This window comes from Elgaria multicarinata, chromosome 10 (assembly GCF_023053635.1).
Source record: "Elgaria multicarinata webbii isolate HBS135686 ecotype San Diego chromosome 10, rElgMul1.1.pri, whole genome shotgun sequence".
Taxonomy (NCBI): domain Eukaryota; kingdom Metazoa; phylum Chordata; class Lepidosauria; order Squamata; family Anguidae; genus Elgaria; species Elgaria multicarinata.
In genome coordinates, this window is record NC_086180.1 from 54,951,238 (window position 1) to 55,095,416 (window position 144,179).

Consider the following 144,179-nt stretch of genomic DNA (forward strand, 5'->3'; position numbering starts at 1 on the left):
TTTAGTCATGGGGATGGCTAAGGCTGAAATGATTCAAGCAGACAATATGCCGAATACCTAACATGTATATGTGGGACTGGGAGAAGTAGAAAATTGGCAGTGGGTGGTTAACATTTCTCTGCCCATTACTTTCCCTCTTGTACCCTCGGTGGCCTGGCCATCTCCCCCTCCAGCTGGGCTGGAAAGAACCCCAGGTGGTGGCATGGGGTGGGGAGAATGAGGTACATGAAGGAAGGAGTTAAGCACTCCTACCCACCACGTCAACATCCACAGTATTTATTTAACACAAGGAAGGAAATCCCATAATTCTGGACTAAGAGCAGGTGGAAATAACTTGCATCCCCTGCCCCAAAATCATAGTGTGGGAACTACCATCCCACACCAATTTCTACCTTGAGTATTCCTTTCCACAATCCTCTATGCAACTGAAAATGGTCCACAGAGCCCTTAAGGAGTGGTCCTTAATTTTTCAGAACAAATACATCCGGGCTACAAATACCTCAGGATAACAAGCCAGATGTCAAAAAACCCAGTCCACATGAAAAAGTCTTTCAAGTACATTCTTCAGCAGACTGTCTCCACTCTTGCCTGAGTATTTAGCAGCTGACTCCATTTGTGTGGTGGCAAATAATTTTCAGGTGAGCTTAATCATCTGAGCATTCCTGGAAGTTGCTTTGGGCCCTGGCCTACATTGATGATGCAAGGTCTTTCCCCACAAATAGTGGTTTTGCACTATTACAGTCGGCGTTCTCTTTATCCCTCCTGCTGCTATAGCTTTACTAAGCCTCAAAGGCCTTTTAAAAAAATGAAGAAAGCACCAAACTGGGTGCTCCAATTTGTCAAATCTACCTGGATACCTTCCTATCCCCAGGAAAGCCTATGCTCTAATGCAGTGTGATGCAAATGTCAGGTTAGATTAGCAGTTTAAAGAAGTGTCGTTAAAAACAAGCAGTGCTGGTAGACAATGTTAAACAAATATTCCACCACCAGCATGTCTATGGTGTGAGATTGATCAAGGCACTAGTCCTTTCAGACCTATTTCAAGTACCGGCAATCTTTTTCTTTTATTAATCCAAACAAACTTTATCAAGGACAACTTAATAACCAGTCTGGTGGAAGAAAGGAATGACAAGTTAATAGGCTTTCAACAAGGACGTGCACTGATGTCATTTGCGAAGGAATACTTTAAATGCCTGCAATATATTTTTTTAATTCTTTTTTTCATATGCCATGAGAAAATGTGAACAGTAATAATTACTTGCATACCATTTGAATGATGGTAGGTGTATTTGGCTTCTTATCTTTGTCATTATGCTTCAAGGAGTAAAATGTTGCAGAGTTTCTCAAAACAAATGAACAGTGTGAATTGTCCAGCGGACTCAAGCAGAAAATCACACCCAACATTATGGAAGAGATTCTTTTCACAACTTATGAATACCTTTTAAAGGTTGGTTTTCTAATCCATATGGACAGGGACTATAACTTTCCTTTGACACTTCAGAAGAAGATGTGATTCATGTCCAGTTTCTGGGGAAAAGCATGGCCTTTTAGAGGTGTTACTTTAAGATCTAACCTGTTAAATAGTTTTTTTTTCTTTTTTGCACAAGTGTGACTACTGCAGTCCTTCCATTCTCTTTTGTAAAGGGAGCATCCTGCTGACAAGAAGAGAGAGAAGCAACATTTCTGAGTAGACAGCAGCCTCACTGAATAGGGTGACCATATGGAAAAGAGGACAGGACTCCTCTATCTTTAACAGTGGTATAGAAAGAGGAATTTCAGGAGGTGTTGTTTGTATGCATGCAGCACCTGGTGAAATTCCCTCTTCATCACAACAGTTAAAGCTGCAGTAGCCCCACCCTCTTTTGTATCTGGTCACACCAGGCAGGGCTCCTGCAGCTTTAACTGTTGTGATGAAGAGGGAGTTTCACCAGGTGCTGCAGGCATACAAATGACACTTCCTGAAATTCCCCTTTCTATACCACTGCTAAAGATAGAGGAGCCCTGGCCTCCTTTTCAGATGGTCGCCCAAGCTTCATAGCAGAGGAAGAGATGCTTCCCAATGCAAATCCAATAGGTAGGAGATTTTAATGAAGAAACAACAGATTGTACAATGATATTAGAAGACCAAGATTGCCTATGGAATACAGCAACAACATTTGCTTGTAGTGTCCAGTCAAGTAGCACCTGTTGCTGAAGGTTTTGGCAGTCATATGGTGCTTCACCCAGTGGCTTCTCCCTTAGGACTGTGGGAAGTCCAGGGGGCATTTTCACTCCCAAAGCCCCCCCCTCCACCATGAGTCACACTTTCCCTGTGGGCAGCTAAAAAATAAATTTTAAATGGCAGACATAATGGCTAGGGAGTGCCCAAATATGACATTTTTGGTGCTCTGTCGCCACTATAGATGCCCTTTCTTTAAAAAAAATTCAGAGGGGAACAGGGACAGTGGGGGCTGCATGTAACACACAAGCCATGTTCCCAACCCCTGGTTTAGGGCCTTAAAGTTAAAACCAGGACCTTGAATGGTTGGCCACTGTATGAACAGAATGCTGGACTAGATGGACCCTTGGTCTGAACCAACATGGCTCTTCTTATGTCCTCAATCCATTGTGGAAAGAAACACAGCCAGTGCAGTATCTAAATCACAGGTGTAATGAGCTCCCTATGCCCAAGGCGAGTGGCAGCTGCCATGTAGTCACCTGAGTCCATCAGCAACTTCCCACCTACCCCCAGGTTCTCCACAGGTGCAGTGCCACTGTAGTCAATCAATGAGGTTAGCAAGGCATGGGTAATGGTAGCACAAAGCCCTGTCCTTCAAGAAGTAGCAGTTTGAGAATGCTATGAAAGACACAGCTGCTCATTGCTGCTGAATGGTTTCCAAGAGCAGGGTTGGGTTCAGAATTTCCATAGACTGTAAACTCTGTGTGTGTGTAAGAGAGAGCCAACCAAGGGAAGGTAAACATAGAGCAGATGGCTTGATTTGCCCCCTTTACTTGGTGGGACTTCATCACTTGCTGGTCACCTTTCTAACATTGTCCCTCTCTTGGATATCAGAAATAGTTGTGTGCTTCCACCAGTCAGCAAGCTTTTGCCTTAGTAGTTCAGCCATGCAACTGGCTGCAGTAGAAAACTTCAACTGTACTTGCAGCTCCGTCCCAACCATGCAAGCACATCACTCTGTAGCATGGCCACAAGGCTGAAGTCCTCTGCGTGTTTATCTGGACAAAAGTCCTGTTGAACATAATGTGACTTATTTCTGAGTAGATTGCAGAAGACTCCTCATTTTGAAAGGCAGAGTTAGTGGGTGTACATTTTTGAGACTACCGAATCACTTGATTCCTCCTCAGACAGACAGTATGGGCCTTGAAATAAGAGATTTTGGAACATTAAACAGCAGAAAGAGAGTAAAAAATAGGGTTTCTTTGGAGAGCCTAGGAGAAAAATAGAAAGAATACACCCAATGGGCTTCTTCATCCTTTGGATATGGTGGCAGAAAAGTAATAAGATGTGGCTGGCATAGACATTGCCCAACGTTTTCCAAAAGTGGTTGCTTGAGAGTGGAGCAAGATGGCATCAATTTAAAGCAGCCTTTCTAGGAAATATGTGCACACATTCAGCATCAACCTGGAAGTGCTTCCTCCTGCTCTGGAAGGCTGCTGAAGCCAATCAGCTTGGAGCAGGGCCAGCCCTACCATTAGACAGAGTGGGTGGATGCCTCAGGCAGCAGATGTTGGGGAGCAGGAAGCAGTGCTGAAGTGCTGGAGGACAAAGCCATGTATGTGTCATGATTCCAAGCCCTCCCTCTGCAATGCGAGAAAATAAAGAGGTCTGCCAAGTAATCCACAAAACTTTATTCAGCAAATGAACATCTCTTCACACTTGAAGGGAGTGTAAACACTAGGAGCTTTCCTCTAAGCTAAAACTTGGCTGGTTAAACTTGGCAGTTGTTCTTTCAACACAAGGACAGGTTTTCCCTCAGCCACATTTGATTCAGGGAGAATTCGTCTGAAGGAGTCTTTGGCGAGAATCTAGCCAATCTGATCGCTTCTCCACTGCTTTCAGCCCCACCTGCTTGACCCTGCGGTGGACTCTGGGATTGGTCCCTTCCCCCTCTGAGGAAAACTGAGTTCCCACGGACTCTGAGTTGTTAGCACTCACTCTGATAAAGTCCAGTGAAGATTCATCCGTGGCTCATGAAGAGCCTAGGAGAATCTCCTCCTCTTCCTGCGTTGGCTGGTAAATTTCTAGTAGGCATGTGCTCCGCTCCGATTAGAAGCGCAGAAGCAGGAGCGAATTGGCCTGCTCCGCCTCGCCCAGAGGCGGAGTAGAAGCAGACCGCGGACCCCTAGAAGCAAGGCGAAGAGAAGCGACCATTTTCGGAGCGCTCCGGTTTCCGCGTTCCGCTTCTATTGCCATCTTGAAACATTTCGCCCATAGGATTGCATTGCGGAAAAGAATCACAGATAACTGTGTTGTTTTTGAAGCTATCTTTCTAAAAATTCTTGTGCTTGGAGAGTCGTGGGTGGGGGTCATTTTGAGACTACTCTCACCTCTCTGCGTGGTGCGGGTCGCGCACTAGAATTTTTAAAAAAACCGGCGGGAAAAATACCTTTTCCGAAGGGCTGAGGGGCAGAGTCAACTCCCGGTCATGATCACATGATCGCAAAGTTGGAGGAGGGGATAGGCAAAACGGGTAACTTGGGATTCTGGGAACTTCTCTTTCTTAGTCTGAACGGACTTTTCCCAGTGTTTTTTAAAACAGTAGCCCCACCAAATGCACAAACACAACCTGTGAAATCATATACTAAGCCAATAATAAGAGATAGAAACACAGCACTGCTACCCACCATAACTTTGGGGAACAACTGAAAAGATGTGGTGCAAGGGGATGAGCTCCCCTAGGGCATCCCATGTGGACGTGCCCTCACTCTCTCCTGTACTTGGAAGGGCATCAGAGCCTTCCAAAGAGAGTAACCCGGTGGAGCAATGCCTATCATGAGTTGAAGTGAGCGGTCTACTTCTCTTAGTGGTGGAGCGATGCCTATCATGAGTTGAAGTGACAGTTCCACTTTTCTTTTGTGGTGAAGCAATGGCTTTCATGAGTTGAACTGACAGCCTTGCTTCTTAAAAGACTGGTTGACCACCAGTCAAATTGGCAGCTGCTGCTTCCCCCTCCGCTGGGCACGTCCCCCTATTGCTGGTAAAAGACAGATATAGCCTTTTTTAAAAAGTTCTTCTTGTTGTTTATTCAGCAACACTGCTGCTTTTAATTCCACCCCTCCTTTCTTTCTTTATTTATTTATTCCATTTTATATGCATTACTGGCTTATCCTTGGCTCACTTCCTTATGCCCCCAGAAATGTCTGCTGCCTGCCTGCCTGCCTTCCCTCTCTCCTCCCCTGCCCGCCTTGCAGGGATGTTGTGTGTGTCTGGCTTTGACTCAGGGGAGAAGTCCTTCCTGCGCTCACTTGGAGTTTTGGAAGTTCCAAATCCATTTTTCAAGTGTGGAAGAAGATTCATATAGGTTGATCTCTACTCCCCAATTCATGGCATGTTGGGATTTCCTTTGAAATGGCCCCATTGAGATGTCTGCAGGTTTAAGCCCCGCCAAAAATCAGGGGATGATGGGACTGCCTTGAGTCTGGGCATGCATCTGTATCCCTGGATAAGCTATCATGGTGGTGAGTTTGAGGTTTTACTTTCTAACGTGCAAATTGACGGAGCTATGGAAAGGGGTGTGAATGGGGTGTTGGATTTTCATAAATTCCCCCAAAATCAGGGGATGATGGGACTGCCTTGAGTCTGGGCGTGCATGTGTATCCCTGGATAAGCTGTCATGGTGGCGAGTTTGAGGTTTCTAACTTTCACAGAAAAAAAGTTGTTTACTTTTTTAGCATAATGCAAACCTATGGGGGGGGGGGGGAACGGAGCTCCGATCCGGATCCGGAGCTCCGAGCGGAGCGGAGCAGACATGGGCGGAGCGGGGACGGAGCGAAGCGGGCTGATCCAAAAATCATGGATCTGGAAGTGAAGCGGAGCACACCCCTAATTTCTAGACCTGTTTCTTCTGGTTCAGAATTTGATTCCGACTGATAGCCTGAAACTCCTTCCTCCACACTAGGGAGAACAGGCCTGATCCTGACAGCTTGCCACATTATTATTATTATTATTATTATTATTATTATTATTATTATTATTATTATTTATATAGCACCATCGATGTACATGTTGCTGTACAGAGTAAAACAGTAAATAGCAAGACTCTGCCGCATAGGCTTACAATCTAATAAAATCATAGTAAAACAATAAGGAGGGGAAGAGAATGCAAACAGGCACAGGGTAGGGTAAGCAGGCACAGGGTAGGGTAAAACTAACAGTATATGGTCTGTCCTGCATTCCTGAAGCTAGCACATTGCCCTGGAGTGGGGTATAGTGGAGGACAGTGTTAAGGGGGACACTTATGCATTGTCCAAAAAGAGGAAATGCATCACCATCAAAAAAGTGGACAAACATTTGCATAAAAATTGCATATGCTGATCTAGATGTATAAATGCAAATGTAAAAATAATTGTGATAATTTCAATAGAAATGCAGTTCCATAGAGGGGGAGGCTATGACCAGATAATCTGTGTACCCACCTGTTCACTCCCCTGTCTAGGTGCTAAGTGTTGCTGGGCAACTTGCTGCTCTCCTGGCTTTTGATGGGTCTTGACCTTTAAACCACACTTGGACTGGACAGTCCTTCAAATATAGGATGGTCCTTTGGCAGCCCTTCAATCAGACAACTGTCCTCTGCAAAAGAAGGTACATGGGCATGCTGGCATTGAGGTGAAATGTAGCTTCCTCTGCTTTTGTATGTGGAATTGAGAGGGAAGAGGGCACCATCTTGCCCATTGCCTCAGGCAGCAAAATGTCTTAGGTCAGGGTGGGGCTCAAGGGATGTCTGTTTTAGAGGTCATCTCAATTGTGTCTCCAGATCAAGGCTGAATGCGGACCTTGATTCCACTACATAGCTGCTCTGTGAAGTTTTTACCTACCTCAGACTTTTACTCCAGAACTTCATAATTCGAGCCCAGAGAGTAATATCAAGCATACTGTAAATGCTTCCATTTCAGTATCTCCATTTTTAAAAAAAGATGGCCCCATTATAAAGGCCTGCCCTAAGTGGTTTGAGCTTCAATTTATAATTTCCCTTAGTGTCCTTTGGAATAGTGGAGTGACAGCACATCCCCATTCATCTTCATTCTATCTACTGGGAAATATGAAGGTTGCCTGTAAAGCCATTTTCCTATTTAACTCAATAACCACTTAAGAGGTTTTGGCCACCTTCTCTCAGCAGACTCACAAATCTTGCATCCAACAGTGTGCTATGAACCGGTATATTAAGGGCACCATTACAAATAGCAGTGTAGCATTACTGCAGCTCAGTTATGTGTTACTTTCGCCCATTTCTTAAAAACATAGCTACGAGGGTGGCTATTTTAAAATCTCTTTATATATCTAAAGCAGTTTTAGCCCCTTTCTTCAGCCAATTGGGATCTCAGAATATATTACATAAGATTAATAAAACAGGACAGTCCCTGCCTCTGAAATTAGAATATAATAATAACAACAACAACAACAACAACAACAACAACAACAACAACAACAACTGTGCAGCACAAAAGGAAAAAGGGATGAGGAGGTAAACACAGGAAAACTCAGGCAGCACACAACAGAGCTCCTTGGAGATTGGTTGGGGTTAAAATGCAATAAACAAACATTTTCCTGCTAGGAGATTGGTTGGGGGAAGAGATGAAGATGGTCAGTGTCCACACATCTCTTGAGAATTTCTAGTGTAGACTGGGGCTGTATGGAAATGACAAGGGCAATTTCTTGAAATCCGCCATGGAATCATGTGTTTTGTTTTGGCTATGTTTCAGATTGGAGGTGAAATTGTAGAGTGGCAATGTGTCCTCTTTTACAGAGGACTGTCTTCTAGTTTGAAGGTGTTCTCTTTTTGAAGAGCTTCCTAGTCTAAGTCCAATATAAAGATAAAGAACTGGACCTTCAAATGGCCCAACAATCTGGACAGCAGTTTGAGCAAGACATACAAATCACCTGTTTGTGTATTTCAATGTGCATTCATATGTTTTAATTAACAGATGCAAATTGTATGCTGTCAGTGTCCTCTCTTGCCCTCTTTTTTGTTGATGCATTTCCTCTTTTTTGGCCCTTCATAAGTGGCTACCTTATTCTGGTGGGGTGGGAAGAGACTTGAAGTGGCTGCCATGTTGTTTGAGGTGCTTTTTAAATTTTGTGAAATTTATAAGAGTTGGTGCTCACTGGGGTGGGTGTCATCATTTCACTGGACAGTAGCTGAATATCTACAGGGGAAAAACACATTTATAGAGTGAGTGGATCATTCTTTCAGTTACTCAACAGGGGCAGCACAGTTAAGTAACCCTCCAAAGAAAGGGCAGCGATTAAAGCAAGGTGTTTTTTAAAATAATAATAATAATAATTATAGCATTGCGGTGTGCTATTTATGCAACCCTAATTTTTAAAGTCTTAATTATTAGGAAAAACTTTCTCCTCTTTTTCCTCCTCCTCCTCCTCCTCTTCCTTCTTCCCATAGCTGAAATGAAACATGGGCTTTGATTGGAGAAGAACTTCAGGGCCCAGAGATGGTATCAGGGGTCAGCATGGTTGGTCAGCTCCCAAGGACCCAGGAGCTCAGAAGGACCGACCCCTAACGTTCAAGACCCATGCTGATGTATTTCCTTGGCAGGTGGTGGTGCTTTGCTGTTGCCATGCTGGCCGCCCATCCACCACATTATATTACTCAGAATACAATGAAGGACCCAACTTTGACACCAGATCAGGCATTGCATTTTGGCCAATATAACATGTCAGACAGTAGCTATGGGTTGGAATTTGAAAGTACCACTGCCACCCTCACCCAGGAAAACACACCTGGTTCATCGGGGGGGGGGGGTTGATGATGTGACAAGTTTGATGGTGGGGGAGAATTTTTTCTCCCCCACCATCAAACCAGCAGTTGTGGGGCAGATGTCTTGTAGCAGATGGTGGATGGGCTGGGGTGGATGGTGGGTGAGCTGGGGGCAGATGTTTGCAAAGGAGGCCAGAGGGTCTAGATGTTTGGCAGGGGAGGAGCCCATTAGCAGTACCATGCAAAACCAAGGGCCCGCTGAAGTCTGGCTTGGCCTATGCCAGGGCCCCACTCAGCAGAATGAGCAAAAGACCTCCCCTAGTGCAGTAGGGCTGGCTAATTAAATTTTTGAAGTAAGTGAAATAATTAGGAGCATTCAAGGATTTGGTTTATTCGACATTTTTAAGTGAACCAATCTGATTTGCACTTCCTCAACTAATATACATAGCAGAATACAGCTATTTTCTGGTTTCTGCATTTTTCCAGCTTTTGTGATACTGTTCTCAGCTCAAAACATGTGCCAAAATGTCTATAACATGCATACTTTAGGCTATCACACATACAAAAATTAGTATTTAGGGCAAAATGCATACAAAGATGTGCATTTTGTGAAAACTGCAATAAAAATAAAGCTAGGTTTTGTGCATTTTGTGGTGTGGATGGGTGGGTAGGTGGCACATTGATGGAATGGACTTATGAAAGAACACAAACAAAACTGGTATGGGCTGTAAATAGACTGATACTTCCATCCCTAGAAGTACTACACATTACCATCTAAAGAGGGGGTCCCCTGTAAGACCATTAGATACATTAAATCTAACGTTACCTAGCTGTACCACTGCTTACCAGGAGCCCTGTCAGATGTCCTAAGCCATGGACAGGCAGAAAGTAGAGCACCAGATTTTTGGACTTCAATTCCCAACATTCCTGACCATTTGCTGTGTTAACAGGGGCTTCTGGGAATTGAAGTCCAAAACATCTTCTGTCCACCCCTGTCATAAGCTCTGCATCCTGAAATCTTTCAAAACACAGAGCCTACAGTGTGGTCTTTGTGAATAACAATTATTTTCTTAGGAACATAAATGGACAAACGTACTGCTGTGTTTCCTTTCCCCCAACATGTTAACTTGAAAAGAATGTGACTGGCATTACAAAAGACTTTGTCTTATCAGTTTCTTCAAAGGGGGCGGGGGAGTACCCTGTGTCATAAATAAATAACATAAGAAGACTGGCCATCTAGGTGTTATTTCATTTCTCACACAATGACCAATCCATTGCACAACAAGACACCAGGGTAAAAAGAAAGCATTATAAGAGCTTTATAAAGTGTGGTGTTTAACTGCACTCCACATTGCTGTCTGGAACAGCACAGTCTTATCGGATTCCTTTGTTAAAAGGGCATATTACTAATAGCTCGATTTAAACTCCCAGGCTTTTAAAAAAGGCCTTGCATTTAGAAAATGTTATCTATGTTTGTATAAATGTATGGAAAATGCTACCCTAGGTTCAAATGAGTCTGACCAAATTGGCCATATACCGAAGGGGCTTGCACCTGTGACATCTTTCTTTGTCAAAGGTAGAATTTCAAAGACAGGTAAAGTGAGGGAGAAAGGGCGGAGTCATACTTTACTACAGCGATTGATTGATTGCATTTATATCCTGCCTTTCTTTCTCCAAGGAACCCAAGGTGGCAAAGAAGTGCTATGCTGGATCAGACCAAGGGTCCATCTAGTCCAGCACTCTGTTCCCACAGTGGCCAACCAGCTGTCGACCCAGGACCAACAAGCAGGACACGATGCAAAAGAAACTGGTGTATATAGGCTTACTGTCTCTGATACTTCAGGTAGCACATAGCTATCAGGACTAGTAGCCATTAATAGCCTTCTCCAGGAATTTATCCAACCCCCTTTTTAAGCCATCCAAATCGGTTGCCATCACCACATCTTGTGGTAGTGAATTCCATAGTTTAACTATGCACTGTGTGAAGAAGTACATTGTCTCCCTCCTCTCTATTTTATCCTCACAAGAACAGCCCTGTGAGGAATTATTATTTATTTATATTTATTTATTTATTTATTTATTTATTGACCTTATATACCACTCCCATAGCCAGGGCTCTCTGGGCGGTTTACAGAAATCCTAAAATTAAGATTAAAATGAGTATGCAAAATTTTAAATCCTAAAACACGGAACATACACACATAAAGCATTAAAAAACCATTAAAAAACTAAACATGTGGGTGATTAAGATGTGCCACCATATGCCTGGGCAAAGAGGAAAGTCTTAACCTGGCGCCGGAAAGATAGCGTTGGCGCCAGGCGAGCCTCATCAGGGAGATCATTCCATAGTCTGGGGGCCACCACCGAAAAGGCCCTGTCCCTCGTTGCCACACTCTGAGCCTCTCTCAGAGTAGGCACCCGGAGGAGGACCTTATATGTTGAACGTAGTGACCGGGTATATTCACGTTGGGAGAGGTGTTCCGTCAGGTATTGTGATCCCAAGCCGTGTAAGTCTTTATAGGTCAAAATCAGCACATTGAATTGGGCTCGGAAATATACAGGTAGCCAGTGCAAGCGGACCAGAGCAGGTGTTATATGGTCGAACCTTCTGGTTCCCGAAATCAATCTGTCCGCTGCATTTTGCACGAGCTGCAGCTTCTGAACCGTCTTCAAAGGCAGCCTTACGTAGAGTGCATTGCAGTAATCTAACTTGGAGGTTACCAGAGCATGGACAACTGAAGCCAGGTTATCCCTGTCTAGATAGGGGCATAGCTGGGCCACCAACTGGAGTTTGTAGAAGGCACTCCATGCCACTGAGGTCACCTGAGCCTCAAGTGACAATGATGGATCTAAAAGAACCCCCAAGCTACCAACCTGCTCCTTCAGGGTGAGTGCAATCCCATCCAGAACTGGTAGAACACCGCCCCCATCCTGTCAGTGGAGTCACCTACTAACAGCATCTCAGTCTTGTCTGGATTGAACTTCAGTTTATTAGCTCTCATCCAGTCCATTGTCGCAGCCAATGGTAGGTTGGGCTGAGAATCTGTAACTGGCACAACAAGTCACCCACTCTTCCATGGCTGAGTGGGGACTAGAATCCAGATCTCCTAACCCCCAGTCCAAAACTTTAACTTATAATAGAAGTATCACATTAGGCCTGCCTTCCCTGGTTCCTGCTAGATGTTTTGGACCACAACTCCCAGTATTCCTGACCATTGGCTGTGGGTGCTAGGGCTGATGGGGGAAAGGTCCAGGTTGGAGAAGTCTGCACTAGACTTTCAGTCACGTGGAGAAGGGCCTACGGCTCAGTTTGCAGACTGAAATTTCCAGCTTTAGCCCCTAGCATATCTAGTTGGGGAGGGACTATAGCACAGCGGAGAAACATACATTTTACATGTAGAAGGCCCCATGTTCAGTTTCTGGCATCTCCATGTATGGCTGTTTGAAACCCTGGTGAAGATAAGGCTTGTCTTGTCTCAGTGTTCAGCAGTACTAGCAAAACCCATCTCCTGAAGAATAGCTCCACCTGTTTTACCTTCAATACACCATTTTGCTTTGCCTTGCAGCTCGAAAAGTCTGTATTAATGGTGTGTTGCACCATGGAGTTGTTTTTCTGAAGTGACTCACCAGCAAATTAAAGGAGCAATTTGTCGTACAGTGGTTTTAGACTATTTTAAGAGAATTTGTCTACTTCTCGTAATTAAATCCCCTTGTATTCATGCCCATCTCCTGTGAAGGGGAAAGGAAATGCTGAGAGGCCACACGGTAGGCAGCCACGGTGTCTGGATAAACAGATAGTTCATTCTCTGGGAAAGTATGTGTAAATGCCACAAGTAACTCTACTGCCCATTTTATATGGGCCTGTCCAGGTCCTTTCTCAGTGATAATCATGTCTTGCAATGCCTATTAGCAATAATAGCCCACAAGCAGGATATTGAGTACAAATTAATGGCCAGTGAAAATTAATGTCCCACAGTTTCTTCCAATTGGTCATTAATCCCTAGGCATTGCTCAATGTCTTGATTTTTATTGTTTATTTATTTTTAAGGATCTGTCATGGTGGTTAGACTTGTTTTCTTGCAATTGGACAGTGCTATCCAGTGGACACGACTGAGAGGAAAATAGAAAGCTGCACTTATTGGAACACAAGTTGAGCTTCATGTCAGCTCCAAATTGTCAGCTCCAGGGTGAGCTAATTATGTATATTAGCATTAACAAGGACAAGAGAGTGATTTGGTGGTAGATGAGTGGATAAGTCTTCTCCAGAATAGTCTACTCATTGTAATTGCAGGTCATCACTCTGAGCCGATATGATATGCTGGCTGGGAATGTTAGGGGTTGAAGCCCAACACATCTGCAGGGCACCAGATCTGAGAAAGTTGGGCTGGAGTGTTGGTTTGGGATATGGGAAAGTCAAGTTCAAATCCCTGCTTAGGTATGAAGCTTATTAAGTGTTTGGGGACAAGTCTCTACCTCTCAGCCAAACCAACATCATCAGGATATTCTGACTGGGGTGAGGTGGAGCATTACACCAAGTATGTTCTCCTTGGAGGAAGGCCAGAATACAAATTCAACAAATTCATCTAGGTTGCATCCCCATGGTATGGCTCCATGAGTCTGGCCACTCCTTGCAGAAAGTTCTCTGGCAGCGAAATGTTCAAAGAATTTTGAGAGAAACAGAAAATATTGATAGGACAAACAATATTTCTCAGAGCATGTATGTGGGTGCACATATCTATCCAAGCGAGCCATGGAACACATAAATGGAGATTTTAAAATCAAAGTGTGCTGTGTTTGTCAACTGCCTCTCACTGACCTTCTCTGCATGAGTGATTTATTGCAGACTCATGGTTGGTTACTCACAGAAGTCCTTTACATGACTTCGTCAACATCCAGGATGTCTCCCATGCCTTCTCACAGTAATCTCACTTTAAAAAAAAGATGAGAGATAATGCACTATTTAAATTTATCATGGGATATCCCCAATGTATAAATTTGGCATTGCGTTATAATACAACCACTAGATGGCACTGTTTCATTGAACTTTATTTAGCATTGCCCAGAGGGGACAATTTCAATTACAAATCACATGGTCACTGTTGATCATCATCTAAAAGAGCCCATAGTGAATGTGGAACGACTCAAGAGAAGAAGAAAAAAGCTTGGCAAGGATGCGGGTTTCCCCCCCTTTAATGTAGAAACACCCACTAGCAGTGGATGACATGTTTGGAGTGATGAAGAAATTGTTCATGCCATGGGAAAATGGGATATGACAAAGCATTACCGGGGTTGCTAAAGAATAAAGTGACATTTCCAGGCAAGTTTGGAAGTTCCTGCTCACTCATGAGTTCAATCTGAGGAATTCTGAGAAAAGCAAGGGAAAAACAAAAGCCCAGGTCGTTTGGAAGAAATTGGACATATTTCCATTCACCGAGGATCATTTTTGCACCTCATTTCAGACACAGTAGTAATTTATATAGGTGTGCTCCCATGTCAGTGATAGGTCTGCACAACTTGTGATCCACCAGACATAAAGTTGCCTCCCCTCCCACCCCCCAGCCATGTATTGTGACCCAGGCAGGCCTCCAAAGCAGGAAGGTCATTAGTTGGGCAGGCCTGTTGTAGGCTACACTGTGAAAGGACATGAATAAGGTTCTCCTCTTTTGGCTTTGAGGCAAATGGCAATCAGTGTTCACATGAGATGCTGACAGTGCCACTGAATGGCTTCCTTGCTCAGAGCTGTGTTGCTAGATTGCAACCAATGAAGGCGGTACGCTGACCTTCCTCACCCCACAAATGTTTCTTCAAACTGAAAGTTCTTTATTACATATATCATCTATATCCCACCTCCTTTCCTCCTGCAAGGAACCCAAGGTGGCTTCCACGATCCTCCTCCTCTTCATTTTATTCTCATGACGACCCTGTGAGGTAGGTTAGACTGAGAGTCAGTGACTGGCCTAATGTCACCCAGTGAGCTTCGTGGCTGAGTGGGGACTTGAGCCCAGATCTCCTGAATCCCAGTCCAACACTCTGGAGCATCCCCAGTTGTAAATGTTAACAAACCCGTTAGCTCTGCTGATTCCCCCCCAAATCAGCTTGTGCATTTGAATCTCTGTGTAAACCTCAATAACTGTGCCATTGACCTTTTCAACAGTGTCTGAGGGTGGATCTCTTTGGTGGAAATTGTATTCTTAGCCCCAGAGGCTCTATTTGCCAATGTCTAAAGATTCCTTCTGAGCGGGTGTGATGGTCTTGTTCGAACGTGTGTGAGTTCATACATGGCACGAACAAGAACCTATCATATAACATCCACTCCTGCCAAGTTAGAGGATCCATCAAAATGTGGAGGGAGCCCCATGAGCTTAGGGCAAACTTCTGCAGTGGAGGGCCAGCTCTGCTTGTGCAAAAACCTTGCACTCCTTAGAACCTTCACAAATCAGGATTCTAGATTATGCAGGGAGCCTAGGTGAGTAGAAATGCCTCCCACCTGTAGATAGAAACTTAAGAATGCCTTATACCGAGTCAGACCACTGGTCCATCTAAGCTCAGTATTGTCAACACTCACTGGCTCAGTTCAGACAACACAATAACCACTGGTGGTTTTAGTTGTCAACTGTGAGTTGAATGGTCAGTGGTTGGTAATTGTGTCATCTGTCAGGCAAAACCACCCCACAGTAGACTTTTTCATTAAAAAAAAAAACCACTGGAGAAACCCAACCAGCTGCACAGTTGATTAGTCACACAACCGATGGTTATTGTGTTGTCTGAACTGAGCCAGTGGCATTTTTTGACCCATTGAGTTGACTTTTTCACCTGGCTACAGAGTTCCCAGGCAAGAGTGGCCAAAAACAAGCTGGGTGCTCTGCTACAGCTGGCACAACTCACAGAGGCTGTTGGGATAGCACTGGGAGGAATGAGGAAGGGGCAGGGAGAGGGGTGGGAGCTGTGTCAGTCAAATGCCGGGTTGACTATTAGTCCACTCAATGCCTGCCTCAACAACACACAGTTGTGTAGGAACATGTTGCGTGGGGAGTACACCCAAAAAACCCAACTGTGAGTTGACTACTCCATCCACCATTGACTAATGTGTTGTCCAAACACAGCCACGGTCAGCAGCTCTCCAAGGTTTCAAGCTGGAGTTTTTCCAGCCCTACCTGGAGATGTCAAGACTCAAAGCTGGAACCTGCTGCATGCAAAGCAGGTGATCTACTACTGAGCGATGGCCCTTCCCACCTGCCCACCATGAACACATGGGGAGCCAGGAGCCACGGAGCAACAGGGGCAGGGCTTGTGGTGCAATCCAACAGCCCCTTTGTACTCAGATTGCCCCTTCATGTAAGTAATGCCTGCACAGGGCTAGGGCAAGGGGGAAAGACGCTGAACAAACCTCCACTTGGCCATTTTGGAGAAGAGCAGAAACAGGAATAACAAGACATTTGCATTTCCTCATCCCTTGCCTCCCGGTTCCCGGGGTTTTTAGTGAGTTATTGACCAGGTTGTAGATAACTTTATTTAAGTAATTAGCTGAATTTATCTCTTTCATAGTAATATTGTCAAGCATCTGTCTCAGACGTTTCTGGTTGATTATAACCTGCATTTGCACTGAGTAGTTATTCGCTCATAAACAAGACAGTGTGCATTATAAAAACACAACAGTGTAAGAAATTAAATTGATTCGTTACACAGTTGGCTTGTTTAAATGCCAGATGAGATTAGTGTTTGGCTGTGTGTGGAATGTGAACTATAATCATGATAAAAAGGGTAAGTGGATACATCTTATCTTAAAAATAGCCTGAACTTCCATTTTTTAAAATAAAATAAATTAAGTATAATTCCTAAACATTTTCCAGCCTTTTTTAAAACCATGTACTATCACAACTAAGAAATCATAGAACAGGAAAGAGAAAAATGTATTAGTTGCTTTTAAGGTGGAGCAATATTCCAGCCATAGCAACGTGTCATAAGGCAGAAACATAGCTCAACCCTGCAAAGATGATTGAGGCGCATCACATGGAGCACAATGTATTGAAGGTGCATACAATGTATTTGGCCATTTCTGGCAGGGCCAGCTCAAGTTGCCCTTAGTGAAAGTTAGGGTGGCCATATGGAAAGGAGGACAGGGCTCCTGTATTTGTACCAGTTGCATAGAAAAGGGAATTTCAACAGGTGTCATTTGTATATATGGGGAACCTGGTGAAATTCCCTCTTCATCACAACTGTTAAAGCTGCAGGAGCCCTGACCTCTTTTGTATCTGATCAAGAAGGCATGGCTCCTGCAGCTTTAATGGTCGTCCCTCCCTGCTCCCAGGATCCCCTGTGTGTCATGTGGATGCACAGGGATGACCCCTGGGATATTGCCCCGTCTAGCCATGCCCAAGGTGAAATCATTTCAGGGACAAGAGACCTGTGATGAAAAACTATGTCACCTGGAATACTTGTTTTAGCATTGCATAGTGGAGCAATAGGGTCACACTTCTCTTCCTTTCTGGTGCAGCAACATTCAACCAATGTTCCTCAAACCACCTACTCTTTCCATTTCTTGCCAGCTCCTGTGAAGTTTTAGTGAACTTTCCTCATATCCAGGGAAAGGGTTTGCAGGCCGATGAAAAAGAAACACTCCCAGGCTTGCGTAATAGTACATTTGTTACCTGCCAAGCTATGGTTCGTTGCATTCCCATTTGTGTTTTCACTTCCAGCGCTAGAAAAAAGCTGAAATTATTTCTTCAGAAAACAAATGAGGTACATAGAAACCTTTGTCAACAGACTGAAGCGAACTGTATTTATAAGGTAAACAGCCATAACATTTAATAGCTTTAATACTCCTTGCCAGTGTTCTACAGAATTTAGAGGTAGACGTCCTTCTTTCCCCAGTCCTGCCAATTCAGGATGTTCCTCATTTTCCAATTCAACGCCGGAGGCTCACAACTAAAAACAGAAAGCAACCCAAAGAAGCACTTGGCCACATCTTCCAGTGACAGGTTGATCTCCTTCATGCCACCTTTACGTCAATGAAGAATGAAGATCTGACTTCCTGTAACTGTGTTGAGAATTCAGGTATAGGAATTCACTGCTGAACAGCATGATAATAAAATTATGAGAGTAGCTGTGCTAGGTAGTGGATGATTAATGATCTACGTTACATACATGTTCTTTTTTGACTTTCCTTGTTACAACTTTCCTAAGAATCCTGGAAATTGAAATTTGATGAGGATGCTGAAAATTCTCAGTTATTAAAACTAGGGCTGTGCTCCACTCCGATTCAGATCGCGAATCTGGAGCGGCGCAACCTGATCCGCCTTCGCCAAATGTGGATCCGAATCGGGGGAGCTGCGGATTGAGGCGGAGCAGTTCGCCTCCATCCGGAGCTCCGAATGCAGGTAAGGGGGTGAGGGGGGCTCACCTGGGGCCATCACCGCTGCCACAGTCCGTGCAGTGACAGTGGTAGAGCCAGGTATGTCCCCCTCCTCCTCACCTGTCCGTCGTGGTCCGGTGCCTAGGCCTCAGTTGAAGCAGGCGACAGAGGCAGGTAAGTGGGGGGAGGGGTTAGGGTTCACCTGGCTTCACCGCCGCAGTCCGTGTGGTGATGGTGGTGGAGCCAGGTAAGGGGGCAGGGGGATGGGGGCTTATTTGGTCCCCATTTTGTCCCCCCTTCCCCACTTACCTCCTCCGCCGCCCACCGCAGAGGCAAGTAAGTAGGGAAGAAGGGGCAAAATCTTGATCCGCCCCTCCAGATCTCACGGAGTGGGAGAAGGTCAGATTGACCTGAAGCAGTTCGGGCCTGATCCAAAAGTTCTGGATCGGGCCACAAAGCGGTTCGGAGGGTCCGTGCACAGCCCTAATTAAAACCTACCCACCCTGCCATTCACCCACAAAATACTTTCTGGGTTTGCTGTGGTGAGGGAATTATTATTATATCAATAGGTCTGTACTATAGATCTGCTCTAAGAATTTAGGCTGGAAAGTCCCTGATTCAAATCTAACCCCAGAAATTTCTCTTAACTCTGCCTCCCCCCACCAATGCTGGTCCCAGGTTTTGGAATGACCTAGGGCAAGACACTCTCAATGGCCCCCTCCCTCAGCAAATATAGCTTCTTACAATCATTGTCACCAGCTGATATTGCTTCTCCTCTTTCTCATCATTCCAACACTGGCTTGCTTGATAGGCAGAGAGCAAATAGGAAGTGGTATCTGCTGCTGCTCCTTCTCACTGCCACCCTTGTCTGGGACAGAGTGAGAGGCAGGAGAACAAGCAGGTTGCAGTGGTGAAGAGGATGAACTCCAGGGGGCTCTGGTCAGTGGCCTCTGCTGTGATGTGGCTTTTTGGCATATATGCAATCATGCCGAACATTGATACCAGCCCTGCCCTGCCCTCACTGTCATGCCCGCTCTAGAGGAATACTCTTCAGACAGTGATCTGGAGCTCCTGAGCCAGGTGTCCTGGGGAACAAGATGCTTCAGGGGATTGGGGGTAACCAAGAAGGTCCTGAGCTCTCAGAAGGATTTCAGATCTCCTCCCTCAAAATGTGGAAAGCTCTGATTCTGAATCAGAAGAGGATGTTGAACCACCCCCACTAGGGGTGTGCACGGACCCCCCGCTCCGCTTCACTTGCAGATCCGCCATTTTCCGGATCGGGCCGCTCTGCCCCGCCCCCGCTCCGCCCACTTCCGCTCCGCTCCGCTCGGAGCTCCGGATCCGGAGCTCCGTTTCCCCCCCCCCCATAGGCTTGCATTGAAAGCTAAAAAATTATACAACTTTTTTTCTGTTCAAGTTAGAAACCTCATGTTTGGCACCATGACACCTCATGGGGATATACACATGCACGCCAAGTTTCAAAGCAATCCCATCATCCCCTGATTTTTGGCGAATTTTTGAAAATCGGGCACCCCACACACAACATCCCTGCGAGGTGGGCAGGGGAGGAGGGAGGGAAGGCAGGCAGGCATGCAGCTGGCATTTCTGGGGGCATAAGGAAGTGAGCCAAGGATAAGCCAGTAATGCATATAAAATGGAATAAATCAATCAATAAACAAAGGAGGGGTGGAATTAAAAGCAGCAGTGTTGCTCAATAGACAGCAAGAAGAATTTTTTTAAAAAGGCTATATCTGTCTTTTACCAGCAATAGGGGGACGTGCCCGGGGGAGGGGGAAGTAGCTGCCAGTTCAAGACAGCCACCAACAGCTCTGAGAAGAAGTAAAACGCTCACTTCAACTCATAACAGGCATTGCTCCACCACTGAAAAGTGAGCATTCACTTCAACTCATGATAGGCATTGCTCCACCGTTTTACTCTCTTTGGAAGGCTCTAATGGCCTTCCAGTGCAGGAGAGAGTGGGGGCACGTCCACGATGAGATGCCCTAGGGGAGCTCATCCCCTTGCACCACATCTATTCAGTTGTTCACCAAGGTTAGGGTGGGGAGCAGTGCTGTGTTTCTATCTCTTATTCTTGGCTTAGTATATGATTTCAGGTTGTGTTTGTGCATTTGGTGGGGCTACTGTGTTAAAAAACACGGGGAAAAGCCCGTTCAGATGAAGAAAGAGAAGTTTCCCAGAATCCCAAGTTACCTGTTTTGCCTATGCCCTCCTCCAACTTTGGGATCATCATGACCGGGAGCTGACTCTGCCCCTCAGCCCTTTGAAAAAGGTATTTTTCCCGCCGATTTTTTAAAAACTTCTAGCGCGCGACCCGTACGACGCAGAAAGTTGAGAGTAGTCTCAAAATGACCCCCATCTACGACTCTCTGTGCACAAGAATTTTCAGAACGATAGCTTAACCCCCCCCCCCAGTTATCCCCGATTCTTTCCCTCAATGCAATCCTATGGGCGAAAAGCCGAAAACGCCGTTTGAGCCGCACGGTTGACCCGATTTTCACAAAAATATAGCACGCGACCCAGACAACGCAGAGAGGTGAGAGTGGTCTCAAAATGACCCCCATCCACGACTCTCTGTGCACAAGAATTTTCAGAACGATAGCTTAAACCCCTCCCCAGTTATCCCCGATTCTTTCCCTCAATGCAATCCTATGGGCGAAAAGCCGAAAACGCCGTTTGAGCCGCGCGGTTGACCCAATTTTCAAAAAAATATAGCACGCGACCCAGACAACGCAGAGAGGTGAGAGTGGTCTCAAAATGACCCCCATCCACGACTCTCTGAGCACAAGAATTTCTAGAACGATAGCTTCAAAAACAACGTAGTTATGCGCGATTATTTGCCGCAATGCAATCCTATGGCGAAATGATGGCGACCGGAGCGCTCTGCCTGAACTAGGAGCTCCGAAAAATGGGCGCTTCTCTTCGCCTTGCTTCTAGGGGGTCCGCGGTCCGCTCCTACTCCGCCTCTGGGTAAGGCGGAGCAGGCCAATCCGCTGCTTCTACGCTCCTAATCGGAGCGGATCACACCCCTAACCCCCACACGATGACCTACTCCAAATTTCCCTTTGCCTGATAGCTAGGACAGATTTGGAATACAGCCATACTGGGACTTGTGATGGCACTTCTGTCATTCAGCTCACCTCGGGGGACCCCAGAGCAGAAAGCAGAAGGCTCCCAATTCAAATCCTTGATGATCCTGGCAAACCTTGCAGGACCACCCAACTCTGACGGTTATTGTGAGGACAAAATGAGCTACAGTTATCTGGAAAGTCACCTTGAACTGTATTGTTCTTAGAAGGAAAATCTTAACTGATGACCCTTGCCTTGATGTTTTAGTTAACTGTTGCTTTATTTGGCATCATGATTTGCACATCACCTCCACCATATTTGAGGACAGACCACTGACACCTAAAATGATCTACAATCTATGAATGAATGACATAATGACACACTCCATCCCAACACAAGGATGCAAGTCTCACATGTATGCATGCATGCATGCAAAAATCACCATATGGTTTAACAGAGCCCTGTTTCTTGCCTCCCACACCCTGGTGCCTGAAACAGGAGGGCACAAAGGCATTAGGGGAACAGGTGGTCTCTATGCACATTTCATATGTTCATATCAACATGCATGGAAAAGTGACTGGGATGGCAATTAACTTGAGCAAACTGTATGAGGGGATTAGACCCCTGGGTGAGAAAGGATCATTCCCTAAATAAACAAAGAAATAAGCTTAACAAAGAAACACAAGGAAATATTGGTAGTGATCTTTTTCCCAGCAGGAGTTCAGAAATTTGCATCATAGGATAGACTAAGAACATTTCCCCATAAGACACTAGGGCCGGATCTACACTACTGCTTTAAAGTGCTTTATAACAGTTATAAAGTGCTTTAAAAGCGCTATAAAACTGTTATAAAGCGCTTTAAAGCAGTAGTGTAGATCCGGCCTAAGAATGCCTTTTAATCATCTATGATATAGTCTAGATTAGGGGTAGGTAGGCAGCCTGATGCCCTCCATATGTTTTGGACTACAATTCCCATAAACCCAGCCAGCATGCCAATAATCAGGGATTCTGGGGGTTGTAATACAATACATCTGGAGACAACCAGGTCACCTAACCTTGATTTAGATTGTATCACAGTGAGATAGAAACAGAAACTTCACCTTTTTCTAATCTTGTTGGCTGCCATTATTTTTCCTATCTGCTGCTACTTAAATGTTTCTTTCCTTGTTTCTTTCCCCTGTATTAGTCATATGGCGAATCCCAACCACCCACTTAGCCATTTAGATTTGGCTAAGTGATGTCATCACCAACGGCAAACACATCCAGTTGAGAATGAGAATAATGGTTGCTTGATTTGTCATATGGGTGATCCCAGCCTCTGAGGGATTACTCTGAAGATGACATCACTACACTATATAGCCAATCACATTTGTCTGAATGATGACACCACTAAGGACAAACAGGGGGAAAATGGAAAAGAAGAGGGAGCAATAAATGAATAAGTGAACATTTTTGCACGCATTGCTTTAAAAAGCATTGACGTTCTTGGAAAACTGTGAGTTGTTTTTAAGTGCTAGCTGGCTAAGGGCCCAGTTAATCAGAAAGGCTATGCATTAAAATTGATCAACAGCCATTATTACAGACTCTAGAGACCTTTGTGGAAAAAATTGCAATAGTGTTGTGATTTTCAAAAATGTTTTTTTAATAAAATAAGCAAATTGAATACAATCCATCTCAAGCCTTCGTCTTAAATGAATCCACTGTATCTTAAGCATTATCCTTCTTCTCAAACCAATGCAAAATCATTGCTCTTGCAGTGCTGTATGAAACAGCTCATCCACATGTGGATGAGCTCATCCTCATCTTAATACTTCCTATTAAGATACTTGAGAATGTATTGTATTAAAACTGTTACTGAAGGCCTGCAACAGAAGCTTCTGCAATTTATTTCAGATCTCCTGTCCACCGCAAGTCCTGGCCAAGCTCACCTCTCCTCTCCAACCATTCACTCACTTACTTTCATTCATCTGGACCACTCCTTGTTCTATTCCTCCTTTCTTACCCCCTCACCTCGACCTCAGCTTCCTTGGGTCTGCTGTCTTCTACCTTGGTGCTCCCAATCCCTTCAAACCCTCCTTCTTTAGGCCCTTTTGCCTGCTTGTCTCCTCTCTTTCATCTGAGCAGCTAAAATGGCAGCCAGAAAATACCTGACTGCTCTGACATTAACCACCAGAGGCTTTGCCGCCCCAGCCTCTACCAATCACCTTCGCGCATTACAATATAAATTGCAAATCCAAATAAGTAAAGTGGTATCTTTTATTAGATCAGCTTCTGTTGGTTAAAGAATAGCAAAGACAATGAGTTCACAGAACTCTCCACCAGGCAGACAGGAAACCAGACAATTCTCTGCCTATACACAGGTAGAGATTTTTTTTGAACACCAATATTTTCCAGTCACTTCAGACAGATAGTGGCTTAGTCACAAAACACGAGCACATCAGACCATTTTGTACAAAACATTAAACCAAGAAGAAGTTAGAGAATGATTCCAGAAGTGAAGAGGAAAACTCTTTACCTGTGTGTTTTAATTGTTCTTTCCTGGCCACGTCTCTTACAGAGGTTTGCCAGATTCCCTCTAGCATATTATTTAAGGCATCCTGGGTGCACCTATGTTTCACCTGTGTTTGCATGGTAGCCATAAAATGTTAAGGGTAAACAGTTGGGGATCAATGAATCTGTCAATTTTGGTTTCCAATCTTAAGTTCAGTTCATGTCAAACTTTGAGACTTGTTTTGTAAATGTTTGCATGAAATCCATATGCAATTTTGTGCACATTTCTCCCAATACATACATTTTTGCCTAAAATGCACATGTTGTACAAGCATTTTTGTAATATAATGCAGTTTTAACATTCTTTTCAGTAATAATATATGCATTGTTGTACACATATCTTGACTGGAGAACTCCACTGTAAAAGAAAGAAGTGTGAATTTCGAAGGAACTGAGTTTTGGTTTGCATAGTGGTTCAAAAGTGACACATTAGGTAAATTCACATTACCATGCAAACTGAACAAATTTCTTCCCCCATCCCTAGGAAGCATCCATCCCAAAACACACAGTGGTCATTTGCCATTGAGCCATGGTTGCTCATAGCTCTCCGCATGTTCACTGTATGCTCCTGAATTGGTCTACCCTTTACACTTTACATGTTTTTATCAAACAAAATATCAGCATACTCAGGATACAACAAAGTGTGATGCCACAGTCACTTTTTTAATGTGAACTCACTGAACATGCTGAAGGCTGTTTGGTTTTTATCCACAGTTACCAGTGGGCCATTTTGAGTTTCATATTGAGGTACATCACAAATGATTACAACTGTCACATGGAGACCCCCGTGAAATGTGATTTGTGGACAGTTGCGGTGGAGAAAGCATGTCTACAAGTAACACATCTGGCATTCTGTCATCAGATCCAGTTCTAGTCAAGTTGATGGCAGGACAATTCAAGGCAGAGATGAAGTGAGGAAAGGAAAAATCCCAGAAGGCTCAAAAGGTACCAGTGGGACTGTGGCCAGAAGAAGGAATAGAGTTTCCAAGGTGAATGGATTAGTGAGCAAACCTCATCTGGAAGCCTTTATGGGATCAAGAAGCATCACCAGATTTGCTCTGACCCATGGTTGTTAAGAAGCAGCCTTGCTGGTCTGACTAATCTCTCAGCAGTTCCCTCCTTAGACAGAGCTGAATGGAGGTGAGCAGGGCAAACCCTGATCAACAACTGTGAAGCTCAGAGGACCTGAGTGCTAATAAGTCCTTCATGAGATTGTGTTGTATTCTCTAATAAGGGAACTGTTCTAAAAGAACAAAACATGAGTTTAAACCCCACTGAATTTGGTGGTTAGTCGTTGCTATGAAATGATTAGCTAACACGATTCCATAATGTGAGTAGCAAGCTACATATCTAAACCTTTATGAAAAGGGGTTTATTTTGATTTCTGTTTAAAAATTTCTAGCCCACATCTCAACTCAAACTGGGGCCCTTGATGTGACTTAAAGGAATCCAGATGCTGTAGCTTTCTGTATTCCAAGGCAGAATGTACTTTGAGAGAGTATCATGATACAATAAGAATATTTATATTGTGTGTCTGAAAATATTTGATGTTATCGGTTATCTGATGAACCTGTTTCTTTTTTTAAAAAAAAATGGATGGAAGGGAGAACAGCCCTTGCCTTTCACTTCTGCCTAACAGGCCTTTAAATATGCCAGATGCTTGGGAGGTATGGTTGTCCAGTAAATGAATTAAATAGTTACAGTGATATTTGAACTGGGCGAGTTTCTGTATCATATTTTGGCATCTTAACCACGATGCTACACTGGGCTTCATTCTGTGTAACGATAGTTGAACTCTACCTTAGTGTCTAGGAATCCTCGGGATATTCTATTAGTAAATTCCAACAAACTCCAGTATATGGGACACAGAACTCTTCATGCTAAATGGGATTTCATCATTCACCTGGTATATGTATACAGCACTCTGTCACCCACACTATAGTTAGTACTGTTATTATATTACCTAAGTGCCATATTTGCCACTCCTGCATGGCTCATTTCCAAGCCATGATTGGAATTGATGGAATCACTTGGGAGGGGCTAACAGTGGTTATTCACACTAGTGCTGTCTGATCCTCTGGGAAGGGCAATGCTAAAATGGGAAGTCTCCCATCTCATTTGAACTCAGCTCCAAATTCCCTGGTATGGCAGATAGCCTGCAGAATTGCTTGACCTGTCTTGATTAAACTAGTTTGGTTGCCCTTTGAAGAAGAGATGGGTCACAAAATATACTCAGCCTGTTCTAACAGCACCTTTGGAGGCACTGTTGCTGTGATCTGCTTTCTCTTTCCTCTCTGGTGTGAAGCAACTGAACAGAGGTGGTAACTACCATACCACTCAAAGTAGTCTTCCCTAATGTGATGTCCTCCACATGTTTGGAACTTACCTCCAATAAGCCACAGACAGAATGGCCATCATCTGTTTGCAGATGATGGGAGTTGTACTTCAAAACATCTAGAGGGTGCCATGACTTAAAGTAATACAGGAACCAGGCCTGAGGGATGCCCTGTTGGATTTTAATCTCTACTGGAGGTTACTGGGAAGAAGGGACAGTAGGGAACTATGCCATTCCGTTACCACAGGTGACGTTACACTAGTGGAAACTAGGTTCTGAACTATGTGCAATAGAAGTATCCCACTAAAGTTACATTTGCTCATTATGCTTATGCAACCCATTGTGCAGCCTGTTGCGCATAACTCCATAAATCCATTGTGTAATGTGTTGCGCAATTCATTGTGCGACTAGTTGAACAACCGCTTGTGCAAACATAACGGGCAACCACTTGTGCAACAAAAAGATTCAGTGGAGCTCCACTAGCTATTTGAATTTGCGGAATGTCACTGCTGAATACTGCCCAAAGATCTCCTCTAGGTTCTTCTGTTCTGATAGGAATGCCAAGAATTTCTCAAAGATGATGGCAGATAAATGACATTTTAAAAAAACAAACAAACAAACATTGTAAACACCTAACCGATGTGGCATATAGGACAGAAGGAGCTTAGAAATATCATCACTTTATGCAACATGATGGCTACATGCTGCTCTCATCTCTTTAATGTAGCACTAGGAAGGCAGACATGTTGCTCATGGGTGGACACATTTTCACATGAAACACTTTCATGCAAGGAACTAACAACTAAACAAACGTGAGAGGGTTAGTCTGGCTTTCCCCAAGCTGGTGACCTCCAGATGTATTTGATTGGATCTGCCATCACCCCCATCCAGCATAGCCAATGTCCATGTAGACCATTGTAGCCTAGCCCATCTGGGGGGCACCAAGAGATTGGGGATGCCCAGTAGAGGTTGGTGGCACCAATGTCAGTGGGGAGGTGAACACGCTCCAGGTTTCAGTCAGCACTCAAAAGGAGCTATCGAAGGGGAAGGCTGAACTCGTCAATTTGCAATTTCAATCAGGGCTTAACTACAAGTCATATGGGAGATCCATGAATGAATTTCCTTTCTTTCTTTTAAGCCTTAAAAACAGAATGAAGGGGGAAAATTTGGAGTAGGTCTTCATGTGGGGATTTAATCCTTTCCCCACCCCACACACATCATTTTCCAATTATAAATTTCACCATCACCCCTACAGCTGCCATTAATATTAAAAGAGGGGAAAGGACATGTACAATACAGATATTTCTTTTCTCTCTCTCTCTCTGGCTAATAACAATTTCCATCGCAGAAAGGGTGCTGGGTTTTACCCCCCCCCTCCTCTGATGCCAAACCCAAATCCCAGTCATGTCACGCATACCCCACATGGCTGCTTTTAAGGCTAAAATTAAAAAAAGGCATCAGGAAATCCAATCACAGATTTCCCCTGCTGACACATGTGCTGTTTGGTCTTCAGTGTCGCCTTTCAGCCCTGTCCAAAAATTGGTCAAGACAGAAGAACCGATTTAAGCTGATTTCATCCCATTAAGGTGCTTTATTTTTCAGTGGACTTAAATTGGCTTAAATCTAATTCATCTGTGATCCGATGCAGTTAAGTAAAGTAGTATCAGTTTCCAGGGTCTTAAGGCTTTGTCAGCTTTGGTGTAGAGCTGCCACAGAATTGAACTATTGTCTTTTTAAAAAAACAAATTATGAAGAAATTCCTGGTCTAGCCTTTAAGCCACTGATCTTTATTCAAATCAGTTCAAAAATGAAGGGGAATGTATAAATTCACCCTCTTTTAAATCTGAATTATTTTCAACCAGCTTTGTGAATGGTCAAGGTAGAAGTGTTTAAAAATAAATAAATCCAATTTTACTTTTGCATCTTCATAGGTCAAGTTAAAACCAAAAAGAAAGAAAAAAGTATGATGGGCTTTAGCCTTTTACTCTTATTTGTTTAAGAGTGTCAGTGATCCCTTTTCCGAGGCTGTCAAATAGCCAGTATTTATAGGTAAAGGTAACCAATCCAGTAAACGAGGTTGAACAGGGCAAAGGCTGTGGGGAAGAAGATCCGAGAGTAGGAGTCAATTTTGGCCACTCGGATGTGTATTCTTCCTTCCCTCCATGACCCCGTGCGGCAGTCATCGAAGCAACAAAAGAAGCTGGTGCAGTTTTTACCCTCAAGGCACTCGTATCCGTAACTGTTGTCGCGTTCTTGAAAGTGACGGATATTGTTCATTGGGATTAACGTTGATCCAGGGCCGGCAGGAAGTACAGGCCGATTCTAAAGAGAACGACAACTGGTTAAAGCTTTGCTTCCACGAACTAGCCAAAAGTGGAGTAGAAACAGGGAGATGGAAGAGTTTCAGCCTACACATGCATTAAATCGTGCGGTACGGTTTTTTCAATTTTTTCTTGATTATGCCATTCTGGCTTCAGGTGTATGATCTCATGTTTGAATAATCTCCTATATAAGAAGCCACAATGATAACCAAAAATTAGTATAGCAAGAAGAAAAGCTCTAGCTAGTTGTAATATCCTATTTTTTCTATACACAGTAGCCTACGTGAAATGGTTCAGCCCACGGAAACCTATGTCATGTGTTTCTGCTGAATATTTAGATCAGCTCTAATCAAAGCATAGGTTCCCACCCCCCTCATACTCACCACCTCATTGAATGTTACCCTCTTGTACCATTCATTGTGATTGATTTCTCTGTTCTTTTGTTTCCTTTATTATCCTTCCACCACAATTTTCTGACTTCCCCTCCCCGACATACACCACACACACACACACACACACACACACACACACACACACACACTTACTTTATTAGGGCTTTTTAAAAACTAGACCAACTTAAGGCTACTTCACACATGTACATCTAAAATATCTGAAATGTGTGCAACTAAAAGTGTAACATTTGAAATGGGTCAATATATAATTGCGAACAACATGACAAATGAACACCTTGATTTGCTGCCACATAAAGTCTGAAAGTCCCATAACTGCATCATTTCAGTATTCCTCATTCATCCTTCCAGCTGTCTATAACATTTTTAGATCAAATTAACAATACTGCCCTAATGTAGATTGTTTTTGTCAGCCTTGCCCTCCAGATGTTTTGGATTTCAACTTCCATCAGTCCCAGCCAACATGGCCAATGGGTAGGAATGCTGATAGATGTAGCTCAAAACATCTAGAGACCAGGTTGAGGAACGCTGCTTAATGTAATTGTCAGTGTTGTTATGGTCCATCAATTCAATTATTCAGTCTATACCGTGTGTCAAATCATTACGATCCCATAATAGTAATGCTATATTCCTTTTTCAAATTGAGCATTATCACACAGGGGGAAATTGTGTTTGTTTACAGTCACTTCTCCACCTGCGTGTTTGTCCCTCATTACTTCCTCTTTTGAAAGAGGAAGTAAACAACATGCAAGTGGGCCATTTTGATCCTGCAGCTTCTCCTGCACACAGCAGGAGATAGAGGCAATTTCTGTCTTTAAAAGTAAGTCACTGAGATGATTTTTTGTCGCGTAAAGAAGGCTAGAAGGGGTGGGAGACGCGTGGGAGGCAAACGACATCATGAGAGGGACCCACAAGAATTCGTGAGTGACTAGTAACAAGTGTGCAATGAAACACTTGTGTGATGGAGCTCATTTATACCTCATAGGATGCACAGTGACATTCATTGCAGTATTTTGGATAATGTGGAATAAAAAGCAGGAAATAACACTATGAAAGTGGTGGTGTGTACGGTATGTGTAATTTGCCCCAACAGTTATCAGTGCACTTTAATACTGATTTAAAGCAGTAGTATAGATCTAGCCCAAGAGAAGGCATTACACATGCCTGAAATATTTGTCTGTAACTGCATTTATCCTAGCGCAGCAGGGTGCAAACAAAGACGGAAGGTGTGAAAGGAGCAAGAATCTTGCTCACATGATATATTTCCAGTGACAACATCTTCTAAATAGCTCTGCTTAATTAATTACATCTTAATATACCTAGGGCACAAACCTTTGCATGTTTGCATGTTTAGACAGAAAAATGTCCTACAACTCCCAGCATTCCCCTTTGTGCTGTCTAAGAATGAATGTCTTCAAAGTCTGTTAATGCTCTAGAAATGGAAATGAAATGGAACAGTAGCCAGCAACCAATGGAGCTACTCAAAGTTTCAATAAAAGTTGCTGAAATTGTATGATTAATTTTTAAATAGGTATTTTTTGCACAAGCTGCTTTTTCAGCATTCTTGGTAACATTAGGATCTAATTGAGCCAATTACTGTTGGCAATGCTGTTAAAATGCAGTGCTTAAACACATTTTATAATACAGCAGGCAGATAATTTGCTCTTCTTGTGGAGATATAAACATAGGACACGTTTTTGACATATTGGTTGCTAAAAAATTATATCTTATCAGCAGGGGGGAATATCTAATTTCCTTAATTGAATAGTAAGCATTGTAGAAGAGATGTGGGATCAAAGATGAGTACAATTTCTATGATACCAGATGGACATATCTGTTAACTGTTTAACTGCTGGCAAAGGAGGAAGCAAACTCCTGTGCTCAGGAGAGGAGTAAATTGATTATGCTCAACGCGTTTCGGAAGGATTGCCTCCTTCTTCAGGAGCTGTTTTATGTCCTTTTTGAATTTCCTGGTCTGCAAGAGCAATAATATTTCCTTCTCTTTTGAGTGCTGTAAATGCTGGGTTTTTTAAAGCTTTTTTAACTGTAGCTGTTTAACTGTTTAAGTGTACCTGTTCAGTTTATAAATTTTAAAGTTTTTTTTAAAAAATAAACAGGTTTTAAATGAGATGACACAAAGCCATGAAGTTCATTAATGCAGCTTGATTTGTTGGTTAACACAGGTGCTAATGGTTAATCATTATTATGACATTTGTTTCTGGTCTACTCCTGACCGATTTTTGGCTCAGTTTATTTTATTTATTATTATTTTCTTACATTTCTATGCTATCTTTTTTCCTCTTGTAAGGAACTCGAGGGAGCTTACATGCTCCTCCTCCTCCTCTTCTCCATTTTACCCTTACAACAACCCTGTAAGGTACTGTAGTTTAGGCTGAGAATCAGTGACTGGCCCAAAGTCATCCAGGGAATTTCATGGCCAAGTGGAGTGCGGGTTCATACCCGGATCTCCTGAGCCCCAACTCAACACTCCAACCACTACACTACACTACACTGGCTTCCAACTGCCATTATTTACGAGGGACTGTCCCTTTTTCCTATCTCACGTGTATGTGTGTGTGTGTGTATGAATGAACAGGAGGAGGGCATAAAACCATCAGCTCAAAAGGTGGTTTTGTTTGCCACCATATGTAGGAGAAAGAGAGGGCATCCTCATGTGAACTGACAGCGTGCTCCAATACACTGACATCACAAAAGGGATCTAGGGGTGGGGAATGGTGAATCTGTCTATTTCAGTTTCTCCACTTCTCATTTTTCTGATTTTAAGTTCAGCTCATCCCAAACTCTGGGGCTTTATCAAAACTTTGTTCTTTTAAAAATCGTGCTCTTAATATGATGGTTTTATTCTTTTATTCTATTTGTTGTTCACCACTCTGAGATCATTGGATGGGGAGCAGTAAATAAATATTGTAAATAAAATAAAGAAACTCTGAGAATTTTTTTTAAAAGTTGGAATGAACATTCATATACATTTTTGTGGGCATTTTCCCCAATACATAATATTTACATAATTTTCCTTAATATATAATTTTTGCAAGCAATTTTGCTAGTATAATACATTTCTGAACATTATTTCCACTAATATACACATCTATGTGTGCACATTTTTCTACGATACACATTTTAATGCATTTTTGGATTGGAGAAATCCATTGCAAAATTCAGGGAAGTTCACATTTTGAAAGATAGCTGAATTTTGGTTTGTGTATTGGTTCAAAAGTGTGAAATTGGGTATGTTTGCACTAAAACGTGAGCCAAGCAATTTATCCCCCATCCCTATCTAGGGCTGCAGTCTCAGGCCTTAGCTAGACCTAAGGTTTATCCTGGGATTGTCCCGGGGTCATCCCTGTTCATGTAAATGATACACAGGGGATCACGGAAGCAGGCAGGGATGACCCTGGGATAAACCTTAGGTCTAGCTAAGGCCTCAGTTTCTGCAGGGAGCCATCAATGTTGGAAATAATGCACAAGTCTGGACGTGTGCACTTCTTCTTGTATAGGGAGTGCTCCTTGGATTTTGCTGCCTCGGGCAACAGTCTAGTCTGCCTATATAGTAGGATAACAAGTAAATGATGAAACAATGGATATTTGTTTTGGCAACAATGAAAAAAGATGTTTGTTTTTAACTCTAGGAGCAAAGTGCCAATTTGGGTAACTCAGCCTTTACTTTGATTTATTTCAGCATTATGGTTTGCTTTTATGTACAGAGAATTAAATATAGGAAATGCTTTCCATCCTATATTTTTAACTTAGCCATTCTTCCATCCGAGAAAGCTCTTTGCAGTGTTCATGATTACAGTTCAGTAAATCCTTATTCCAACTAGTATGCTCGGCAATTCTGCTTTTAAAAAAACCTCAACATCATAGAAACAAAAAGTAACTTCTTATTTATTTATAGGAGATGGCTAAATTTATATATTGCTTAATGATATGCTGCATATTAATATTTTAGTATGTTTGCCCTTTGGGGATTATTAAATGTTCATGTTGCCGTGCACTAGCCTCTTTTGAAGTTCAAAATCACTGAACAGAGAAAGTAATTGTTATTTATAGTGACTGAGACAGTGGCATTTTTTAAAAAATGAGCTCTTTCCAAACACAACAAAAATGACTATAGAACTTCACATTTCTCACAGCAGAGATCCTGTGAGAAATGAAACCTGTCTATAATAATTATTTTATTTCATGTGCCATTAGTAATAATATGAAAATGATGGCAAGGGTGGGCAAATTGTTGCCCTCCAGATATTTTAGAATATACTCCCATAAGCCCCAGCTAGTATGGCAAATGCCTGTGGATTATGGGAGTTGTAGTCCAAAACATCTTATGAACGTCATGTTGCATATGCATTTCATTACTCTATAGCTAAAACTACACAAAAGCAAAGGGAAGAACCCAGAGAGAAAAAGGGCAGATGAAAAATATCTTAAGGTACATTGATATCATCACTTTGGCTGCCAGTCCACATTTACAGACAATTTAGTACCACTGAAATCAATAGTAGAACTCTGCATAATCATGTCCAAGTATGACCCTGTTCAGACAACACACTAAACCACTATGGTTAAGCATTTTGTAAACCGCCCAGAGAGCTTTGGCTATGGGGTGGTATGTAAATGTAATAAATAAATAAAATAAAAAATAAACATTATGGCTTAGACTGTCATGTGAACCATGACTTAGCAGGCCATGTGAACCATTCCTAACCATGGTGGCTACATAACCATGGTTTAAACACACTCACTAACTATTTGCTGCAAAAGGGTTATCGACCTAACCATGGCTTAGCATGTTGTCTGAACAGGCCCTATTATGATACACTTTTAAAAAATAAATTTCTATCCCAATAAGCACAGTTGTCATAATTCCTGCAATGTGCACCGTTAAAATAAAGTGAAGTACAGAATTGTGTGCTATATACAAAACTTGGTTGGCCACTGTGTGAACAGAGTGCTGGACTAGATGGATCCTTGGTCAGACCCAGCATGGCTCTTCTTATGCTCATATTAATGAGACAAATACAACCATAATTTGTCACTGCATGCTTTGCAAGGAGCAGAAGAAATCATGCCAGACTTGCCTACTATAAACCGCTAAGCTACATTTTCAGACTGGCCAAACATGCCGGCTCTGTTCCCTTGCTCCTCTACCTCCTCTGGTTTCCATACATGCACACCCCGCCACACCTAGAGGGCTCTCCCTAGCCCCACCCAAATAGCATTTATATATAAAGTTGGCAACCCAATGTGAGCCACTATGTGATAGCTCACAAGAAAGAGCATCCAGATCTGGTCATAGCCTGATGGAACTTGTCCACTTGTACCACTGCAAGGACCAGCTTGACAACTCGCACCTCAGCAAACATCAGTACAGATGTGCTAGTACTATGTCCCTTCCTCACCATAGCTTTTCCAGGAATGGAAACAGGCAGACAGAGGTAGGAACAGCCTGGCAGCAGTATGCAATGGCTGCTAATCAACCTGGAGATGGACTCAGATGAGCACCATTGTTTCTCTGCCAAATTGCTGTAGTAGATGTTGTGGTATTTTTAAGTAGTCATAAACAGACAGAAAGATTTGCTGTAGCAGTCTCCTTATTACTAGATTTGGTACTAAGCAAATGCTGGTTATTTGGGGTCTGGGGGTTGCTGTAATTGGAAGTGCTTGAGCAGACGAAAATGTTTTTCTAACATAGGAAACAAAACATAAACCAAGTAGACTAGATGGTATCTGTCACTGCTATTGGGGCTAATGCTGAGATGTTTTAATTGCTTATTTCATGTATTATCTTACCCATCTTCAAAGAACTCTGGCTAAAACTGAAAAAAGGTAATTTTTGATTTGTAACAAAAAGAAGAAGAAAACCTCAACTAATCAGCAATAGCTTCAAAATGCATGGGAATCTTCTTAAAAGAGAACATCTAAAAAGAATCAAAAATTCAATACCACCTGAGATGAAAACCAGATTCAAAGGGCTTAAACAGTTTACCATGGGAATATCATCACCTGGCCGGGGTGGGTGGGTGGCGCATACCCATAGCATAGCCTCTCTAATGGGATGTGCTTGAGTACAACGCCCATCCCATTTGCCATACTGTATTGGGATGATGTGATTTGTAGTCCAACACACCTAAAAGGTGCCAGATTGTGGAAGGCTGCCTTAGTGCCAGGAATCATCCCCATTCCTTGCCTGGGTTTAGAGCCTGTGTATGGATTGACCCTTCCCTTGTAGTGATGGAGAAACACATGAGGATCTGAGTCATGGCTGTAGTAATTAGGTTTTGACTGTTCTGGAATGTCTTAGCGTGTATAGCTACAGATCGTTAGCTATATGATTTCTGAAGCATGTAACCGTTAAGGTTTTGCCACAGAAGTCTCACTGATTTGCGTGTCCCGAGTCAGTTTGCCAGAATGCGTGCTTGCCTGAGGGACCAGGAAACCTGACACTTAGGCCCTTTCTACACCTAAGGATTTTCCCAGGCAAATGGAGGGATCGTCCCTGCTTGCTCCCGGGATCCCGTTTAGGCCATTTCTACACCAGCCTTTTCCCCCGGGATCATCCCTGTGCATCCAAATGACACGCAGAGGATCCTGGGAGCAGGCAAGGATGATCCCTCCATTTCCCTGGGATAACCCTTAGGTTGCGAAAATGCCTTGGATGCACAGGGATGATCCCGGGATACAAGCATGGTGTAGACATGCCCTTAGAGAATAACCGAACCCCCTTTTCCCCACTCTCCCTATCCCACACATAGAGTATGGAAATGAAAGGACTTTCTCACCTTCCTTCCTGCCTCTGTGCTCGGTCAAGGAATGCAAACTCTAGCTATGATACCACCCAGTATTATATAGCCAATGGAGCTTCAAGCTTTAGGTGAAACTCAGTTTCAAGTTTATATATATGACACCATCAGGTAAGTTTTTCTAGAGGTCATATATGGAAAACCTAGACCACAGAACACTGTAGATTTCTAAGATGTCTCCTCTCCAACCTTGCTCCTGAAATGTTTCCTAAAACGTGTCCTCCTTAACAAATTTTAGGACCAGGATGATAAAACTTGCGAATCATCCAAACATTTACGCTTACCGATGACTTGTTTTTTGATTTCTCATCTTTCTCCTTGGCCCCTTTTTTGTTGCTGGTGAAGTAGTGCAAGGTGCCGTACTCCATCAAGGCGGCAAAGACAAAAATGAAGCACACAGAGACAAAGAGGTCCATTGCTGTTACATAGGAAACTTTGGGCAGAGACTTCCTCGCAATTGTACTCAGCGTCGTCATGGTCAGCACAGTGGTGATACCTGATCGGGAAAAAAGGGGGAAACAGTTTCAACCAAGAAACCGTGACACAATATTTTGGTATCAGATTCTGAAGATCACTGGAGGATGGGCCATTCCCAGATCTACAAGGGAAACAACTGTGAAGTAGCTGCTAATGACTATAGAAGTTTGGCTCTCTAAGGGCACAAAGTCATGGAAATGGGGATCTGATTGTGCTTTAATGATGCGTGTATAGTATTTTAATTGGATTACTTTTGCCAGTCACTTCAGGAGGCTGCTGGCTGAAAGCAGAAAGCAAATGAAAAGCAAAGTCATGGCAGGCATCATTTTATATGGAAAAAGTATTGTCAGAACCTAAATTAGTTTCAGTGTATTCCAAGGAACACTACATTTAGGTTTTAAAGTCACATATATCTCTTAGAACATTGTTGTCCCTTCCAGCCTGCTGACTGTTTTGTTTATTTATTTATTTTAAAAATGCTGCTGCATAGGTTTTGAATCATTGTTTGTATATATATTTTTGAGGGGTACTTTGTTTTAAATATTTTTTAAGAGGTGTTTTATGGTGTTCCCTCTGTATGTAGCTTAGTGCACCTTGTGGCTGAAAAGCACTATATAAATATGAATAAATAGAGACACTTATCCCAGCAAAGGGGTTAGCATATTTATTTTTAGAGGGGTATATTTCACCTTTATTGTACCACTCTGTCTGTCTTTGACAAGCAAGCAAAACAGCACAGAAGATCTATGGCCTTGTTCACATGATCTGTTATTCCGACAGAACAGCCCTTTTTACCCATTCCAATCATTGTTATGTCCAGTGGTTTAATCCAGAAGGTCAAAGAGAGCTCAAATGGGAGAAAAACAGTGTGTGGATTACTGAACTTGGTACATGAGTGTAGTTATCACTGAATGACCGAAAATATGCCTGGCTCAATATGTTCAATGTGGTTTCTGTTTAAAAGACCAGACCATGTGGTTGATCATCTATGTGGGAAGCCTTCTGAATGATGGTGGCTTTGAGCATGGTCCAGCTCATCTCAACCCTGTGGGTTGTGCTCCTATGATTTTGTCATGTGAAAAGCTATGGAGTGATTTGGGCCATTTCTACACCTGCCTTTTTTTACACATGCAAATGACACACAGGGGATCGTGGGAGCAGGCAGGGACGATCCGTCAATTTTCCTGGGATAATCCTTAGGTTTAGAAAGGGCCTGTGTCATTTTCAAACACCCATCATGGCCGGGCAGCATTCCACCATTAGGTAAAGTGAGGGAGCTGCCTCAAGTAGCTGATTTAGGGTGTCATGAAAGGGACACAAATGGCTAGTTATTTAATTTATGATTGTTGTATTTGGACTGCAAGGGAGGGGGAGAGGTGCTACGGGATATTCTGCCTCAGAGGCAAAATAACTTGACAAGCCTTGGGTACTATGCACCTTGCCTTAGGGGAGCGGGGCATAAGCACAGTGCTTAAGTGCTATATAAAGCAATGGCAGCAACTATTAAAAACTAAGACACGATTCAAACACAGGAACATACAAGTCAACGTGATTGGAAGATGTACCTAAAGATGTCCTTGCAGGCACGGCATCTTTATTAATCCAGAATGAGACCCAGGAAAGAACAACAGTCAGTATACAGGGAATGTATGTCTGAATTGTAAAATATCCCATACGTCTGCTGAGAACGAAGAAGATTGTCATGACAACATAATCTCCTGCAAGGAAAACACACACACATGCAGTCTATTATCTCATGCAACTGACCTTCGGTTCCACTTTTCTTGTTGCTTTCTTCCCAAAATAACCCCTTTCTGTGGTTGAAAGTCTGCTGCTGGGGAAGTATTCCCTGACTGAAATATCTGGCTGCTTTGTGGAGACTAGTGTCCAGTAATCATCTATTTCAAAACTGAATCTTTGAACAGGGGCAAGTTGAATAAGTACATAATGTTTGGTTGAATCCAGGTTAAAGTGCATGCGATCGGGCAGGTGGAAGGGGGTATCTCTGCCCCCTTCTCCCCATGGTGGCCCCTCCAACCTCCCCACAATGCTCCCCATATTTAATGGGGAAGGCTGTAGGGCACGGGAGGGAGGATTTCCCCAAACTGGGCAGAAACAGTCTCTGTGAAGGTGTTTCTGCCCAATTTGGGAGTATACCCTCTGTCCCATGCACCACAGCCTACACCATTTGACAGGATCCCCACCCCTCTGTGTGGAAAAGGGGGCACTGGAACAGGTCTCCTGGGGAGGAAGAGTTTGGGAAGTCTGGATTCAAACCTGGATTCAAACATATATGTTAAAACTAATTGCCTGAGGCCTTAGCTAGACCTAAGGATTATCCCAGGCAAATGGAGGGGTCATCCCTGCCTGCTCCCGGGATCCCCTGTGTGTCATTTGGATGCATAGGGATGATCCTGGGACGATCCCGGGATATAGGCCTGGTCTAGCCATGGCCTACGAAGATCCTGCATTCTGTGCTTTTATGCTAAGTGAGCCAAAATAAAAGTGGTCCCCCCAGGGAGGGGGATGGTAATTGTAATTATATTTTTTCTTACTGATACAGACAGAGGAGGGGTTCTGCTTATTGTTTTCTATATTTCCTGTTCTGAAACCTCAATGAAATAATCCGTTATAATGACAGAATTGCTAAATTCATTTGTAACAAATGAAGCAACTGTACTTGCATTTTCTTTGTATAATATCAAACGCACTAAAAATAGCAACAACAACAAAAACTCCACTGCATGAGCCCAGAAGTATCTGCAATCCAGTTTATATAGATACAGGGAAAGTTCAGTTGTTTCCTTACCAGACTGTGTATGAGAAATATCTGTCGTATTTCGTAAGCCTACAAATGCAAATTGATACAGTCTCCAGTATTTGGGATCTGCCACTTCAACAGAGGATTTCTTCCATTTGTATACAATTTCATTCCTTGGGTATCCATCTAGAAAATAGCAGCACAACATGTGTGCCAAAAATCAATTAGTTTGCCACAATAGAGATTTGAAGTAATCCTGATGCAGACTGATTTGCTGTGTCCTGTATATGTCTGCAGGGATTCTTTTAGGGAATTGTCTGACTCATTGCGGGGTAAAAGGTCTCGCTTGAAAGCAAAGTGGAGATGTAAATAAGGATGCTTCTCCGTGGTACTGCTAAGAGTCATGGCCCCTAATTATGAAGGTACTTCCTGTTGCAGTACATTTGATCAGGGCTATGTCTAGACCCTGATTCCACTCTTAGGCAGCGGTCTGGCTTTTTCCAAAACTTGAGTGGTGTTTCACTATTTTTGAGGGGAAGAATTTGCATTAATTTGCATTAGAGCTTAATGAACACTTGTGCAAATACTCTAATGTGCATTAGTTATGTAAATTAATGCTATTATGCATTAACTAGGGCACATTAGCACAATTAGAATGAAATTATATTTAAAACAACAACAACAACAACAACGATTCCATCAATGAGCAGGAGATGCCCAGTAGTCCACAGACAGACAAGGTTTTTTTTTTTTTTAAAAAAAAAAAGTCCATACATCCCTTGCCACACAGAGGAGGGCCAGGATCTCTTCTCAATCATCACAGAGTGCAGGAGATGGACTAATGGGCTCAAGTTACAGGAAGCCAGATTCTGGCTGGACATCAGGAAAAACATCCTGACTGTTAAAGCAGTAAAACAAAGAAACCAATATCCTAGGGAGGTTGTGGGCTCTCCCACCCTAGTGGCACTCAAGTTGGCCGATATGGCCAACTCTGGTGGCTCCACCCCCACCCCACCCCACATGTTGAGCAGAAGCTCAGAAGGTGGAGACCGAATCAGGATCCCCGCTCACACAGGATTCCTGGCCATGTGGGGGATCCTACATACATTCTGTTTTCTGAGCAGACGTGAGGAGCATAGAGATGGTGGGGATGGCAGCATTTGGGAGTAGGGCCAGCAGAGCAACCGCACTCCCCCTATCCAGGTGTTCATGGATTCATGGAGAGGAATTCTGAGCAGGGCTACAGCATTCAGTTGATTTTAGATCTTGTTGTTGTTGTTGTTACAACATTTCAATTCCCTTTGCCCAGACCACTTTTCTGCAGGGCCCAGTTCTTCCTTTGGATTATCACAGCCTTCTAGGCAGCACTTTACCCAATATAAATCTTGTTGATCCTGTAGTTCATGTGGACTAGGAGCAATTGGAATGAGGATCACACCCCCTTCCTCTTCCTTAATGTGTAATTTGTGATTTGGCAGATTCTCTGAAAAAGAATGAGAGAATATCTCCCATTCTCTTCCTTTATTGTTTCTCTGATTTGCTGTGCCCTGTGTTCCACCTCTCACGAATGTCATTTTAACTACAAGAATTTCTGAAATTGTTTCTAGATCTGGAGCATGGAAAGTTTACCCTTCCTTCCATTCACTTGTAACTCTCCCCTTCTCCTAAACTACTGCCAAACACTTACCAACAAAGCCATTTTGATGGGACTGTATGTGTGATTGCATTGAGATCCTTTCTGTGTGGTGTTTTATTAATGTGTATATGCGCTTCTGCATATTGATAAAACACTACAGAAAAATAATCTTAATGAAAACATATATACAATCTCATCAAGCTTGTGTTGTTGTTGCTGCTGCTGCTGCTGCAGTGTTTGGTCAATATGCACATGTGCATCAGTAAAACATGATATCAGAATAACTCTTTGGAAATCACAGATTCTGAAAACACTTTCAAGCTGAAGTAATGCAGTACTGAAGACGAAGCAATAAATAACCTTTTAAAGAGATACACAGTACTTATGTTTCATCCCCTATTAAGTTTAACATTTAGAAATAAATTGTTTAGATGTACTCAGTGATTTATTCTGCCCGTGACAGTGTTATGTCATTGCAAGCAAATTAATTTTATATGCTTATTACAGTTTATAACACTGGGCATAATTCTGAAAGCCACTGAAGCTAGAAATTCTTAGAGAAATGTAGGCTCAGTGGGAACAGTTCAAGGGATCAAGCAACAATCTATTAGCAATTATTATATTAATTTTGTCATATATGAATGGATCTCATGTCAATGCCAGGAACAGATAATTGTATGTAACAGCCTTTCCTAACCTTCTGCCTTTCAGATGTTTTGGATTTCAACTCTCATGAGCCCCAGCCAGAAAGGCTAATGGTAAGGAATCCTGGAATTTGTAGTACTAAACATCTGGAGGCACCAGGTTGGGAAAGGCTGTTCTAGGGTCCAGTGCAGCCTTCTGCAACTTGTTGCCATCCAGATGTGTCAGACCACAATTCCCATCATCTCCAGCCAGCATCTATTTCAGTATTACAGCATTGGCCACATTGCCTGAGGATGGTAGAAGTTGTAGTCTAAAACATCTGGAGGGCTCCAGATTGGGGAAGGCTGGTGTATAATTATTACTCATAGATTGGTAGGTGACATTTGTATCTCATCCTTCCTTGACAGAGCTCAAGTTGATCCACAAACCGTGTTAAGTCAGAATACTTAGATGTAAGCAAATTTCAGTGGAACGGTCAAGGAGGCATGTCAGAGATTGCAGGTTTATAAGACTAGACAAGATCTTATTAGTTCTGGATCATGCTGGGCTTGGAAGCTGCAGGGCACTACCTGGCCATCTGCAGTGGTGGCGCTGCAGAGACAGGTCTGCAGTTTCCCCAGTCTGCAGGCTGCCTGGGTGAAGTACTGGTTTCTACTACCTAGTTATGATTCACATCTATTTCCATGAAATTGGATCCAAATTAAGTCGTGCTTAGAGTAAACCTATTGAAATTAATTAGAAAGGTAAGTCATGGATAACTTAAATCCCACCGATTTCATTTTTGTTTTAATAAGAATTCACCAAAATTTGCAAAGTTCTCCATATTCAGGAGAAATAGGATTTAAGATTAAAAAATAATTTAAAAAATTGAATGTGGAAGAATAAAACTAATAGATATATCCATCCAAACCCAGGGCATTGAGTGCTTAGCTCCTAAAAGTCTGGGTTTGAATCCTGCTGTATTCAACCATGCTAGTACTTCATTAGGGTCACCACTGACTATCTTGGCTATCTTTAACAACCAGTGGTGTGGTGGTCAATTTCAAAGCGCAATGACAGTCCCCATAGTCATGTCCCCAAAGAGAGTCCAAAATTACAGGCAGCTGTGTCGCTCCATGTCAACAAACCTGTTCTTAGAAGATGCCATCCCTAGGAGCAGAAATCCTGTAAAGCTAATGGATAATTGCCCATTTGAGACCCTAACCTCGCCCTGAAATACTGTATGTCACAGGAAGGAACATTACATTGTTGCTGGTGAAATACCTCAGTTACATTGAGGAATTGTGTGTGTGTGGGCGGAGGCACATGATGTCAGCTAATAAAAAAGTGTCAGTGCAGCACTTTCAACAGCTTTATGGCAGGCAGGTACAAGATGCTCCCCTCCTATCGAACAGCTGTACCTATCGAATTTGGTCAGTGGAGATGGCTGAGAATTTTGTTTTGTTTTTGATAATTAACCCACATTTACAAATGTCTTCACTTATGGTTTTGTCAATATGAAAGTTAAACTGACAGATGTATCCCTTCCTATTGGAGATCCCGATTTCCATGAATCAGCATCCATTTTACTTATTGCTTATTCATCAAAAGCTCTCCCTGACAAACTTCTTTCACATTCATATTTCGGCAATACCTTTATTTGGACCAACCAAAATTCCACAAAAAATGTGCAAGTTTTCAGTTTCCACAGCACTCCTTAACGTGGCTTACAGCCCACGTGTGTAAAAAAACCTGGATCTGTATAGAAGTTTTTAATCCTTGAATACTGCAGTGCTAAGCAATGAGTTTTCCCCATTCATCAATTACTTCATCTAAATTGGAAAGAAGTGATATGAGATAACAAAGAGATCATGTCATTTCAAACTCAGGAGAACGCAACATGTAACCACTCTGTGGTCTGTTAATCAACAGCGTCTCAACTTCAAAATGAGAAAGATATGAAATATTTTACCACTTACAGCTTGAAAACTCCAGTGGACAGGAATGCTCATCCATAGGAAAGTTATGAAGCTGAAGATAACATTCGGCATTAATTGTCAACCTAATTGGAAGGAAGGGAAAGGTTGTTATGAATGAAACAATCAGACATTTTCATTAGGATAACATGGATGTTTCCCTTAAGTGGCAGACTTCCCAAAGGGTAGCAAAAACTGCTTTTGAAGCGCCCCCCTGTTCCCAAAGCAGTTTTCAATATGTTATGCAGAATGGCTACTTCACAGTGCTGTGCCTAATGACACAATGCATGGTTAATTTATGAAATTTCCTATTGTAGGGTTTACATAGGGTCCTAGACAAATCCACATAAGAGAATACGATTGGCTAGTAGTCATGATAGCTAAATGGAAGCTGCAGGTTCAGAGGCAGGCAATACGCCTCTTAAGGACCACTTGCTGGGGATAGCTAGTGCGTTCACTTATATTGCTGAAAGTGTGTGTGGGGGGTGTGTGGCAGGCAGATTGATAAACCTATTGGACAGGTCTGTCCTGGCACATTCCTTTGTTATGCATAGTACAGACAATATATTGCCATGGGAACTAAACAGCCAATTGCTCCTTGATACATCACTATTTAGGGAATGTAGAGAAAACCAATATGAGAAAGGGACAGATTTAAGGCACTCTACCCCGCTTTGATCCTGCTAAGATTGAGATAATTCAGGTCTGAAGAGGAACAAAAGGGGGGACATTTCATTGGTAGTAATACCAATATGTTGTTTTGATTATTATTATTATTATTATTATTATTATTATTATTATTATTATTATTATTATTTTGCCTCTGAGATGTCCTAGCAGATTGCTCTCCTGTTAAAGCTAGATCTGAACTGAAATTTCTCAGAAGATATTTTTCTGAGGATAATTTGGTGGTCAAAAACCTTTGCTTCCTTCTCTGCCATAAGGCCATTTGGGTATGAGGTCAAACACTTAGGTCATGTCTACACTATCCTGGGATCATCCCTGTGCATCGATATGCCACACAGGGGATCCCGGGAGCAGGCAGGGATGATCCCTCCGTTTTCCTGCGATAACCCTTAGGTGTGGAAAGGGCCTTAGTAAACCCTACAATTGCCAGTGAAAGCTATTCTTACTATATGAGGATCATTCTCTCTCTCTCTCTCTCTCTCTCTCACACACACACACACATGTTTCAGCAAAGAAATGGAAAGATCAGCCACAGAACTGAGTAGCAATTTTATTAACATTACTTCTGAGGCCCAAAGCTGTCTCAACTGATGAATGGAACCAATAAAAGCTTGGACGACTCTTTCTCCCCTCATCCATGCCCTTAGGGACAGCAGCAGTATCTCTAATCTCTGTTTTAAGCTATACAGCTGCTAATGATGGAGGCACATTTACAACTGGAGTTGTCTGAAATATGAACTTCCCTGGTTCATAAAAGTCCATCCCATTTTGAACTGGGCACAGAACCCTTTGTATTCGGTACTGGCTTGGAATGGGGATGCTGGCCATTTGGTCCCCACCACCACTGCCAAGCCACTAATCCTTGCTTTTGAGAACTGGGGAAACCGGCAGCTGGGAGGGCTCATTAGAGAGGCTGTGTCAAATTCAGGAGGCAGAGGGATGCTCTTGCTGGCTGGGGATGATGGGAATTGTAGTCAAAGGATGGAGAACGTTGATCTAGAGGGTTATAACTGGTTAATGCCAATTGAAATCAATGGGATTGAGGAGTCCAAGCGAGATGTTGTTTTTTTACCCCATCCTGTGGGGTGGGGTGGGGTAGTAAATCCCCCCTCCAAAATCACCATGGTTCAGATCCAAATCAGTCCCACAAGTCCTTACACTAAAGTAAGTAAGCCAATCACATATCAGTCTGCTATGCATGATTAGCAGAACATTTAGTTTGGCCCTGAAATACCAACCTAAGCATTTGATGCTACAAATCACGTCCCCAGATCCCTACATAATTTGCTTCCAGGCAAACAAGCCCAACATCAAGAGATAAAAGTCCCATTGTTTTCAGCTGGCTTCGAAACTCTAAATTGTGCCTATGCAGAACGTAGCATTTTGGGATGCAATGCAGGCAAACAGATTTTGCCATTCTGTCTGACTAAAATCTTATTCGTTAAATGGATTGCTTGGACTCTGTATGTTGGTTATTTGTACCCAACCATTCAGCAACTACCCTTATATCTTCCAAACATGTATTCTGCAGAGTTCACTCCTTCACTGATGAAATATTAAAATCAGAGTACATTTTTTTTTAAAGTTTGGCAGTGCTGAAAGAGCAACTGTCTGGCCTTAGGGGAGCAGAATAAGCAAACTAGCACCCCGACAACAAAGCAGCAGGTTGAAAATTGCCAGTTCTCCACTCTTCCGTTAGGCCTCCAGTGGAAAGAAAGGGAGGACACTAGAGACCATCGGGGAGCCAAATATCCCGAAGTGTTGTCAGATCCTGTTATTGCTACTTCAGTCACTATCATCTGAACATTGCTTTGCTTTTCAGAATGTTCTCACTTTGGGCAAATCCAGTCAAAAGTCTTTCCCCTATAAACAAATATCCAGTTGAGAACCACTGTATGCATGCTTAATTTAAAATAATCATAATGTGCCACCATGTATCCTGGCTTAATTAAACTGCATTAAACCCACATTATTTAATGGCAGAATGAGAGAATGGAAGCGGGTCCATCCAGCTGCAGCAGAGGGAGAGAAGAGAAGCAGGGCTATTCTATTGGCTCTGTTGAAAGACCGGCTGCATCTCTCATTTTAAGTAGCCATCGAACTACCTGAACTATTTCCATCCCAAGTGGTCATTATAAGCGCTATAACTTTAAGAACAGGTCCCTGAGTTTGCCTTTTTCCTTCTCCCCCACCATCATTTCTTCCCCTTTTGTATTGCATCTTTTGGAGTGTAAACTTCAGGGCATGAACTGTCCTCAGTATATTTGACCTGTACCCTGCTCTTGGGAGCCTTTTTGGATGAAGGGTGGGGTTAACGCAATTTAAAAAGCAAACAAGCAAACAAATATGAGCCTGTGTTATTTTGTACAGCAGTACCGCAGAGCCGTGGAATTCCCAATGCAACTTTCCCCTCATTCCTTTGTTTCTGGCGTTCAGTCAGCTGTTGTTTATGTAGTCCAAATGATGCCACCCGCACACAAGAGGGAGAGATCAGCAGGCTGGGAGATAACTCAAAGTTTGCAAAAGTACCAAAATATTTAGGGGGAAAGCCTAAGAACAGGGAACTCAGGACTGAGCAGATGTAGTGGTCACAGAATGCCGACTGACTGGGAATGGAGATGGAAAACTGTGAGGGAGGGGGAATGGCTGGAATCCTGAACAGCAGCATCTTACACCACAGGCCCCGCATGTGGTTCTTGTTCATTTTCTACAACGGTGTTTTACTTCTTGCTGCTAACCGCTCTCTTTTCCTCTCTCTCTCTCTCTCGGTTGCATCAGCCTTGCACTGAGATCTTTGGGGATGTGAAGGTAGCAACGAGAACAAAGAACTGTGCCGCTTTTTTCCTTGGAGATGCTCTTCAAAGCTCCGTTGTGCTTACAGATGAGAAGGAAGAGCGGCATGCGTATGCAAAAGAAAGGGGGAAACATTCCTACTCTGGTGGCTGTGCAATAAAGGGAGAGTGGGCTCATGGGCCTACCTGTGTGTGAGAGGACTGCCAGCCTGTGAGGACTTCCCAACTGTTCTTAGGAACAGTTCATTGGCCAATCTAATACTGAGAGTGTGAGACAGTGGATCGAGTGCTGGAACCAAGGAGGGCTAATGTTCACATCAGCCATAAAACTCATTGGGTGACCTCAAGATAGTTGCAGCACTAAAGCAGCACTACCTCACAAAGTTGTGAGGAGAAATGAGATAACCTCTGGGCACACCATGCTGAGCTTCCTGGACGAATAGAAACATAAGATAGAACCATCCACGTTAGTCCTCAGACACTGATAAAAGGTATTGTTTTGATTCATTTATAGTAACTACAGGGTGCTAAAAAGATTATATTTCTTCTCAGAAATAATAATAATAATAATAATAATAATAATAATAATAATAATAATGTTCTGAATAATTTGGGTGACAACAACAAAGAAGGAGGAGAGATCTTCTGAACTATACTAAAATTTCAAGGTGTCCAATGAGGGACTGGGAAAAATTCATTTCGTTCACTGTGAACCTACCTAATTTGCACATCCTGAACATGATCCAAAATATACTTATCATTCCATATTTGAACATCTTCAAATCTGGGGCTGCAGTACACCAATCAAAAAATGTGTACGAAAATGTATATATCAGGGGGAACACTGTGTACAAAAATTGCATTATATCAGGGGAAACTGCTTGCAAAAAAATACACATATTTGGTAAAAGTATGTACCTATTTGGCAAAACTAACAATGTATGTTAGGAGAAATGTGCAAAAAAAAAAAAATGTTTTCGTGTGGCCATTTAAAACAAACAAACACACAAACTGATGTGCAAACAAGATGATGAGGATGAGGATTTCTTACCCACCTCTCCCTTTGGATTGAGGTGGGAACAACATTAGTACAATAATCAACACATCTTTTAAATTCTTGATTTTACATTGATCTGGGTAGGCCTGCCGGAAAAGGCTAGTTTTCAAAGCTGTCTTAAAATCACAGAGAGAGTTAATTTTATGAATCTCCACCGGCAGGCCTTTCCACAATCTGGGAGCGACAGAAGAAAAGGTCCACTGGGTAACTGATGTCAGCCTAGTTTTGGCTGACTGAAGTAAGTTATCCCTAAAGGACCTGAGTGTGCAGGGCGGACTGTATGGGAGAAGGCGATCCTGCAGGTAACCTGGACCTAAACCATGTAGGGCTTTAAAGGTAATGACCAACACTTTGTAATTTGCCCAGAAATTAGTTGGTAGCCAGTGGAGTGATTTTAATGTTGGGGTAATATGCTCACCCATAGATGTACTGGTGACCAACCTGGCTGCCATATTTTGAACTAGTTGAAGTTTCCGAACTAGGTACAATGGTAGCTCTATGTACAGTGCATTGCAAAAGTCAAGCCTTGAGGTTACCAGCACATGCACTACTGTCTTTAGGTCTACCAACTCTAGAAAAGATTGCAGCTGGCACAACATCCAAAGCTCATAGTAAGCACCCTTGGCCATTGCATTTATCTGGGCTGTCATTTGGAGCAACGGCTCCAGGAGCACCCCCAAACTGCAAACACAGTCTTTCTGGGGAAGTGTAGCCCCATCCAGAACTGGTTGACACACCTCCAAACCTAGGTCAGAGCCCTTGACAGCAAGCACCTCTGTTTTGTCTGGATTCAGCTTCAGTTTGTTTTTCCACATCCAGCCCATTACTGCCTCTAAGCATTCATTCAGAGGAGACACATTATCCTTAGCTGATGCTGTTATTGAAGGCATAGAGAAATATATTTGGGTGTCATCAGCATACTGATAGCACCCCACCCCATACCTCAGGGTGATCTCTCCCAGTGGTTTCATGTAGATGTTAAACAGCACTGGGGATAGGATGGCACCTTGTGGTATGCCATACAACAGCTCCTTTTTTGAGGAGCAACTATCCCCAAGCATCACCATCTGAAATCTACTGAGTGGTAGGACTGGTACCACTGGAGCACAGTGCCCCCAATTCACAACCCCTCAGGCGTTCCAGAAGGATACCATGGTTGATGGTATCATAAGCCGCTGGAAGGTCCAAAAGCACCAGCAGGGACACCCTCCCCCTGTCAATACTCAGGCAGAGATCATCCACTAAGGCGACCGTAGCAGTCTCAACTCCATATCCTGCCCTAAAGTTGGTTTGAAATGGGTCTAGAAAATCTGTATCATCCAAAACTGCTTGGAGTTGGAAGGTAACTGCCCTTTCAATCACCTTGCCCAAAAATGGAAGATTTGATACCAGTCTGTAATTATTAAGGTCCAGGGGGTCCAGGGAGGTTTTTTTTAGAAGCGGTCGTACCACCACTTCTTTTAAAGATGGTGGAAAACTCCCCTCCCTGAGAGATGCATTAATAATATGTCGTAGTTGTAGTCTAACTGCATCTTCTCCCTGGGCGACCAGCCAAGAAGGACAGTAATTGAGAGGACAAGTTGTCTTCCTTATTCGTCCAAGCAGCTTGTCCACATCCTCAGTACTCACCAACTGAAACTGATCCAGTGTAATCCTACTCATGGAGTTGCTGGATACTTCATCTTCTGTTATAACGACGGCATCTAAATTGGCTCTTATCCAAGAGATTTTATCTGTGAAATGATCGTTAAATGCATCACAGCAAACTACCAAAAGCTCTAAAACTGGGTTCAGGGGAGAAGGTGCCTGAGTTAGACCACTCACCACCCTGAACAGTTCTGCTGGACACGAATTTGCTGACGCAATGCGTGCAGAGAAGAAAGCTTTCTTCGCTGCACATATTGCCACCCCATAGGAACGAAGATGTTCTCTGTGTCATGTCTTGTCGGATATAAGTCGAGTTTTCCGCCATCAGTGCTCCAGTCATTGACCTTCCCACTTCAACTCCCTGAGATATTCTGTGTACCAAATTGCCTGATTGGAAGTAGGTCGGCGAGGATGTTTGGGGGCAATCGTGTTGATAGCCCTAGTTAGGTCTTGATTCCATCTATTGACCACAGCTTCAAAAGGATCATCGACAATACCAGCCATAGCTCCCTCTAAGGCTTTCTGGAATCCAAGAGGATCCATCAGCCTTCAAGGGCGGACCATCTTAATAGGTCTGCCACCCCTGCAGGGGCGGATGGTAGCCATGATACTAACCCTGACCAGAAAATGGTCTGTCCATGACAATGCAGAGGTATTTATCACCTCCACCCACACACCTGTCTGTTCGGAACTGAAAACAGCATCAAGGGTGTGACCTGCTGAATGTGTGGGTCCAGAGACCAACAGATGGATGGAACAGATTTTGAACTGGAAAAATGAAAAACAGAGAGAAACTGAAACGGACAGGTTCATTCACCCCATGTCTAACCACTACAATTTTGGACATATATTTAAATTGTGGTATTAGATTTGACAATTAGGAAGGGAAAGGGGAGAATCAGAGTGCAATCCTCTGCTTATTTAGACAGAAAAAGTCCTTTAACTGGCTGGGGAATGTTGGGTGTTATAGGACTTTTTTTTTCTGTCTAAACACGTGCCCCTAGAGGAAATAATTTGGGCTATGAAAGGTGATATGAAGATGGGATACAATATCATCAGTGGCCTGGGAGGTGCCCAGAGTAAGGGCTGCAAAAGTTATTCAGAGCAAAACACTTGCTTGCTCTGCTGGTCACCCACATTTTGACACACATGTCAGCTAAGGTCCTGTGTGAAGCAGACTTAAGGGTCAAAACAGTTATTACTTTAAATCTGTGTCTAGCAGCTTTAGAGTAAGTACAGGAGGCCTGATTCCAATCAAGACACTAGCATGGGCAATACGGAGGCTTTTAAGTTCTGGATCAGCACCCCCATGCTTACTCTAGAGTAAAAATGAACAGAAGACATAGACACAGATTTAAACTAATGTGTGTCTTGGTTCAAGACTAAATTGTGATCATATGTATATAATTTGGGAGTACTTCTTATTGAACTCAGAGGAACTTACTTCTAAGTAAACATGTTCAGGGCTGGGCTATTAACTTCTGTGTGATGGATGCAGATAGCTATAGAAATGGCTTCTGCCTGAAGTTCTTTCAGTATTCTACTTAGGCGACTTTGCTCAGCAATGCTTAATTACTTAGGCAGTAATCCTATGCACACTTGTTTGAAGTAATGTCCCTTGAACGAAGTGGGGCTCACTTCTGAGTAAACATGCACAGGAACAGGCTGCAAATACTGTAACTTGAAATATGAACAGCTGAATGAGAACTTAACTGTTAATTAATGGGAAATAATAGTGAACGTAAAATAAATGTTTCCCCTTTTTCACGAACGCTTCTACCTTAGGGTATATAATACTCTTCCATCACTCCAAATGCGAAGCAAACGGTTTGGAGTAGTGATCCAATGGGCATCTGATTTCCTTGAGTTTCGGAAGAACGTGTCTGGAATCCAGATTTTTCCAACCATATTGCTATTCAACATAAGTACTTTCATAGTGCTATTAAATTTCAAGCGACTGTCATACCAAGTCTGGGCAAAAATTATATCTATGGTGTACTCCTAAAAAAGAGAGAGAGAAACAACAATTTCAGCATAAAATATCAAGGTGAACAGTATACAGAAAGCAACACTGAAATCCATGGCTAGGATCTGATCCTATGTTCTGAAACGTGCATCACCAAAGGCAGTAGTCATAACCAAAGAAATCTTAGATGGTACAATGACAAAAATTGCACTCCGTTGAGCTCTGTCAAGAGTGAAGACAAAGGGAATATGTACCTCAGTCATCAGGTGCCAAAGTTGTGCTTTAGGGCATTGGTCTTCACTGGTGGAGAATGAACTGACCTAAGATGGGTAGCACCATTGGTGCCATGGCCACCTTTATGAGAGAGAGAGAGAAAAAGAGACAGAGAAAGAGAGACAGAGATGGTAGACGAATGGAACATACACTCAAGAGAGTAGGGATGGGGAGAAATTCATTCAGATCACATTTTAAATTGAATCTACCTAATTTTGCACTTCTGAACCACTCTGCAAACTAAAACTCAGTTATTCTTCAAAATCCGCACTTCTCTGAATTTTGCAATAGAGTTCTCCAATCAGAGATGCATACAAAAATGTGTATATTATGGGAAATATTATGGGAAATAGCCTTCAGGAATGGGTGTATTAGGACAAAGTATATAAAATGCATGCATGCAGAAAAATGTGTGTAAAATGCTTACAAATGTTCATGCAACCCTTTTTTTCTTTTTAAAATTCAAAATCTGGGGTGAATTCAATTTAAGACTTGAGAAATTCTTCAAGTTCAGGACCAACCAAGCTTAAGACTGGAAAACTGAAACCAACAAATTTGGCCATTTTTATGAAAGAGGGGGAGAAGTGTAAGGAGGAAGGCGAAAGAGAGAGAACAGGACTTGTGAAGGTAAAATGTAATGTAAAACACAATCTAAAATGGCATTCAGATTATAGTTTGGTTCCAAAATGAGGGCAGGTTGAAAGGCATTTTGAGGGTCAGTGTTTTAACACTTCCAATCAGCACGGCTCATCTCAGACTGGTCTCTACCGGTCAGCAGGCAGAGGAGCAGGCAGAATGTAGTGGGGCAGGTGGCTGTAGCCAGTGGTGTGGACATAGGCATTGGTACGCAGTGCTGAAAGGACCAACAGCTCTAGCCACTAGGTATTCCCCCACACCAGTGCTGAGATGCAAAGCACTGGACGAGAGGGACACTGCATTTGGTGCATGGCTCAGAGGTATTTGGGGGTATTGACGATGACAGCGTACTTCAGCTATTGGGCAGCACAGAAATGCAATAAATAAATAAATAAATGGCAGTGGGTGCAGCAGCCTGGCCCAGCATTTCATTTCTTCACACTGGGCCCTAAATGAAAAAAGGGGTGTTCTTGGCATCAACTGGGGTGGATCCTCTGGGCCCCCAACATTTTCTGATTATGCAATGCCTGCTGTTTGTTGACTGAGTTGGGCTCATCAGTTGATTATTATCAGTTAGGAATCTATGAGAAATTTGTTTCAGTTGATCAGAATTCACACCTCCCAGAACCAAATGCAGAACCAAATGGAATCTGTGGTTCAGGTCCATATATCTATGAGTTTATGATGCAATTTGCTGAACAAAAACAGAGCAAAAAAGAAACACACTAAAAATGTGTACATTTGAAAAATCCCTATGGAAAAAAAAGTGTACTTTTGAAAAATGCTCACAAACATGCTTTAATTCTTGGACTAAAAATACTTGTTTAAAAAAATTGTCTAAAAATACACATTTGTGTGGAAAAAATTAGCTCGCAATCTGATATGTATTGGTGTCAGAATGAGGCAGAATTTGGTGAACCTCATCAAACTCAGGCTTTGCTGATTCGCACATCCCTAACTTAACAGATGATATCAAGTAGCCCAAAAGTTCTCCATATGTGACTACTGAGATTCATTAAAAGCAAATGGCTTTGTTTTCAATGGCTAACTTATCAATCTTGTTATATGATAATTGGACCTTTGTGGCCTACCTCCCATCACCTGGAAATGAAACACAAATGTAATTAGTCATTATAGCAAAGTCTTCCAGAAATGGGTTGTACATCTTCGAAAGTACAGATTCCTGGTTGATTGTGCCCATTTTTGTGCTGGATTCAATAATTAAATATTTAAAGGTGATAGAGATATATAAAACAGCTAGATACTAATCCCAGAAGATGCAAATGCTCATACTTTATGTGACAAGTAAGAATAAATAGAAGAAGTACAGGCCAGTACTAATAAGTTCGTGTACATGTTCTCCCCCAGACTACATAACCATTGGACTGTAGAAGTCTCCTTTTCTCCTCTCTTTTTGCCCACAATATTCTAAACACATGTTTCTTTCAGTTGTCTGGCTTTTGACCTCTCTCATGTCTATCTTGCATATCACAAGAGAAGTTTGCAGCACAAACATGTGCAAGTGTATTTAAAAGAAAGCCCCATTGACTTCATGTAACCAGGCCTAGGATTCCAGTTTTAGGGCCAAACGACTTGTTCACAAAAATAACTTACTGTATAAGGGGGCAGCAAAACTCACAAGTTTATCAGTTTATAGAAAAATCCTGTTACTTGTTAATTTTTGGCACAAAACTTTCCAAGATAATATCCAGCTTTATGTTTTCTTCTCATGTTATAAAATGTATGGTCTGTGATATATTTCAATTACCATTTAGGTTACGATCTCTGATATAAAAGTATTTCTATTTATTTCTGTTAAAAATATGTAATAACTGGTATGCATTACAAATACTCATTACATTATCCACTGCTTTTTTAAAAGCATGTTTAACCTGACTAATTTCATTTTATAGGAAAATCAACTGTGTGTGGCCCCAGAACCAGCACAATAATGCAATCTGGATCAAGCCTTGAGAGCAAAGGAGAAGCTGCCATTGAAGGCCTCTCACTGCCAAATCTGATCTTGTGAAATGCTGGATGTTTTTGGTGGTCTTTGCTCTGGCAGCACCTGAGGGAGCAAACCACAAATGGCTTCTCTGGAAAGATGGAGGCAACCTCTGAAGAACTGCCAGGTTTATTTATTTATTGCATTTTCATACCGCCCAACAGCCGAAGCTCCCTGGGCGGTTCACAAAAACTAAAACCATTCAAAGTATAAAACAAACAGTATAAAACATGATATAAAATGCACATTAAAACCTTTTTAAAAACATACCGTACAAATTAAAACATCTTTAAAACATCCTTAAAACATTCTAAAAACATTCTAAAATTTCACTGGATAGGCCTGCTGGAACAGATCAGTCTTTATTGCTTTTTTTAAATTCTAAAAGACTGTCAAGTTGACGAATCTCTTCCGGCAGGTGAGGAAGGGTGCAAACTTCTCCTTTTCCCTTCTAGAGTGGATCTGGGGTGGGCAGTCAAAACCTTATGCACAATTCCTTGGGATTAAATTCCAGTCATCTCAATAAGCTTCGCTTCTGAGTAAAGATGCATAGGATTGGCTGGAACCAAATCTCATGTCACTTTCACATGCCACTCCACTACTGGGTCCTTCGTCACAAGTAGATGTATGCACAGCTCATTATGAGGCTTCGCCACCGAAAGCACAATACAAGATAATCACAATAAATAAAATGTAACAAAAAGCTGCAGCGAATCACACATTCCTGATGCATTTGTTGCATTTAGTTTGCATTTTAGAGGTAAACTTGGTCTTCAAACATCTGCCTGGTCAACTGGCTCTTTCTGGGTGCTTTCCAGCCAGCTCCCCTCCCCCTCCCTTTGAGTCAGTGCATAATGGAAGCAACATAGATGCTCATTTCTCCTTGACACAGCTGTCACTTGCAAATCCTGTGTATGAGAAATACTATCATTGGGTTGATCCTGGTGATTTTGGAAGGGTGTTGGCTTCTTGTGAAGAAACCAGGACTGACAGATTTGAGTACACTTAAAATCTTATGTGTATATTTATTTATTTAAATTATTGCATTTATATCCAAGGAACCCAGGTCAGAGTACATAATCCTCCTCCTCTCCATTTTATCCTCACAACAACCTGTGAGGTGGGTTGGGCTGAGAGTCTGTGACTGGCCTAAAGTCACTCAGTGGGTTTCCATGCCTGAATGGGGACTAGAACCTGGATCTCCTGACTCCCAGTCTAACACTTTAGCCACTACGCCACACATAAAAATGGTGATGTGTGAAGGGGATCTTAGATGGGTGGTCTCAATGGGAAATGATGAGCTGTGTGCCACAAAGCTGTGATTTGCCTAATTAACTAAATACAGAGCGTCAAACTGGTTTCCACAATATGAGAAAACCGAGCCAAATAGCAGACAATAGGGAGCCCCTTAATCACTCACAGACATATAGCTATTTTCACATGAGCCCGCACACTCACACACATATATGAAATTCATATATTTATTTATAATTATATCCTGCCTTTTTTTCCTCCAAGGAACCCAAAGCGGCATATATAATCCTCCTCCTCTCCATTTTATCCTCTCAACAACCCTGTGAGGTAGTTTGGGCTGAGAGTCTGTAGCTATGTCTACACCAGCCATTTATTCAGGAATTATATCGAGGTAATCCCTACCGGGCCACATGATGCAGAGCTGATCCCACTGTGATCTCAGGTCAACCCCTCAGTTATTCAGGAATATCGCTGACTGGATTTGTAGCATTCCCCCCCCCCTCTCACTACGATCCCAAAGTCCACAGCTGGTGTGCCCCCCCCCCTTCCCAAAGCTATTGCTGTTCGGAGTCAGCTCCTGGCTGGGCTAACAGCCAACCTGCAGTCAGGGGTGAGTCCAGCAGTTTCAGTTGTGGGCGGGAGTGTGCGTCCGCCATTTTCAGCACAGTTTTTGATTGGTTATCAGCATGTTTTTTTTAAATCTGATGTGGATGGAATGAACTTAATACTGACAGGTTTGGCCATCCCTAATTGCAACTGACAGGGCACAGAATGCTTTGGCTTTGGCTCACATAGGATACTGCTGGCACTACATCATCACAGAGCTTCTATGTGTGCCATCCCAGCTATACATAATTATAGGCTTGGGAACTAATTCATTATACTTAAGAGAGAAACTGTAATAATTTCTCTTTTGATCTCTTATCTGAGCATTGTTTTAATCTAACATATAAGCTATAATGAGGCATCCAAACAACCCTCATTCTATTTATTGTATTTTTCTCCAAACAGTATTCAGATCCATTCCATTTAAAATATTGCATTCCTTTGCAGTGGGGGAAAATGTTCATTGGCCAAGGTGTCTCTCCCCACCACCACCCATTTTGTTTATCTCTTAAATCAGCCATTAAGCTTTACAAATTGGTCACTTCATCCAAGGGGGAAGGGAATGCAAAACAAAAAAAGCCCCTTTCTGCTGTTCTGTAATTGAGTTCCTATTAATTTTAATCTCATGACAAAGGCAATTTATTCATCCAAATAAATTACTGTGTCGCCCAGAATAAGTAAACATGATATCAGCTTATGATTACTCTGATAAATGCCATAACACTGTAATGCGATATAAACAGAAAGCAAACCAGTTTTATAGGGAAGTGATACAACGGGTGTAATTCAGTGTATGAGTGCAGCATCCATTGAGTGCAGCTCAACCAAGTGCTATTTTCCTGCCCCCTCCCCAGACTGCAGGTTTATTTCTGTGAAAGGTCTATGAGCACCTCCAATATCCCCATCCAGCTCTCCATGTTTCTGGACTATGCAAATCACATTAGACCACGGTTGGCCCTCCAGATGTTTTGGACTACAACTTCCATCAGTCCTAGCCAGTATAACCAATGGTGAGGGATGACCAGAGTTGTAGGGCAAAACATCTGGAGGGACACAAGTTGCCCCATATTGCTCTAGAAAGTGAGCAACTGAAAGAATGCAGGAAGGGAATATAAAGACGGGTACAAGGACTTTCGATGGTTCATTACTCTGCTTTCACATGTACATAAGCATGGAAAAATGGGGAGACAATTTCTGTGCTTGGGAGGACAATCCTGGGTAGCAGCAGCCATTCCCTTGGACAGAGGAAGAGGCAGGGGTAGAGGAGGCCATTTCCTCTCCTTTCCTGATGTCCATAGTTTGTGGAATATGTGTAAAGCAGGTGCTCACTGAGAGTAAGCATATCTGGCAACAAGCAGCTGCTAGTATCCACAAAGTGCTTTTTATATTGTATTTTGTATTTGGGTTTTTAGATTGGTTGTTTTATCATGTTCCTCATGGTTTTAATTTTTGTGAACCACCCAGAGAGCTTCGGCTATTCGGCGCTATAAAAATGTAATAAATAAATAAACGTTATAGCTGGCATCCAGCACAGCCTCTACAAGATCAGGAGCGTTTGGTGGCCCTAAAGGACTTGCAAGTGATTGTGGAAGGATTGCTGAAGCATAACAAGGGCTGTGGAGATGGTGCGTCAAGATTGCAAGAGCACTAGGTGGAGGGCTTAGACCATGACTGGGCAACTTGTGGCCATCCAGATGTTCTGGCCTACAACTCCTATCTGCTCTAGCCAACAGTGAGAGATCATGAGAGTTGTGGGCCAAAAACATGTGCAACACCACAAGTTGCCTATCCTTGGCCTAGATGGTGGTGCCCATTCGTAGCCTAGCGGTTTCATAAGCTGGGGAGGAGACACAGGTGCCTTTGAGATTTCCTGGAAAGGGAAGGGCTGCTGGATTGGGTGGCAGAGTTTAGTTCCTCCTCTCCCCAGCTTAATGTGCAGTGACTGATTTCCCCAATGGCATGTGCACTATTTCCTCCCAACTTTATGTGCCTTCTCCTGCAGCTATAGAAGTGTGTGCGTGTGTTTCCGTGGGCACAGACACAGATACATGTCGCTTCCTTCCCCTCCCCAAATTTGATTCCCAGGGTGCACTGCCTTTGCAAAGCTGCTTCCAGTTGATATCTGTCCTCTTCATCCATTTCCCCTGGAGTCCCCCCTCCGCTGTTGTCCCGAATCTTCCACAGCAACATTGGAGAGAGAAGTTTAACATGGGGATATTTGGGTTAGTGACCCCTGTGCAGATTTGAGCCATAGATGCCAGTATCGCTTAGCGTGGAGCACTGAAGGAGGACAAAAGCAACATGAGGAAGTGATACCTTGTGGCTGTAATATGCTCAATTTTGTGCAAATTGCAGGTGCAATTTGTGCAAATTAAGGAGGGAACCCCAAAATCCATGAGCTGACCCTGAGTTGATGCAGACTGAGTCTGGCCAGTTCACGGGTAAGTGAGCCAGTCCATGGGGCTGAGTTGCTGAAAGCTCGGCAAATTTCACCTCCCACCACACAGACAGATTCTTCTGACATTCCTACCAATAATTCAGAATGATTTTATGCTTTTAGGTTAAAATTAAGGTTAATTCTAGAAAGAGATATCTAATTGTAGGAAGTGATAGGTAAACGAGATCTACAAGTACCTCATGTTGTGAGTATCATGTGTAGGCCTCATTAGACACAAATTACAATGACCTTCAATTGTACCGCAATCACCTACAGAATAAGGATGCTGCACTTTCCTGTCAATTTGTTAACAGAGTTCACACAAATCTCAGTTCTGCAAGGTTCTCCTTTTTTAGAGGATAAGAACAAGAGGATAAGAGGATAAATCTGGAGTCTTGCGGGTAATATGGGGATAGGGATAAAAGATGGGACAGATAAAGAGACTGACAGAATTCCAAAGTTGTCAACTCCAGTCTCACCCCGATTTATTTGCCAAGAGATGTATACATGATCACTCTTCTATTGAGGCAATTATAAGGCCTGTACCTTTGGAATAATTATGCATTATCCAACAGATCCTGTACATCATTTACAAAAAGAAGCCAGTGCAGGTAGAGGAAGGCTATAAGAAATATTCAAATAATTATGCCATAACAGGGAGGTATGTGTTTAACCTTTTGTTGTTTATTCGTTCAGTCGTTTCCGACTCTTCGTGACTTCATGGACCAGCCCACGCCAGAGCTTTCTGTCGGCTGTTGCCACCCCCAGCTTCCCCAAGGTCAAGTCTGTCACCTCCAGAATATCATCCATCCATCTTGCCCTTGGTCGGCCCCTCTTCCTTTTGCCTTCCACTTTCCCTAGCATCAGCCTCTTCTCCAGGGTATCCTGTCTTCTCATTATGTGGCCAAAGTACTTCAGTTTAACCTAGCTAGGTTATAATTTAACTGCACCTGTTACTGGCCCTCTGTTACCCTGTGTACGTAGAATGTCTTTGAAAAACAGAAGGTTTTGGTGGGACACGCCATGGTATCCTTCACCTAGTAACTATTCATTTTACTTTTGCTACATTATAAAGGTGTTGGCTGGCTGCAGGTCAGTGCAGTGACTCACCCATTCATGACAAGCTAAAATGGTTGGGAAGCTTGTAACCCACTGTTTGTTCTCTAATGAATGTCTTTCTTCCAGTATTCAAATTACTGAATCTGCTTTGGCCTTTTAGCTGGCTGAGATGATTGGTGTGGTTGGGGGGAGGGGGGTGGATCAGGTTGTACATTTTTTATTTCTCTAGAGACTGTGGTATGCTGTCAATACTGGTATGAAAGAGTTTTTGCCTTGGTTGGGCAGAGTCCCACTGCTATTTGTTACCACTGCCACATAGTGGTTGGTACTGGAAGAGGTCCTGATTCTTTTAAAGAGACAACACAGGAAAAAGTTAGAGAAATGAAGCATGCAGAAGTGTTGTGGTGGCTAACCCTGTCCTGTCAGGTCCTAGCTGCCAGAAGACTTGCTGTTTGAGTCTGCTTTCCAAGTAAGAAGTTTGGGAATAACCAATACAGAATGCACAGAAGCCCTATTCAGGCATTTTGTACGTGAATGGGGCAAACACACGATGAGAGGCAGTGCTTGAGCCCCATCCCTCTCTTTCTACTCATGGTGGGTGGCTATCTGAAGAAAGGTTCCTTTATCCATGGAAACTCTCCGTATGAGCCAGAACACTGGAAAATCAGCCTTCAGGCTTGCATTGAGAGCTCCCACAGGTAGAGGAGCCTCTCCTCTTCAGATAGCTACTCTCAATGAACTGAGGGCAACAAAAGTGATGAAGGAGATAGGCATCGTGTGTTTGCCTCTCCCTCTCATCGTGTGTTTGCCCAGTTTACATACAGAATGCCTGAATTGGTTAGAGTGAAACACTAATGTAAAGGGTAAGATCACAGAATTTCAGAGGTCATTTTCAGACAATACAGGCAAATGTCAACAACTTTTAAAAGTGTTAGGAGGCAGTGCTGTAGAATTTAATGTTACACATGTGTTCCCAGTCAATAGCCAATGGTCAAGGATAATGTTCATGCTGGCTGGGACTGATGTGGTTGGAGTCCAACAACATCTGGAGACCCAGCCCTGATGTAACAAGTGCGATAAGAAATACTGCTATTTTTCAACCAAGGGCAGGCCTAGAACTAATGGGTTTAAGTTAAGGAGGTATGATTTCAGTTGAACATAAGAAGAAACGTTTTGGTGTTAAGAGCAGTCTGACAATGGAAATAACTACCTGTTATTAATAGTGATAGTGATATTAGCCTATCACTAATAGTGATAGGCTCTCTATTACTGGAAGCCTTCAAGCCGAGACTGAATAGCCATCTGTTGAAAATGCTCTCTCTCTGAATTTCCTGTATCAAGCAGGAGGTTGGATGAGATAAGGGATAGGTTTCAAAATTCCAAACTGAATTTTGTTTCAGTTAATTTTTGATACGAATTTACCCAAATTAGGAAGTTGCTTCAGATTCATGAAGGAAAAAGTTGAGATTTTAAAAAACTGAATGTGAGAGAAAGTGACAGATTCGTCCATCCATAAAATAGGATTAGAATTAACTACTAATTAAATTGGTTTTGAAGCACACTAATAACTGTTGGGGCACATTACACATTCCATATACTGCTTTCATAGTGTTATTTACTGTCTTATTCCACATAATCCAAAATAACGCAACAAATATCATTGTGTGTCCTACAAGGTACAAATGTGCAAGAAGGTTATAGCATCACCATGATGGGAATGTAATGATTTGACACAAAGTGAAGATCTGGCCCTGATGGCCTACAAGGATCCCTTCAGCTCTATGATTCTCGGATTCATTTTTCTTCCCTCAAAAATGCTTTGGTTGTTTCACACAAGCAGGAGCCAACACATCTGCCTTGAATTTAACATTAGATGAAAATTGTTGGGAACACTATTCCCAGGTCTTAACAACTTTGCCCCCTTGCCTGGGTTCTTTCTTCACCAACATTTTCCTCTTCATCCTGAGAATGAGATGATCCAGAGAGTGCAGAATTCTGAATAATGGGGGGGGGGGGGAAGTGTGGTACAGAGAAGGAAATGAATATAAAATAAAAAATGCTTCGAGAGAGAAAGTATATTAAGTAGTGCTGAATGCAGAACAAATTCTGACCATGACTGACCTGAAAAATGGTGTAAAAGAATGTTTGCAAGGCAAATGAAAAACTACGGGGAATCCTGTTTTTGTTCTTTTGTTTTTTAAGCCAGTCACATGAACGGGCAAGCATCCAGAAATTAATCTCAAATTAAGTAGTATTTCAAGATCTTACAGTAATCTTTGAAGTAATGAATCTTTTAGCACTAGCTATTCCACTTACAGCTAAGTGTTATGCAAAGATATCAAAATATTTTACCAAACAAGACTCTTACCTGGAAATTATCATCTATTTTGAATGTTTTGAAAATGTAAGCTGTGAACTATGGTGTTTGGCATCAGTCCCTGAATGCTAACAATATCACTTTGGCTAATAATTATGCAGCCCAAAATATGAAAACAAACGCAATACTCACAGGAGTTTGTCACCTAAAGTAACAGGTGCAATGAGAAGAGGGAGATCCTGAACTTCATGACAGAATCAATCGTATTTGTTACAAGGTCACACAACCCTGCAATTTATTAGTTTAAATTTCCAAACCATCCTTCAACTTTCAATCTGAATGGTTTTTCCGAAGGCAGCTTACAACAAGCATAGCTTGTTGCTATTCTCTGTTCGAGGTCTTCGCTTAAAGGGGAGTTTAAATTAATGGTTATGGGTTTAGGATTGGTGTAAATGACCTTTGGGTCTAACCCAATGATTCCTGGATTTCTGCATTGAGCAGGGGTTTGGACTTGATGGTCTTTTAGGCCCCTTCCAACTCTACTATTCTATGACTCTGCTTGTAAAAGATCCAGGTTTTCTAGCCCTGTGATATGATTCCTGAGTGGTCACCATCTGCTTCCTTTATCAATAGGCCAGAAAGATGGGGAGAAATATTCTACTGGATTTCCCCTTTCCCTGCTCCCCTAAGAAAAGTGCTGAGTCTGTATGAGGAACAATGGAAGCCACGTGAGTGAATTACTGTTGGAAGAGACTCAGAGAATATCAGGCTGGACTTAGAGATAACTGAGCTTGGGAGTCTAGCAACGTCTTTAGGGAACAAGGGCCTACCTAGAAACCTAATGGACAACATTAATATTGAGATATTAATGGTGTGAATCTCCACTTATCTTCAACCTGTTTATTTGTGAATAAATAAAACATTACAAAATGCCATAAGTTTCCAATGACCTCATGAAAGGAAACCGAGCCCCCACCCCCCAGTAAACACTTGCACTCCTGAAGTTCTCACCACTTGAAGAATTGGTGTGTGAACTTGTACATTCAGAATGATCCATAGCTTCCTTCTCTTATAGCCATAGGGTTAATGGAAGCACATGATCAAGAGCCCTGAAAAGATATCCCAATGTATTCATCTAGACCCAATCCTCTGGGAAATCATTTTGTACATGTGAATCGAACAGCTGCACACAGAAGGCAATCGATAGTAGGGATAGTGAAATCAGGCTATATCCAGTCCACGTCACTTTTACGTGTGTTCACTCATATGTCCATTCTGCTTATGCATTTTTTAAAAATCTGCCCCCAAAATCACACTGAAATATGAATTGTATTCAGTATTTTTGACTGAATTTTCTCTCAAAATACACATTTTGATACGTTCTTTGAGCCAAGAACTACAGTGCAGCATTCAGAAAAGTACAAAATCTAATACAGAACTCCATTCCAATTGGCACATCAGTCCAGGAGGGGCAGATCAGTTTGCGTCAGAATCAGAGACCAAATTCCTCAAGCATCCCAAATTATCGTCACAGGAACCCCACTGTATCCTTTTTCCTGCCTCTCCACTAAAAAACACTTGGATTTCAGTGAACATGTCAAAACAAAATAGAGGGTGCTGTAGGAGTCAGATTATTTGAATGGGGAATCAAACCCTCATAATATTCCAACAGTAACAGGGACCTGCTGTCAGGGAAGTGTGCATAGGATTATAGTCCATCTAGTCCAGCACTCTGTTCACCCAGTGGCCAACCAGCTATCGACCAAGGACCCACAAACAGGACACAGTGCAACAGCACTGCCCTACCCATGTTCCCCAGCAACTGGTGTATATAGGTATGCACTGAGATGGGGGAAAAGTGTGTTGGGGGTATGTGTTCATGAGATAGAGAGATGAGGGGATGCTATCCCTTGCTATCCCTGCTAGCCCCAAACCCACCCACTGCCACCTTCAGCCACACCCACTACAGGCTCATGACGTATTGCTCAGTGCAGCATGCAGCCTTCGCGATCAAAAACACTGCACACCCTTGACCTACGAGGCCTGATCCAAAGATGATCTAGCCACTCCATGCTCAGGGAAATGATGAGGAAAGCTACCAGGAGGCCAGCAGACACATGTGGAAGCTAGGGGAGAAAGAGGCTGGAGGCAGGCTGTGGCAGGTGTGTGAGTGTGATACGGAAGTCTGTATGCTCTGCTTTTGCCATGGCCCCTTGTTCTTGGCAGGCTGGGGATCCTGACAAATTCTGACTGAGGCCATGCAGACCTCAACAGGAAAAAGGGTTCCGCACAGGAGCAGGCAGAAGGGAGTTTGGGGTCTACTAGTAGATCTTTGGCTGTTATCTTGCAGTAGATCGGCAAGGGTCTAGGACACACGCTTGTTTAAACAATAGCAACAACTAAAAGATTTATTGGCTTTTCCTAGGCTGGGAAAACATGAGTGGACTCCTTGTCTGAAGGAACGGTGAGCCCAGTTCTGGTACTGAAAGCAGATTCCTGGGCTGAACATGTCCTCAGAGGCATGTTCTTTAATTCTAAAGGTGTGTCCTTCCCCGTCCCTGTATTTTGCACTGGTTGGCAGGCCTTGGGGTTCTAGCAGTCTGCCCACCAGTGCTATATCAGAGTCATGTACTCCAAAGTGGCCCCTAGCAGCACCCTGCTCTAGAAGAAATTTCCAAAGATTTTTTAATGGCAACTCCACAGAACGCACATTGCAGTAAACCCGTCTAGATGTGACAAGGCACGAGAGACACTGGCCAGATCTGCTTCCCCAAGAAAGGGCATAGCTGGCACAGCAGCCAAAACTGGGCAGGAACACTCCAGGCCAAAGCCATTACCTTCCCATCCATGAGAAGGGTGGTTTCAGGAGCACTTCCAAGCTGCGAACCTGGTTTATCAATGAGAGTGCAGCCCCATCCAGAAAAGGTTTTATGGTGTCAGGTTTCAGCTTGTTCACCCATACCTAGTTCATTGATGACTTCAAGAGCCCCACTGCCTCAACTAGAACAATAGTGAGTGAGAGAAAGTTGATGACACTGATGACACTGTACTCCAAATCTCCAGACAAGCTCCCCAAGTAATTTCAGGAAGATGTTAAACAGCATTGGGGACCACAAGATGGAACCCCGAGGGACCCATAAACAATAGCTTTGGGGTTGAACAGTAATCCCCCAGCACCACTGGAATTTACCCTTAATGAGCCGAGCCCATTCTAGGCATTCACCAGGCGTTCTAGGATAGCATGCTCAATGGCATGGATAGCCACAGAGATCCAGCACAACCAACAGAAATGTGCTTCTCCAGAGATTCAGTGTGATGGACTGGGATTCAGGAGACCTGGGTGCTAGTTCCCATGTGGCCATAAAGATTATTGGGTGACTTTGGGTGTGCCACAGACTATCAGCCTACCTCACAGGGTTGTTTTGAGGATGAAAGGGAGAAGACGATCTTGTGCACCACCTTGAGCTCCATGGATGAAAGGCAGGATATAAATTTAATGAATAAATAAAATAGTTCCCAGTATAGGTCATCCACCAGGGCAACCAAGACTCGCGTTGGAGGTCAGATGCTACCTTACTAGAATTTTTGTTTAATGCAGTTTTCTACCTTGGGTATCTTAAATAGCCCAAAGTCTCAGTATTTTAAGACTATTTATTAACATTTAAAACTTGCTAGCATCATATTAAAGCTTAAGCCTCATTTAGTTTCCTTCTGCCAAGCAGTCTTTCCCAGATTGTAAGGATAAGAAATAAAAAGGACTCATTTGAATAAGGTTAATGTAGTTTTCTTTCGAATAATGGATGTCCCTTTTATGCCTCTAATTTAGTAAGATTTTCTTTGATAACGAAATACTTTCTCATGGAATACTTGATGTCTCAGCTATCTCATTCAAAGTAATAATCCCTTTTCAAAAGTGCAAGGTTGCCCTGTCTCTTGATACCACTCAAAGTGTGAGAGGCATTGGCAAGCTGTTACATAGCCACAAAAAAGTCTTACCTTGGAAGTTTATTATAATCATAACTTACCATATTAATTGGATCAACTGGGCCAATGCTGTTAACATAGACATCCGTTTCAATTACTGTCGTTTTCACTAAACAAAACAGGAACCATAATTACATGTGAAATTCAGTGCTTCCTATATCATTTAGCAATGTGGGTTTGTTTTGGGGAAACAGTTAGGGAATAATCCTATGCATGTTTAGCTAGGGGGGGGGGAAATCCTACCGCTCCCAGCATGTCCCAGTCAGACTTCAGAAAGCAACCATCAACCAAAGTAGATAATAATAGGCTAAATCAGGGGGGTTAAGCTTTTCAGGTCCGTGGGCACATTTGGCAACTTGAGATACTGTCCAACAAAACGGGATGAAAACATTGGCCTCAGTCACCTGCCATCTTCATTCCCTAAGAACGTCTTTGAGCCCCAAGCGTGACCCAGAGGCATTATAAGAAAAGAAGACAAGAGCAGTTCACTTTGTTTTGAAGCTGCCAGTAAGACATTTTGTTGTTGCTGTTGTTTTAAAAAAAGTAGGAGAGGTAGGGCACTTTTCTGGATGCCAAGAAAGACGTCCAAGGATGCACTGGTACCCACAGGTGCCATGTTGCCTATTCCTGGGCTAGATGAACCAATGGTCTGACGCAGTATAAAGCAGCTGCCTACGTACTTCCACATGGAATATGTGACATGCCAGTTCTAGGAACATGGAGAGGAGAAGGCAATTGAATGCCAGTATATAAGCATGGAAGGGTCTCCAATGACTATATGAAGTAGCCAGGGATGTTGAAGTGAAGTTGGCATAGCAGCCCCAATGAAGAGGACTAGCAGGGAGAGAGGGGGAAGGGAAGCAGAGACTCCCTACAATGTCCAAGTTTCCCTCCTGAATTCATACAGTTGCCCACTTTCTGCTTTGCACCCCTGGGAGGTGGTGGATCATCAAACATTTGTAATTTGGTAAGAAGAAATGCTCTGTTTGGATGGTGCGCCACATCTAAAATAAATACAGCTCCTGTATATAGTTCAGCTAAAACATTGTTTATTAACTTCAATTAATTTTTTTTAAAAAAAAAATGCTTAAGAGATGGGAAAGGATTTTTTTTTTAAAAAAAAAACACCTTTAGAATCTGAGAGATGTACGGGAAGCAGATGACAAGAATTCATGCTGTAAATTTTGATTAAAGCATCTAAGTAACAAATGAGAAGTGCCACTAATTATGCAGCATAACAATTAATGTATTGAAACACAAAACCAATGTTTTCCTCTCAATATAGTCTTAGCGAAGATCTGTTGGAAAATTCCATTAGCTTCTTCAACCCTTATAATCATATCCAGACCAAAGAACAAGTCAGATTTATTAATATCGCTTCAGCTAGAGTTTTGATCAATATACCACACTGGGCACAAAATCAATCATTTATATGAAAGAACAGTGGCTCAAAACTGAAATATTGTTTTGTTTGAAGTTAAGCCTGAAAAAAGCTCTGAAACATGTCTTCACATCTTTTACAAGCAGCCTCTCAAAAGGCTCTCAAATATGGGCCACCCCCATTTCCCTACCCCTTGAGGAATCATTCATTTATTTATAAATCCCACTCTCTGTTCAGAGGCACCCGGAAAAAATGTAGAAGCTTTTTAAATGAAATACTATACAATATAATACTATACAATTATATGATAGAGGCTAACAAAATGTAGTAAAACACAAGGAATAACAGTAGAAGTAAAACATTCCCAGATAATAACCTCAGCAGGTAATTATCAACAGGAATATCACTCAGACACTGGCGAAAGCTCTAAAACAACATAAATATGTGAACCACCCAGAGCTTTGGCTATGGGGTGGTATATTGTTTTTAGCTGTGTATATTTATTGTTTTATACCGTATACTTTTATACCGTATGAGATCTTAATGATATAGGGTGGGATACAAATGTTTTTTAAATAAATAAATATATAAATGCAATAATAATAATAATAATATTAATAATAATAAATAAGCAGGTGCATTTATTCGTTAACATTATTTTTATCCTGCCTTTCTCATCCGAGTAAATCCATAGCAGCTAACAATATCCAATACAAAAGAATGTAAAGAACATAAACATATGTTCCTCCTCCCATATGTACCTACCCGGACCTTAAGATCATCTACAGGGGCCCTTCTCCGTGAGCCCCTGCCAAAGGAAGTGAGGCAGGTGGCTACTAGGAGGAGGGCCTTCTCTGCTGTGGCACCCCGGTTGTGGAACGAGCTCCCCGGAGAGGTCTGCCTGGCGCCTACACTGTACTCCTTTTGTCGCCAGCTGAAGACCTTTTTATTCACTCAGTATTTTAACACTTAATTTTAACTTTAATTTAAATTTTACTGTTTTAACTCTGTATTTTAATCTTATATCAATTTTGCTGTGTGGTTTTATCCTGGTTGCGCTTTTTATACTGTATTTCGTAATTGTGTTTTTAACCTGTTGGGTGTTTTATTGTGGTTTTAATTTTTGTGAACCGCCCAGAGAGCTTCAGCTAGTGGGCGGTATAAAAATGTAATAAATAAATAAACAAACATATTAACAAGAAAACGTCTTGTGTGACAGCTTTTATTATGCCCTAAACCTTGCTGGACAAGAGCCCACTTCATCAGATGCAGTGGTGCCACAAGACTTTTTGTTGTTTCTGCTGCAACAGACTAACTCGGCTTCCCTGATGGAAATCCCTGGATCAATGTGGGGAACATGATTACCAGAGCCAGATCTACACCAAGCAGGATATAACACTTTGGAAACGGTTTAAAAACTGTAAGTGTAATGTGTCCTGGGCAAAACCATTATAAACTGTTATAAAGCAGTAGTGTAGATCCTGCCCAGGACAGCCAGGAACATATCTGTGCTGGAAGAATACATGCTACATTTACTTAGATACGCACAAATATGTATTAGGATAAGAATGGGAAGACAAAGTATTGCCAAATTATAGCCTCATTTGGAGTTCGCAGGGTTTTAAAATCTGACCCTGGCTGCCTTGACCAAAGTGAATGGTGAAGGTGGGTGCCGGACTGCATAAAATGGGGATCTGGATCATAACGATATGGATCATGCACAATTTTGGACAAGAAAAAAACATGTTTGATATCAGGGCTGGTGTCAAGGCTAGGCATGATTGGGCACCTGCCGAGGGCCCACAGCCCAGTAGGGACACTCTGAAAAGAGCCCCCTTGACTTGCTCCTCCTCCTCTTCACCAGTGCAACCTGCTTGTTCATTTGCCCCTTGCACTGCCAAGTGGGGGGTGAGGAGGAGCAGCAGATGCCCCTGCCTACCTGCTCACTTGATCTCTGTCTGACAGGTAAGCATGGGATAGCAATGAAGAGAAAGGAGGATGAGCAGCAATAGCAGCTGGTAACAATGACAGTAAGAAGCTGGGGGGTGGGGCATGGAGGGTGAGGGGGCCATGGACGATGTCTTTCCCAAGGGTCCTCAAAAACCTGGAGCTGGCACTGCTTGATATAACTGGTAGATAGCTTGGACATGACATATCAGCATCCAAGAACAGCACTGGTACTCTGCTAAAGCAGTTCTCAAATGTGAGGGCTCTATGTACCATGAGGCTTTCTTGATTCTATTTGTTCAGGGCCCAACCCAATCAAAGTTAAGCACTTTTCAGTCCCACTGATTTCAATGGGAGAGACTTAAATATAGGCCCCTGGGATCATTTGAACTGGACTTAACTTTGGCTAGATTGTGCCCTTACTTATTCACATATTTTTTATCTTGCCTTTCAGTCTCAAGGAGCCTCATGTCTTCCACAAAGCCTCTGTCTGAGACCATCTGCTTGAACAGATAGCTTTCTCCTTTGGAAGCAGCCTAAGTTCTTTCAAGTAATTCTATGAACACGTGGAGCAGGGTGGGATGGGGCATTAGCTCACACATAGCTAATCTCTCCATGTATTCATAATGAGGTCTGAAAAGAGCCCCATGCAGCTTTCCAGGGACTTGGGCAGCGGCATTTCACATCACCTGCAACTGAATCCTTTTAACTGGAAATGCCCGGGATTGAACCTTCCACCGGCAAAGCATGTGCTCTACTGATGAACTCTGGAACTTCTTGCAAAGCCCAGAGCATGGTCCTAACCTTTAAACTTTCGCTTTGTGTTTTCAGCGTTCCAGAATGGTGGGAGGGGAGGTTTGCTTTCGGAAAAGAGATGTGTTGGAAATCCTACCAATGAAGTGGTCACGTAGGCATTGCACAAAAACAGAGTGCAAATTTGCATAATATTTGCACATGCTAATTGATATCTGTAGATGCAAATTTATTTATTTATTTATTTCATTTTTATACCGCCCAATAGCCGAAGCTCTCTGGGCAGTTCACAAAAATTAAAACCACAATAAAACAACCAATGTAATAAATAAAAAAATAAAAAAATAAAAATGTAATAAAAATGTAATAAATAAATAAATAAAATGGGTCACATGGCCATCCTACCTGTGCCCTATGAAGAAGTATACATGGATGGGGATTGGCTGCAGTTGCTCGGTATGCTGTGTACAAAATTGGAGAGGATGGTGCTTAAAGTGGAAAGGAGTCGGGCTACAAAACCAAGATCAACAAGGACTTGCAAGTGATTGCCTCCCAACCACCAGTACACTTACGCTGCTGAAGGACAAATACAACACTGTTCCCACATAGAGATGATTTACGTTTAGAGCAAAATGTACTGTTTAATAATAGAATTTGCCCCTTAAGCATCTCAAATCACATTAACATCAAGAGTCGGGAACCAATAGAAAAATAAAACAAAGCCTGACAGTGAGGATGCCTGGTTTGTAGTCAGTAAAATTCATTTAAAGCCATGAGTGTCAAGAGGATGAAAAATATGTTGCCTGGTTGACAATGAAGTGTTGAAAACTATAGGAAACAGAAAGAGTCCAAGGCCTTCTTCACATACTGAACATAATGTTCTACCATAACGAAACCTCACCTGTCTTGATGACAAACTTTAACATTTGGCCATTCTGCCTATCATCTACCATTCACACATGCAGTAACTTTTGGATGCAGCAGTATAAGGTAGGGCTGTGCTCCGCTCCAATTTGGATCCCCAAATCGGGAGCAGAGTGACCCGATCCGCATCTGCTAAGGGCTGATCCGAAGGGGGTCGGGAGAACTGTGGATCGAGGCAAAGCGGATCGCTCCGCTGCAGATCGCTTTGCCTCGATCCGGAGCGCCAAACGCAGGTAAGTGGGGAGGAGAGGGGCTTACCTGGTGCCCCTGGCACTGCCAGTCTGTGCAGCAATGGCGGCAGAGCCAGGTAAGGGGGGAGGGGGGCTTGCCTGCCTCTGTTGTGATCTGGCGACGGCTTCAACTGAGACCTGGGCCTCAGTTGAAGCCACCGCCGGACTGTGATGGATGCAGGTAAGTGAGGGGGAGGGGGGCTTACCTGGCTCTGTCGCCACATGCCGCAGTCCATGTGGCGACAGAGCCGGGTAACGGGGCAGGGGGGAGGGGGGACTTACCTGCCTCTGTCGCGGTCCGGCAGCGGCTTCAACTGAGGCCCAGGCTTCAAAGGCCTGGGCCTCAGTTGAAGCCACCGCCAGACCATGGTGGACGCAGGTAAGTGGGGGGGAGGGAGCTTACCTGTTGCCGCTGGCGCTGCCACAGTCTGTGCAGCGATGGCGGCAGAGACAGGTAAGTTGGGAGGGGGGGTTACCTGCCTCTGTTGTGATCCAGCGGCGGCTTCAACTGAGGCCTGGGCATCAGTTGAAGCCGCCGCTGGACTGTGATGGATGCAGGTAAGTGAGGGGGAGGGGGGCTTACCTGGCTTTGCTGCCGCCACAGTCCAAATGGCGACAGAGCCAGGTAAGGGGGCAGGGGGGAGGAGGACTTACCTGCCTGCATCGTGGTCCGGCGGCGGCTTCAACTGAGGCCCAGCCTGGGCCTCAGTTGAAGCGGCTGCCAGACCACAATGGATGCAGGTAAGTGGGGGGGAGGGGGTTTACCTGGCTCCACCGCCTGCCACCTCGATCCATGCAGTGGCGGACGGCGGAGCCAGGTAAGGGGGGAGGGAGGCGTATTCGGCTCCCATTTTGTCCCCCCTTCCCCACTTACCTGCCTCCACCACCCACCGCAGAGGCAAGTTAGTGGGGAAGGGGGGCAAAATGGGGGGCAAATCTTGATCTGACCCTTTGGATATCGCTCTGGATCGGGTCGGATCGACCTGAAGCAGTTCGGGCCCGATCCGAAACTTTCAGATCAGGCCAAGAAGCGGTTCGGGAGGCTGGTGCACAGCTCTACTATAAGGTGTCAGTTGAATATTTGGGTGTGACAAACTATACAACATTCTGAATTTTCTTTAAGAGAGGGTGGTGTATCTTTTGCAAAAACGAGTGCTGGAGCTGGAGGCAAAACAGGCATTTACCAGGAAGATGTTGGACCACTAAGTAGGTAAGCTGTCTGAGAATAGCTTGAACTTTATTCATGCTACAAGCTTGAGAAGAAAAGGCAGGGTCAGAGACTTTGTATGAGTATATCAAACTGCATTGGCCCTTTGATATCACCTGATCCCTGCTGAACTGCTAGCTGTGGCTCTAGCTTTTGGCTTTCTGTATGGTGGTTCCAAAGCACAGCAGTTAACAAGCCAGGATCTCCATCACTGGCAAAAAGCTACGGTGGCAGAGAGAGTAAAAATCAAATGGCACATGATATTAAGTAATCTTTTTTTTTGTAAGTGTGCTAAATGCTGGCCACTTTCTTTTTTATGAAATAGCAGCAATGCAATTTCCCAATCAGATCAGGACAGTAGTGTAAGTCATGGTTTTTCTTTGAAATGACATCTTACTTATGAGAACAAAAGCACAGATTCTTGTCAGACAATTGGGATACTAAATTGGGATATGGAGGAAAGCATATAGACATACATAGGGACAAACTGGGCTCCAGGTTTTGGGGGCCCCTGAACAAATGAGCTGACCCTGGTGGCCTCTGTCTCTGTCCTTTAGTAGTGGGCAGGCAGGTTGCCTGCCTGCTTGCCCACAGTGATGCCACTACGTGGACCTATGGCCTTGCACAACGTGCTTGTGATCATTATCACTGTTGTGTTGAATACACTGGTGCTGCTTAGAATTCTAGGTTTGGGGGAAAACGGCACCAAATGAGTTTTTCTCTTTATTTAGGTGAGTGTGGGACATTTCTGCAAAATATTTTTAAATTAATTTTTCAGCCCCAAGAATTTTTGTAAATATCTTATTCATCAATCATCATCATCATCATCTTTATCTTTGCTGGTCTTTCACAGTTGCACAAGTGTGTATTAACAGCTGTCAAATACATATGACCTTGCCTTGTCAATACCCTTGCATGTTTCATCGGTCAAAGGGAAGGAAGTGTAGTATGAAACACACAAGGAAATTCACAAAGACGAGACTGCATAAAGGCTAATTCGTCAGCCGTTGACAGTGACAGGTCGGGAAAAATGGACAAGATCGCCCACTTAGCAAGATGATCTCCAGGGCTTTAAGTGTTAAACAGATACTTGTAAGTGCCCTGCTTCCATTCCACACTTCCCAAGTCTCCAGCAAGTCCTTTAAAGAGAAATCTAGTCCTTCTGCTTGCTTTTCGCAGCTCCCATTCATAGTAACCACGGCAATAATTGCTCCAAATGGGAGCCGTTGTCACTGTCAAGGGAGGCTTGAGAAGCTTGGGTGGGCAAGATTGGGAAGAGCAGCAAGGGGTTTTGCCACTCTTGCTGAGCAGCTCTGTACCTGATCACTGCAACCCATGATGGGTTGACTCTGCCAGGTTCAGATGACAAGCCAATCCCTCACAGGTAAAACAATTCCTACAGTAAGCCATGGGTTGTCAGGGTGTCTTGTTGCTCCAAAACAAGCCGCACTGCAGGAAGCAGTCAAGGTTTAGATGACACAACAACCCACAGTAGCTTGCTTCACATGACAACCCACCATGGATTGTTGAGTCATGCGAACCCAGTCAGCATGTCTCTGAATACCTGTTGCTGGATAATAACAGTGGAAGAGGGTGATTGCATCTTTGGAGGCTTACCCTAGGTAACTGTGTCCACTGTAGGAATCAGGAAGCTGTACTAGCTTAAGTTCTTATCATTGTTTCTACCACAAGGAAGATAGGATAGAAATGTGGCTACTTTCAAGAAACTGATTAGAGAATTACCTTCCTTCTCTTAACTTATGAAAGAGGGATTTCCAGCACTAAATATTCATGTGATTAGCTTATTATTATTATTAATAATAATAATAATCTAATCACATCATTAAAGAATTAAACAAAACTTTAAGCAATGCTTTATAGTACACCCTTTTGCTACCTCCGCACATGCTGCTAATAATAATAAGGGCTAATTCTTTGTGTCTTATAGGGTTCATTACACCTTCACAAATATATAAAGGTGCTAATAAAAGGTTTGGTACAATTGTGATTTGGTCATTTTTCATCTCAACAGCGGGTAGAGCAAAATCAGGAATAAAATAAGTAACCAAGAACCAATTTCTCAGCTTCAACTATTCTCAAGAACACCGCAGGAAAAGTGAAATGTACATATTAAGGTGCAATCCTATGCAAAGAAATGTTTGCATGGATCCTACACATGTTTAGACAGAAAAGAAATCTGCAAATTTCTAGTATAACTTGCTTAAGGGATGCTGGGAGTTGTAGGACTTTTTCCTATCTAAATATGAATAGAAATGTGCCCATAGAGTAGTATATTAATGTTCATCTTTTCACACACTACATTAAAGAGGAACTCTTTTTGGGGTGACAAATAGCTCAGAATTAGAAACCAAATGTGAGACACTAGCAAGATAACATGAAAACACCAACAGCTGTTTCCAGAACCTCAAAATATTGGCCCTGCACATTTCCATAGTGTCCAAAAAACAATGGCTGTAATCTCTGTTTATCTGTATTCTATTCAGTGAGGTATCAGAGCCACTTACCTCCAATATCTGGCCGAAGTTTATTGTCATAGCCTTGGAGTAAGGAGTTCAGTATATGAGTAACATCTCCTTCGTGAATCTTTGGGGCAAGGACCCACGTTTTGTTCACTGTTAGGTCTTCATCATCCTCATCATCTGCTTTATCAGTGCTAATGGCAGTTGAATAATATGTTGGAGAGGAAAAACATAATGAAACTAAACAGTGTGTAGAAATGAAATATAACTATCTGCACTGCACAAAATGAAAATGCAAAGGCATGGTAATACCAGCAGTAAGGATTGCAGATGAAGTTAAAAACTGACTTCAAAAACATATCTAACTGCTCATTTCTAGGGCAGCAATCGTAACAACTATAAGAAGCATTTTACTACTCTAATGTTGCAGTCAAAGACACTCCAGTTAACTCCTAGTTTAGTAAAAAAAAAAATAGATTAAGGGTTATTGTTTATAGTGCAGTGGCACAAGTATATAGTGATAATACCTAGGATGTGCTCATTAGTGGAGTATAAGTTTCTTTTGTAGATTTTTTTTCACTTTCAGGGAAATTTGCACAAATTTAACATACTGTTTAGAAAACTTTCAGGGAGATTTATGCAAATTCACTAAAGTGCAGTAGTTACTGTGAATAAGTGCAGTAGTTACTGCAAATTTGTGCATATCTCCTTGAAAGTTTAAAAAAATGAATTTGTGCATATCTCTCTGAAGATGGGGGAAGGTTTTGCTGTCTAGGAGACAACAAAATGGAAGAGTAAATTGACAGACGTCATTTCAAGAAATAATAGAGAGGGGATTTCATTATTCTGGGCTACTGTACTAACAACCATAATACTGAAGGATGTAAATAGCAGGCAGGCAAATCTGTGCACCAAGAAATAATATTTTTATATATGGGTTCACATGTTACAAGAAGCCACTCTGTAAACAAGCCATCCTGAACAACCCAAAAACAAGCCATGGCTTGTCAGGGTGGCTTGTGCACTCTGATTAGCTAACTATGCTGAGCCCATCATGCTGGGTTCAGACGTCACAACAAGCCATCCTGAAACAAACAAGGGTGACAACCCACCATAGATTGTCATGTTAAGTGAATCAGGTTAGTGGAGAGAAGAAGTGAGTTCCTTTATTATAGGAGAATACATGGGAGGCAGAGGGATAATAGATTGTTTACTCATTGGCAGTGCAGTCCTATACATGCCCACTCAAAAGTAAGTTCCATTGCATTTGATGGAACTTACTTCCAGGCCAATGTACATAGGACTGCAGATTTAAAATAAATAAATAGGTTGACGGGGGGAGGTTTGTTTAATTTACTACATTTATAATTCATGTTCCTGCCAATGCCCTCCAGGTAGATTCCAACTGAGAATATATAATCTAACAGATGTAATATCAAAAGAAAAGGGGAGGGAAGAAAAAGGAAAAACAAATACACGCCAATACCAATTCTTATACAGTTATATGCTTACTCTTTATACAGTAATATTCTCTACATTTTTATACTCCCTCAAAGCATAGAAGGGTAAATTATGCCATCCATCCTAGAAAATGATGGCATATGGCACCTCATAGACAATTAATTTTTAATATATTTTTATATATATTTATTTCTGGGCAAATACAATAGTACGGCACCCTGAAACTACACAATTATGGTAAAACAACACACTATGCTTTCCCCTAAGATCATATTAAACAATATAAGTGAAGAGAAAGTATTACAATTAGCTTTTGGAGAAGTTTGTGGTCAACGCTGGCATGGAAATGGGAAGCCGGCATTGTTCTGGTCAGGAAACCTAGACATGCTTACTCAACAGTAAGAACCATGGAGCTGAATGGGACTGAGTCCCGGGTATGGATGGTGGCAGCCTCAGTCGCCTTCTCTGCGGGGTGTTCAGGTGCCCTCTCTCTTTCCCCCTTCATAGTTGAGTGGAGAACCACCCCACCCTTCTCTTTCGTCAGCGATATTGCCCTTCGACATACACACCCCAAACAAAAAATGGGATGGTCCGATATAGTGTACAGCAATACATGGGATGGAGGAGCAGCTTTATTGCACATGGAGGGGAAACCTGGACTTTCCCTGCTTCAAAATAAGATGGAAAAGGGTGGGGAGGACAGGGAGAACATCGAATGACTACCATGCTGCAAAAACACATACCAGGCATGGCAAGAATGTGATGTATCACTGGTGTGATGGAGCTTTATATAAAGCTTTCAGCTGTTAAGATATTCCAGGTTTTCCTATACCATGCCAGCAGGAGAGGAAGCATAACAGTCTGATCACAGAATGAAATCCTACAACTTATTTCACCAATTACTTTCCTTTGGCCACATTTTTTTTAAAAAATGCACTCTATTCCCTCCCCCTTCTATTTTACAGCTGCAGCATTCAAAGCTCTTTGCTCAAATTTCTCCAGGACATTTGACTGTGGCCTAATCTACACCAAGCAGGATATTGCACTATGAAAGCGGTACATGGTATGTGTCAATGGGCCCAAACACTTGTCAGTGCACCAATACTGCTATTAAGCAGTAATGTTGCTCCTGCCTTTATATATTACTTTCATACCGCTTTCATAGTGCAATATCCTGCTTGGTGTAGATTAGGCCTACATTAGCAGGATAATCTCACATTCTTCCCTCAGAGATCCAAATCACCACCTGAATGACTCTCCAGTCGGCCAGGGTCAATCGGCTATCAAGCCAGAGCCTTCCCATATGGAAACATGCCGCCATACCAACTGTAGGTTTAAAGCCACCTACTTTTCACTGCCAAGAAAGCCTATTATGACAAAGAGTGATGCAGTTAGTTCTATAGATCCAAGGGGGCTGTCAACTGGCTTTTCTTAAACAACAGCCCTCCTTTTCCAAAGAGTGTCACGTTCCCTTTGGAGGACTCCTCTTCAAAAGATCGCCTGGAGGCAGTGGAGGCTAATGGCTGCAATTTCAGTGGAGCTGAATGGTTTCAGCACCCTGGATTGCTCCTTTAAAGTTCTGGCTGGTTCTGATTGAAACCCAGAATGGATCCACAGTCTCAACAAAATTAGAGCCACCAGCCTCCACTGCCTGGAAACCCCCACCACCAGCCGCCAAGCATCACAGAAAAGCTACTTGTGTCAAGGGAATCCTGGGCCCTCTGTGCAGACAGCCATCAACCCTAACTGTCATGATGTAGTTCGATACCTCGCAGACTCAGAGGCAGATGCTAAGTGGTCACCTGGCTCCAGGGAGCGTGGGTGTCAAAAAGTCAAAGCTCAGCAAAAGGCCAAATGCAGAAGGATGCCTTGTGGATAAGGATGGGCAAATGAGCAATTCTCACACTCATGGAGGCTCACTCCCAACCCCCAACCCCGCCCCGCCCCCCACCCCCACCACAATGTTTGCTGGAGGAGGTTAGAACAGGAAAAGTGTCATTTCGAACAGGAAGGAAATACACTCCTCCAAGCATGTACCCCAATGAGTGCTTTCCCTCATTCGTTAAAGCAGGAAAATGCATTCTTTTTTGAAAAATGCACCATGTAAATCACACATTTTGCAAACACAATCTCATGCTTGAGAATGTACAAGATTTTTCTGAAAATTGTGGTTGCGTTTGCACTCGTGTTCAGAGTTGTGAGCAGAGTGTTTCTGTCAATTTTTCAAATGTGAATGAAGTTCTCGTACATTCTTACTCATGAGTAAAGCTATGCTCAGGAGTAGACCCTTCATCAGTTGGCACTAATGGCCTGCAGCTAGCTATGCTCTGGCCTGGTCAGAGCTCTGAAGGCTCAGGCATAAAAGCCGTCCATTCATGGCTTGTCTGAGAACCAGCTCCCTGCTTTGTATTTTCCTCTGGATCACCTGTGTTTGATTTTGAAAGTGACCTTACATTTGGAACTGGCCCTGCCTGGATCCATGGAGCCTGTCCCAGTACCACTAGAAGCAAATAGCAAACTGCTTTTGAAACTGATGAGATTTTTCAAAAGAAGCTTGTGACATGCTACGCAGGATCTACTGTTCAAAGAAAACAAACCTAAATCCCACTTGGCATGGGTGTGCTTAAAAGGTCACTCTTTTAATGTCACGTTATTTTCTTCAAAAATGAAATGGCTAGCTAGTAAATTATTTTTCACAAATACATTACTGCTACACTGGATATAATTCCATTATTATCTGCCGCTCTTATCAAGACGGAAGAAAGGGTTGCTACAGAATACAAACAATTGCACGTCTTTTATTACTTATTCTTCAATTGGATAAGGTCTAAATTGCTGCTTTCCAAATATATGCAAGGGGGGAAATGGGTAAAGCTGGAATGGATCTGTGAATTCATTTGGCTGATCCCCTCAAAGGTCAAAGAACGCCTAGAAGTAATTTTCTCTCTATTTGAATCGAATGAGCGCAGACTTCACGCATCCCTCCAGCGCTAAAGTTTGCCACCTCCATTACTCATTTCCAACAAAATTTCAAGCAATTGTTGGAGGGTTCAAGTCAAAGTAAGTGCCCCAAAATGGAAGGCGGTAGTCATAGCAGGCATGAGCATATCTTGACAGACAGACAATGGAGATCATTAGTTAATGTGGACAACATGCTGAATGCATAGAAGTCCATTCTAAACTTATATTAAGCCAAGTTATTTCTGAGTAATTGGGGTGGGGAGCAAAGTTAAACATATGTTACTCTTCTTCTGAATCCTAACAGGGGGCTCTTCATCCCAAGTAATCAATGAGTACTTAGATCAGCTACCTCCAATATGGTGGCCTCCAGATCTTTTGGACTTCTACTCGCATCAGTCCCAGCAAGGAATCCTGGGAGTTGTTGCCCCAAAAGACCTAGAGGGCACCAGTTTCAGGAAGGCTGGTTAGATGCACCCATTAGTATGTTACATACATGGGCCAACCCATTCCAGTGGAGCAGCTCTGCATGCTCAAAAAAGTACTTGCATGGATTGGTTTCCAGCACTGAAATGAATGGCTGAGCCCAGTGGTGCAGCAAGGTAATTTTAGACTCTGGACATAATGGTCTTCTGGAGTCCCTCCCACTAGATGGCAATGAGCTTCACTTCAGCTGTGAATCACAGTACTGATCTTCTGTCTTCTCCAGTGGTGGGGACACCTGGCCTAAGAGCTGGATAAGGAACCCTGCTTAATTTCATCCTGACCCCAGGCATTTCCAGAGAACTTCTTCCCACCCAACATCCTGAGATGTGCCCACCTCCTGAGAAAGTCTGGCAAAGAGAAGAGCTGCTTGGGCACCACTCCAGGAAGGTACTCAGAACTGTTGTTGTTTTTATACTGTTTTTATGTTTTTTAAAAATTTTGTATACTTTTAATGTTTACTATTTTTAATTGTTGTAAACCGCCCAGAGAGCTTCAGCTGGGGGGCGGTATATAAATGTAATAAAATAAATAAATAAATAAATAAATAAATCTTCCAGCAGCAGCGGTACCCAATGCTTCCCACCCTAATGGTCTTTCCAGTAGCAGTTTCCAAGCCTCCCATGCCCACCTTTCCTGCTCCTGTAGAAATATTCCCTGCTTTCCTCTCCAGGGAAAATTATAAAATTGTTCCTGTTACTTAATGAAACCCACCCTAAGCATCCAGAGCTTCAGGAAATGAGATGGCATCCCCATGCCTTATCTTCCTAAGTATTACTTTAAAAAGAAGAAGGTATTTAAGAATATATAATACAGTTAATTATCTGGTTGATTCTGCCTTGCCTCGATTGATTTTTTCCTCCCTCCTCTGGGTCGATAATCTCTGACAGAAAAAAAAACCCCAATGCCTGCTTTATTTTATTTATTTATTTCATAAGGGCACAATCATATTCATTTCTGAACAGAAAAAAATTCCGACAACTCCTGGCATTCCCCAGCCAGCAGAGTTGTAGGATTTTTTACTGTCTAAAGGTGCATACGATTTGCCCTGTATGTATATATTACTTAATAAGTGGTGTACAATACAAAAACATGAATACAAACACAATTTGAATATGAATATAAACACACTCACTAACCATTTACTGCAAAAGGGTTAGCGTCCTAACCATGGCTTAGCATGTTGTCTGGAAAGACCTCTGTGTTGTTCATGGTTAACAAACCATGGTTTGTTCACATAGCTGGGTCTGCACATCATGACAACCCAGAATTCAACAACCTATAGTATGAGTTAGCATAATGTGTACACACAGACACTGGGAATTACATAAGGAGGGGAACAGAAATACTCTAAAATTCATGCTACATTTTGCATTAATTTAATCTCCAGTGTGTTTACTCCTGACATTTAATGCAAATTCTATTTAAAATTATAACAATATCTTCCCTCAATCTATTCTTTTCTTCTCACCCTCCCCTGCACCCTGCCACCACCAGCATCTCTTCATTTTCCCCTTCCTATTTCCTATTATAATACTGCCCATTGCTTCACATCCCACTCTGTAAATGAGCAAAAGAAAGGGGGAGAGCTGGAAGAAACTGCAAGAGGGTGCAAATACCATTTTACACTGTACCCAACAGTATTAAAGTCATGCGAACAATAAAGATGTTTTAAAAGTTTCTAAATAGATAGATAAGGAGATGTATTCATTATCTTTCCTATGAGTTGTTGGCAACCAGTGGTGCCATCGGGGCAGGACTTGGAGGCAGAAGTCCGGGCCCTCGCTCAGCAGAATGAGCAAGTGGGCCCCCCAAACAAACTAGGGCTGGCTTACCACATTTTGAAGTAAGTGAAGTAACACACATTACCATCTAAAGCCGGGGTAGACAACCCAGTGCCCTGTAGATATTTTGAATTACATCTCATATAAGTACCAGCCAGCATGGCCAATGGTCAGGGATCATGGGTGTTTGGAGTCCAAAACATCTGGAGGGTAAACAGGTTGCCTATAGAGAGAGGGAAAGATCTTTTTTGCCTAGAGTCTAAAGTGACCTAACTGCATCACTACTGGCAGCTCCCTTTTTGAAAGTGTGAAAACAAGTTTCACTCCTTCTAAATGAGGGGTGCTACATAGCACACAGTATCATTAGAGCACCAGATTGTGTCTCAAATTCAGAAGGCCTACATAATAAGGGAAAATAATACTAAATTACTTTACAGGGGTGTTTTTTTTTTGTTTTGTTTACATTACTGAAATAGTGTGTGTGTGATGCTCTGAATACTTAGAAAAATCTCTCTCTCTCTCTCTCTCTCTCTCACACACACACACCACAAAGGGAGAAGCAGTTCTAAATCCTGATCATATCCTTTACTCCACCGACTACAACAGCAGCAGCCCCAGCATTTAATATGATGGTGAGGAGGTGGAATAGAAAATTCTCCTTCTGCCCATAGCCTCTCCCATGGTGCTTTACTCGTCCCCTATAGCAGGGCCGGCTCAAATATATATTTTACTGCCTGTGGTGGAGCAGCCAATGGTGCCACCCCAACCTGCAAGTCAAGGTGCACAGTGCCAAGGGCTAGACAAGTTATTTCAGCATCTGAAGCAGAAAATTCCACAAACAACTCTCTCACCACCTGGCAGTAACAAAATGCAATTCTTGTTTTTAAGCGGTTTTAAATGTCTGAACGTTAGAGATTTTGTATTTTACTAGGAACCACCCAGAGAGTTTTGGCTATTGAGCATATAGACAAGCAATGAATAAATGGATGAATGATGATATATTCAATGACAATTTATTGCCTTTTCATGACACCAAACGTTTGCTGCCTGAGGTGGATGCCTCAGTCTACCTAACAGTAGAGCCAGTACTGCCTATAAAAATTAAAGACAAGCATTCACTTACACAAGACAAAGTAAAAAAAGAAGAAAAAGTATGCTTGGGGATGTGGCTAAAGCTGCTTTCTGTCCCAGTAAGCCCCCTGCCATTAAAATTCAGGCCTGCTCTTACCTCTAAGACCAGCTTGAGTACCATTTCCTGGAATAGAAAGGGTTGTAGCTCAGTAGTAAAGAGAAAGTCTCAGTTTCACTCCCCAATGTCTCCACATAGAGCTGGAGAAACCCCTACCTGAAAGCCTGGAGAGTCACTGCCAGTCATCACTAACAATACTGAGCTACATGGACCCATTATTATTATTATTATTTATTTATATAGCACCATCAATGTACATGGTGCTGTACAGAGTAAAACAGTAAATAGCAAGACCCTGCCGCATAGGCTTACAATCTAATAAAATCATAGTAAAACAATAAGGAGGGGAAGAGAATGCAAACAGGTACAGGGTAGGGTAAGCAGGCACAGGGTAGGGAAAAACTGTTCTGACTCAGTATAAGGCAGATTCCAATGTTCCTATGAATGCAGGGAAACGGCTGCTTATCATTGTCTTTATTAGATGCCGCTTGAAAAACACTTTGTAAAGGAATGAATAAAGGACAATTACTGCCTAGACAGTTCAACCACAGATGACTATGTAGACGTCGAGTCCAAAAAACTAGTCTGTGAAGTTGAAATGAGGCAAGAACTTGTGTGCCACTTCGAGAGAGAGAAAATAGGGCAACTCTAGGATGCAGGTTCGCCTGGGGGATTTTGAGCTTCCCACCCAGCTTTTGAGATTCCCTCTGCTGTTCACTTGAAAGAATGAGATAATGAGTATGATTGAATTAAGGACAAATGCATATTAGTAAATCTCTCATCACTACAGCAACAAACAGGCTTTCTGCCTTATTGGAAGTGGGGCTAATCCCCCAACTTATGATTTGAAAAACAAGAGCTTTGCTGCATGCTCTGCATACATCTGTCTCTCCAGAAAGCTTCACTAGAGGCTGGTTTGCACTTAACTTTTTAAGCAAGCACAGGTGATAAAAGCAAGCACAGGTGTTAGTAAGCACATAAACGATTTGGGTCCCAGACCCATAGGACACGAATCTGCATAAAATCGGCACTTACTTATTCATATCTCTTTGTGCAAATTTAGAAATAATTATTAGAATGTATTTAAGTTTCACAAGAGGCAAAGTCAGAAAATAAATTTCTCATCTAAACTATTTCAAATAATATAAAAAATGCAATTAATTTGCACTCTGGCCCAGATGATACCAAAGCAATGGAAAATGTTTTTTTCCGAAGCTTGATCTCCATGCAGTAGAAGATTCAGGGGAGCGTTTCAGCATGTGGGAAGACGGAGGTTGACCCTTCCCTCCCCAGATACAGCTCCCTTGAAAATTATCCCCAGCATGGCAAATGAGCTGAGAAAAACCATCCATTGGCACCGATGAACAGTCAGGGCTCTGTGGTATAAATCTGTAGGCCTGAGAATTAGATTTGGGACTGGGACCCCATAGCCCCAGGCCTAGAAACACCCAGGAAAGCAATTACCCTGTTTAAAATAGCAATAAAAGCAATGGGATTGTCTCGATTCAAGAGAGGTGGGACAACATCCTCTTAACTCACTTTACAACAGGAATTTACAAGTAAATGATTTCTATTTTCTCTAATAGAGGCAGGACACATTCAACCCACCTCTCTTTAACTCCACAGAAGTTCAGTTGGTCCTTCTGGACAATAGATATAAGTACCAGAGATAGTTAGGTTCTCCTAGAATAGTTCTCCTCCTCCACAGCTCTTTCCATTATCTTTCCTTCATTTTGTTAGAGGCATTTTCCTCTTTTTAAAATCTGCATTACAGTTGGTGTTCAGCCACAATGGAGTTTATGTAACCTTCATTCAGGTGTTCTTGAGGGTGTTTCTGGCTTTCCTCCATTCCAGCCTGGGAGGACAAGTTCACCAGCAGAACCACTCAGGAAGCCTGTCCTGCTACCTTGTTACATGGGAGGAACACTCCCAAAGGATGAGGAATGCCCCACACCTGTACCAGAAAATGCACATGCAGTACTACTGCTATGCCCCCTCCTCTTTACATGCTGAGTGTTAGAGCACATACTTTGCATTAGGGATATCACAGAATGTCATGTCTCTGCCTGGTACTTGCTGTCCCATCTTGTGGTCATCTGCAGTTGTGGCACTCCAGCACAGCAGGGGTAAGGGCTTCCTTCTGCAAGCCATCATCATACGGTATGATGGTGTCCACTGCCAGCACTCTGAGAATCCAGGCACCCTACACTCACCTGGAGAAACCATTTTATCACTTTTAGCCATTATGCCATTTAGCTCTTACACTAAACAGAAGCAAGCGTCACAAACACATCCACTTTCTCCTGCAGTTGGTAATATGTGAAGCAGAACCAGTGCCGGCACCAAGTTACTGGATGCCATTGGCCAAGACATCCTAAATGGGCCCCTCCCTCAAGGAGTCAACCTTCTCACCCACATTGTCACCTGCTGTTACTGCTCCTCATTCTCTTTGTTATCATTGCGACCACTTGCTTGCATGTCAAGCAGAGAGTCAGTAGTCAATGGCATCTCCTGCTCCTCCTCCTCCTCCTCGCCATCATCATTGTGTGGGCCAGAGACAGATGAACAAGGAGGCTGACTCAAGGTGAACAGGAGGAGCAACTCAGTGGGCCCTGCTCGAGTATGGGCCCTCAGCAGGTGCCCAACCATGTCTACCCTTGAAGCAAACACCCTGTTCACACAACCAACTGTATACAGTGACTGCATAGAGGGTAATGGAGGAGAGTCATATAAGACCTGCTCCCAGCCTCCACACATTTGTTGGCTCATCTGCACAGGGCCTACACACATAGAAGTTGTATGTGCATGGTCTTGCCTGTGTGACTGGGAAGCCTGCTGTTTCAGAACAACCAGGGGATGCATGGAGGGCAGGGTGGGCCCTGCCACCACAATCCCCTTCTCCCTGCCCCTCACGTCTTCACTGTGCTCAGTTGGTCACACGAACAGGACTTATATCCAATGGCAGCAAAAACCCCAGACCAATTATGCCCTTCATAAAATAGTATTTTACACTTTACTTCCCTTTCACTTGGTGTCTTATGTTACGTTAGCTAACTAAGGGGTTCTCAAATATGCTTCCTGCCCCCATCCTAGAATTCAAGACAAGCTAATCATTTGCATGTGTGTGTGTGTGTGCAGTGACAAATGAATAATTGATAACTGAAGTCAATGAAGCAAACTCTACTGAGTTAGGGGATGAATTAATATCAAAGTTTTACAGCCTAATCCGCATCTGCCTGGTATGCTAATAAGCCTTTCTGTGATGATATTATCCTCCAGGCACATTAGGAAACAACACAGCAGGGTCTTCAGTTCATGCTCAAATGCCATGCAATTGACTTAGGCACCCAAGCTAGAGTGTTCTGGGTTTTCTTTTGGGGTTGGGTGGGTTTAAAACTATTATCGACCAGACCAAGCAAGCAACTCAAGCAGTAGTAATCCCATTACTCAAATCTCGGTTTTCAATAACTCTGAATTATCTGAATTCATTGTGCGAGTCTCCATGTCTCTGTGAACAAATAATTAATCTCCTTATCCAAATATTTTGAATGCTGCCACAGGTATTTGAAGTAATCAAATCTTTAAAAATTAATGGCATAAAGTCAAGAGGTTCCCTATTGATAATTCGCCCCAGAAAATGAACAAGTACAGTGGTTTGGCCAGTATATTCACCAAATATCCATGTTGCCCTCTGCAATATCTTACTCATGGTTTTCTCTCAGATGACGCTGTCCACAAGACACTCATACTTAATGGTACTGTTGTAAATTAAGTTTAATAGCAAATGTTGGACTTTAAGTGGCTTTACCTCACAGCATGTTAGGACATTTATAAAGCATTTTTATCTTAAAAACACAAAGGGTTAGGGAAAAAAAATGTTCCTCATGCTTCTGAATTATACTTCAATACAGATTGGTACAGCATTGTCTGAGGTTGCAAGCAGGCATTACTGCAAACTCAACCCAAGGAAGACCCCCAAACAAACTAATAAAACCAATGGAAGTAGCTGCCCCTTGCTTTCTTTTCCTCTCTTCTTCATAATGCCTAGGACAGCCTTCCCCAACTTGGTGCTGCCCAGTTGTGCAGGACTACAACTCGCACAATACCCCAGATAATGGGAATTACATCCTAACACATCTGGAGGGCACCAGGTTGGGGAAGGCTAGTTTAGGAATTTGCAACACATGACAAGGTGTTTATCAGGCCATGAGTTTCCACACCTCTACCTGCTTTATTTATTTATTCATTCATTCATTCGGTTATGTATTTCACTGCATTTCTATACTGCCCAATAGCTGAAGCTCTCTGGGTGGTTCCCAAAAGTAAACCTACAAGTACATCATGAAATATAATATTGAAGCTTAAAACCACAATATAAAAGTACAACCAGGAAAAAAGTTTAAAATACAAGTTTAAAACAGCAAAACTAAAAGAATAGGATGATAAAATTGAAATTAAGAAGCTCTTCACCTGGCACTGAAAGGAGTACAAACTAAGTGCTAGGCGAACCGGTCTAGGGAGCTCATTCCATACATATCAGAAAAGGCCCTCCTCCTGGTAGCCACCCATCTCACTTCCTTTGGCAGGAGCTATGGGGAAAGATCCTTGAAGACAATCATAGGGTCTGGGCAGCTACATATGCAAGAAGACAATCCTTCAGATAACCTGGCCCCAAGCCATTGAAAGTTATTATCAGCACTTTGAATTGGGCCCGGACCTGGACTGGCAGCCAGTGGGAAAGGATTGGCATGGCGTAATGTGGTCTCGTTGGCCAGTCCCTGTTAAAAAATTTGCTTCCTGATTTTGGACCAGCTGAAGTTTCCAGACTGTTTTCAAAAGTAGTCCCACGCATTGCAGTAATCCAGACGATAGGTTACCAGAGCATGGATAACTGTAGCTAGGCTATCTCTGTCTGGATAACCACTTCATTGGTGGCTGCTTACAAGGGCAGGTGACTTCACACACAATGAAGCCATACCATGTTGAGTATCCGTAGACCAGCTTTCCGCAACCTGGTGCCCTCCAGATGTGTTAGACTACAACTTCCAGCATCCCCAGCTGTCCATGCCGGGACTTGTAGTCCATACATTTGGAGGGCACCAGGTTTGCTAAGGCTGTCTCAGACACTATGGAGGAGAAGGGAAAAACAAGACAAGGAGCTGCTGTAGCAGCCTTGTGTATTCTATAACATTTCAAGTCCTTTGATTAAAAAAATAAATAAAAAAAATCCCAGCAATAACTTGTACTTACATGTGAGATGGTAACTTTTATCAGGTTTGGGGTGGCAGAGGGGGCAGAGCTGGCCTAATTATGATTATGATTCAGAATTATGATTCTGAACTAATCTGAACCATGACTAATAAATCCCCAAGCGCAAACAGACTAATGACGAAATCAGTATTTTCACAAACAAGCAACAAGTTCATCTTTAGCATGAGTATCAGAAGTCTTTGTTATATTTTCATTATGAGAAAGACCGACCAACTGAGTTTTAAGCAATAATTAACACCTGTCAGATTATGCAATGGACGGCACAAAGCAGAGCAGTAAGGCTCTTCTGCTAGTATCCACAGCATATGTCAACTTCGCCATGAAACTTGGGCTACATGAACAGTGTAAATGTGAGTACCCAAATGAAGTTAATGACCATGAATGTTAAAGGGTTCAGCTAAATGTGACCTCCCGGTTTCAATAAACAAATTATATGAGGGAGATGACATTTTATTTTTACACAGCAGGAGCTGATGATGCACAGGACTCAGGGCAACAAGCTAATGTCCTTGTCTGATCAAACACTTAATTGAGCAGCAGCCTCTGTCATTTGAGACATGGAAAGAACTAGTGCAATTATTTATTGTTTACATGGCACTATGAACATGCCTTGCAAGCCTAACCTCAATCATCCTTGCAACAAGCCTATGAGGATCAACTGCACATTAGTTTATGTATATGGAAAGGAATATCCTGCCTGATATTCTAGGCGTCCAGCTGCAAGAATGAAATACAGCAATGAAAATAGTTTTAAGAAAGCCAGAAAATGTTACTGAGGAAATTACAGTTGAAATCTGAAAGCAAAATTTAACCAAAATGAAACCATGGGGCTGCTGGAGAAATGTCCTACTTCCCCATTTTCAGTGCCTACAGCTGCATATGTGGGAGAGGAGAGGACCCTCCCTAGTGATCTACAATCAAAGCACCAGACTGTGCATTGACTGAACCGCCAGAAAGAGCAAGGGCTGAATATGCACATGACCAGCCTTGTTCTTCCAAGAATCCAGCCCATTTCCTCAGACAGATCCAACTGAGATAGCCATAGAAAACCAGGGAAGACAAGGCAGTCTGCACATCCCTATCTGCAACTCACGAAAAGTATCAAAGCACATGAAGATGCTCGAGATGTTATCTGCTTCTCGCTCTCACTAGCACCGGATGCCTTTTTAAAAATCATGATGAAGAAATTCCCCAGAAAGTAGGCAAAATCAACAAGACATGGGGCTAGAGCTCCCACTGAATTTCCTCTGCAGTGAACCCACTCAGGATAAACAATCAATTTTAAGGGAAACAAAAATATTTTGATAAGGCTGGCGAAATTGCTTAGGCAATTAGGTGATGATCCCTTCCCACACTGAGCTTGAAAGAAAATGGCAGCCGCTTTGCCTTTTCTATGACTGATAGGAATCACCGGGGGGGGGGGGGGGAGAGAATGAAATTAAGATAATTTTATGTCCCAAGCATCCGTAAATTGGAGCTGAAATGTTGCTTTATTGACTAAGGCTTCAGAGAAAGGGATCCAGGCCACCCTGCATTCTTGTGGCGGTGGGAGGTCTCCCATACATAGGAAAGTGTGACCGCTCTCCCCAGCAAAGGCAAATCCCACCTCCACATTCCTGCTATCTCCAATGTGAGACTGGAGATAGCACAAGGGATGAGGGACAGTGGGAGCTGGGGACTTCCCATGCTAGAGAGAACAGTCATTCTTCCCTGTGTGGACAAGTCCTTATGCCCATGCCACCACACATTCCTATTGGTATCTCAACTTTAAGATCAGAGAGTGATGGAATGCTTTGTGTTCACCTCAGTAGGGTAGGGTGGATGCTTGGTGGCCCAGTAGACATAGGATAAAACCCTCTTGGGATGGACATTCTGCACCCTAGGCCTGTTACACTAGGCCAGTCAGCTGTGGGAACAAGTGAGCTGTTACTTTGGAGGGGTAGAGGGAAGAAACCAGGATTACGAGGAAGTGATGGTCAAAAATGTTGCTTAAAAGAAGGTAACATTGTCAGCATGGTGTAGACTAGAACCACAGAACCAGATCTTTGGAGCAATGTGGATGACAAGTGTGAAGTGGGTCATCAAGTGGACTAATGTACTCATAGTTAGTCCAATACATACAGATCCAATTCACATGTCACAACCACCCATGGCTTGTTATACTATAGATAGTTATGAATAAAGTGGGAGAGAGCTGTGTACTGGCTCCCTTCTGCCCACTCCTGCTAAGCTATTGTCTATGATGTCCAAATCCAGAACTGTGGGTTGTTGCGGGAGGAACAACTCATACTTATAACCCAAGAACCAGCCATGGGATACAAGTGTGGGTTGTTCCTTCCACAACAACCCACAATTTTGGGTTCAGACATCATGAGAAATAACCAAGGAATGCTCTATTTGACTTGGTGGGAGCAGGTGGACAAGAACCAGCATGCCTACTCACTCCCCTCATTCACAGTTACTCAGGGTTTGTTTACATCCTACATAGCCGTGACATGCAAACTCGGTGACAATGTTTCAATGATCCCTTTGTGAAAGCAGGAGTGGGAACTAGGTAAAGGGCCTTATAAAACCAAGCCAAAGATTCCATTCATTTTTTCACTAGGAAATTAATTATATCTGTTGCCCATTTTTTCCCTTTAGTTTTAACAGCTAGGCCATCAGACTTGTAGTAGTTTGATGGATACAGCAGGTGCCATGGAGATCAAGTCTCTTCTGAATCACTGCAGCTGTGAAGTACATCTCCAAATGACATTAAACATTTTCTTCTCCACATGATAAGCTCGGTATAATTAACTAAATTCCCAGCAAGCTCTTCACTTGAAAGAACGGTTCCTGTTTATAGTAAAATTCTTTCCAGCCTATCAGACATATTCACAGAATGCAAACTGTCTTATCAAAAGCAACTCTTCAAAATGCAAAACTTATTACAGAGGTGAGTTACCTCTGCTGAAAGAAAAGCAATAGATACATGCAGATGGTTGGCAGAGAATAAACTTGGAAGAGTTTTCCTTGAACAGACATAACAGCAAAGCAAAAAATTAGTTTAGACCAGAGTTGGAACATTTTATGAAGCATGGTCCCAGATAATAAGAGAAAGCGAGTTGATAATATTTCATTGGAACGGCTCCTGTTAAGTTTGGGGGTTGTAAACATTGAGTACACTCAAAGATAGAATGTGAAGGAAGCCAATTTCCAAAAACTAAATGTCCTTTTAGTCATTTTTATATAATAGTGTGCTGGAAGCAGAACTTTCTTTAGTAATTTTAAATATGTATGCTACACAGGGGCCAAGTTCACTAGATCTATCTATCTATCTATAAAAAAAAATCTATTTTGGATTCCCTCAAAATTCCTCCTCCTAAGAAGGCCCAAATTTGCTTTGAATTTTAGATGGAATTTCTGTGGCAGTACCAACAGTATATTGATCCAAGTGCAGAACACACAATGATTTTTGTGCAGGTGCTAGGCTTCTTACCCTATCCCCACTACCACCACCACCGCAGCTCTTCATGGTGAAATGGAGATTACTGTAAAATGGCCTCTAGTTTGGGAGACTTTTTGCACAATGAGGAGACATACAGAGCTCAGCATGTGATTCAGTAGGTGGAGCAATTACTCCAAATCTCTAATCATTCCATGGTAATCAGAAATATGCATTTTAATTCCCAGCATATCTCTACACTACCGATTGGAATGGTTTAAACAGCTAGTCCTCTCTCCAGGTAACTATATTTCTCTGAAGATCGCTAGAGATCTCTTGGACAATGATTCATGCTGAGAACCAAGCTAGATAATCAGTTGGATCATAATGTAGCTTTGCTAGGCTGGACTTTCTAGACTGCTAACAGGGAGAAAAGGTCACACAGGTTTGAACGCTCTCCCATTAAATACAAAACAAAACTCCGTGCACATAGTCACCAGTGTGTTGTGAAAATGAATTCTGTCCTATTATCAGAATGACCAGGATTCTGTACGTACAAATTCCATATGAATGTGTGTTACTGTATTTTATAATTTTTAATAGGAAGGACAAAACAAAAATAGAGAAAGTGCCATTAAGGCCATCCAGTTACTTGGAAGTAAACCCATTGGGACTTAATTCAAGTAAACATGCATAGGATTGTACAGGCAACTCTGGCTCAAAACCATGATTTCCACTATCTGTACTTATTAATTACAGGGAATTTATACAACACCCAGGATGGAAATGAACCATTTTTGTCTACTTTCAACTGCTCTTTTATTTCCTAGGTGTGGCAGTGTCCAGAGGTATAACAATGTTGATATTTTAATTTTGTCAGTTTTGACATCACACCAAAGCATGTTTGGAATGATGCACAAAATATGGCTGGTAAAGAAGGGGTGTGCACGGCCCCACAGATCCTCTTCGCGCTCCGCCCAGCCTCGATCCGCTTAGGGGCTGCTCGGAGCTCTGCAGTGGCGGGGAGTGGCACCAGGTAAGGCCCCCTCCCTCCTCCCCCTTACCTGTGTCCATCCCAGCCCATCCCAGCTTCACTAGAGCCCGCGGCTCAACCAGGAACTGTAGGCCCCGATTGCGGCCTACACTTCCTGGTTGAGCCGCGGGCTCTAGTGAAGGTGGCGACAGGCCACGACAGACGCAGGTAAGACCCCCCTCCCCCTTACCTGGCTCTGCTGCCGTCGCCTCACGGGCGGCGGCGGCAGGGCCAGGTAAACCTCCCCTCCCTCCTGTCCCTTACCTGCGTCCATCCGCGGACCCGCGGCTGCTTCAACTGAGCCTGAGGACTCAACCAGGAAGACTATTATTATTATTATTTATTTATATAGCACCATCAATGTACATGGTGCTATACAGAGTAAAATAGTAAATAGCAAGACCCTGCCGCATAGGCTTACATTCTAATAAAATCATAATAAAACAATAAGGAGGGGAAGAGAATGCAAACAGGCACAAGGTAGGGTAGGCCGCAGTTGCGGCCTAGTCGTCCTGTTTGAGTCCTCGGGCTCAGTTGAAGCAGCCACGGGACCGCGGACAGATACAGATAAGACCCCCCTCCCCCTTACCTGGCTCTGCCGTCGCCGCAAGGGCAGCAGCGACAGCAGCAGTGCCAAGTAAACCCCCTTACCTTTTTTGCAGCGCTCCGGATTGAGGCAAAGGATCCGCCTTCACCTCAATCTGCTCCTCAACACCCCGCAGCTCCCCCGATCCTCTTTGCCTCCGCCTTAAGCGAAGGCGAAGCCCCCCGATTCGCTCCTGCTTCTCCGGTCCGAGGAGAAGCGGAGCACATCCCTATTGCAAAGCCACTTCAAACCATGGTTTCTGATTCTGGCTTGCTAGATGATTGCAAAGCATAGTTTACTAATTCATATATCACACTAAACCATAGCTAGTCATGATATCTGAACTGAGCCTCTGAGGTGACAAACAACTGAAACATTTAATTTGTTTCTACATATAAGCAAAACTGCTGGTTTCTAGATTAATATTTTTTTTCAGTATACTATTTCAGAATGGTAGAGAGATACTTGGTTATAAATAACAGACAGCTTTACTAGATGACTTTGGAAATCACTGTATTACTGTTAAGTATATATATAAAACCTAATGTATATTTAATATGTAACCAATAAAAGTGTATGTTGTATTACATAATTCAATATATTAACTAACAGCATATTATCCATCAGGGCTTAAGTCCCATCCTTTTTAATGGTAACACAAGGTCCCATAAAAGCTCCCATCCTTTTAATGGTGACAAAAAATAGGCTCTGGTAAAAACTATGTACAATATCAGGTGATTACAATTTCTGTGTACCAAGGACAAGCAAGTCCTAGGCTGCAAACTGAGATTACAACTCTCAAATGCAAGCGCAAGATGCATTTCTGCCTCTAGGGGGGCACTGCCATTGAAGCAGAGACTGAAACATATAGTGACAGCTACACCACAGAAAATGAGTCTGATTAAATTTCATGCACATTTATAGAATCTTGGTCCCCCTTTTTTCTCATTTCTATTTATGGGAATGGGTGCTTTATGTCTGCTTGACACTGGAGAACTAGCAGAGACATAAATAATTTTCTTTGTTACTAATGTTGATGGTTTCTTGTTTGTTTGTTTTTTATTGTTTGTTTGCCTGCTCCTCATAAACTGGCAAAACCAAAGAGGTTCCTTACAGTTCAGGAGCTTGTAGCAACAATTGTTACAAAAAAATAAAAAAATAAAAAAAGGAAATTCAATTTGAAATAGTTGTTTGAATACACTGTACTTTTAATATACCAAATGTGATAATTTTATTCCAAACCAACTTATAAGAATTATTCTTTATGTTCCTAAAGTAACAAAGTGACTTTTAATCTGTAAAAAATGCTAATATTGCATTCCCCCTCCCATATTGGTGCACTTGGTTTTTTTCTGTGCTGTGTTGTGGAGTGCTCCAATGGCCACACCCCAATGGCAGCCAATCTTGTGGTGGTGACTGTGGCATTTTGTGAAAATCCCAAATGTGCCCAATTCCAAATTGCCTACCCCAAATGAATGTTAGTAAGGCAAACTTGCTAGAATTATTGAAAATCTTTGCTTCCCTTCAGACTGGTCAGACCACCTGGGGGGGGAAAAAAAACCTTCAACATTTCTCCCACAGTCAACTTAGGTGGGTAGGGTGAGAATGCACTTGGGAAAATTGCTAGTGATGCTGAACATCTTTTTACTTGCCTGAAAGACGTGTAGATTATAGGGCTGTGCACCACCACTCCAAACCGCTTCCAGACCTGAGCTGGACCTTCCCGATCGGGCTCGAACTGGTTCGGGTCGCTCCTGAACCGGATTCGGAGCAAGATCCGGAGGGCCGGTTCGAGATTCAGACCCCATTTTGCCACCCCTTCCCCACTTACTCGCCTCCGTGGCGGTTGGCGGAGGCAGGTAAGTGGGGAAGGGGGGAGAAAATGGGGGCTGAATATGTCCCCTCCCCTCTTACCTGGCTTCTCCGTCTGCTGCCAAACGAACCGCAGCTGCGGCGGAGCCAGGTAAGCCCTCCTCCCCCCTTACCTGGCTCCGCCATCGCTGCATGGACAACAGCGGTGGTGCCAAGTAAGCCCCCTCCCTCCCACTTACCTGCATCCGTCACGGTCCGGGAGGTGGCTTCAACTGAGGCCCAGGCCTCAAGCCGGAATCAGGCCGTGGCGTGTTTCCACCTTGAGGCCTGGGCCTCAGTTAAAGCCACCACACAGACCGCGATGGATGCAGGTAAGCCCCCCTCCCCCCTTACCTGGCTCCACCGCCGTCGCCACACAGACCGTGGCGGCAGAGCCAGGTAAGCTCCCCTCCCCTCACTTACCTGAGTCCATCACGGTCCGGGTGGCAGTTTCATCGCGGTCCAGGTGGCAGACACAGGTAAGCCCCCCTCCCCCTTACCTGGCTTGCCCCCCACCCGCTTATCTGGCTCTGCCACCGTCACCGCACGGACTGTGGCATCGGTGCCACGTAAGCCCCTCCCTCTCACTTACCTGGCTCTGTCGGGGTCCGGGTGGTGGCTTCAACTGAGGCCCAGGCCTCGGCCTGCTTCCACATTGAGGCCTGGGCCTCAGTTGAAGCTGCCGCCTGGACCACGATGGAGCCAGGTAAGGCCCCCTCCCCCTTACCTGGATCTGTGGCCGCACAGACCACAGCAGTGGCAGATGGGGAGCCAGGTAAGCTCCCCTCCCCCACTTTCCTGGGTCCGGAGCTTCGAATCAGTCTGAATTGCTTTGGACCATTCCAATCTGCTCCGAATTGATCCACACCTCCCCTGATCCGCTCTGGAACTGGATCGGCCTGCTCCGCTTCAGATTCGGGAATCCAAAATGGAGCAGAGCACACCCCTAGTAGAGAAACCTCCAAAAGGCACCTCAAATTAGCAGAAACTCTAGTTACTATGCTCCAAATGTCTCAATGAGTCTAGAGTGCGACTAATTTAAGTCTGGATCCCACCCAAAGTAAATAAATCGGATTTTAGCATCCACTCCTAGCACCATTAGTCAATTTAAACTTTCCCAACAAAACAAAATGATCAAATACAGGCAATCACTCAGGAAAGTTTAAAATATCATTCAGTCCAAACAAAACAAAGAGCAGCCGCCCATCAATTCAGATCTTGCCTAGTTAATCAGACTGAACAAAGGCAAATGGATGTTTTCCATCTATAAAGCACTCCAAACAACAACATTTATATAGACCCAAACTGCAGATACAGAGAAGTGCTATTATAAACTCTGCAGTTGAAGAAGAAACCAATGAACAAAAATACAATGTTCTATCCTTCACCCTTGAACCACATTGCTATACTGTTAGCATTACTCTGGTACACCTGTACAATGCACAGCCCACAGCAAGCTTTTGAATACTGGAGCATGAAAACAGGTGGAGGCGTTGCCCCAGAAACAATCCAATCAGCTGCCTCACTCTGACTACCAATAGAAAAATAAAAAGGTTCATCAGCAAGAACAAGAAAAGCTCAACCTGAAAATGCCAGTAGGAGCAAAGGACAGTCTTGTTATTGAGAGGTAGATACTCCCCTGAAGACGAAGCAAACAATAACTCTTCCTTCTATTATTGGTCATCAAATAGTACTAGAACATTTGCAATTGTGGTTTATGGATAAGTGTGCATAGTATGTATGATAATGTGGCATACTATTTGTCAAATAGTGCACTACTACAATTTTGAATGATTTGTATTTTTCCACATTTGTTTTCTCACCACATGTTGCATCCAAAGCCCAGGCTTGCTGTGATTATCTCAAATCAAAAGAGTTGTTTAAAGGCAAGCATAACACATTACAATAAGCATGCTGAAGCCTATAGTAGATGGGCAGTGAATATAATATTCTTTAGCGTGGATGTGGATGCGTACATGGGAATGTGAGCAATTGCTCTCTCTGCCACTGTACATACGGTTACTAATTTTTTATTGTGCTTTTAACAAAACAAAATGAAATAAATCATGACAAAAAAAGAAAAACAACAATATAGCTACATGTATAGAAATAGCAATTTCCATTAAATACAAACTTCTAAAGAAGACAGATTATCCATAAACTTCAATGAAAGCAGACCAAATGTCCGTATGTATATCCATTCACAAGTGGCGCCTATATAGCACCTGTTCAAATGTTGATAGCATAGATAGGTCCTCCAGCCATTGCATTATTGGAGATGAGCATTTGTCCAATACTGTAATATTAGTCATTTGGCTTTCAAAAGGGTTCGGAAAATCCATTTGCACTGACCATACGTTAACTTCCAAGAAATAGCTCATTTCTGAGGACATGTACATCCTTAAATATTAATGAGAATTCCAACAGAAAGTTTATCTGTATTATGACCTCCTCCCAAAATGATACAACAATTGGATAGAGATGTAATATTTTCAGGACAAAGTGGATGTTTTCAGAAAAATTGAAAAAATGCAATTTTAGCATTTTTAAACAGAAAGTCACTTTAGGAACATAAAATGTAATTATGGCAGTGTATTCAAACAATTATTACAAATTGAATTTGCTTTTTTTAAAAAATTGCTTTTTTTGTAACAAATGGAGCTACAAGATCCTGAACTGCAAGGAACACTTGAACTGTAAGGAACCTCTTTGGTTTTGCCAGTTTATGAGGAACAGGCTGTAGAGTGAGGGACAAGGGAGGTAGAGTTGTTGAGTGACTGGTGGGTCAATCTTCGAATCCTAGGCATGTTTTCCTAGGGGCTCTACTCAGAGTGCTTTGGGGGAGGGAAAGAATGCGGCTGTAAGGTGGCCATTTTTCAAATGCCACCACACTTCACTATGAATAAGACTTATATTGGTTTACAAACATAATAACTTCCTAGAAACAGCACTTATCTTTCTGAAACTTTGCATGTTTTTTGCCTGGGGACACCTCTATGATGTATGCCAATTTTATACAAATTGACTAAAAACCATGGAAGTGAGAGAAGGAGAAGCAAATAATTTCCTCACCTCAACTCCCAATTTGGAGAACTCTCCTTTCACACAGACCACTGCACTTTTCGTTCTGAAACTTTTCAGATTCTTTATTAGGGGCATTTTCAGAACAATCGTCCAAAGAAACAAAGGTAGGGGTGTTCAAGCTTGCCAAGATTCTCCAAACATCCGTTCACTGCTTCTCTCTCTGCACTCAAGTTTGTGATTGCTGTCCATTTTGAGCAAATGAGGAAAATGCAGAAAATGAACAGCTAACAAAAATTAACGTTGCACTAACAATTCCCAAATTTGTGTGATTTCCAAAATTGCGCAAATATCCCCAATAGACTAAAGCAAGAGTGATTTAAAATGTGCACATTTTGATAAACTTGTGCATTTCTAAAGTGCATTTTCATAAAATCATAGAATAGTTTAGCTGGAAGGGGCCTATATGGCCATCGAGTCCACCCCCCTGCTCAATACAGGAATCCACCTTAAAGCTTACCTGACAGATGCCTTGAATGTGGGAGAGCCCACAACCTCCCTAGGTAATAGGTTCCATTGTCGTACAGTTCTAACAGTCAGGAAGTTTTATCTGACATTCAGCCAGAAACTGGCTTCCTGTAACTTGAGCCAATTATTCCATGTTCTGCACTCTGGGATGATTGAGAAGAGATCCTGGCCCTCCTCTGTATGACAACCTGTCAAGTATTTGAAGAGTGCTATCGTGTCTTACCTCAGTCTTCTCTTTTCAAGGCTAAACATGCCCAGTTCTTTCATTTTCTCCTCATAGTGCTTTGTTTCCAGACCCCTGATCATCCTCATTGCCCTCTTCTGAACCTGCTCCATCTTGGCTACATCCTTCTTGACGTATGGTGCCCAGAATTGGACACAATACTCAAGATGAGGCCTAACCTTTGCTGAATAGAGGGTGAACATGAAGACAAGTTCAGGAGTATGTGAACAACTTTAAAATCACTTCACTGGCTGCCAATTAGTTTCTGGGCGAAATATAAAGTGTTGGTTATTACCTTTAAAGCCCTACATGGTTTGGGTCCAGGTTACCTGTGGGATCACCTTCCCCTGTATAATCCACGCTGCACACTCAAGTCCTCTGGGAAGAATTTACTCCAGTCAGCCAAAACTAGGCTGAGAACTGTTACCCAGAGGACCTTTTCTTCTGCCACCCCCAGACTGTGGAATAGCCTGCTGGGAGAGATTCATCAACTTAGTAGTCTTGCCAAGTTTAAGAAAGCCATAAAGACTGATCTCTTCCGACAGGCCTACCCAGATGTTTTTTTAACATGTCCAATTGTTATTTTAATATTGTATCAGTTTTATGCATTTTATGGTGATTTTGTATTAATGTTCTTCCCCACCTCAATACAGAGGGAGAGGCGGGTAAGAAATAAATATTCTGTGTACCACTTGGTTTAGAAGATGAGGTAATAAATGATAGTGTGGGTCATGCTAAATGGAAGAGAAATTTCCAGTGAGAGTTGATGACTTGTTACAAAAATAATTGCTGTGAGACAACAGAATCTGAGAATACTGGTTCTCCAGGCTCTTGGTCATACTTATATGAAATATTTCTATTGGATAATAAACTACACACAATGTGAAAGTAACAGACACCAAGAGAATGTTTACACTTTGTCAGTTAAGATACATACTTTTGATTTTTGCTGATGATTCTACAAGAACATATCAAATGTAACAGGAATTAAACTGATTCAGCTCTTGCTTTCAATTAATTCCACTTATGCAGAGCAAACATGCCTCTGACAACCAAACAGCAGGATTTTGCCTGGATAACCAGCTTTGTTAGGTTAAGCTAAAGCAACACTGTCCATAGTTTTCAAGTATAAAAGAAAAACACAGCCATTGACTCAAGAGGCAGAGTGAAAGAGAAGTATGTGAGCAGCCAGCGAGAAATGGAAATAACCCCAGGAAGGAAAATCTTCATTAAGAAAAACGTAATGCAGGAAGTAATGTTAACACTTATGTAGGGACCAATGGTTGCAATATCTTATTGAATCCAGAATTCCTTTAGTGTTTTATGAGATCTACAGACCATATCATGCATGGAAGATACTTTTGTGTAGGAGATCATGTGAAACCTGTATCATCCCTAATGATAATCCCGTATTTCAGGTTTACATTCCATAAAAAATACATGCCATGCTTTCATACCACTTCTCATAGTTCTTCCCATTTAGGACAAAGGTGGGCAACTTGTGGCCCTTCAGATATTTTGGCCAACAACTCCAATCATCCTTCACCATTGCTGACTATGGCTGTTGGGATTTGTAGGCCAAAAGGTTGTCCACCCCCAGTTTAAGTGTTTAATATTTGAAATAACTGTTGGGGGATTGAAAAATTGCCAGTCATACATGGATGATGGTGCAAAAAGCTGGGAAATGTAACACCAATCTAGGACATACAGAGGTTTTGATTAAACACTTTAATGAACATTTTATCATTTATTTTCATTGCCACCTATCCCCTTCTTTCCTAAGACCTTCATTACCATAATTTCTTGTGTGCCTTCCAGTACAGCATTAGGTGATATGGCCAACATCTGCTGCTTCCTTTTCATGGAAGTCAGCTGTTCATGCAGCATAGTGACATGATTCCCAGAGTTGGGAGGGGGCCTTATTCATTTAAAGATCATGTGTGTGTGTATGTGTGTGTGGGAAACTGCTCACTATTTTTATTCAACAAGTCCATTACAGAAGCTAGGTGAGTGTTGGGGCAGAAAATTATGTCTCTACAACTCATTCAGGAAGAACCAAGGATGTGCCTGCTGGATACTTGAATGTACAGTCAGATTCTTTTCACAATATGGTGAAACTAAGATTCTTGGACTCTGTGGTTCTCTTTTTCTCAGGAGGTTGCTTGCATGGCCTTTTGGCCTAGATACATTCCAAACTGAACAAAAATGATTGAGAGAGGAATGATATATTTAAAAACACAACTAGTTGCCACTGGCTTATAGAAGAAGAAGAAAACTGGGCCAGGTTGCTAATATCTCCTTACTGGAGAAGGTACTTCAGAGAGTGGTTGCAACCCTACTCCAGCAACTCTTGGAGGAAACTGATTTTCTAGACTAATCTCAGTTTAGGTTCAGACTAGGTTTTAGTACAGAATCAGCCTCAAAGATGACCTTTATTGGCAGAGGGAGAGTGCAAGTTTTGATACTATTGACCATGGTATCATCTTGGACCATCTCTGGGAGTTGCGAATAGGAGGCACTGATTTTAGTCACCAGCCTATCAGAAGAAAGCTGGAGTCTTTTCTTCTGTCAACTGTGTGCTCCTCCTCTCTTTCCTTGCACCATTTGCCTATCGACACAATTAAAGGCAGATTGTACTGTAGGAAGCCTTATTTCTTCCTGTCGTTTGAAAAACAACCCAATATTAATAGTTTTGTTGATCTGTACACATTCTATAACACAGGAACGTTGACCTCTTCCAGGCCAAGGGCTTCATTCCATTTTGTAGAAGCTCTTGGGGACTGCATTCCAGTGGTGAGTGGGGCTGAAGGCCAAGCCAAAGAGAAAAGGAACAGGGCCAATAATACCAGCATGTTTTAGCTTAAAGCTCCTACTGCCGGAAACTAAGTTTCTTTCTCTATTTTAGAAAGGGGAATAACTGCACAAAAGCTGGAAACCATTCAACAATTAGTTGTCACTTGAAGGAGGGAAGGTGATGGGGAAGGGTGTATGGCCCTCTGGGGACTGGATTCCCCACCCCCACCCCAGGCCTGACTTTCTGTACCCCTGCTATATATAACACATAGCTTCCTGCATATAATTAAACTTTTTACATAGGGCAATGTAAAAAACTCTTCAGTATATGTCTTCTTATATATTTCCTTGAGTCTGGAACTGTTGAGAATTTCTTCTCCTTGAATCTTTTTTAGTTGAAGGTATCTGGTTGATTTCTTGATAATAAAAATACAAATGTATATCTATAGCTTGAGACCTAAACGGCTTGGGACCTCGATACTTGAGAGCGCCTCGCCCTATATATTCCTGCCTGAGACTTGAGATCTGTTGGAGGAGCCCTCCAACACGTCTCAGCAAAGTGAGACATACGCTATGATGATACACGGGAGGGGTTTTTCTGTGTCATGGCACCCAAGCTGTGGAATGTCCTCCCCTTGGAGGCCCAAGTGGTGCCGGCACTGTCTTTATTTCAGTTCCAAGTAAAGACATGGCTTTTTAACAAAGCCTTTGATGGCTAAATTCACCAAGCCTGCACATGTTTTTAATAGTTTTAATTGGTTTTACTGTTTTTAAATTCTGCACTGGTTTTAGCTTATTAATGGTCTGATCTGTTTTTAGCTGTGTTTATCTATTGTTTTATATTATTTGTATGATTTTATCTGTACACTGCCCTGAGATCCTCGTGATAGTGGGTGGAATACAAATATTTGAATGAATGAATGAATGAATAGCTTGGGGTGGGGGTGGATAGGGTTGATAAAGTAAAATCAAGGGGTGGAGAGACCTACTGTAAGATGTTAAGTTGGTGGGAAGAAGTTAAAAACCTGTGTCCCTATGTCCCCAAGAACTGCTGCCCAGTCATGAGAAGAGACATGCTGGATCAGACCCTCTTGTCCATGTTTCTGTTCACAGTGGGGCCAACCAGCTGCCCAGGTGAAACCCACAAGCAGGACATGCTCATGTTCATAGGTATACTGGAGGTAGCATATAGCCAACAGGACTAGTAGCCATAGATAATCTTCTCCATGAATTTGTGGCCATCATTATATCTTGTGGGAGTGAATTCCATAGTTTAACTATGTGCTGTGTGAAGAAATATGTCCTTTTATAAATCCTGAATCTCCCATAACTCAGCTTCCTGAGATGACCCAATGTTCTACTATTATGAGAGAGAAAGAGAGGTCTCCCTATCCACTTTCTCCACACCATACATAATTCTGTACACCTCTACCATGTCCCCTTCACTTTTCTCTAAACTAAACAATCCCAGAATATTTAACCTTTCCTTAGGGGAGTTGTTCTAGCCCCTTGACAGTTTTAGTTGCCCTTTTTTGCACCTTTTCCAGCTCTACAATACCCTTTTTAGATGAAGTGACCAGAAGTGTACACCATATTCCAAGTGTGGTCACCATAGATTTGTATAAGCACAGTATATTGGCTTGTTATATTGACATTGCGGAGCTATGACCAAATTATAGATTAAAGCAACCCAGCCACATGGCACTGTCCATCATCCCAGCCAGCAGGACCATGCTGACAAGGGATAATGGGAGTTATACTCCAACACATCTGGAGAACACTGGGCTGGGTAGGTGGCACTGGGGCTTTAATTTTTTTAGGAAGCACAGAAACATGCTTGGTTTAGAGAGGCTCTCAGTTCCCGTTTATCTATTTTCCTGTGAAGGGGGAGGATGGGTGCTTTAAGAAAAATCAGCTGGTGCAGGTGTTTAGACTGAACATTGAGCTGAGGAAGCACTGCCCAGAATAAAAATGATGCATCAAGCAATTCCACCCCTCCACTTAATTGTTTTGTAATTTAAAGCTAATTACACCTAAGCTGCAAAATTAAACATTCTTAGGCAGTTACTAAATATTCCTCTAACCTTTGTCAGATTTAATTGTGTAGTAATAGTTAATTTCCTCCTTCACCTTTTTCTAAACTACTCTCCCTCCCCAATCCCTGCCTTCCTCTCAGTCATTCAACTAGAAAAGAGAGAGAGAGAGAAAGAGAGAGAGAGACTCTCTTTCTCCCCCCCCCCCTCAGTATTTTTATACCCAAAGAGCAGTACAATTATTAAGATTCATTCACAAGAAGCATTAACTGTGTTATCTTTTCCATTAATGCCTTTGAAAGAGAAGATGTTACCATAATCTGTCAAGGCTCTTCCTCCGCCCTTGCTTTTAAATCAACCAAGACTACCATACAAGCTGAAGAAAAGGCTAGTCAATAGTGTTTCCAACTGGTGTCAAATAGCAGCCTCCTGAAGCTGAGAGAAACACTTAAGGATCTGCAGACTCCACACAGATGGATACATGTGATAGCTCAGCATAGAGGAATTCAAGCACTTTAACATGGTTAAATGTTTCTTAAACCATCCTAGACATTACACATCTGCTATATTTATCCCCCACCCCAACACATACATGATAATTTTGTCTAGATCATTTAGAAGGCAAGACATTCTCTATTGTTAAACTTGCACTGCAATTTAATATCTTTATGAAAAAGTAGGAACTGCTGGCACAATGAACATTACTATGAATTATTAAAGGCAATAAAAGGGGATAATTGATTTGGTTTCCATCTTGTTAAATCTTTTAGGGACACTTACAGCCAGCATATTTACACTGACCAGCAAAGAACAGTTTCTTTAAGGTCCAGCCTGCCTGAGATCCCTTTACAGTTTATATTACCAATCCAACAGGCTTCCAAAATCTCTGTAGGAGCATCCCAGCTGTTACATGTGTATTCATGGGGCAAGGATTTTTCAATGGTGCCTATCCAAAATCTATTTAAACCAAGAGAAACAATAACTGACCATTTGGAGGAGGGGGTAATAAAGCTGCCTTCCCCCCCCCCCCCCAACCCATTACTAAAGCAAACGTTTTTGACAACACTGGGATCCCCAGGCAAATACCCCTTTTGGACAAACATTTCATTTAGTTTGGGAGATCAGTTGAAGACAATTTGTTCACACCTAAAATCAGTTGCTTCTATACCAGAAATGTTGACATCAGTATTGCCAAATGGAAGAGCATAAACTTCAATTCTTGTCTTCCACCACACACATGGGGGACTAGAAAGCAAACATATTCTTTTGAGAGAGGAACCCAGGAGAATCTTTCTGGCAGAAAATGCTCAGAATTTCACCTCCCCATTCTAAAAATACTTACTTGGAATAAAGTTCCCCTGATCTCAGTGGAACGTATTTGCAAGCACTTCAAGATGACGGCCCAATACTAAAGATGTCTACTAAGAAGTAAGCCCCATTAAACCCTAGGTGATATACTGCCTAAAATTTGCAGACTTACACCCCAATCCTAGCCATGCATATTCAGAACTACAAGTCACTGTTTTCAATAGCACTTACTTCCAGGGAGTGCAGTTTGAGTTTCAGCTGTGCAGTCTGATCTAAGCATTCTTATCCAGATGTAATTCCCATTTACCCCCAATTTATGTATGTTTATTTAAACGAAGATACTTGAAGATGTACTTAGAACTGCAGACACATTGGGATTTACTTCAGAATAAATATGCAGAAGGGGTGGGGGAGAATCGGGCTGTTTAACATATTAATGCTGCAATCAGCTTTGGTGCTTCTTTCCATGAAAAAAAATGAGAGAACTCTGCTTATTTTCTGCAAGATTAACAGCCGATTTCCCATGCATGGTTACTCCGAAGAAAATCCCTCTAATGCCTCAGGCTGCAATCCTACACCCATTTACATGTGAGTAAGTAGACCCGGGACTGAACTTTGGATCAAACATGCACAGGATCGCGCTGCCCGCCGGCCATCGTAGACACCCTTACTCTGAAATGACTTGCTTCAGAGCAGCCGATCTACTTCGGATCGGTCTGCGCCCAACTCCGAAAACCACCCGAAACACGTTTACTCAAGAGTAAGTCTGGCTAAACTCAGAGGGACTTTTCTTCCGAGTCGGGATCGCGCCGTTATCTCCCTTTCACAAAAGGAGAAGTTTTTTTTGACACGCGGAGACGTCGAACTTCGCCAAACTTACCTCCCATTCATTTCAATGGGTCTACTCCAAGTTGGGGGGGGGGGGTCCCACCATCCGTTTACTGAACAAATAGTTTTTTTATGTTATCATCATTATTGGTCTGTGAGGGCTGGGAGGCAAGTAGGCACACCTTCCCCCGCCTAGACAATGAGGTCCCAAATCAGCTCGGCAAAGGAAAAGTGGGAAAGTTGAAATGCACACAGCCATTCGACGGGATCAGACCCTCAAGAAGCTTCCATTATGTTTGCAAAGAGGCGCAACAATGGAGCCCAATCGGGGGCCACGCGAAGCAAACGCTAACGCGACCGTGCAAAGGAAGTGGGAGTGTTTGCTACGCTTTTAAAGAACCAGAAGTATAGTAGAAGTAGTAGTAACTTGACTTTCCTCCACCCCCGAGCTACTCACCTGCTCCCCAAGCGCACAGTCAAGAGCAGCAGCAGGAGCCTCACCCCGCTGCGGGGGCTCCACAGAAGTAAAGGGCAGCGGGGACTGGCCCACGACTCCATGCGAGGTTCGGACTCCCGCTTTGGGCGCGGGCGGGCTGCTAGGCGCGCGCGGGGGCTTCTTGCCTTCGCTCTGCTCCGCCAACGCCACTCCTGCCAACGCCGCCGTCCCCCGTCGCCTGCCCTCCAGCTGCTATAACGGCGGCTGCACTCGAGAGCCCGAGCAGCAAACAGGTAGCAGCGGCTTCTGGAAAGGGGCCCGTCAAGGCGTGACCGCCCAATCTGTTCCTTCGCCTGCTCCATCAATTATCCCAACCGCGAATCGAAAGAGCCGAGGGGCGGAGCTTTCCATTTATTAGAAAGGGCGGGCAGGGAGAGTGAAAAATAAAGAAAGAGAAGAATGGGTAGAACTGCGTTGCGACAGCGGGGCAGATACTGAAATGGCGCGAGAAAGGGGGAGCCGGAGGTTGAAGCCACTTGTGGAGACTTTGGGAGTGGAGAGGGGATTTGCGTCAGGTTGGGCTCAGTCGGTGACGGCCCGCTGTTGGTTCCGCCGTGCGCTTAGCTGTTTTCCAGCGATGCCCTTTCTCAAGTAAAAACTGTCCCGGGGCGGGGCGGGGCGGGGCGGGGCACCCAAGGAAAACTTCCCCGCAGGAAAGCCGGCAGGCGGGTTTCTCTGTGCATTTGCCTCGCGAATCCCCGAAAGAGGAAGGGTCTTGCTGGAGGAAGCTGTGGCGCCCATTCTGGATTGCAGTTCTTGTGGGGTGTATTTCTCTCCTGCCCTGCCCCTTCCACCGCACACTGGGATTCTCTCCCCCCACCCCCCAATCTCTTTTCTTCTAGCTTTGAAGTCTCTAGGCCTTCATGGTTGCAATAAATAAATATTTGTATTTAAAATGTGTACTACACTTTGGGGAGGAGGAGGAGGAGCTTAATCCTAGACATAACACCAGGGTGGGATGGGAAGAGAAGTCGTGGATACAAGGAATTATGCAAGAAATACAGAAACTGAGCATTTATTTCAGTTGCATCTACCCCCATATCTGAGATGTTCTCACTGCATGTTCTAAGATGATGGCCAGGAGTTCTTTGATACTTTTCTTAAAAGAGACTTAAGGTAATTTACAAGAAAATTAAAAGCTACAAAATTTAAACAGCTAAAACAATTCTCCACTAAAATGCAGTCACCACACCCTTTATGTAGATGTGCAAGATCGTATTGTTGGTAGCTGCATTAATTGGTTGAATTAACTATCCTCCAGTAGAGCAATATAAAAATATTCATAATAACTAAAGCAGATTAAAATCACTCCGTTGTCCATAAACAATGCATTGAGAGACTGGACTGCTTTTAAATCTGAGTATATGGCGGAGGGCAGTTCCAGGCAAACAGCTCCTAGCACTGCCAGTTAAAAGGCATAATGTGGCTATTCTGTTTTTCCCTCCATAATATGTGTGTGTTTGTGGTAAATAAAAATGATGGGGGCAAAGCAAGGTTACAAATAGGACATTAAAAATCTTGTTTTTGAGACATGACGATTGTTCAATAAAAGCCTCGTCTGAAAGTGCCTAGATACCATTTTCACACTTGGGACTAAAAGGTACACTTGTGCTTTTTTTTTTTTTTTTTTTGTCTTGCCTCTATTTGTGCTTGTGAGAATGTTATAGAGAATGGAATACAGATCTCAAGTGTACAATCTAGTCAATTAACATTTGCAATGACAAAATTTTAAGGAAAGGAAAGGAACCTCTCGTGCAAGCACTGAGTCATTACTGACTCTTGGAGGGACGCCAGCTTTCGCTGACGTTTTCTTGGCAAGCCTTATAGCGGGGTGGTTTGCCGTTGCCTTTCCCGGCCGTGATTGCCTTTCCCCCAGCTAAATGGGTACTCACTTTACCGACCTCGGGAGGATGGAAGGCTGAGTCGACCCGAGCCGGCTGCCTGAAACCAGCTTCCGCTGGGATCGAACTCAGGCCATGGGGAGAGTTTCAGCTGCAGAAACTGCTGCTTTACCGCTCTGCAAACATGGGTCAATTTGAGATTGGGACCCACATGTGAAATTCTTAGAGTGGTTGAATGTTACCTAGTCTTTGTTAACCTAATCATCCAAAATGCACACTTCCCCCAGGATTGGGGTTGATACTACAAAACTCTAACCCAGAACTTCTTGAAAGTTTTTTTTCAAAATCCCAGCAAATAGAACATCTCAAATTGTTCAAACATGTAGCTTAGCCTATGAATGCCTCCTTCTCCTCCTCCTGACACATGTGGTACGTCCATGTAATAAATACATTTAAGGCTACAATCTTATATACATTTTCCTAGGAGTAATTCCCATTGAACTTAATAGGGCTTATTTCTGAGTAGACAAGGATAGGGTTGTGCTGTAAAACACTTTGCATCTTTAGTGTTCATACTGATGGCTGATTATAGACCTGACATGGAGAATTTTTAGGAGCACATTCCACATGGGAAGAAGCTTCCATTGAGTATACCAGTTCTGATATCTGCTACATCAAAGCCCCTTTTCAGTGCTGTAAAGGGATATTCCCAATTTGGGGAGTGCATTTTTGTGAAATGTGCTGCAACTTCTTTGTTCCTCAGAGGCTGCTAGAAGAAACAAGGTCTTCTGCAAGTTCAGTGACTAGGCAGGTGGGGAGCCAAGCTGGAAGGAAGCTTTCGGTGGGTGACCATAGCAAGTGTCTGAATTCAGAACCATTTTGGATGCCCTGTTTAGGGGTTCTGTGCATTGAGAGGGTGGCAGCTCTTTCTTGAGTTCTGTGTTTAGAGTTGGCCCTAAAATTGAGGAGCATGGCCTTGTCATTTGTGAGTCTTCCCTAGGGAGGTTCACCATGTTCTTACTACTTTGTACAGCTTCAGAAAGCAAATAAAGTATACTGTTTTTTCTGGGCTTTTAAATCCCCACAGAACTGGCTTGTTATATTTTATGATCTTGCTTGGGTGTTTTAATGGTTTGAACACTGATGCTACCTTCTAGGGCTGAATTTCGTGCTACATTAAATGCACGGTCACACTTAATATGTCTGGGGTATTGGTAGGTTGTTCTTGATTTTGCTAAATAGCAGCCATGGAGCACCTAATCAGGATTGAGGTTGTGGCGTACTGCACAATCCTATTCCTAATGATGAAAATCCCCCCTCCCTGCTGTGGTTTGCTATGGGAGAGAATCTCCTATTTACTATTGTAGGAGCACTGCTATTGGTGTCAGTAGCAATTTTCTAGGGGGTGGGGTCACAGTACTGCAGCATGGGGAAGGGTTAAATGTGATCCCCACATGCTGCGGTCCCAATCTTAATCATGCACACACAGTCTTCACCAACAAGCAAACAAACAAGCCTAAATATGTTAAATGTGATCATGCATTTAACATATATATAGTTTTACCCTTAATTTAGTTCTCAGATTTATGATTTGTAATTTATTTTTATATTTACAATTATTAACTGGTTTGAACAAGTTTCTTGGTAGAACTGTGGACTAAACATTTTAAAAGTGTGATCTAGCCAAAATGAAGAACTTTTAAATCCAGGTCATTCCAATGGGAGAGCTGGACAGAGCAATCCCTGGGGCCGGCCTGCCATGCCAGTAGCTCTCTTACAAAAGTGTAATTTCACTGTAGTGTAGTCATGATCCCCAACAAGCTCAGTGGTGGGATAGAGGTGCCTGCTCCTTTACTAAAGAGATGTCTTTCACTTATTGGTCTTATCTGCACACTTAATGACCCCTTCTTATGCTGTGCATGCTTATCTTGTTCATATTTATTGCTTTACAATGAATGACAAACTACTCATTCTTAGAGTAGCAAAGGAAGAGAGGGAGACAAAAGAAGCAGTTCTATTTTGAGGAATGGCATTCTGCCTCATTTACTCACGTGTGAATTACATTGCCTTTGCACCACCAGTTGGGTGTGTGGAATTGGGATTCCTGGAGGATGTTTAAAGTGCTGGGGTACGTAGGGTACCTGTAAGAGTTCTGAGAAGACAAATATTAACAATCTGTTCTTCCTATCCAGCCTACTTAGCTGTTTTGCAAAGTTCTCCCTTTTGTTCAAATCCTTTTCTAACATAGCACCTGTCGCCAAAGCTCTGCTGGCCTGCCTAAAATGAGTGTATCATGAGGTCATATGGCCCTATCCCTTGCACCACAGTATCTGGGTTACGGATTCCCTACTTGGGGTTTAGGTACTACTGTGAATGTGCTGTGATGGGGTGTAGAGTTGGTCAAAATGTTATACTCCATCAAAATGCTGCAGGTAGAGCAAGAGGAGATGGAATGCTTTAAAGCAATGGAATGCTTTAACTTACACTACCAATGTAATGTTATGACAGCATGGATTTTAGGATTCCAACCGAGCCCACTCCTCCCCTAATTGTCCTAAATTTTGCGGCCTCACATGATACACCAGTATATCCCTGGTGATCCACTGATGTACGGTTCCCATTTGTGGCAAATTTCCCAGAGCATGGAGCTTATACCAAATCCTAAAGTGCTCCAGTTGGCACGATTAGAGCATAGGGTTGGGCTTCAAATCACATGCTACAATTCTGCACCAACTTGCTCCTTAAATCATCTTACAAAAGTAATTTTGATATACGCTTGTGCCCATTATTGCAGAAGTGTATCCTTAGTGATTAAGTCTATGTTTATTTACAAGTAAGCCAGTTTAGGATACACTTGAAAACTGTCTTCTTTTCATTTCTGCTAGGGAAAATGTTCTGCATAACTTTAAAGCTTTCATGTTCCATCACACTGTCAGAGCAGGACCATAGACAGCTCTCCAAAATGAGTAAGAAACAGGAGCAAGAAGCTAAGCCAGGGAGTTGGGTCAAGTAGGAATTGTAATCATGAAGCAGGCAAGAGGACAGAACCCTGGGAAGAAAGAACTTGAAGCCATAATTCAGAGCTGAGCTCAACACAAAAGTCTGGATCAAAGAGTAAAGTCAGAGGTTTGGACCAAAGAGCAAACTGAAGAACACTCAGGACTTCATCAGAACAAGGAAGACATTGTTACTCAGAAAAGGCCTAACTCAGACAGCAAAGCTTTTTATAGCCCTTTCTCTCCAGGCCAGGAGGCTCCAATGGTTAGCTTGGGTGAACCAGTCCAGGGCCTGAGGGAAAAGCAAACTATAGCTCTGGCTCCAGACCGTACTTCTGTGACTCACTTCACAGGGCAACTCCACACAGATCCAGAGGTGTCTGGTTTAGGTCCTGACACACAGGCAGGCTGAGTAAAATATGCATCCTTCTAACAACTTTGAAGCTCTATTCTTTAACTTAGTACATTATTAGGCTGAGCAAGGAAGAATCTTGTTGCACCTCTTTAAGGTGCCACAAGATGCTTTGTTGTTTTTGCTACAATAGACTAGCCCAGCTTTCCCACCAGAAAATGATTAGGATGGTTATCTAGTGCTGAAGCAGTGAAACACTGTAGACTGCAATATTGTGAAGCCATCAGCAACTAGAGGCTTCTGAGCCAAATTTGCCTCTGGAGAGTATTGTCTGGTCCCCTAGTTAACAATCTACCGGGCGGGGGGGGGGGGAGGGGAAGAGAAGGAAAAAAGGGAGGATGCAAGGAGTAATATTGTAGTAATAAGATTTGACAGCAGGCCATTCGGAGTAGTGGTAGAAGGCTTTGTAGGGCCTGCTCTACCATTAGGCAGATCAAGGCATCCACCTCAGGCAGTTGATTTTGGGTGTCATGGAAGGAAACAAATAGTCAGATATTTAGGGCAGACTCTCATGCATGTTTAGATGGCAAAAAGTCCTACAATTCCCAGCATTCCCCAGTCAGTCATGCTGGGAGTTGTAGGACTTTTTGCTGTCTAAACAAGCATATGATTACACTTTAATGTATTATTATTTGTATTTTACTGCCACAAAGGAGGAGAGGTAGTGGTTGGATTTTCTGCTTTAGGTGTCAAAATAACCTGGATATTATGAACCTTAACTAGAAGGAAGGGAGAGGAGGTTTTTGAAAAATTATTTTGATGGCTGCTATATTTTGTATTTTGTGCTGTTATTTTTGTGCTTTCATTTTTTGATTTTATGCTGTGAAGAGTATTTTAACTGTTAAAGTTTGCTTTTTGCTGTTAGCTGCCCTGAAGTCTTCAGAGGAAATATGGCATATAAATATTTTAAATAAATAAATAATCTGATGTGGGAGGCCTTTTCTGCCAGACACCAAGGTGCTTTGCCCATTTATATTTCTGTAATGTATACTTGCCATCAAATATAGTTTGTTTCCAGCTTTAACTTTAATATGCCTTCTAATCAACCCTCACTGGCTTCTTTCCCATCCCCACACACTCTTGTATGAATGCACCAATGATGGGCAGATTGGTACCCAATACAGCCTTTGAAGCAATGTTAATGAGAAGCTTCTTGAGCCTCAGCTGTTGCTATGGAGATGGAAAACATCTGGCAGCAGGAGCCACCACAATTCAAGTACACTAGCCAAAGTGCTTTCAGTTCATGGTGTGCTTAATCCTTGCATCCAGGCAGTTTTGCATGGACCACAGTGTTGAGATTCTGCTAGTAGTTGGATTAGTGACAGCACAAAGATGACAGGAGTTCAGCACCCCTCTCCTGAGCTAGCAGCCAAGCCTTTGCTGCCTGTTTGAGGAGTGCTTGGAAATGCACCATCAAGGCCTTAAAGTCTGGAAATATCCAGAAGAAACATGAATTTCACCACCCAAAATGCCTACCCTAATGAGCACATTAAATGAACAGAAAGTCTTCCCATTGGTCCTCTTGCTTAGATTGTCGTTACTGTTTAATCTCTTTGGCAAAGTTTTCTCCCCGCCCCAACAGTGTTAAGGACCTAAATTGCTTAGAGCCATTTCCACCAACCTTGTTGTGATCAGAGGCCATTTTGTAAGCTTAGTTGTTGGTTGCATTCCTACTGCAGTAAGCACAAAACTTTCATGACTCTTTAAACCATTTTGGGAACACATGTTGGAGCGCCAGTCAGTTATGAAAGAAATGTGTACCTGGCTGCCACAAGAAAGTGATAGGTGCTTTTTGGAAAGGAGAGGGGGGAGTTTTCCCTGATGTTCTGCCAGGCAGCCCTATGTTGTTTACCTACTGGTGGGGATGGAGGCAGTGTGGCTGCTCCCACCCCCCCGCCAAAAGAAAGTGCCGGGGCAGCCAGCCAGTCTTGTGGTGTACCATTTTAAATAATGGTGTGCCAAAGCAAATAAAAGCACTTTTGTTTACTAAATTTAATGAACCATGAGCTGAACCAATCAGACCCTGCTTTGTGGGTGCACGGCCAATGAGGGAAACAGAGGGGTGGTCTTTTCTCTGCTCTCTTGTGTTTAGTGGCTGCCTCTCCCAAAGCAGCATTTTATTGGTTCAACCTGCTGGTAATCAAACTTAGTAAACAAAAATGCTTTAATTTAAAACAATGCACATAGGGGCTAAACCAGACACTATGGTGCTTTCTTTGGGCAGTGCCATAGCAGGATGAGGAGTAGCCATCATCTACAGCACTGCCTGTCAGGGGGATCATTTGGGGGACTATCCTAGACTACAGGACCTCCACCTCGCACCCCATTATCTGGCCCTAGCAGCACTTTTGTGCTTCCCAAATATTGTGATGTAGTAATTGGCTCAAAATATATCAAAAGCATTTTAAAGTACATAATTTTAGACAAAATACTTCTTAGAAATTGATTAACTGGGGGGGGGGGGGAGAAAGCAAATTTAAATGTGAGTGTCCATGCAGTTTTTATTTTAAGTTGTGGATTACTGCAAAAACAGGAGGGAATGGACTTATAAACACATCTGGCCAAAAATAAACTCATTCATCTATCTTCAGTTATTAATCATTTGCAAATTTGCTATCAGAAAACATTGTTTTAACTCCTAAAAATGTTGCCTTTCCAAATGTTCCCTTTCTTAAAGAGCAGGTCCAAAAGAGTAGGGTTTTTTTAAACCATTTTTATGTAGTAAAATAGTAGAGTCTTGCATAAATCTTCCAAAAGATAGCACAGTGATATAGTCTGCCTAGAACGGTATCATTTCAAGGCAGCATAATGTGACAGGTGGATGCAAGTTGATTCACATCTGCACATTTCCTACAGCAAAAGAATTCCTGCGTAGGGAATAGTGTGAACCTCACCTGTAGGTCTTCAAGGTGATGCTTGCAAACACTTGTATCTTGCACCATATACTTGTGGTGTACATAGGTTGGTACCCAATGCCGACCTCTCAGCCCATGAGTAGGCAGTAAAATAAATTCATGCACAGGTTTTATCCCTTCCCCTACACAGAAATGCTTTCTGTGGTGGAGAGAGTATATATGCTTTATGAAATAGCCCTGAAACAGATGAAGAGAGAGAGAGAGAGAGAGAGAGAGAGAGAGAGAGAGAGAGATTGTGCTGCAGCTTAAAGTTTTCAAGAGTGTCAGGTGGCCCAACCCCATCCCAATGAAATCTCAAATGACCTCAACATCTGAGGAGTTCACCTGTTGTCATCGTTATAGTCATCATCATCATCTACTAACATTTATTTATCACCGCTAAAAAGCCATCATGGCAGTGAGCAATAATTTAAAACCATTGACAACATTAAAAGTACATTAAAAGGCATAAAACATTAAAACCATAGTTGTGCACAAGTGGCCTCTTAAAATTCTCCACCCTATTTGTGTATAGAAAAATTGGGTGGACAATTTTACCTAATTTCTCGATTGGCAAGGGCTGTAGAACAGCTTCTTTCTTTCTTTTTCTCCCTAAGGGTTTTCAGTGAGGGGGCTGTTGATTTTTTTCACTGGCACTGTGTTGCATGCAAGTATTTTAGCTTTAAGTCAATTGGATTTAAATATCCATTATCATTCTACTTCAGTATATAGCATTTTTTTTCAAAAACTATTAATTACCAATTCCCTAAATATTTTTTCTGTTTATACCTTCAATTCTAGAAAATAGCTCTTTGTCAGTCCTACACCACCTTATCAGGTGGGACAGGAGGGCATACATAAAAGCCAATAGCTTGAGAAACAACCTGAATCCAGTAGGCTTTTTATAGCCTTTTTAAAAAAGCAACAAAATAGTGGTAAGTTGAAAAAAAGATCAAGAAGGAATAAAGATTTTTGAATTATATTTTTTTTAAAAACTGTAGCTCCAGCATAAACATGAATGTAGCTAACGTTATATTCTCTTGACTTGTAGGCCAAAACGATCCAAAAACATTTTTTGTACTTCATATGTATGTTAATTTTAGTATACCACTGAGGAAGACCATATTGGGTCGAAATGCATTTGGTTTGGTTTTATTGTTTATTGTTTTTAATTGATGGTTTCATGTAATACTATATAGTTCAGATGTTCTTGAAGTATACTGGACAGCTTTGGTACATAATATATTAAAAACACCTTAAGCACTAACCTGTATATGACCATTGATAGTGGAACTCTCAGCAGTCTTTCCACCTCCTTTCCCCAGTTCACTTTTAATCGCAAGGGGTTAGGCTTAGTTTCTTTTGCTTCACTGCAAGTGGCAGCACCATCAACTGTGTTGGCAGGTTGTCCCTACCCCCATTTTGCATCCTTCACAATGCCCCATATACCTAGCATCACTCCACAGCATTGAGGGAAGTGAATGAAGCCATGACAAAAAAATAATGGTGGAGAAAATTCTGAAGAGTGTCCTTTTATTTCTAGAAGGTAAGAAAGACAAAATCTCAGCAATTTCCTGAAAATTTTCTTTCTTCATGAAAGCAGCTTCCATTTTTCTGTCTCGTTCTCAGGGCAGTTTATACTTTATTTTGAATGTGTTGGTAGTGTTTTGGACTGTAACTAATCACTGTGAGGTGACTGAGGTACTGTCTATATATTTTTTTCTTTCTGTTACACATCTCACTATTACTCTACAGTCTCCCAGGCTGCCTGCACTTCCTGATATGAAAAGGCCCTAGGGGAGGACTAAATCTATGATGTCTTCCCCTGAGTGCAGAAAGCCAAGGAGGCTAGAGGCTGTCAGAGAGCTGATTGTACAGTGAAAGACAGGACAACCACACACACTCCTCAGTCATCTCATAAGTAATTTAAGCACAAGAAACCTGAACCAGACCCATGAGAATTTATCCAAAATTTCTTTTCCTTTGAATTTCTTTTCGACAGCAATTCCTTTTCTATCAAACTGAATGACAATGGTCGAAATTTTTGGCACAGCACTAATTACAACAGCATAATTTAAAGGGCTAAGGTGCAATCCTAAGCCTGGCTGGCCGGGGAATGCTGGGAATTAGGGGACTTTTATTTTTGTCTAAACATGCACAGGATTGCACTCTAAATTAAAAAGGCTAAACTTTTCCCAATTAGAATGTTACTTCATACCTTCTTTCCCATAAAATACAGAACTTGTAACCAGCAAATGTGGCATAGTAGGGGAATGTGCTTGCAAAATTAATTTCAGGAACAGCACATTTTCCTTACAGTGCTATGTGTGACTATCGACAAATGGGAGTAGAAACATGAGTATGAGAGAGAAGCCCTTTGAGTGACAGGCATGCAAAACTGCTTGCCTAAGAATCCAAACTTGTCTTAGAACTGCATGGAGAGTATGCCGTTTTTAAAATTATGACACAGTGCGCTTCTTTAATGGAGGAATATGAAAAATGATTTGTCAGAAAGCAGCTGCCAAGCAGGGGAATCACATTTTGATGCAGCTTTTTTTTCCACAGACACAGCAGTCAAAGCAAATGTTAGAAACACCTCTTATTGGTAAATGTGACACAACAGGACCAAATACAGTTTTCAATTATTTTTTGAAGAGTCAATTAAAAAGTCAGACTTCTCCTGAAGCTTAAAAGTGCCTAAAATCCATGCTAATTGAGAAGATGGCTTAGAATGCTACAGACATTTAGTTAGGAATAAGCCCTTTTGAACTCAGTGGAATTTACTTCTAAGTATATATGGATAGGATCGTAAAGGATGCAGGATTCCATCATTTTAAAATCAAGGTTGTCCTATTAAGTCAATAGGAGTTTGAGAGATTACAAGCTTTACCCTATATTTCAGATTTCTTTACTTTCTCTTGTACTGATCCTTCATTTGAACTTGCAAATTTTTACACATTATACTATTTATTTATTTATTTATTTATTTATTACATTTTTATACCGCCCAATAGCCGAAGCTCTCTGGGTGGTTCACAAAACAGTATAACTGCCAGGGATTCCATTTCAAGTTTCAATGGTGTAAGGGGTGGGTAGGATTCACAGCCATGTTTAATTGCTAACTTGTGGATTTATTAAAGATTAAATTGCAGAGAAAATAATGTGTTTTATTTGTTTATTTGACGGTTTCTGTGAAGTGTACTCTGCCTTTGTACCAAGAAAAATGGCACTCAAGGCAGCTTACAATTATAAATAAAACTTGATTAAAACAATAGTAAAACAAATTTTTATTTATTTATTTATTTATTTATTTCATTTTTATACCACCCAATAGCCGAAGCTCTCTGGGCGGTTCACAAAAATTTTAAGAGCATTGATGAATTTACTGTTTATACCTTATAATAACCAGAGACATAGAATTTATATATTGTTTATTAGAAATATAGAAGAGCCTTCAGAGAGGACTGGCAACTATTTAGTTAGCTTTGGGCCAAATCAGAACTTACTTTATTTTTACTCTACAATGTGTGCATGTCCCACAATCTGGATTGGGACCCTAGTATAGGGGGATTTGCCCCTTCTCCCTCCAGCCCACTAAGGGCCTAATCCAGAACAAGGGTGCTGCACCTGCAATTTCTATCCCTAACCTAACATGTTTTAGTGTGTTTGCCTGTGATGGCAGTGCCCCAGTATTTCTTGACTTTCCTTCCATGGGTGTCAGTAGGAGGGTTGGGGAGAGGCAGTTTCACCCAGGACAAACCATAATCCCTGCATTCCAAGTTGACTTTTTTTGGGGGAAATAGCAAGCCTCTATCCTTGGTAGAATCTGAGATACAAGGGCAAAAGGTGCAAGTACTATTCTGCTAGTCATTGTGTGAGAAATGAGCCTTGCTCCGATTTTTCAGTGATTTTAGCCAATGAATCAAGTGAGGTAAATGATTGAGATTCAAGGCAATAAAACCAGCCAATTCTGCAAAAAGAATACTTTCTTTAATTTGGTTAATTTTAAGCCATATTGGTCTCTACTGGATTGCTGCCCCGCTCATAACAAAACAGAAACCCAGAATTTTAGTGTAACAGTGATAGGGCAGTGCTGTGCCTACCCAAAACCAAAAGGTAACAGCAGAGACAGGGTTTCGTGACGTTTATAACCCAGGTCTTATTTCATATGCCAGTGGTGCGAAACTACTGTGAGAATTGCAGCTAGTCTCGGAGAGAACAGAGAAGTCTGAGGAGGGTAGCAGGTGATATCATTGTTCTGGCTGATCAAAAAGTGACGCCGCTGTGTCCCTGTGAGACCTGGTTCTACTACGCCACTGCCTGCCATGACTCCTGAGGTCTTGGGGCTCAGGTGCAACTGCCCCCTTTCAGACATCCAGACAAGTGTAGACATTGCAGGCAGAGAAGGTGTGAAGTGCAATGTTGAAGGCAGGGTGAGGAGGAACTAGCCTGCTATTTTGTCCAAACCATATCTCTATATGTGGAAGGCATGCATGACCCAGGCTAATTTGTTTCTGGTTTTCCTATTCACCAATGTAGTAGAAAAGCTGTGATTTGTTGTTCTTAAAAGTTTTCTCCTAGGTGGTTCTTCAAAAGAAAAAAACCTTCTCTGCTCAGGATTAGTTTCTTCATTTAATTTTTGCCTGCTTCTGAAATCATGCTGCTAGAAATCATGTTAATGAGTAGTGTAAGCAATGGAGGCAGCTAATCAGTGTATCAGGGATGAAATCTTAATTAAAATGGTATTTAACTGCAGGAAATAATAAGGGGTTTATATCATTTCTTTCATGGCAAATTTATTATTTAGTGGAATGTAGTTCCGCATATATATATTTTTCCAATGCAAAAGCAGCAATGAAGAGTTATGCTTTTATACTCTGTTTCTGCACTCTTTAAACTAAGGCATCCACTTCCTCTTCATTTGTCCCAGAGCATATGTGATTTATTTATTTTTTTAAAAAATCAATGCTCTCTAGACATTTGTGCAGCTACTAATACTTTACTTTTCCAGTAATTTCATTGAGGCCAAGTTGACAGGACATTTATTTATGATTAGTGCTTCTTAACATGTTAAAGAATACTGGAGCCATAAAGTTACTTGGATGTGTAAAAGGTACCTGAAAGTATTCCAGTGCAACCTTGTGCAATTAAGTTTGAACTCTCTGCAACTGGCCATTCAAAATTCTCCACCTAAATTGGAAGCAGAGAAATTGCTGGTGAAGGAGTGGGGCATTAACCAATTTTCTTCAGAGGCAAGAGAAATTCTCCGGGGTGGGGGCTCACCATTAGCAGTGGCAGTAGTACACCTTCTTCCTTTTTTTTCTAAGTTTGGTGTGTGTGTGTGTGTGTGTGTGTGTGTGTGTGTGTGTGTGTGTGTGTGTTTTGAGTCCATTGCAAGTGGCAGCAGCAACTCTGCTAGCAGCCTGGTCACCATTTTGCATCCTTCACATTGCCCTGGACTTAGCGTTGTTCTGGGGCATTGGGGGAGGAGAGAATGGTAACCAGCCACCCCTCAAAATGGTGGAGAATGTTTGTAGAAAATTCTGCAAAGTGCCTTTCTTTTTCTAATAAGGTGAGAAAAATATCATAATTTTTTCCTCAGGGGGAAAAAAGTTTTCTGAATTTTTTTGTCTCAGTTCTATACTAAACAGTATTTTCCCCTCAAAGCAGCTATTTAGCCGAAAGGACCATACCAAAAGTATCCCAGGCACTTCATCAGAAAGAGACAGAGGGCAAAAATGTGTTGACCCAATAACAAGATGTCCATCTGCTCAACCAAAATACAAGCAAAGTCTCCATCGAAAAGCAAAAAACCTTGTGAGATCCACCAGCCCTTTTGACCAAGGTATAATTTCTTCCCAGAACCAGATATAGGTTCTACTTATTTACTGAAAAGGAAAGTGGAATCCACTTGCCAGTTTGTCCTGTTCCTGCTAACACAGATGGTGGGATGCTTCAAAGATGGACTTGCAAACAACACAAGAGAGCTATCCAACTAGGAGTTGAGCCAGTGATGTGTAGCCCTTGTTAGTTTGTGAACTGCCCTGAGAGCTTCGGCTATTGGGTGGTATAAAAATGTAATAAATAAATAAATATGTTTTACTTATTTAAATCTAAATCTAACGTTATTTCTTGGCCACCTTTAAGGGTAGAACCCTCTCAAGTACAAGATAAAAATCACACAAAGGGGATATCGTACAAAACCGTAAAAACAAGTGCTGTGCCAAACATTTCTACCACATTTTCCCAGCCATTGTCATTCAATTTGATAGAAAAGAAAGTGCTTTTGAAAAGCAATTCAAAGGGGAAGACCATTTCAAAGAAATTATCATGCAATGGGTTGTGTTCTTGTGTTTACATGAGTTTTACGGTTGCCAAGGAGTGTGTATGAGTGTTCTGTCTTTCATTGTACACTCATGTCTCCGACAGTTGCAATAATATAAGCAGTAGGAGGCTACTAGAGCATGAACACCCATTGCAAGGCTGTATCTTTCCAGGAAGGGTTGTAGTTGGTCTATCAGCCTAAACTGATAAAGGTCTCTCTGAGCAACTTTGACTATAACGATCACTTGTTCAGAGGCATGGATTCAGTTCCTTTCCCTCAATACATGTCAGAGTAGAGATGAGAGAGTCCTAATCCTCCAGATAACCTCATATACAGCTTTGGATGTTAAAGCATCCTTCTGAATGTCAGTTTGAAAATCCAACCTTCATGCTTCCCTTTGACTACTATTGGAAATCAACAAATGACTCTAATATTTTTGCTCTTTAAAACGATGAAGCTTTTTGGTACTATTAGGGGATGAAATATGCCAAGCTCAGTCAGTGACGTGCAGCGGGGGTTGTGCAGAAGGCCTTTTCAATGGTGTTTGTGTTAAGCGAACTGCTGAAAACTTTTTTTATTCATAGGGAGAATGCGATGAAATGTACAGGCATAGTTCCACTTCTGAGGGAATCAATCTGACCAGGTTTCAGTTGAACTTGTGCAGAAGTTTCTGTGAAAGAGTAGCTTTCACAGTTTGGGGCTTTGCAAAATAGGATGCATTTATCCCCTTACACTTTTGTGAGCATTTTTTATGAAAAAGGCATAGAGCTTTTCTTTTAAATGGCGTACAGCATAGAGATGGCCCTAGCTAAGAAACCTGCAAAATATTGGGAGGACAGAGACATGTTTTTTGTGTGGAAGGGGAGACTTCAAAATTAGGTGAGGGGGACACACACTGATTATTTCTCTTTCCTTTCCTCTGTAATTTCTTGTCAATATTTTGGTAATAATGTGACTTATATCATAGAAGTGTCCCAAGACAAGAAATATGCAGAATAGATGCAGGCACTAGGGAGTTCTGAAGAACAGAGAGAGAGAGAGAGAGAGAGAGAGAGAGAGCTGTACAAAAGCCTTAGGCCACCCAAGAAAATTATGTTTAAAGTTATTTATCTGGGCATTAAGTGTTTTTAATCTTTGTAAACTGCCCAGAGAGCTTCAGCTATTGGGCGGTATATAAATGTAACAAGAAGAAGAAGAAGAAGAATTCCTTGTGTTTTCCAAAAAGTTATTGATATCTTGTGAGATGGCTAAAAGAACACAGGTTTATTTCCCAAACCTCTCCTCGAGGCACACCAGCCATTCCATGGATACTTACATTCCATGTACTGTATTTGTTAAATTCCACCACCAGCACACCCAATTCAACTTAATAAGGTATTGATTAGTTGATCCAGGTGTGCTGGTGGTGGAATTGAATCAATACAATACATGGAATGGCTGGGGTGCCTCGAGGAGAGGTTTGGAAACAGCTAAGCGAACACAGTTTGACAGACATAAAATCAAAGTTTTGTATCAACAAGGCAATTCTCAGTGAGCAATAGCCCATCTAACCAGATTTTCAAGATGTGGTGTTCAAGCTGTCATAAAGAAATTTGAATGAGCTGGGAAAGCTGAAGACTGAAAACACAGTGGAAGACCCCAAAAGCTGTCTGCATCTGATGAACAGTACTTTAAGGTTACTACCTTGAGGGATAGAAGGAAATCCAGTGAAGTGCTTGGTCAACATCAGGCAGAGTCATGTGGCACCAAAGTACACACTTCGACCATTTAAAGAAGGCTTACAAGAAATAGTCTTGTAGGGCGTGTTGCAGCTAAAAAAAAAACATTCTTGTGGAAGGCAACAAGCAGAAGAGATTGCAGTACATGAAAGACCATAAAACATGGAGCAACAACCTGTGGCAAAAAGTCTTATGGAGTGATGAGTCCAAATTTGAAATCTTTGGCTCACAAAGGCACCAATATGTCAGAAGAAGAGTTGGCACTGATGCCTGTCTGCAGCCTTCTGTGAAATACAGTTCTGTCATATTTTGGGAGTGCATTTCAGCCAACAGCGTAGGGGATCTGAAGGAGATCTACACTACTGCTTTACAACGGTGTTGAAGTGCACTGACAACTGGCCCTGGTCAAAATCGATGGAATTATGAATGCTGAGAAATATAAACGGATCTTGATACATCATGCTGTACCTTCAGGAAAATGAATGACTGGAAAAATCTTTATCTTTCAGCAAGGTAACACTCAGCAAACACAGTTAAGATCTATAGAGTGGAAGTCTGGAGTTGAATGCTCACAGAATGATGTTGGCCATGTCAGAGCCCCAACCTCAACGTAACTGAAGCTGTCGTGGAATCACTTGAACAGGGAAAACAACAAAAAAATCCAAAGTCAAAAGAAGAGTTATGACAAATCCTGCAAGACGCCTAGAAGAATTTACCACAGGACTACTTGAAAAAAATGCACAAAAGGCTTTCATTTGCATTTTTCAGAGTGGCCTAGGACTTTTGCACACTACTGTATGGTCCCTTCTTTAGTTGTTTGTTTTGCTCTATTAGCACAAAATCACAGAAATTGTGATTGATGGATGTGGAAGATACATCTTGCTTTTTGGTTCCCCCCCCCCCCAAAAAAACCCCAGGTATCTACACCCTCTCAGGTCCCACAGGCTCCTCAAAACTCTTTTAACTTTCTTGATCCTGGGAGAGAGAATGAGCAAAAATCCCTGAAAATGTCCTGGGATGTATTCCTTCAAAATTTCTGTCTCAAAGCACTTTGAGCTTTGAGTTGGAGAGCTCTGATAAAACCATCTACTGTGAGGGGAAGCTTAGAGTAACCAAACACAAAATGACACCTTTCTCTCTCTCTCTCTCTCTCTCTCTCTCTCTCTCTCTCTCTTCCATTTCATTGTTTTCATTAAATGGAGAGCTTTGGGAGAAATGTATCCATTTTGCACACATATTTTCTGGGCTCTTCTGAATCCAAATTGGTGGGTTTGTATTCGGATTAGGTCTGCTTTGAGGAAACTCCATTTTGATTCAGACATCTCCCAAATCTTTCCGAATCAACTGAATCATTTGGGATTTGGCAAATCCACAGCACACACTTATTGAATGGTGTAGACCAGGTAATCACAGTTTTTTTTCAATTATGTGCTCATGGGGTCTATAGAAATTGCAATTTCTAACATTTGGGACAGTATAAATAACACTACTCACTCATTTCCCTTGACTGCTCATAGTTCAAAATCAATTCCCATGCGATTATATATTAGTCAGCACCAATGCTTTCTGAATTACAACCATTTTTTTCATGGAAACTTTCATCTGATATGGATGCAACTTTTTCCTCCCTTGAAGTTTGTTCTCCAGCTTTCCTGTCCTTCAGTTTCAGAGATTTTCATTATTTATCAAGACATTCTTTTAAATATTAATCACCACAGCATTAAAAGCACATTGAAAGTTCTGGAAGGGATGCCACACTCTCTTCTGCTACCTATGAAGAGTGTGAATGAATCTATAGAAGTTGCAGTGTGAAATTAACTGCGTTTAGTCTCATTTTCCTACAATGTTGGGTGAAAAAACACTACTTTTCTCTGAATCTTGTTTTATCTGCTGATATTTTGTTCCCAACCCTTATAGCCTTCTGCTGTTCATGCACACCTCTAGTTGTTGACAACTTCATGCTCCAAGTGATCTTGCAAATGGGGTGAATGGTTCACTTAAGAAACAAAGCAAAACACAAGGATTCTATTCCTAATAAGCAAGATGAATTGTTTGGAGCTCTTAGGAAGGTGTTGGAAATTCATACAAATATCATTGGCCATGAAATAAATATACACTGTTAATCAGTCATCTTTTGCATTTTTTGGGAACACTCAGTTCTCTACATCAGGAGCGGGGAACATGGGACCATCCCAGATCTTGTTGGATTGCAACTCCCAGCAGCCCTAGTCAGCATGACCAATGAAGAATGATAGGAGTTGCAGTCCAACAACATTTGGAGGGCCACACATTTCCCATCCCTGCCCTACACTGTGGTTGAGGGAATGTAAGTCTATTTTGCCACCCAAATTGGTCTCTACAGGACAAATTTGTCATGAGCAAGCACTCATAATTATGGAGCATAGACACAGCACAGCATAAAATATATATGGGATTATTACCCATTTTCAGCTTACTCAGGAGTAAACTGGACAAGGCTTCTACATGTCTATTCAAAAGGTAGCAGGACCGAATCACCCAATAACTCTTTCAATTAGCATCTCAAGCATCAAGCCTCTGCATGTCTACTTAGAAGTAAGCATGAAAGCATGCCTGCTCACATGAAAGCAAGGCAAGCCTCAGAAGTAAGCAGGACTGAATGACTTGGCAGCTTTCTCCCCATGCCCCCCACACTCTCCACAGCAGGAAAAAGCTGTTATCTCTTATCAGCAGCGGATTGGTGATAAGAGCTTTCCCCTGCCGCGAGGGGGGCCTGGGGAAGAACGAGGCAGACTGGGTGGGGGATCCCAACAGACAAGAAGTTCCCCATCACTGATATATATGTTACATTAAATATCCCAAACAAGACATGTAATATTAAAATTTGAAGTATCTCTATTTCATTTTTTTTAAAAAAAATAATCATCATTTTCTTATAAGTGAATAAGAACTTTTTGATTTAAGTTGGAAAGAGCTGCCAAGGGCTATATTCATGCTACAATCCTATAATTCTTTCCCCCTTGATATATTCCTGATTAAAGTTGCCCCCTAAAGGTACTATTTGTTACACTGGAGAAAATATGCAGGAGGAAACCATATTGGTACCCACATGTTTCCACTTATGAGAGAAATGGCATCAGTTTTGAACCAGGCAGAGAAGAATTGAAGGGGGGGGGCAGCATGCAGGTGACCCAGGAAACTTGGAGAGGAACAGAAGTAGTTCTAATCAGAACCTCTGTCAAGTTGTCTGGGCCATGGAAGTAGAGGGGCAGTTGATTTTCTATGAGATGCAATGGGCTTTTATTGGTACCCCAGGGTAGGGATGTGCAAATCAACAAAAATGAGCTTGCTGAAGTTCTGCAAGTTCTATCTCAAAGTTCATTCTGACTCCAGTCTGTATCACATTGAGAGCTTTATTTTATTTGTATTTTTCAAATGTATGCATGCTGTCAAACACATTTTTGGGATCTGCAAATTGCATTGAAAGCTTGGACATCTATGGACTTCAAAGGCAGTTTGTAATTGAATCTGTGTTCATTCTGGAAGGTGTGATCTGGATAAAAGCCTCATCAAAACCAAACTGAAACAAATTTCTCATACATCCCTACCTGAGAGTTACCTGTATCGTTTTCCAGCAGCCCATTTTCTGCCAGGGGTGCAATAACATCATTTGAGATTATGGAATTACTAGTCTTTTGGCAGAGGCAAGTGTGCTTTAGATGGCAATGTGAGTTATTTCACTTCAAAATGTGGTAAGTTCTGTTGTGTTTGGGGCCTCACATGCTCATTCTGCTGAGTCAAAGGCATCTACCCCTGATGGCATCATTGTCTTCTCCTATGGATCAGGTGAAACAAATCGGTGCAATTTCCTGGTCTCATGGGAGAATTCAGAAAAGGACTCTGTGAATGAACACTGAGCTCCCATGGGACTTGACAAAATGCTTTCCTTACTGGTATAACGGTGGTTTATGTTTAGTTTGCTCTACTGTTTTTTATTAGGGGTGTGCACGGACCCCCCGCTCCGCCCCGCGGGCCAATCCGAAAATTTCGGGTCGGCCCGCTCCGCCCATACTCCGCTCCTCTTCGCCGCGGAGCTCCGGCTCCGAATTGGAGCTTCGCAGTGGAGGGGAGTGGCACCAGGTAAGGCCGGGAGAGGAGGGCGGGAGGTTTACTGGGCCCTGCCGCCATCGCCACCCATGCGGCGACGGCGGCAGAGCCCGGTAAGGGACCAAGGGGGAGGGGGGCCCTTACCTGCCTCCGTCCGCGGTCCGTCGGCGTCTTCAATTGAGCCCGCGGTTCAACCAGGAAGTCTGAACCGCAGGCTCAATTGAAGACGCCGACGGACCGCGGACGGAGGCAGGTAAGGGAGAGGAGGGCGGAGGGGGGGTTACCGGGCCCTGCTGCTGTCGCCACATAGGCAACAGCGACAGCGGCAGGGCCCGGTAAACCCCACTTACCTTTCCGGCGGAGCTCCGGATCGAGGCGAAGGATCCGCCTTCACCTCGATCCTCTTTGCCACGCTCCGCCGGTCCCCCAATCCTCTTCGCCTCCGCCTTAAGGGCAGGCGAAGCCCCCCACTCCGCTTCTAATTCGCCGGTCCGATTAGAAGCGGAGCACATCCCTATTTTTTATGCCTCTAATTTATTTTTATTATGATATTTTATGGTTGTATTGTATTGTAGCATCATTTGATGCCTCTTGTATACTATCCTGATACCCAAAAGTGGTAGGTAAAAAAAATACTGGTAATAACAAATAAGTAATAATTTGAGCTGTTAAGCTATAGTGAACTGATTTCACATCCTCGTAGAAAAGCAAGCATCAAAGAGAAATCCTTCCATTCTTCAACAGGATGTCAGTATACAGCAGTGTCTAACCCTTTCAGGAAGACCAATTTCCTCAAGGTAAAGAACTCTGCCACAAAGAAGTAAAACTTAACAAGTATCTAAGTTCTAAACCTAAATTGATTTCATAAATTAAATTATTTAAGCTACTACACTTCTACATTAGAACATTGATCTTAATAGCATCATACTGTGCTGGCTTTCCTAGCCATTCCTAAAGTATTACTACTGCAGTTTTACAGTAGCTCAGGGATTTGTAGGTTACAACAAAGCAAACTCGCACAGCTATGTCTTCTTACTCCTATGTTTTACAATCTCAGCCAGTAAAGATAATGTGACACGGGACATTTTTGAAGACATCTATCTTAATATTTTCTATTTTTAAAGCTCCTTCATGGAACCAGGCTTGTAAATGACCCTTTTGAAAGTGACTCTTGTGATAACTTTAGTGTGACAGTAGTAATGAGGCCAGAATGAGAGAGCCACAGACGGACTTTTCCCATAGTCTGTGCAGAATATATCCAGCATAAGCAGGTAACATATTTTACAGGATCATCTAAAGATGGTTTATGACCTGAAGAACATAAGAAGGAGCTCTATTGGATTGAGCCAATGGTCCATATACTCCAGCATCATTTCCCACAGTGGCAAGCAGATGCCCCTGGGAAGTCCACAAGTAGGACATGAAGGCAAGAAATCTCTCCTGTTGTTGGCAGTCAGTGGAATGCTGCTTCTGAATGTGGAGGCTGCAAACCAGTACTCAAAGAGAAGCACTCCTAACAAGTATCCAGCCCAATTATCGTCACCACCCTTCCCCATGCAACCCATTCCTTGATCTCTTACTATTTAGTGAACCTGCATCTATCCAGTGTCTGGGAACCAGGATCTCCTTTAATGAGTCCTATCAAGTGAGCTGCTACCAGTTACTTTTTTATCTCTCAGATTCATTCCCCCTAATTTTTAGGGACGAAGGCCCAGATGATCAGTGAATGTGAAACCCCACTGGCTGTAGCTTTGGCATGATTATCTTGCAATTCCTGATTCAAAGTTAATAACAAGAAAGTTTTGATCCAGCTGTAGTCATGGGCAACTACTCATACATTAGGATGGGCAGCCCTGGATGTGGACGCACATCAAAAGATACACATCCAACTATTTCAGTAGGGCCTGGATGACCAAGGTGTGGATGGTAGCAGCATATCTACATTTAAATTAGCAGTACACACAAGGGGCTACTTGCATCTAGCAGTATTTCTTGCTGAATCAGGGCATTACTCTCTATAAACACTGGATCTGGGATGGGAGGCAGAGCTTTAGTTCCCCTGTCAGTGTAAACAGGCATTCCGGAATAGAAAGAACACCATTGAGGCATTGCTGGAAGGAGAGGAGGATTATTTCTGGTGTGCACTACTTTATATTAAAAGCTTAATCAGCACTGCTAGTCAGGGAGTGGGTAAAAATTCAGCATATCCAGTGCTAAATTATACATTAGGAATTCTTAGGGCTAAAATAACATTTTTTTATTTTGATGTTATTTTTCTGTTGTTATTTGATAGTGGTTTGAGTAATACTGTTAGTAGTCCATTTTATTTGATGTTTTGTTTTTATTATCAGAAGCTGCCTTGTTTGTTGCATTATCTAGACTGAAGAGCAGGGCAAAAAACAAAGCCGAAAAATAATACAGGAAGGGTTGTATCCAATGGGTTTCTATCTAATGGTGGGAGGCAACCACTATAGCCCCCTGCTTCACCTCCTGTGCTGTTCTGAACGGTCCCCCAGAATGGGAGGCTGCAGAAAGGAATGGGATCCCTGAACATCATTCCTCTTTCTGTTCTGCCTCCACATGATCAAAGGAACTTCTGTCAGTAGATGGACACCAATTTGAAACATTCCCAAGCCTCAAAATAATGACAGCTTGTGGGGATGGGTGGAGTTATATGACTTATCATCCACCACTTGCATTACAGCTGATATTCCAATGCTTTCCCCCCTACACTTGCCCAACCACACATGGAGGTCACAACTGAAGCATCTGCTTTTGTCTTCTAAAAGCATCGCTTTTTCCAGCATCGCAAGGGAATCTTGTTCATAGCCTTGCTATGACAGAAAGGCCGTTGCCGCTCCATTGTGGCTCACACAGGAGGGCATGCAGTGTGACTCTGTTGCCAGTGCTAAGCAGCTCAGGGAGGGAGGAGGGCATGCCAAGCTCTCAAGGGACCACCCTGGAGCAATGGGCCGGGTTTGTATAGTGCTATAATTGGGGAAGGATGGATCATGGACTTTGCATGCAGGCGGTCCCAAGAAATTGGTGATGGGAAAACCTCCACTAGAAACCTTGGTGAGCCACAGGTGGTCAGAGCACATGGACCAAAAGTCTTACTCAGTATTAGGAGGTGTTGGAGAAATCCATTTGGGAGTGGAGTTCAATGTATTTTTCGAGGTTTCCCTCCTGCCAGACTTTAGTTCCTGCTGTGCTGCCCAGTTTGATCTTCAACAAGTTGTGCCAGTTTATGGACTACCCAGGCAATTTACACATTTTCCCCCAGAGGTTGCACAATTTGCACACATTTCTGAGCAATTTGCACAAATTTGGCCGTAATTTGTGCAAGTTGGTTAGAAATGTGTGCAAATTTTGGAATGGCAAAAAATGCACCAAAAAAAGCCCCCAGAATTCATGGAAAAGTCCACAGCTCAGCTCACAAATGTAATTGAGCAGTACATGCCATGGAAGACTGTAGAGTCAAAAAAGAAGAAGATTTCTCAGTAACGGACATCCCTACTCAGTAAAATGCAGTTTCCTATGACCAGAGTCTCAACAAATCCCACATCATGAGTGACACACACTACCCATGATAAACACAGAGCCTACATCACACAAACGACACAATAAAAGCCCACTTATGAGGATGGCATTACCAGATACAATACTCCAACCTGACTTGTGCCTTTCCTTAGTTTACGCCAGGGGTAGGGAACTTGTCTGACCCCAGGATTGGACTGGATGATGTCAGGGGTTTCCCCTCCCTCCCAAAGCTCTGCCCTGCCCCCAAGCCCCACTCACAACATCATGATGTCAGGGGTTTCCCCTCCCTCCCAAAGCTCTGCTCTGCCCCCAAGCCCCACTCACAACGTCATCAATCTTACACCTTCACAACTTCTGCAACAAGCTCCACAGCATGCGAGTGCAAGGTTTTAAAATTGCAGCTTTGAGTGGAAATATTTCTGTTGATGCCATGACGGTGGTTTGGGGGGGGGGGGTTTGCTGCTGTTGTTGGAAATCCAGACTTAGAAATAATTGCTCCCTCTTTAGTTCCATATAATTTCAGACAGTGTGCAAAATTTAAAAAGCACTTGGGAGTCGGGCTTGACAGAAAGTGAACTTCCAATGCTGCTAATTAATGGCAAGTGCACAAAACCAGTTGTTTTCCCCCCAGTCGGCAGCGATTGGGATTTGGAGACACCCGAGGCACAATTCGCCTTCTCGGCACTAAAAGCAAGCAGGAACGTAGACTCCTTCCCAACCTAGGGCTTTCTACATCTTGTTTCCCCATAGTCAATTACATTTCTTAATCAGTAGTTATTAGGCTTATCTAGCATGATGAGCTGCCTGCCCTCAAAGGTTTGGGCAATCTTGTTTTTCAGCTATCCCATCATAGCTTGGCCATTTGGAAATTTCATGTCCTTTGATGAATTTCTACCTACTCCAATGTCAAAACTGAGCAAAGGTTGGTCACATGACTAAGTGAAACCAATGGGGCTTGAGTTAATCCTCTGCATGTGTTCGTGGAAGAGCGTCACAATGAATTCATGGGAACTTAGTTCTGAGTAAGCATTCAGAAGCTGGGACTGCACATCCTGTGCCATTCTTTCGGCAGGGCTTAGCTTAATCAGCTTTTGCTGGACTGTCCCCTAAGCCTTCAGGAATGAGTCAAGTTATATATCTAAATAGATTAATAATACAGAAATATGCACAATGCTCTCTTCTTCATCATCACAGACTGCAGGACACAGAATAATGGGCTCAACTTACAAGAAGCCAGATTCTGGCTGGACATCAGGAAAAAACCTTCCTGGCCATTAGAACAGGACAGCAATGGAACCAATGACCTAGGGAGATGGTGGGCTCTTCCACACTAGAGGCATTCGAGAGGCAGATGGACAGCTATCTGTCAGGGATGCTTTAAGGTGGATTCTTGCATTCAGCAGGGGGTTGGACCCTTCCAACTCTACTATTCTATGATTTTATGATATTCATGCGTAACTAGATGAGAATTTACTTCTAGGCTCCTTGGAGCACAATCTTATACATGTCTACTCAGAAGTAAGACTCAGCTGGTGCTTATGCCCAGGGATGTGGTTATAGGATAGGATTGCAGCCTAAAATAACATGGGAGAAAGCAAAAGGTACCATGCGTTAAAGAGATAAGTAGACATCCACTTATACAGGGGTACAGTAGGATCCCTCCTGGGATCCTAATCCAGTCCTGCCCCTTTCTCCTGATCTAACCACTTCCCCCTGAGCACTGATCATGTGGTGGTTTCTTGGCTCTTGTGCAGCTTTTACTCTCTCTCTCTCTCTCTCTCTCTCTCCCCACACACATAGATGAAATGCCTCTCCTGAGGATTAGTTCCTGGCAGTAAGAGCTTCCTGGCTGTAATAAAATATGCCACTATTTTGGCCTCTGCCCCTTTTGCCTTTGGTCCCACCCACCACCAGAATGCAACCCCTGAGAGCGTCCCCAAAATGGAGTTTGGTCCTTGGGCTAAGAGAGGCTTAACACCCCTGCACTCAGTCAGTGAAAGGTTTACCTGGGCTTATATGTGGCTCTTCCTTTTAAGAACGATGCTTCACAAGGGCATCTATTTAGCAGTCACTTGGCCATTGACACTCATGCATCAACCTTTGCTCGAAATCTTCCGCTGTTATTTTAATGATGTATTGGTTTTTATATGTTTTGATCAGTTTTATGTATTTTATGGTATTTTGTATTTTATGTTGTTCCCCCACCTTGATCCAGAAGGAGAGGCGGGTAAATAATAATAATAATAATAATAATAATAATAATAATAATAATAATAATAATTCTGCTGTACCTCCCTGGAATCTGGAAACACCATACACACAATCAACCTAAAAGCAGAGCAGCACAATTGTTCCAAATTTGAGGCTCTAGAAACTTTTTCCTGCAGTCAATTAAATTCCTTAAATGGTGATTATTTGGGTTATCTTGTGCACTATGCATTACCAGTTCTCAAAGAGCTGCCTTAAAGCTCTCCATGTTTTGTTACTGCCACTATGAGTTAGGGAGGTATTGCATTATGGAAACTGCATAAAATCTGTTATTATTTATTTATTTATTTATCTATACCATTTATATCCCACCCTATATCAATAAGATCTCAGGGCGGCGTACAGATAAAAGATACAGTATAAAACAGTAAATACACACAGCTAAAAACAAATTAAACCATAAACCAAATTAAACAATATATAATTTAAAAGCAGTAAAACTATTAAAACAGTTAAAACAATGTGCCAACTTAGTGAATTCAACCATTAAAAGCTTTGTTAAAAAAACCCATGTTTTCACTTGGCGCCAGAATAAAATCAGTGTTGGTGCCAGTCGGGCCTCCAAGGGGAGGGCATTCCACAGTCGGGGTGCCACAACAGAGAAAGCCCTCTCCCTTGTCCTATCATAGCGAATGTGTTGTGCTGGTGGGATGTGGAGAAGGGCTCCTCCAACAGATCTCAAATCTCGGGCAGGCATATATAACACTGTTATCCCATGTTATACTGTTTAACTTCACCCATCCACACCGGCTGCCTTAGTTCCTTCTTTCCAAATGCAGGTTGCTATGAATGAATGACCATCCTTTCACCTCCGATCAGAATATTCCCCAAAGTAACAGCTGGCAGACTTCAGGCTTGTGTGATCTACTTGTTGGATCCTGGAATGGATCTTGGTTATGTTTTCCATTGCTTTGTTAATTGCTGAGGATCTGGAAGAACAGAGGACTCAGCAGAAACTTAAAGGTCAACTCTACACCTGGACATTGAGTGTCATAATTGAATAATTGTCTAACTGATTGTCTTCAATTAAGGGTTGCAAGGAGTTGCATCATTGTACAGGTTGTCTATAAAAGTAAATGTGTTTTTCATGTTCATTGTCACTCTGTCCCTTACCCAACTTGATGTGAGCTGTATTGACTGACCGTTTGTAAGTATTTGTATCTGTACTGCCATAACTAAATTATATATTTATTTGCCAGTAAAAAGGTTTATTTTAACCTACATGAATCTTTGTCTTAATTCATGTCTTTGCTGTCTCTTGGCTGAGAACCGCTGCAATCTCTGCTAGTCTCTGGAAAGCCCAGACAGAGACTTAACACGGAAGGTTATGTGCCAGAATCCCAGTCTGTGCCATAACTAATCATCTTTTAAAGCCATAACTCAGCACTACTTTGTTGTTGTTTTACTAGAACACCATGGCCTTCCAATCAGAGTCAAGTGCAAAATACTGGCTCAGCAGGAGGACACACCCTTAGAATTAAAACACAAGAATACCTCTTTTAAGACATGCTTACAGGCATTTGTTTTTGGACCTATGACTGAACTTTTGGGATGGGGGAGATATTCACTCAGCTTGTATCTCAATGCAAACTTACCTACTTTCCCACTTTCAGATCTGTAGTGGACCCAGGGTCAGTTCCAGGTTTTTGAGGGCCCTCAGTAGCCCCTCTCCCAAAGGCCAAATTCAGTTTTGAAAAAGCTCTCAGGGGCTGCATTCCAGCAGTGGGTGGGGCTGAAGGTAAAAGGGGTGGGCCAATGGCAAAAGGAGCGGGGTCCAACATACCAAAAATACCAGCCTATTTTAACTTAAAACTGTTACTGCCAATTACTAAGCCTTGAGAGAGGCATTTCAACCTTTTACAATAGTGAAAAAAACCCAGCATAAAACAGGCGAAACCACCAAACCATCAGTGATTGGGGGAAACGGGATGGAGCCAAGGGAAATGGCATGGACATGGACATTTGGGGAGCTTCAGAGGGCCAAATTTGCCCCCATGCAAGCTGGACTTGGCCCATGAGCCTGAGGTTCAACACCCTGATATATACTTTTGCAAATGGTTTCATCACAGTCACACTTTATTTATTTAGGTGTATGCTAAAGAGTCAATGTGTGTAGTGGCCTTGTGATGATTCCTTTGCAGCCACAGATCTCAAAATGGTCAGATGCATCTTGCAATTTACAAGAATTCTCAAATTCTGCTGCCTGCACACTGCTGACTTACCCAAGGCTTCAATGGGACTAATGTGGAGCAGGTAGTTTGGGACTGCAAACTTAAGCTGAAATGGGAGATTAGTTTTGTAGCTCGGTGCTTTGAGCCTGTCTACCGGGAATTCTTCTTAGAAGTTATAATCTCTGTTTAAATGTAGCAAATGTGTATCTTTACTTTCTTCTGAGCTTCGAGCATGTAATTATTATTTTACCACTTTGCCCTTCAACTGCTTTGTCGGTACCCTGCCTTCTCAAGTTACTTGGCTATGTGGCAGGGACTGATAGAAAAGATGACATAGGCCCAGATCACATGATCGCTGTGGCATAAACAAGCTGCGGTGTATGCTGGGTGCAGCTTGTTGTGTCATCCAAACCAGGGTGTTGTGGCTTGTTAGATGGGGAAACAGTCTCCAAATACTCCAAAGCCTGTTGTTGGGTTGAGGGTTGTTTTCCCCTGAAACAAGCCATACCTCTCAGGTTTGGCCAACATGACAAGCCATGCCTGGGCAGGTAATTAGGCAAATGGCACCCAATATATGCTGGCATGTGCCATGGCTTAAACAAGCCAGTTTACTAGGAAGGGAAGAAGCCCAGACCAAGGCACTCATGCCTTCAGCTCCTAAAGAGACCAGTGACTTGAGTGAATTGTTGGGGCAGCTCCTTCCCCATGTTCCCAGGGTCTACAGAAAAGGAATCCTCCCTCCAATTCACAACCCAAGAACGGGGCAGCAAATTGGAAGCAGGATGTTAGTGATCAGCACTAATTCAGTATTCATGCCTTGCACTTTTCAAAGCTGAACATAACCTACCAGTCATGTATTGTAAACCGCTGGGTGTTTAACAGCTACCATCACTACTACACTCTTCTGTTCATAGTATTTTGGGGTGCTGGTGAGGTCAGGGTCACAAAGTTCCACTAAAGAATGGAACTTTCTATGTGTGCTTTATGTGTGTGTTTTGGTATGTGTGTTTTTGGCAAGTTAGGTTTCTCTGGAAGGCAATAACAGAAGAGTCCAACAGAGAGCTCCAAGTGGTACTAAGGCTTGAAGCCAGACAGGCTTGTCTTTATGTTGATCCAACAAGCAGCAGATTGAGACTGAGACTTAGATAGCAGCTTGGCTTCCTGGCTTTGCCTCCACACTGACTGAGGCCTTTTCCCTTAAAGGGGGCTGGTCTGTTTCAGCAGTGTCAGGTGGCTGTGGCATTCTAGTCTCATTATGGCTGAGTCCAAAGTCAGCAATGTAACCTCTTCTGGATGCAGGGGTCAGGTCCCTGGTGTCTTCTTGAGAAACTGGGTCCGGGGACAGGGTCACAGACACTATACTGTAACCATGTCCTCTGCTTGACCAGTTCTCATGGGCCTCCTCTTCTGAAAATGAGGGTTCAGGATCATGGTACATGATGCACTCACCACTGCAATCCAAGGCATGCAACAAAAGGAGGAGGTTTATCGATCCCTTGGTAGGACTCCATGTACATGGCTGATGATCTGTGTTTGGCTTTCTGGGCCACAAGGCATGTCAACGTGTGCTACGACCAAACCAGTTTGCTTATCTTGTTGGTTAAAAAGGTTATCTACTTTAATGTTCCATGTGTAATACATTCTGTTGTACATCTCCTATCCTTGGTGTTTTTGGGTTCCTGACTTGAATACAGGACTGCAGTAGGTTAGTGAAGGCAATTCAGGGTTCTTCAAAACATTTCACTTAATGTTTAATATTCTGTAATAAAAATTACATATGGAACTGCCTGAATCCACAGAACTTTCCTCCTGCAACATTTCAAAATAATGTTCTTATCTAACAGATTTTTAAAAACAACATTCTTATGGGGAGTGGCATGGTCAATTCCCACAAAATGTGGTGTGTGTGAGAGAGTGTGCTTAACCATAGATTAGTAAACAGATGCCTAATGTTGGGGAAATTGCTGGTTGGGTTCAATATAATTGTCAAAACTAAGCAAATGAGCAGCAGAATTCAATTATCTCCTGGGAACAATTGAGGTTTGCTGGACTAATTGTATTCCAGGGATAGGTACCTGCTTACATCACTTCAGGCAAGAAAAAAACCCCACTATGTTAAAGATATCCATATACCCCAAAGGTAATATCTGAGACTGATAGTGCTAAGTAGCCTTACCCTACAGAAGCATAGGTTTGAATAAAGAGGTGTTTACATATATTTCTTTTGAAAAATTCAAGAGCAGGATTTATTTATTGGCAAAAATATTAGCACATTCCAATTAATTATTAAAGATTACTTTGAAACCAGGCCTAAGTAGCCTGCTAATTACTTGCTAGGTGGAAATGAATGTATCCTGAAGCTAAACCTAATGTATTTAATACAAACCATGAACTAAAAGTTGTCCTTAAGTGCTGGATTCACTATGCGTGAGCCACAGTTGCCTTATTCCTGAGCCCCTCTGTGGTGACAGGAGTGAGGGGCAGAAAAGTGGGTTAGGAGCAGGACAATTAGTGCCCACAGTGCCAGGGGCTTTATTATTATTATTATTATTATTATTATTATTATTATTATTATTATTATTTATTTATATAGCACCATCAATGTACATGGTGCTGTACAGATTACACAGTAAATAGCAAGACCCTGCCGCATAGGCTTACAATCTAATAAGTAGATTTACAGTAGTAAATTTACACTAGTAACTACAAAATTATTCCCTCCCCACATACACACTTATGGCCATAAGTTCATGAATTGTGGGCCATCATGGGGATGTCTGTGTGTGCCTGAGTATGTATCCACAGATATGCCACACAATGTGGCATCACAGACTGTGCCAATGCCATCCTCCTGGGCACACGGGGCTAGCTCAAACACAAATTTGCCCACCATCACCCAGACAGGCAGTGTCACCTGAGGAAGGTCTAGCATGGTGCTAATTGTTTGTTGCCAAAAAGCAGGACAAGTTTGTAGAGAAGCAGAGGGGCTTGCTTCTGGTCACTAGGAAGGACAACAAAAATGGCAGGGCCAGGCTTAGAGCCCTCATTTCTGCTACCCTCCTTATGAGGCCATACTGGACCAGAGACACCAACCTAGAACTTAACACTGGAATGTTGCTGTGTTGGTCTCAGTCACAGCATAAGAGAATAGAAAAGGAGCAAAGGGATTATTTTCTATGAACCCATGTTAATTCTTGTCTTCTTTTTCATTCTAGTTCAACCATCTTTTGCTGGTGGCAGAATATACCTGCCACTGACAGCTGTTAACTCAATAAGCACTTCTTTCAATCTAAGGCTGTCACACAATGCACACAACTTCACAGTGCTCCAGAGCTGCAGAGAACTTTGACTTTCCTCATAGCATGGGTGGGGTACCACTGGCCGATGGACTGCGCCTGGGCTGAACAGCCTTAAATTCTGGCCCATGACCTCCCTCCCTTGGCCCTGTTTGCCCACATGACAATTGCACTTAAAAAAAAGGTCCCATTTTAGCCCAAGTACTTCACAGAAGGTGAGGTTTGATAGCCATTGAGATTGCAGTTGGTTAACCCTCTCCTCTCTGCATGCTCAAAGAAAGGGAAGCTTTCCCCAAGACTAGTTGCTGGGAGAGGGTGATCAATTAGCTCCATCTGACGAGCATTTTATTGCACGCTCATTACTGGGCACTCACGGAGCTTGCTCAGGTCCCTCACATGATGTCGTCTGCCTCCCGTGCGCCTTCCGCCCCTTCTTACCTTCCTTGCGCAACAAAAAAACTCTCCACAAAGTCCAATGTATTTTCAAACTCGGAATCACTGCTCTTTCCTGCTATATGCAGGAGAAGCAGTGCCATTAGAACAGCAGACTCAGTGGGCCTCGTGCTTGTTGTGTACTTCCTCTTTTGAAAGAGGAAGTAACTGAAGAACGAAAACATGGATGGAGAAGCGAAGGTAGGGAGAGTGTTCCCCCCCCTCCCTGGTGTGATGGAGCTCTTTGATAAGATCACATAATGCAGGCAAGGGTTAACTGTTCCCTCCCCTCCCATTTGGATCTCAACAAATATCACCTTTCCCTTACCGCCCCAAAATTAGTCTTGGAAAAAGCTTCCCATTGGCTCCATGGACAGGGGGCATCTTTGTGTGTCCATGTGAATATATGTGATTGAATGAATGGATGGATGGTGTATGTGTTTGTGTGAAAGAGTGTGGGTGGCCCCACCCACTGTTGGATTGCAGCCCCCAGAAGGTTAGCAATGAAGGATTGTGGCCCTTAGGCTGAAAAATAAATGTTTCCCACCCATGCTTTGAAAAGTTCAAATATCTGCCAGTTTAGAGTACCTAAAAACATTGTCACCTGTCTAGAGCACAATGGAAACAATGATTCTCTAGGATAACAAGAAACTCCTAAGGGGGGAAATGAATTGGCACAAAAGAACACAGAGTATTTTCTTCTGTCCAACAGATGTTTTTATGTGAACACCTTTCATTACAATCATTTCATTCTTTCTGTTTTACATAACACACAAGGATGAGGAGCAGGTATACCATCAAAACCAAAACCAAGTATATTTAAATTAATTTTTAATAAGTACCAAAAAGATAATAGTAAGCAATATTTTGCGTGGGGGGCTAATAAATATTCTTTAACAGCAAGAAAGTGACACATTCAAACATTGGTCAAGTTATTTCTTTTACATTTTCATGAAAGTAATAACTATCCCCCCCAGCTAAACAAGGTCACAAATTACAAAATATTATAATCCCCTTGTGTTTGTTTGTGTTTTCTCTGTTAAGTACAGAACATTAAAAAGTGAACTGCCATCCAGAGATGTTTTTAATGACACTGATGTGTAAAATTACATAGATTACATTTATCATGCTTTTTTTTTATTGTGCAAGTGTGTGTGTGTGTTTATGAACTCTCATTAGAAAAGCAAACAATTCACCTCCTGGTATTCCTTGTTACTCACCCAAAAAACAAAATGAAAACAAAACCCAAACAAAAAGGTATCAAGGTCACAACCTGGGAGTGCTCCTAGATCCAGCACCATTCTTGGATGCCCAAATGGCCATGGCTACAAATGCTTTTGCCCAGCTTAATAAGGGGCCACACTTGCCCTGTTTCCTGGAAAAGCTGAACCTTGCAATTTTCACAGATGCATCCGTGACATCTACTGGATTACTGCAATACACTCTACATGGGGCTGTCGCTGAAGTGTACTCAGAAACTTCAGCTCATTGGAACTGCTCGAGTACTAACTAGGGCCTGTTATATAGAGCATGTAACTCCAGTATTACATCCTCTTCACTGGTTTTCTATTTATTTCCAAGACAAATTCAAAGGGCTGGTTTTGACCTTAAACAGATTGTGTCCCTTATGTTTCCAAACTCAGATTACATGCAAAAACAATTTGGCTGTAAACCAGGGATGCACACCTTGTGATCTACCAAACCAATCACAGCCCACCAACCATGCATGACTGAGTCCCATCAGGGGATCAGTAAACCTGTTTTTGTGGCCAGAATGAGATTAAAAAACCAGTCGGGTTATTAAGCACCCAGTAGGCCAGAACGCACGGCTGGTGGGCTGCATTTGGCTTGGTGGGGCAAAAGTTGCACAGGCCTGCTGTAAACATTTTAGGTATGTTTTATAATTGGTTTGGTTTATAGACGCCATCACTTGCAATCATTTCTCTATATGGAATACCTTGTTTTTGATGAAGACAAATGAATTAATGTTCAGTGCAAACTCCACAGTTGAACAAAAGTGCCGTCAAACTATTTTCCATAAAGTGACTATGCCTTCTTCAGCAGTTTTTTTTCCTCAGCTATTGATGTACAGCATGTGTGCACAGTACATGCATCTTTTGATGAATATAGAGTACTTCATCGCATTCTGTGCTAAAAGTTAAATATTGTAAACACATGACTGCTAGATGTAACTAATGTGATCATCTAAAATAGAATCGCCAAAAGCAAAGGATCAAAACGATGGCTTATTTTCATTTTTCATGTTAACACCACAGATGTCACCTTGGCCAACTAGTTCATGAAAGCTCTTCCTTTTCTTTTTTTTTTACAATATTAACAACATTTAATTTAGTGCAGTCCTGAGCACCTTAAAAACAGATTATATCAGCTTCAGGCCAACTAAATGCTTCAAAATTATGTAATATTGAGATATTAATATTCTGAGGTGTATGATAAAATCAAGTTACAAAGCCCAAAGTGCATATTTCAATGTATTATGACTGTGGAAAGAGGATACAAACCATGTTGCATATTTTCAAAGACACATTTATAATACTTTTCAGAAGTAATGTCTCAAGCCACGATGCACAGAAATCTCTTGGCATTTTTAATTTATATCATTATAAGTTGAGCTGAATAAAACTCAAGACAAAGAGGTATGAGATGGGTCCATTATGAAGCAAATTAGGCTTTTTAGTCTATTTAACTGCAAAAACACAAAAGTGCAAAGCAAAAAAAAGAGGCAAAATCTGTTTAAACTGATTTCAAAAGGAAAATTTCTGTTGACTTCCCTATATGCATCTTGAAGTTTTCCACATTACGTATCTATGGCATAGAACTGTTTCTGCAAATCATGTATGGCTCACCACATTTGACTGTATCTTTGAATGACAGGATTATGTGAAGGATGCAGAAATGAAGCCCATATAAGGATAGACATTTTAAGAGTCAACCGAACTGAAGCAGGCTCCAAGTGCAAACTCCAATTGTGCCAAGAAATACCTGTTTGCACAGGTCTCAGGCTGGGTGACTATTAATGCAGTATCAAGGTCTATGAACATTAGAACACCAAGAACTCAGCACAAATAAGTTCAATAAGAGCTAAGCAGTCCCCCTTACCCCAAAATGCATCCAGTCCAAAAAACAAAACACAGAAAAACGAAGTGTCTCTTGGCTGCTTCAGAAACCCATGTTCATCAATTGGTTGCTACAATGTGTGAATGCTCCAGTGCAGAAGTGACACTGCAGGCAAAACTTTCATACCACCCAATGCCATGTCAAACACAATGCTTTTCAGGTGTTACAAGGAGCATCATGGGTGATTTTCTGGTACAGTGCTGATTCCATAATGTTTCAGTAACACAGCGGCCTTGTTCAGATAACAAGCTAAACCATGCTGCTTAACCACAAAATGGTCCCTTAACCATTTTGTGGTTAAGCAGAATGGTTTAGGGTGTTGTCTGAACCAGGCCTGTATGATGGACACATGGAAAAGTATCACCCACAATCCTAGTGTACTGCCTAAACGTCACCTTAGAGGATTTGGCTCACACATTCATCAGTGACAGGTACAGACTAATCAAGTGCTAATACCTGCTTGTGTGAGTCAGCCCAAAGACTCACCGAAATCAGCAATTCATCCACCAGGCCTGTACATATTTACTCAGAAATATTCCATTTAGTTCAATGGGATTTGCTTTCTAGAAAACCAGCTTTCAGCATTCGGCCCTCTATATATGGGCAGCTAACCATATGATCAATCACTCATAATAGAAAGATATTTGTAATACAAGCTACTCACAGAAATGTGGCAATCCTTGCATTTTGTGAATTTTTAACCCTGCCAACATAAACTTTCACTTTCATATTAGAATTCTGACATTTACCATTAATGTGCCTCATATATCCAAAAATGTCTTAGATCCAGGTTTTTAAAAATCCACTTATACAATATTTTCCTGGTAGGTATGTGGATTTAGATTTAATACTCAGACATGTGGAAAAATAAGATAAATGAATTGATACTTAAAGAAAATGGAACATTATTAATAGGAAATTAATAGTGTTCCAATGGAAGACACATCGGCCAGACCTACTTACAGTGGTGAAACCCCATTCATTTTAACAGGATTATTCTGAAGTAAATATGGTCTGGTTGCAGCTATTATAAGGCTTCTGAGAGAAAATGTTCTACATGTTTCAATAAGCAGATTCCCTTATCTGAAGTCCCCAATTAACAACAGTTTCTCTCAAGTACATTCTTTTCTCAAGTAAACTTCCAACAACTATTTTACTTCTTTACAAAATAAAATAGAACATATTTATTTATGAGGTTTCCTATATTAAAGCACTTTAGCCTTTTTGATTCCATTGTAAAATCCACAATTTCCCACTCAAATTCACATTAAAAAGTCCCCTCCATCCTCTTATCAAAGCCATGTCCCTTAAATCTCTCAATCCAGAATCATGCCAGTAAGAAATTTCCATCATAACTACTTCAAAGAGTACAACTCTTAACTGTCCCTTGGTATAGCAGCCTTCTCTTCAGACCTTCCTAGGAAAACACCAGATGGGTGGCAATGGAAAGGTTGGGGCCAGTGCATGTACTTCCATGTCCCCTCCACACTTTCAACTCTGTAATCATAGGGCTTTGGAAACACGGTGTTTCCAAGCAAGTATTTTTCACACTAATGTTTTTATATTTTGGGTGTACACTTTAAGAATATCAGGTGTGTTCTTTAAAAAACAGTGCCTTGTGTACAAGACAGGGGTTTCTAAAGCCTCACCTTGAAGGGCAGAAAGAAAATGAGTAATAGCGGCATCTTTATTAGTACCTGCTAACCTGTATACCTCAACCAAATGAAACCCAGTGCAAAGTTCTCACTAAATGATAGCAAAATAGCTTCACACTCAACAGTCGCTCCCAGCAATAATTTCAACACAGGTACAAAGGTGCAGCTGTTGCTCCTTTTTTGTTGCAAGAAGGGCAGTTTTCCACATGCACAGGGGCACCACAAATCCACTGAGCTTTTACTTAAGCTTTAAACAACTAAATTTGTGACAACCAGGATATTATTTTCATTTTCAGTTACCAGGGGAAAATACAGCTAATATGCTAAATGTATTATACATTTAATAAAAATAAATAAATTACATGCCATGAACAGTTATCTAAGCTCGAAGATCATGAGTCAAGGGATACAATGTACATTTTTTTCATCCACCCAGGAACCAAATTGTACTCCCTGTGTCAGGTAAGACCAGAAAAGATCCATTTCCTCCTATGATGTGTGATTAGTGGAACATCTCCAATGTGGCTCTCCATTACTCCTCTCCCTCAATCTCCATCCCTTTCAAGTTCTTCCATTAAAGTTCACCAATGACAGGCTCTTATTCACGCTATATTAACTCCCACAGCTCTACTTTCCCCCACTATACTTTGGTCAAATGTGAAATTACAAAACCATATCACAAGGATGACGTGTGCACAGAAACAAGGTTTTATTCCTTTTGGATGCACTCCTACATGCACAAAAACATGTTGCATGAGAAGAAAAATGCCACACCAAGACCCAGGCTAGGAATCTTCTGAAGACTGAGAATAAAACAATGGGATAAAGGTCCCAGGTTCAATTCCAGGCATCTCCAGGTAGGGTTGGAAGTGATACCTTCTTAAAACTCTAGGAAATCACTGACAATTAGCTTAAATAATAATGAACTAGATGGAGTGTATGCCAGCTTCCTGTTTTCCTAAATGGCTACTAAACCCATTGATTGCCAACTGATTCTTACTATAGTCTTTACACCATGAAATGCACCTGCTGAAACATTCTTAATTCCTCTCATGGAGACTGAGGGATCAACTAGACCAAGCAGGATATGAAAGCGGTATGAAAGCGGTATATAAAAGGCAGGAACCACACTACTGCTTTAAGGCAGTAGCGCAGGTTCTACACTATTGCTTTATAGTGGTACTGAAGTGCACTGACAACTGTTGGGGCCCATGA

General features: G+C 42.4%; 1 protein-coding gene across 1 annotated transcript; it reads right to left on the reverse strand.

The window, feature by feature from the left end:
* Positions 1 to 28,297: 28,297 nt before the first annotated feature.
* On the reverse strand, positions 28,298 to 106,494 carry GABRG1 (gamma-aminobutyric acid type A receptor subunit gamma1). Its single transcript, XM_063135093.1, has 10 exons — positions 106,154 to 106,494; positions 80,203 to 80,241; positions 74,968 to 75,116; positions 66,042 to 66,109; positions 51,244 to 51,464; positions 43,284 to 43,366; positions 39,093 to 39,230; positions 37,849 to 38,001; positions 36,091 to 36,302; positions 28,298 to 28,576 (listed from the first exon to the last, which is right to left on the reverse strand). The coding sequence occupies exons 1-10, from the start codon at positions 106,492 to 106,494 to the stop codon at positions 28,298 to 28,300; spliced, it is 1,683 nt and encodes a 560-aa protein (XP_062991163.1).
* Positions 106,495 to 144,179: the final 37,685 nt, after the last annotated feature.

What these genes read in the sequence shown, in the direction of transcription:
- GABRG1 (XM_063135093.1), bottom strand. Translation starts at nt 106,494, where the DNA reads ATGGAGCAGGCGAAGGAACAGATTGGGCGGTCACGCCTTGACGGGCCC. An exon ending in CTGAGTACCTTCCTGGAGTG is followed by an intron (nt 75,117 to 80,202) that starts GTGCCCAAGCAG and finishes AACTGCCATTAG; the next exon opens with CACTGATAAAGCAGATGATG. An exon ending in AGAGTATTATATACCCTAAG is followed by an intron (nt 43,367 to 51,243) that starts GTAGAAGCGTTC and finishes CCTTCCAATTAG; the next exon opens with GTTGACAATTAATGCCGAAT.